Source organism: Rhodamnia argentea, chromosome 2 (assembly GCF_020921035.1).
Source record: "Rhodamnia argentea isolate NSW1041297 chromosome 2, ASM2092103v1, whole genome shotgun sequence".
Lineage (NCBI taxonomy): Eukaryota > Viridiplantae > Streptophyta > Magnoliopsida > Myrtales > Myrtaceae > Rhodamnia > Rhodamnia argentea.
In genome coordinates this window covers 20,249,771-20,366,175 of record NC_063151.1, presented here as the reverse complement: position 1 = coordinate 20,366,175, position 116,405 = coordinate 20,249,771, and the positions used below count along the sequence as shown (strand labels likewise).

At 38.9% G+C, this 116,405-nt stretch overlaps 6 protein-coding genes and 1 long non-coding RNA gene across 14 annotated transcripts; 4 read left to right on the top strand and 3 right to left on the bottom strand.

The window, feature by feature from the left end:
- Positions 1-6,524: 6,524 nt before the first annotated feature.
- LOC115739475 (AT-hook motif nuclear-localized protein 28-like) lies at positions 6,525-7,709 on the bottom strand. Its single transcript, XM_030672582.2, has one exon. It carries the CDS (start codon positions 7,613-7,615, stop codon positions 6,722-6,724), a length of 894 nt encoding a protein of 297 aa, XP_030528442.2. The 5' UTR covers positions 7,616-7,709; the 3' UTR covers positions 6,525-6,721.
- A 7,398-nt stretch (positions 7,710-15,107) lies between these two features.
- Positions 15,108-16,330, bottom strand: LOC115739476 (transcription factor bHLH30-like). Its single transcript, XM_030672584.2, has 2 exons — positions 15,965-16,330; positions 15,108-15,826 (listed from the first exon to the last, which is right to left on the bottom strand). Exons 1-2 carry the CDS (start codon positions 16,079-16,081, stop codon positions 15,359-15,361), a joined length of 585 nt encoding a protein of 194 aa, XP_030528444.1. The 5' UTR covers positions 16,082-16,330; the 3' UTR covers positions 15,108-15,358.
- Positions 16,331-22,070: 5,740 nt separating this feature from the next.
- On the bottom strand, positions 22,071-28,053 carry LOC115739525. Its single transcript, XM_048274834.1, has 10 exons — positions 27,931-28,053; positions 26,293-26,444; positions 26,077-26,168; positions 25,960-26,002; positions 25,783-25,839; positions 25,606-25,660; positions 23,821-23,906; positions 23,629-23,724; positions 22,671-23,535; positions 22,071-22,575 (listed from the first exon to the last, which is right to left on the bottom strand). The coding sequence occupies exons 2-10, from the start codon at positions 26,437-26,439 to the stop codon at positions 22,424-22,426; spliced, it is 1,593 nt and encodes a 530-aa protein (XP_048130791.1). The 5' UTR covers positions 26,440-26,444; positions 27,931-28,053; the 3' UTR covers positions 22,071-22,423.
- Positions 28,054-30,033: 1,980 nt separating this feature from the next.
- Positions 30,034-31,905, top strand: LOC115739526 (uncharacterized protein At5g64816). Of its 2 annotated transcripts, none has more exons than XM_030672655.2 (2): positions 30,034-30,194; positions 31,326-31,905. In XM_030672655.2, exon 2 carries the CDS (start codon positions 31,370-31,372, stop codon positions 31,751-31,753), a length of 384 nt encoding a protein of 127 aa, XP_030528515.1. In that variant the 5' UTR covers positions 30,034-30,194; positions 31,326-31,369; the 3' UTR covers positions 31,754-31,905. The 2 variants fall into 2 exon arrangements, with proteins under 2 accessions (XP_030528515.1, XP_030528514.1); XM_030672654.2 differs by having other exon boundaries at positions 30,034-30,361.
- A 5,476-nt stretch (positions 31,906-37,381) lies between these two features.
- LOC115739580 (MADS-box protein JOINTLESS-like) lies at positions 37,382-41,099 on the top strand. The gene is made up of 8 exons (XM_048275114.1): positions 37,382-37,415; positions 37,667-37,874; positions 39,252-39,339; positions 39,580-39,637; positions 39,746-39,845; positions 39,969-40,010; positions 40,237-40,278; positions 40,880-41,099. Exons 2-8 carry the CDS (start codon positions 37,695-37,697, stop codon positions 41,012-41,014), a joined length of 645 nt encoding a protein of 214 aa, XP_048131071.1. The 5' UTR covers positions 37,382-37,415; positions 37,667-37,694; the 3' UTR covers positions 41,015-41,099.
- An 8,191-nt stretch (positions 41,100-49,290) lies between these two features.
- Positions 49,291-98,318, top strand: LOC115739582. The gene is made up of 3 exons (XR_004015259.2): positions 49,291-49,742; positions 57,600-57,606; positions 98,266-98,318. It is a non-coding gene; the product is annotated as an uncharacterized LOC115739582 (long non-coding RNA).
- On the top strand, positions 94,587-98,521 carry LOC115739579 (MADS-box protein JOINTLESS-like). Of its 7 annotated transcripts, none has more exons than XM_048275111.1 (9): positions 94,587-94,710; positions 95,072-95,289; positions 96,145-96,227; positions 96,471-96,532; positions 96,614-96,713; positions 96,814-96,855; positions 96,935-96,976; positions 97,100-97,324; positions 98,336-98,513. In XM_048275111.1, the coding sequence occupies exons 2-8, from the start codon at positions 95,100-95,102 to the stop codon at positions 97,247-97,249; spliced, it is 669 nt and encodes a 222-aa protein (XP_048131068.1). In that variant the 5' UTR covers positions 94,587-94,710; positions 95,072-95,099; the 3' UTR covers positions 97,250-97,324; positions 98,336-98,513. The 7 variants fall into 7 exon arrangements, with proteins under 7 accessions (XP_048131068.1, XP_048131067.1, XP_048131065.1 ...); XM_048275110.1 differs by having other exon boundaries at positions 94,605-94,710; positions 95,076-95,289; positions 98,336-98,512; XM_048275107.1 differs by having other exon boundaries at positions 94,620-94,710; positions 95,089-95,289; positions 98,336-98,521.
- The last annotated feature ends 17,884 nt before the right edge of the window (positions 98,522-116,405 follow it).

Genomic DNA, 116,405 nt, shown 5'->3' with positions numbered 1-116,405 from the left:
TTGTTCTGCGACTTTTAAACGTGATAAAGGGTCCCGTAGTAATTTCGGACGGGAGAGATCTAGATAGGTAGATAATCAACGCAAGAATTGTGGAAAGATTCCAATATAATCATACAAACGTGATCTCAATTGGAGTTTGACTCAACGAAAATGTTCGGTAGGTACAATTCAAGGGAAATCGATACACACGAACTTGGAAGAAATTACAAAACATAGACCAAGCCGAAGTTTGACTCAACGGAATGACTTTGAGGGTGCAATGCATACCAAAATAATGAACCGACGCACTTAAAACTATGCCAGAGTTTGACTTGACAACAACGTCTAAATATGTTTTGATACTGCACCGGAGTTTGACTCGACGATGCATAATCTAAGATAAAGATAAATGCCAAGGTTTGACTCGACGACGAGAATCTAAAAGTTACAGCTAAAAAAAAGTAAAGTGCAATAAGTAAAGTAAAGATAAGGTAAATTTTTTGATTTGTCCGGGGTGGCTTCTTCTGTGGACGCTTGGTGGTATTTGTAATGGTTGAATAGGTAACTGCCCTTCGATAGTTATAGCTTTTGGCGCGTCGATAACTGCCATGTTCACCATTTCCCACGAACTCATTTGACCAAGTCTTTAGGTAGTTGCTTAGTCTCGCATAAAGCTCATATAACTGCCGACTACCTTCAAACCTTTATATCGGTTCGATCTTCTTCTCTTATTGCTCAAATGAATAATGCTTACGCTTTTAACTTTTTTAGACCTTTTGAGCCAGATCTTCAATAAGCTATTTTGATGCTCAAGTAACCGTCGATGGGCTCCAGGATTGCTTGTATTGGTTCAGCTCCCTTTTCCTTTTGTTCATATGAGATATACTCAACTCACGTCTTCAACTCTTTAAGGACTCTGGAACTGCATCTTCATGAGGCTGTTTCAATACTCAAACAACTATCGATAATTATTTTCCCGCCAAGTATTCAAAAGCGAATATTTATCTTTTTCCGGCGCCCTTTTGGAAATATTCGAATCCTTAGCAGGATCTCTCCTCATCTATACCGATATTCGTGGTTTCCTCAATGATCGACACCTATAGAAAGCCTCACGTGCCTTGCACATGATCTTCTCACATTTGCAATTCGTGTATCCACGGGCAGGTCATTTTGAGTGCTAACAAGTACATAATCAAATAATTGTCTCAAACGAATTTGATAGCAAAAGACATAATCGTATTTCATTTGACGGTTACATCACGAGGCAACGGCACATGACACAACGAGTCAATTAAAAGTGAGTTTCGACTAAAAAAAAAAATTTAAAAGTGAGTCCGACTACATTCCGAGCTTCATTGACCGATTCTAACATAAATAAATAAAATATAAATTTCAAATGTCACAATACAATTGAGAAATTTTCATAGTCCTACCATTGGCACAATACTCTTACTCCCAGCCTATATACCGAAGCTTCCGGCTACACCGAGCACCATGATATACGCAAATCGCCCGCCCATGTGTAATAGAACGAGACTCTATCCACAGAATGAAAGCAATGGCTTTCAAGGTTTAATATATATACGGGTGACGCAATTTATCATAAAAAATGTTAAGGAAAAATTATCCGATCAGTCTTAAATCAATTACACGGATGTTAAAAAGTCTAATTAATCATTCCGGCTAATTTTCATCAAAAACTGCTGATGCGGCGTTCCAGTTATCGCCAGCCACCAACCTTCCTAAGTGAAACACCGACATGATAGTGATTTTCGGCAATAATTGACTGAACGGACTACGTTGAGATTTCGCTCAAAGATTTCTTATTATGTTGACAAAATTATAAAATTTAGGACAGAATTGAGATCTGTACAATAAGTATAGGATTGATTGGGCAATTTTCCAAAAACTATTGAATCAAAATTAAGTGTTTAATTGCTCAGCTAACCTCTTAAGGGGCCTCAAAGTCGTATGGCCTTGTGCTTGTTTTCTTCTTTCTTTTTATTGATGTATTACGGCCATAGGCTACATTTGACGGGCGCGAGACAATGTCCCGAGAGAATGTACGTATTCGTATATCCAACTTGTGAATCAATCCTAGAATGTGAAAAGATTTCAATATCGCATATATAATCCAAACAAAACTATCTGACCAAGAGGTCGGAATAATCTCATTTTAGCATAGACAAGATAAGGCTTTGTCTGATTCGTGGAAAATGAATGAGTTTAAAAATATTTTTCTAAAGATGATAGCTTGTATTGCTTAAAATAATTAATTAAAGAAAAATATTTTTATTAACGACAACAACTTATATCTAGATATTTTCTTGGACAATAAAAATGTTTCTGATTCATTCATTTTCGTAAGCAATACAACCGATTATTTTTAGGAAGATATTTTTGAAATCATTTTTTTTTCGTGAAACAGATGGAGTCTTAGAAATAAAAAGAAACCTTACATAAGGGGGAGAACACATGAGGCTAAGAGAGGAGAGAGCATCGACCATCGTCGCCACTATCGAATGGCGATCACCTTCACAATGGTTGCATGACGCATCACTCTCTCTCTCTCTACAATTGTTCTCCCTCATGTCACGGATCAAAAGTTCCGCGTCCTCCAATCGTACTCGCGTACGCTTGCTAGTGAAGTTTGATGATGTCATCATGGTGGGTGAGCAATCCAGGGGGAAAGATACAATTGCTTTGTGGGTTTGACGTTAAGGTTGTTTGTACTAACAGTTCTAGGTTCAAATGAATATACCCTTAGGAGCTTTGAAGGTGAAGTTGGCCTCCTAAATACAAACTAATCGAGAGCTAATGCCGTTCTCCCGAAGAGGATGTGGCGGATCGAAATCGATTATGTTGCCTAAAGTGTTATGCTCGTGTCGCTTGATGAAGTGGATGCCCGAGTGTCACCGGCTGTGGTACGATCTTATAAGGGAAAGCTATTCGACTTACTATTCTAAGAGACAACATGAGAAGGAAGGCTGGCCTAGCGTTCTTAGCTTGTCGGGCGCCACACGGGCTAATTCCATGGCCAAATTTGCCGATCCGTGACAACATGGTATCAGAGCACGGATCCATCCGGTAGGTGGGCGAGTTGGAGGAAACCCGTGGTCTACTCGGTCCTACAAGGGCGGAGAGTGAATTGTCGGAGCAAATCACGCTCGGATAAAGTGCAGCTCTCACCTCTCGATATGCATCTAGGATGCCAATGGGGGTACAGACGAGAAATCGATTTCTCACCGAATAAGAATAATGTTCCTGGATCAATTCGGCGAATCTCAAGATGGGTATACTATCACGTTTTCAATAAAGAAAGAAACCTCCATTGATCAACTGGGTGTCGGAAGCACTTAGCAAGTGAAAGAGGGAGCTTCCAAAACGCACGGTTGGCTCAAAATGTCTCACTTGAGAGCACAAGTGACTGTAGGAGCCCGAACTATTAGGATGCACATGTGAGTTGTGTTGGAGAAGTCCCACATCGGATAATTGATGTGCTGTGGAGCAGTTGATATGTTTTTGTTGGCCCATAACTCATTGGCTTAAGCTTTTGAGTGAAGGTGGATCCAATTGGATATGTTAACAAATTCCGACTTGAGCTCCCTATTGGCTATTTCCCTGGTAAAGATATCGGACTTCTTTGTGTGTTCCCAAAAAATGGTGTCAGAGCCGATGGTTGATTGGTAGCCTACTCCCAATATGTATCGGTGTTTGGTGAATATCTCAAGGAAAGAACTTGGTGGCCAACGCGGTTTCCGGGCCGATGGGCATTGTGATGTATCAATGCGGGGCTCGATGGGCGTTGATGGAGATTCAAGTTGAAATAAGTTAGTACATAATGATACTTGTATTAAGGGGGAGCAAACCTAACACCAAAGTTCACATGTGAGGAGGAGATTGTAGGATGCACGTGTGAGTTGTGCTAAAGAAATCTCACATTGAATAATTAATGTGTTCGGGAGCGCTTAATATATCTTTATTGGCCCATAACTCATTAGCTTGAACTTTTGAGTGAAGGTGGATCCAATTGAATATATTAATGGGCTTGGACTTAGGCTCTCTCTTGGCAATCTCCCCGGTGAAGATATCGGATTTCCGCTACGTGTTTCCAATACGAATAGCCTTGGACCAAAAGAAGCTACTGATGGAGAGGAGTTATTCTATTGGGCAAGCGTCCGCCATTCATGTAAGTCCCCTTAGCAGCTGTACCAAGTGATGCAAGGAGGCGACAGAATGACAAGCAACAAGGAGTTGCGGAAATGAGTGGGGTAGTTTCGTGTCCTCCAATCATACTCTGTACCCTTTGAGTAAAGCTTAGTGGTGTCATCATCATGAGTGAGATGCATAGGAGAAGATTCAATTAGTTCATAGGAGTGGCGTCGGGGTGGTTTGTAATAGGAGATCTAGGTCATAATGAATATACCTTTAGGAACTTTGAATGCGGGATCGGTCTCCAATGTGCAAATTGGTTGGGAGGCGATGCCACTTTCCCGATAAGGTCATGATATGCTAAAATCGGTTGTGGTGCCTAAAGTATTCTGCTCGTCTCGTTCGATAGACTGGATGCTTGAGTTTCATTGGGCGTGGGTACAACTCGATACGAGAAAGCTATTTGCTTTATTGTTCTAAGGGACAACATGAGAAGGAAGGCTGGTTTGGCGTTATTGGCTTGCCAAGTGCCACACAGGCTATTTCCGCGGCCAAATCTACCGATCAATGACACACATTCTCTCTCTCACACACACATGCGCACATACCAACAAATATAGATCTCTTTGTCTTTGTCACCCTTCCTCCTTCCCTTGCGGTGGTTATCATGCTCAAATTAACATAGCAACTAAAGATAATTAGTTTCGGGATAAGTTGGTCTCATCCTAAAATCGGGAATCGGATCAAACAGAATCGATTTTTAGTTTGTAGAACCGGTAATTAACCTTTATCACCTTGGAACTGGCAGTGTTGTTGTTGTTGTTTTTTTTTTTTAATGATTTCTATTATAAATACTTTGTCTTCAATTTTTCTTTATGATTTACGCTATGAAAGAAAGAACAAAAAATATATGCACATCGCATCAGTTTGTGATGGGAATGATAACTATTCTCTTCTCGGGCTCTATTTTTGACTAGAAATAGAAAAATCTACTTTTATTCTCCACATGAGTTTCTAAGTAGAGGCACGTGTTTGATAACAATATAAAACTTATGTCCAAAGAACAGAAATTCATTTGATAACAATATAAAATTTATATGATTGCCAATAGTTGGACCTTGGCCGGAGACCGGCGCCCAACAATCGGTAGAGGGTGGCTAGCGAATGCAAGAGAGGAAAACGACGATAAAGGATTGAAGACCTGCGGCGGGCAATCGACAGTTGGCAGATGGCAACCGACGGCAAGGACTCGAGAGAAAGGGGGTGAGTATTAAGAAGAATTATTGTTTATGTTCCAAATTTGTTGATGGGCCAAAATAATTTGTCTCGAAAAAAAAAAAATTTGCGTTACCAAGCGATTCTTAAAGGCGAACCATACTGACCAACTTTCTTTTTTAATTTCAATTTGCCCAATCCAATCCACTCCTGTTTTACATTATTCTTCCAACCTCATATAATTTCCATACACATGAAAAAGAACTCTGTGCTCAATCTTCTCATTTTATGATCCACTTCTCCTGGAATCTTCAAAGATCCCTCTCATGCATTGTTAGGTCATAAGATTATCATACGAGAAATTACACATTTCATATTCGTTATTATAATATCAAATGCGAAACGGCATGTCAAAAATCAAAATCCCCAAAGGAGAGAGAGAGAGAGAGAGAGAGAGAGAGGAAACAAAGTCTATTCTTAGCCACTACTTTATCCCAAGGCCAAGCACAGACCTAATAAGTTCAGAAGGGATAAGCATTGGACGAAGAAGAAGAAGAAGAGTAGAAAGAGAAGGTCAGTCAGGGCTTTGCTTTCAATGCGTATTATCACAGTTTCTGCAAATTTCAGGGAAAGAGCGGAAGAGGCAACCCCAAAGTACAGATTTTGATCAGACACGCATGAAAGTAAAAGTCGAAACCCCCCATTCAAAGCGAACAGAGAAGAACCTCTTTCAAGACTCTCTTCTGCAACTGCAACTGCGAAAAGCAAGCAACAGCACAGCTGCCGGGGGGGTCCAACCAAAGATGAGATGAGACGAAACCCTAGCCACGTTCTCTTCCGCTGCACGCATTATCCCCCAGCCCCATCCCCTCCATCACCATCACGCCCCGGTTGGGGGGGACGAGAAAAGCGAAGGCGAATCAATGGGGGGTCCGGAGAGAATCAGAGTTATCACGTCCCCCCACCTCAACAGCACACGACCCGCTTCCCCAACCCGAGTGAGGTCGGCTTTGCTTGCTTTCTTCTTCAACTCCGGAACGCAAAAGTCGCCGAATCGCGAGACTTCGAGATCGCTTATGATTTTTTCTTCCCCGACCAAAACATTGGGAGACTTTGCTTAGCAGGAACGAGAAAGAAAGAGCAAAAGCTTCAAAATTTCCTGTTCTACCTAATATGGATGCCAGAACAGTATACCCTGCACTAACTATTTTGCCTAATCTCTTACCGGGAAACAGCAAAAACTAAGCAACACAGTTTCAAACTAAGGAAGAAGAAAGAATTCCCTCTAACAAAGCATGTCGAGCAACAGGAGATCACAACCTCAGATACTTTTCAAAAAGGCCAAAAATAAAAAATAATAATGAAGAAACTGAACTCAATTATAAGGTGGCGGTGGCGGTGGAGGTTGCCTCGGAGCAGGAGCCCATATCGCATCCGATGACATATGGCGACCATACACCGGCTCCGCCTGCCGCTGATGCCCCGGCCCGCTATCTCCTCCACTCGTCATCTGAGGAGACTGCCCCTCCCCACCGCCGCTCCCCGCTTCAGACGTCGCCCTCCGCGCGTTCTCGGCCTCCTCCTCGGCGTCCGTCAGCCTGTGGAACGTCGGGCTGTTGAACGACGCCGCGACGACGAAGACCGGCCCGGCAGCGACGAGCGGGCCCGCGACGGATCCACCGACGATCTGGCCCTGGGGGCCGGCGAGGGAGATGGAGAAGGCGATGGGGGCAGCGGCGGCGGCACCGGACGAGGCGGGCGGGGAGCGGGGGAAGACGGTAGCGGAGATGGAGAGGATGTCGAAGAGGCCGCGGAAGGTGAGGGTGGCGCCGGGCCCTGGGGAGGAGGGGGGCTGGCGGAGGGTGAAGTCGGAGACGGAGCCAGAGGCGGAGAGGACGGAGAGGGAGAGGGAGCGCCGGCGGCAGAAGCTGTGGAGGGAGGCGACGACGTCGGAGCCGCAGGGGACCTCGAGGATGTAGGGGCTAAGGGAGGGCTCGGGGTCGCGGGTAATGATGAGGGGGGGCTTGGGCTTGTTCTTGGACCCGGGGGGGCGGCCGCGGCGGCGACGGACGACCTCGATGGTGGAGCCGTCGCCGGAGGCGGGATCGCCGGGGGGCTTGGCCTTGGGACTGGGGCTGGGGTTGTCGGGGGAGGGAGGAGAGGGGCGGAAGTGATGGAGAGAGAAGGGGTGGTGGAGCTTGGCGAAGAGGGTCGGCGGGGTGGCTGCTCCAGGGTGGTCGGAGGGGGATTCGAGGTACTCCCCTTTCATGGTGGACGGACGGACGGACGTCGACGGCGGCGAGGGAGAAGCAATGTGAGAGAGAAAGAGGGAAGTGGGTGGGTGAGCTTTGAAAGCAAGAATACAAGAGGCTCTCTCTCTCTCTCTCTTCTGATGGCGCCGCTGGTCTTGGAGGTAAACAGTGGGGTCCACCATCCTTCGTCAGATTCATTTACCTTCGTCTTTGCTTAAATCGGTTGTTAAATCAAATTCTTCCAAAGCAATCCTTCTAATGAAAATTTCAATAATAAGAATGAGCCAAGCTACAAAAAGGCTTGGTTCAACCGCAGACCGCCTTTTGCTGAGAGAAAGATTGCCGACCTAAGACATACTTTGATTGACGTTGTCGGTTTTTTTGGGCAAAGGGGAATGCTCGGGTAATACCCCAAAAAAAAAAAAAAAAAAAAACCAACAAATAGAGGTGACTAAAACGTGGAATCGAGCGGAAAAAGGATCCTAAGATCGGACCTTATCTCGTCATTCAAGCTCTCTCGTCTTAAAGATCATTTACATAATTCCTACATCCAAGTAAGTTTCAGCCCATGGTCACCCGAATGGATATTGCAAATCGCATGGTAGGTTATAAGTTTCAAAATATCGAAACCAGTGAGTACATAGAAGGATCCAAGGTTTGAGGCGATACCCACCGTGCGGTGCCCTTTATCCTGTCCAGTGTACCTCGTAGAAACATACGGAGTACCCCGTATAATACTCAGCTAAATCCATGTGTACTAAACTATTTTCAAATTGTTTTATACTTCTTCCAAGTGATTAGGGATTGGATAAGATATGGAAACCAATGGAGATATTAGGCATGTAATGCTTAGTCGGATGCGCGAGGACACTACGAAAGACAAGCTTTTTTTTTTTTTATAAAAGGAAAGACAAGATTTTTTTTTTTTTTTTGGTCAAAAGGAAAGACAAGATTGGAAACGCATCTATTTGGGGGAAAATTTTTCTTCACATGGTTTGGCCATGTTGAACAAAGACATTAGGATGCCCAAGCACTGACGGGCGGGGGGAAGAAGAAAGACTTAGAAGGACGTGAAAGGAGACAATGCTCCGTGTAATTTACGAAAAATTAATCAATTGAAAAATACTTTTCTTAAAATAATCACTTGAAATAATTAATCGATTAAAAATATTCTCATTATTGAACAACAATTTATGTGTAAAATGCAAAATAAGAAAACCGCTTGAGTATACTCTAATGGTTGCGCGAGATGAGGTAGGCAACCATATCGTACTCGATAGACCCGTCAAATGGATGAGTTGGGTTGAAAATGATTCGATCCAAATAGACATGTCTTTATGCAATGCAAGTCTAGTCACATACTCAACTCATACTTGACCCGACCCGACCCGACCAATATTCTTAAAACGCTTCCATATTTAGCTTACAGAGTGAGTGAGAGGAAGATCAAGTGAGGACGAGAGAGAATGAAGATAGGGCCATAGATATAAGTTGAGTACGAGTAAACCCATTTATGACTCCATTTGATATCCATATTATATTTAAACTCATTCATGACCCATTTATTAAGAACTTAGTCTATCATATATGTATTAAGAAATGAGTTTATGAGTCGTTTTGATAGGTTTAGTACTCAACAAGTTCCTAAGTCTTGGGAAGCCGAGTGTTTGGGCATCATCATATATTACAATATACTAACTTGATCGTCTCTCAAATATGCAAGTACCGCCGATACTTTGGGCTTTTGTGTTCGGACTGTCGCTCCTCGAAAAAACAAGGGAGTGTGCTAAAAACTAAACAGATGATTCTCGAACTAAAGAGTCGGGATTTCTAAATTGATCCAATCCATACGTTTGATGGGTCTAATTTGAACAATCGCGGGTCAAAAGAACATGCTGAGTGCGCCAAAAGATGATTTCTCACGCCACCGATTCTCTCTTTCCCTTCCATCTCCTTCGTTCGGGAGTCAATCCTGGATTTGTTATCCTTGACGAAAATTTCAGAATCTGAGCACACTTGCTTTGACTGGAAGGCTCGCCTTCCGTGGGCTGAGGCGACGGCTTTGGTTCCTTTTTTTCTTCCCACGTTGCCCCCAGTTTCAAACACCGCAATCATGTTTGCTTGGCTGACACTTAAATAAAATTCGTGCACAATTTGTTTGGGGGGCAAGGTCAAAAAGTTCGATTAGTAGCTTGTCAAATAGTTTTTTTTCTTTTTTTTTTTGTTGGTTAGAGCTTGTCAAATAGTTGTCTAAGCAGTAAAGTAACATGGCCAGGACAGAATTTCGATGTGGACCCAGTTGGGGCCAAAGCATGTTCAATTTGATAATCGCGCAGAAAAATGAGCATGCATGCATGCATGCATGTTGTGGGGTCCTCGTGCATAGATAAACTTTATCCACATTCTTCATCCACCTTGAGTATTGTATGTGTGTGTATGTGGGCTTCAATAGGACTAATCAAATTGTAATTTATGTGTACTTTAGCAATATCTCTATAGAGTACTGTTTCGCCAAAAAGTACCTTTGGAACTATGTATCAATAAACCGGTCGACAAAGGATGTTAAGGCTCTTTTTTTCTTTTATTTTTTTGCCAATTTTCGGACAGGGATTGCAAATCGATCAGAAAATTAAAGGTACTGTGACTGGAGACTATCTTGTCCATCCATGTAAAATGGTACTGAAACGTAAAGTTAAATTGGAAGTAAAACAGAACAATTGGTGTTCATCGATGGGAAAATTACTAAAAAAATTATAAACTTATTGTACTTGTCCAAATTCAGTCCTAAATCTTTCAATTTGGTCAATTTAGCCCTAAAACTTTTGAGGATTTGTCGATTCAGTCTTGAACCTTTCAATTATGTCAATTTAGTTCTAAAACTTTTTAATGGTTTATCAATTTACTCATAAACCTTATAATTCGCTACTTTAGTCCTTCCGGAAAAATCTAGTTGGAAATTACTGGCGTAACGGTTTAGTCAACGTAGGTTATCCTACTAAGTGCAGCTAGCATCGAGTGGACAAATTTTTAAAATGTTAAGAATCCATTCTTATGTTTTTCCTAACCCAAGGCTGGCAAGGCCTTAGCACCCTCGCCTGGATCCGGCTGAGGGTAGTGTGGTGACCTCGCTGGCCCAAGGTTAGAAAAAAAAAGGAAATAATAACAATAAATTCAAAATGAATTTAAAATTTTTATTTTAACAATTTTTTTGATCCAATATTTTAACAATTGACATTGCATATTGTGGAAACACCTGAAGTTCTGAACTATCGCTTTCAAAAGAATTTTCTTCCCTACCTTTGACAACAGTTTTTCCTTCCAACCTCCTAATTTCATGTTTACCCTGGCCAGTATCCATGCAAACATCTTTTTTTTGAAGCTCCCCAATCCAATGGTATACCCAAGTACTTCCACCCTTTTTCCTATTTCGAGACCCGTAACTCTTGAGCCATGTTCTTCTAAGGTTTTGGGGGCAGCCCGAGTTAAAGAAGATCCCTGATTTATTCAGATTAATTGCTTGACCAGTAGCAAAAAAATATCGGTTCCGAATATCCGCAATGCTTTGGCATTCACTTGCCTTTCCATCTAAAAAGAAGAAAGACTCGTTCGCAAACAACAAATGGGAAAGATTTGGGTAATGTCTGTTCAGTTTAGTATCTTTCGCTCTACCCTCTTCAGTTGCTTTTTCATCATGAAAGACAAGACGGTAGCAACGAGCGCGAATAAGCAAAGGAGATAAGAGGGCCACCCCGTCGAATTCCTCTTAAGGTTGGAAGTAAGGCGAGTGTTCTCTATTGAACTCCATGCTAAAGGAGACGGCGGTTACACATTCCACAATCCTTGTAATCCATTTACTGTTGAAGCCCGTTTCCAACATGCAAGCCTCCAATAGATCGTATTCAATTCTATCGTTAGCCTTATGCATGTCTAATTTCAGTACCGCCTAGAATAGTTTTTTTTTTTGGATTCGTAACTGATGGAGCACCTCCTACCAATTGGGTTCACTAGAAAACGATTCTGGAATTTTAATCTTCTTTTCGGTCTGAGCACTATCCATTCTTTGTTCTTCGATTTTACCTCATTGGGCCTTTCAAGAGCCATTAAGGCTTTCAACTCCTGGAATGTTAGGGGAGTGCCAAACCCTTACGGTTTCAACTTAGAATTTTCGTTGGTACCCGTATGTAGAGGGGGCCATTTGGGCCCGTGGGCCCGGAACCGGCCCGTTGACCGGCCCGAAACCGGCCCGTTGACCGGCTACGGAACATTCCGTCAGCATTTGACGAAAAAACATCCAACGCAAGCGGGGATCGACAATACGCAACAACAAATTTCTGGGTACGCCACTTCTAATCCTCATCCTTTATTTCGTTTCTTTGAAGCACTTTATAAACAAACATTAGGTGAATATGTTGCCCTTGATCATGCTCCGTTTAATACTGGTGAAAATTTTAATATGAAATATTTGATAAATACTGCGTTGGTTCCGCAAGTGCCAACTATTCCAAAAAATACTCTTAAACGCGAAGTTTTTCATCTTTATAAAAAAGGAAAAAAATCTTTAGCAAAATTTTTTGCGGAATTCAATGGACGTGTGCATATATGTAGCGATATTTGGAGTGATCCTTGGCAAATTCATTCTTATATGGGTGTCACGTGTCATTGGATAGATGACAATTGGATGCTTCAAAAAAGACTTATTGCATTCCGAGTTTTTGATGAAAGACATTCGGCTCATAATATTTATAGAATAATTATGCAAGTTTTAGAAGAATATAATTTAATAAATAAAGTATTTTCAATTGGTTTTGATAATGCCGCTGCAAATACCGCTTCTATTCCCGAATTAGAAAATATTTGCAAACCCACTTTTGGCGGACAATTTTTTCACATTAGATGTGCTTGTCATGTTTTAAATTTATGTGTACAAGATAGTTTACGAACTCTTGACACTTCTCTCGCCCCAATAAAAAGTGCAATTAAATTTTTATGGAGTCGTCCCCAATGTATGAAATTACGGGGAAAATTTTGTAAACAAAATAGGAGAAGGGCAAGAAGATTTCCAAAAGATATTCCGACTCGTTGGAATTCTACGTATGAGTTGCTTCGGCAAACTTTTGAATATAAAGATTTATTATGTATGTTTATTTCACAAAATATTCCCGAAATTACTTTACTTCCTCAACATTGGGATGTTTGCAAGAAAATTTTAGATATTTTGAAAATTTTTAATGATGCTACTAAGACTTTATCTGGTATTTATTATCCTACAACGCATTTATTTTTAATAGAGTGTGTTAATATTGGTAGTGTTTTTAGTGAATATGAAAATGATACCGAATTAGGTCGAACTATTTTAGTAATACGAGAAAAATGATTGCATTATTATTTGCAAATTCCTCTTGTCTATTTAGTTGGTATTGTTTTTTATCCACGTATTAAATTAGACGGTTTACAAGATTATTTGAATGTGTATTATCATGATTGTTTACATTTGGAAGATTCAATAGATATTTCAAATATATTAGGACATGTTAAAGAATCTATAGTGGCATTATATGGAGAATTTTGTAGTAGATATGGTTTAAGTGATTCCGGATCTTTACAATCTACTGCCTCACGTAGCGAAGATGGTAGTTCACTTAGTAGAGGGTATAATATGCTTAAGAGTAGGCAAAAAAAAAAAAAAGGGGCAACAGGTAGTATTTCCGAATTAGAAAAATATTTAACCACTCAATTTGAGTTTCGTGATGCAGAACATAGTACAGATTTCGAAATCCCGAAGTGGTGGAAGAGTCACCAAATCAAGTATCCAGTTCTCGCTCTCATCGCTCGTCAAATATTAGCAACCCCTTCTTCAACGGTTGCGGTTGAACAAGCATTTAGTGCTGGAGGATTAATTTTGGACTCTCGCCGTTCAAGATTAAGCCTGGACTCTGTGGAAGTTTAAGCTTGTGTCGGCGATTAGACAAGGGCGAAATATCGACACCAAAAGTTAGATCGTGAACACGAATTTTTTAGCGATGATGTTGGAGATACCACCGCCACGAGTACCACAACGGGTAGCGACGATTGACGATGAGGTAAGTTGGGGTTCTCAAAGGTAAAAAAACTACATGGGCTTTGATTCTTCTATCCCCAAGAAGATATGTAGGCGCTTAATGATAATTCATTAAGTTCAAGCCCATTCCTTCTTTTTTTTTTTTTTGCCCATATTTTATTACAATGTACAATTTAATTGTATTTTATAATTTATAATTTATTATATTTATTTTATTATTTATTATTTTAAAATTTATTATTAAAAAGGAATCGGAATGAACCGGCGGTTTCGAAGCGGAACTGGAACCGGCCCGGAACCGGAATTATACACGGCCGGTTCCGGTTCTCGAACCGGAACCGGCGGTTCCACCGAACCGGCCGTCGCTACCCGTATGACTTATTAGGGCTAGCCACCATAGCCCTTGAGCCCTCTCCCTTCGCGACATGGACATGGAGGGGTTTCTAACAGCTGAGTCTCATCATGAAGTTCATGAGTTACTGTTTCAGTATCATAGGGACAGTACCTTTTCTGTATCTTTCAAGCATGTTTGACATTTTTCCATCTTTTTCTGTACAACAGCAGGAGAATTCCCCCCATTTAGAGATTGAGAAGCTTTCCCTTTGTCAAACCAATGCACCATCAGAAAAGGGAGGGCTGGAGGTGCCCAGCACCAGATCAGGCTGGCTCCCTTTCCATTGCCTTCCTCTTTTCATTTTTTTTTTCCAGTCGGTTGTTGCTGGACGACTTCCATCTGGTGCGAAGTTTCTGGTGTTTCAGGTATGATTTCATCTACTTCATCTTCCTCTACCTTATTGTCATAGAATTGCTTCCAAATGGGACTGAACTCTCTCGCTTCTGACTTCAACCAATAGCCATAATTATAAGTCGTTCCTCCAGTCTGTTTCCAGCATCAGGAATTTCCGAGCAATGGGTTGTGCAGCGACCCAATTTGCTACAAGCATTGCAGAAATGAGGTAATCTTTCATATTTGTGCTCCAACCATGTGTCCTTCTGTCTCGATTTTTACTTCCAGCACCTCCGTAGTATTCTTTCCTTATGCCATTCCATCAGTCCAAATGTAAGTTCACGAAGGACTATCTCTGTCATAATAGAAGCAAGCTCGAGAAAGAGTTATGGATATGGTTGATCTGCGATTCCTTTAGTAAAATAAACGCAAGGGGAAAACTGCTGAAACCTCCCCCTGAACTTTGGAGCAGCAGTACGCGTTTGTCTTTACATTTTTGATTGTTACGCGTTACTCCTGAACTTTCACTTTGTTTCGTTAACCGTGTGTTTGTCGCATTTTCCGTTAACAATCTTTCGAGGGGTAAAAGTGTACTTTTGTCTCATGTCTCAAAGAAAGATCTCTTTTATCATTGGCCAAAGATTGTCACCGAAAATGGAAAATACTAAACAATAAAATCATCAATTATATGTCCATATATTACATAAGAAAAAGTCCGACATATGATGAATATAGAAAGAGAAACCCTAATTTAACATACACGAATACAATCAAGTCGAAATCGACAGCGTTTTGAAGTGCTTTGGTTTTCTTGTGTGGAAAGCGAATTCACTGCCATATACTAACGAGAATTTGAACTATTTTAATAATAAAATGGTTCAACGGTAAGATTTCGAGCGCGATATATGTGTACTCGATACTTAGATAAGATTTCCATCGAATATAATGCGAACTTATGATCCTACAATCGGTCTTTTAACCCCCAGTGTCAACCGAACTATAAGCCCAAGTCCTTTTATCCCTTACCGCTACTCGGTCCGAACTAGAATTTGAAGCCTGATTCTCCACAACCGCCCTCAAAGCCCATTTCAACCCACCAAATTCACAGTCCCTCCCAGCCCACTTGATCCGCAAATAGAACCGGGTGCGCCCGGCCAACGTCGCCATCTCGGCTCGAACCACCCTGGCTCCGAAAGCCCGAATAGCCCGGCCCAAGTCCCTGTTCAAGCTCGGCCTGTCGTCGCAGCACACCGTCGCTTCCACCAGGCCTTCCTCGCCGCCGCTGCAGCGACTCAGACTCGTCTCGTCCGACTCGCCGGGAAGCGGCCACGGAGGCTCCAGGCCCGAGCACACAGGCCCATCTCGGCGTGCCATGTCGGCGACCTGCCGCCTCAGCTTCTTCACTCGGTGGACCACTTGGGCAAGCAAGGACGCCTTGTCCATCTGCACAATTTCGTGACGGGCACAACATATAAGAATACGTGATCATATATGATTATTACAACACGTCGATTGCTTAAAACTAATCAACACCAAGTATTTTATTAGAGAGAGAGAGAGAGAGGTGTGCAATGGCCATACTTTGGAGGTTGAGGGGAGGAGAGAGCGGAGGGTGGAGAGGTGGGCGTTGATTCGCTGCCTGCGCCTCCTCTCCGCCTCCTTGTGGCTCCGGCCCGCGCCCGTCGATGGTTTCCTCATCTTGTGACTCAGCGACGAGTGGACCGAGGCTATAGCGGGCTCTTGACGAGGCCGAGCCGGTCAGTCATGAGGGATACCGAGTCCGAGAGGTCTCAGAGTCCATTGAAGTAGCTCCCGAGCGGAAGCATATATGGATGCTACATGTCCAGTTACAAAACCAGGGAAAATAAGATAAAATAGACGAAGATCAGATTGATGGAGAAGACAGGCTTTATAATGAGAAGAAGTAGGAGGGAGTGAGAGAGGTGAAGCAGAGCCAGTGACGAGGAAGAACTGAGAAAGAGAAGAGGAGACACCTTTTGCGTCCTCATGAGGTCAGTATATAAATAGACCAAGCTTTCTTTCTTTCTTCTTCTCCTTTTTTTTTTTTTTTTGTTTTTAAGAAAAAATATATAGAATTCTTAATCAATTTGAAAATATTCTCATTAGAAAACTTTATTTATTTATTTATATCAATCTCGAAGGTTAATTTACAAAATCGATGTGCTTAGTGCTACTGTGGACTTTGGTTGGATGATGAATATAACAAAGCTTATTCACATTAGACTCAAACGACCTACGTTATGCAGATGACGAACTTTAGTCTAACTAGTGAAAGTGAATTCCGACATTGACATGTTCCTTTTCCTTCCTTCTTTTATTCGTTTTCCAACCCTTTTGTCCCATTTTGGCGAAGCACTCCATCAAGGAAAGAATATTTTGCCTTGATTGTAATCTTTATAAAAGCCAATGGGATACGTATGACTCACAGTTCGGGCCAAAGTTCCTAGGGTTGGCGCCGTTGGTTGGGGGGTATTGGAGGAGTGGAGGGATTTCCAGCTCAGAAAAATTGTTCGAATCTCATCAACTGTATGTAAACTGTTGGGGTCACTTGTTCAAATTAAAAATCTAGACTCAACCAGCTCTTTGGGAGCTTCTAGGGTATTTCATGTGCCTCCACATGGTCGGGTCTCCATGTCTGCACCCCTGGATTATAAGAGAGAAAGAACAAACCATATAGAATTGGAGCTTAACTTGCGAAATGCAAATTCGAGGTCTTTTGGATATGATTTTCCTTTGGATCTTTGAAAATGAAGAAAGATACTTGATAGAGGTTATGTTAAGTTTGATGAGTAAACATTGGTTGGATAATCTGAAGCTCAATTAAGTTCTTCTTAAACTTTTTTTTTTTTTGTAGAGAAAAGTATCATTTGATGTCGTGCTTTACGAGGAGAGGGAGAGAGAAAATTTAGGGGTCCGATGGGGATATACAAGCAGTAGAGCATCCCAATGGGAAACACAGCACAAGGCCATTGATGGGTGACAGACAGCAACAGTCTGCATGAGATGAGACATTGTGCATGCAAAAAACTGAGCAGGGCACAGGACATGTCGTCTTCATCATGGTATCCTCTCAGACTCTAGGTGGAGTTGAAACATGGCAATTTCTCAGCTACTCCTGATTCTCTCTCTCTCTCCCTCTCTCTACCTCTGTGCTTCTGTCTCACCTCTTATGTTATGCTCTCTCTCTCTCTCTCTCTCTCCATCTTTGGTCCCTGAAACAATAGGGTTTCTGCTCGGTTGGCTCGTGGGGGTCCATCCTAATACATGGTCACATGCAAGTTTCCATGCATGCATGTTCTGTCACTGTTCTTCGAACCTGTTTTTCCTTTCCCTCTGCCAAGATTCTAATGGGAAACAAGCATCACAGATGATCTTGACTGAGCTGTATTGTATTCTTTGGTGGGGCTTTGCATGTTTTCTGCACTAATGCCAAACCTTTTTGCCCCATCATTTTGACTTCTAGCAAATTGGGCTGGCTAATTTTTCTCCCTAATGTATGCTTAATTTTTCCAATAGATTCGCCAAATCGACTGCATTTTATGGAGAGTAAAGTTTTATTTTCACGTGGATATGGAGTTCGTAGCGGTACATTCAGAGAGATGGTTTTATGAAAGAAACATGTGTCCATCTTCATATTGAACAATCACATGACAGCGCATGATCTCAAGAGTGCTTGTGAATCTGCAGAATGATGTTCCAAAACAGTTTGGCATAGCGTATATCTCGTCCTTGTTGTTCTTTTGCTTTGAAGTTGGGTGAATAAAGGGTACAAGAGGAGGAAGCAAAGAGAGGAAAAAACCAAAGAAGGCAAATTGTCCTAGAGCCAACATTGCTGACTGCCCTAAATTGGCTTCCATGCTGGCTGTCTGGTGTCCTTGAAAAAGGGTTTTGCCCCTCTTGTCGTGTATATAAACAAAGTATACACTTCAACTATGTAGCACCGACACTCTTCGAGGGCATACATATCGTGTTCGATACTCTCTGATACTCTCCAACATGCCATTCGACACGCGGTCAACACTCCGGACACGCCAAAGACACGCAGATCTAGCATCCCGACGAGCCATTTCGATCACATAGGGTCAATTTTAAGTATTTTCAATAAATTACGGGTCAAAATATAAATTTGTCAAAATATATATATACATACCCAACTACCCAAAATTAATATACCCACTCAATCAAAAATGAAAAACAAACTAATCATGAATCCCTAGCATAAAAAGAAGAAACTCATCGCTAATATTTTTGTAATATATATATATATATATACACACACACACACACATCTAAAATACGTGTCCAAAAGTGTCGGACTCCTTTATTTTTTTGTAGAAATTCCGTGTCGACGTATCGTATCGTGTCACGTGTCTTGCCGGTGCTACATAGCACTTGAAAGGACAGATACACTTCAATGATCTTTCCTTCGTTTCTCTTGACGATGACTGTCTCTAGTCCATCTATAGTTCCACTTGGTGAGTACCGAGGCATAGGTAATACAAAGATTATCGAAGAAAAAGAACTTTGGGCGCCATTATGATCGCCTGTGAAAAGCTGGCCCCAACACCACTTGACCGCTAAACCGAGAGAAGAAAAGAAATACTCTCAACTTGTGTTGTTTCTTGCAAATACCCTCATTCTTCATTTTTTTCATACAAACTCATCCTTTGGGAGTTTTACAAACATCCTCTCACCGTTATGTTTGATAATCTTATTAGAATAATATCGGGATAAAATATACCCAAAAAATCATAAACCTATTACAATCGCATCAATTCGGTCCTAAACCTTTTTTTTTTTTTGATCAATTGAGTCCTAAACTTTTCACATTTGTGTCAATTCAGTCCTTTTAGCCAACTTTTGTCAGCTGGTGCTAACGTGGCAATTTTTAATGATTCGGTAGTTTTGGCTATTTTCTAGGTTTAGCTAGTTTAACTGTTAGATTACTTATTTCACTATACATATTGTTCTTGTATAAATACCGCTTGATCAACATATTTTTGATTCCACGTAATGTACCAATCCTTCTTTATTATTTATTCTAATTTGGTATCGAAATCAAAATCATAGGTTACAGGGTCCAGGCAAACTCGACAAATGTTCCCCCCTTGTGGTAATTCAAGATTTTCGCAGATTTATGTAAGAATGTTTGTTGAGACTGTAATTAATTTTGTAATTTTTGTTGGTTCCTCAATATATGGTATGAACATAAAGGATATACAGTCGTAATAGTTTCTTTCATTGTAAGAATCAAACACAGCTTGAATTGAAAAGTATAGCCATTAATGAAGACTCAACACAAAATCATTGCCTTTCATTATTAAGAATTCGAAGGAAAAGAAAAGGAAAAAGAAATGGAGGTTGGCCTGCTTGAAAATAGTAACACGACGCTTAATATTTCTACTAATTACTTGTAATTTTTCTTCCAAAATTTGAAAGTGAGAAAATATCTTCTAAGCCTCGAAATATTACGGAAAAAATTTACTTATGATTTTACATATGTAGAACGTCAAAGTCCGTGACCTGAAAAATCTATCCACAGTAATTATGAAGTCGCTGTCGTGGGGTAAAACAATTTGTGTCGGATTTTCGGTATTTTAAGATCAGGCTGGGCCCTTTTGGGTCATTTTTCATCTAGAAGAAAAACCAATGAAGATTATGAATGTGAGGATATTTGTAACGATTTGAGAAGGATTTGCATGCCCCATGCCTTATGCCGAGCCGAGCCGTGCCATATCGACTGGCGTGGCCCCTCGACCGAGCAGCTAGCACGCGCCCCTCCCAAGCATCGATCCTCCACGGCCCTAATGGGCCACGACGGGCCTGCGACCGCACAGTGACTTAAACCAGAAGGGAGCAGATGCTATGGCCCCCTGATTGTGATTCCTTTGGCTCATATTACCAGAGTAATTGGAGCTTCGGCTTCCCTTTTTTGACTATGTCAAGTTTGAACTTTGCATCGACTCTCGTCTAACCATTGTAATCAAAAGTTTAAGATGTCACCTATCGTAGAAAGGGAGCGAGCGAGCAAATGCGCAGGGCCAGCTCGGCTACGACAAGTCGATAACAATATTGAGGCGGTGCGGTTGAATATGAGCTTATAAGAAGGTAAAATTGAAAACGCTGTAATTGTTAGGATTAGACGCAGAAACATAACGAAATAGAGAATAAGGATGAGAAAGAGAAGTCGAGACACGAGGTTTATCTTGATTCACCCTTAAACGGGCTACATCCAATAGTGAATTCCACTATTATTAGTACTTTTCACATCTTTACAAATTTTAATTACAAGGAAAACATATAATAAGTAATAGTAATAATTCATCGGCCCAAACTCGGTTACGCCGAGTCGACAGCAGTATTGAGGCGGTACGGTTAATACAAGTTTGAGATTGGCTCTAATGCTCACTCTTGAAGACACGGGCGATTCCCTACTCTTACATTGCATTCATACCCGAGGGTAAAAATTGAAAATGCTATAGTTGTTAGGCTTACGCTTACAAATATAACGAAATAGTGAATAAAGAGGAGAAAGAGAAATCTAGACATAAGATTTATCTTAATTCACTCTTAAAGAAGTTATATCTAGCAGATGATTCCACTATTACTAGCATCTCCCACATATTTCTTACAACTTTCAACTACAAGAGAAACAAATTATATGGGGATAATGACACAAATGGTCCTTGAACTTTGATCCAATGTACAATGCAGTCCCTAAATTTTAGTCTAATGTGCAATGTGATACATGAACTTTTAATTAGACCAATATGGTCCCCGAACTTTTGGAATACATTCGACTTAGTCCCTAAATTATAGAAAAATGTTCAATGTAGTCCTTCCATCAATTCAAGTTCGGAGACAACTTTGAACATTTTTTTTTAGTTGAGGGGTTAAGTTGAACATGGTCTAAAAATTTGGGGATCACATTAAACAAATCGAAAGTTTAAGGACCACATTGCATATTGGGCTAAAGTTTAGGTATCTTATTTATCAAATTAAAAATTCAAGGATGACATTACACATCGTGCTAAAGTTCAAGGACCAATTGTATCATTTTCCCAATTACATGTAACAATAGCCGTTTATGGGACCAAGCTTATACTACCAATAAAATACAGGTTCAACCTACAAAAGCCCTTTGGCGACCTGAAGGCGCTGCCTCATGTGACATCCATCGGGGCAGGCCCCTAGACCTCGCCCGCTCACCGGAAAGCGGGATGTCCGTACTTTTCTGTTGATGGGAAATATGAACCACACTCCAATAGTAATTGTCTCGCTATATGTTTAAGGATCTCAATTATTAGCATGCGAACAGTGAATACCAGAGTAAGGGGACCAGCGATTCCATTTATGTCGAGAGGCACAAATCAGGTGGTACTGAAAATGTGATGATCGATGCTTCATTGCCCCACGGAAGCGAGAAGCTTTTGAAGTAACGTGAAACATTTTGGCCGTAATATGCATGGCCACAGCGCTGTCGAAACGCTAGTGTCCCGGATTTTCACCCAAGACCATATTACGGCGTCATCCTAGTGTCGGGGGGCATTGTCCACCACGCCAAGATCATCATGATGGCTCAACAGGGAAACCTAAAGAAAAGATGATTCGAGCACATGGTAATCTCACTTAGGCAAAGCTTTGGAAGCAGACAGACCAAAATGAGATCTCAAACTCAGCATTAGCATTTCCGATAAATTCTGGACAACATGAAGCACAATCTATGGCAAAAATTGCGACCTTGAACTAAAGGAATGATTCTTTTGGATAAAATTTCAAGGTAGCACCACTATAAAAGCTTAGCGTTTTTCAAGCTTTGCTGTTACCGCCTTCTATATCATTGTACCCCAACAACATTATCAACATTCTACAACGTTTGTATATCCTAACAGAATATGTTCAGCATGTCGATTGCTTGGACCGAACCTTCTTGGACCAAGCAGGCGAGACAACCAAATTAGGCGTCACGAAGATAGAACTATCATCACTTGAAAAAAGCCTGATTCCTTTACACGCCGATCAACAACTAAGACAATGGTGTTCTCCCTTTTGATATGGTGACCCTGCAGGACTGATCAAACCAAGACTTCTCATTACTCGCAATCGCCGCGTGCAAACTACTTGAGCTCTTTCAGTTGAACTGGGAGAAGGTGCCTGAGATTTCTTTTTTAGTTTTTTTATGGCAATGGGAAAAAAAAACTAATTCACTAACAGAAAAGGCAGAAACTCAATAATCACTAGTCAAGCGAAAGGAGCATACTCACAATTGCACTCGCTGGCTTCTGTTTTTTCACCAACTCAACTTGTTTTGCAGCTTGCATCTTTGTTTCCTCCTTGGCGTATTTTATATTTGGCTTGAGGTCCTTTTGCACATTATCTTGCTCAGTTTTTCTTTTGTTTGCATTCAGCTTCTTCACAGACCTGTCTAGCAAAGGAGATTTATTGGTTGAATCCTCATCGACCCTTACACTACTTGGCTTGCAGTTTTTTTGGTACTCCTCCTGCTTCAAAGTTTTGCATTCTTTATCATGATCCATGATTCGGCCTTTCCTCTTTAACCCTCGGGGCATGCTATCATGTTGATCAACTTCACCACAGCCTTGTTGCTCATGCTGGCAAATGCTCTTCTGCTTCTGTTCATTCTTCACCTCATGATGCTTCAAGGATTTGGTTTCCACTTTCGACTGGATACTTTTGACAACGGCCTTGGGCTTTACCTTTGGATCGAGCTGTCCTGCAATCCTTAGTTTTGCTTGTTTTGCTGCACTTCGTCCATACAGCTTGATTCTGCTTGACACACTATTTTGTTCCAATTTTAAATTCTTCCTCCTTGCTGAAACAGAAGCATTGTCTGTGCTTGATTCGTGATTTTTCTTGACCCCATCTTGATTGGGACCTCTGATCTTCGGATTCTCAATGCTCCCATTCTTTTGCTCTAGACACTTTACAATTCTCTCTCTCCCAGAAATGCCAATATCTCCTGCCTCTACAGTTCTTGGTGTTGTTGGCAGACCATCTTTTTGAAAAGTTTCACTATTTGATGGATCTTGATTGCTGCTTAGCCTTTCTTTTCTGTGTGTCTTACCACAATGAGGGGCTTTCAAGTTTGCTCCTTCAGCTCTTTGAGAACCCTAGAAGCAACAGACTCTTCAAAAAGACACAAGCAGCAAATGTGCACCAAGAAAATCAGCCCAATAACAATGCATATAAGGCCTAGTGTTTACCAACTTCGTCTTAGATCTCTCAGCTATTGTATCAACTCTATGTCCTCCAGGCCTCTTCGCACTTAAGTCTATATAACCTTCTGTATCAGCATCTCCCTGGAACCAAGATTATTTACAACATCTTTAGAGTCATTATGGCTTGTGAGCAAGTAAAAGTACTATAATACAAAGAACCATTCTAAGCCAACCCACTGATTTCCTGTCTTCTAGATTGTGAGTTCTATCCTCCGTAACATGATTTGATTTTTTATCCTTGGAAGCACCATTACTTCTTCTCTCTGCACAAAAATGTCAAAATTATATAAACTAGTATCTTTACATTTAAGGGTAGCAAGCAAAGAAAAAAATGCCTCAAGAAAGCAATAATAAGGATGGGCAGATTCAAACAAACAGGCAACTATAAAACAGGACATCTGGAACTCCTATCACAGACTACCAGCATTATATATGTGAGCCGTGCCCGTGCAGACAAGTTCTAAACCTAATGTAATTGCGAGGTGTCTTTTATTTCTTTCACACTCAATCTTCAGAGTGTAGCATAGATTATATCTCCGGGGCTGCATTAGTCAAAAACCATGTCAAACAAATGCACTTGAGCATATCGAAAAGGTGGACTACTCGCATATCATAAAGGTACAGCCAGCCTAAAGCCTACGACCCAATTGGATGCACAATTCAACTTGCCATTTAAGCAGGCTTTTGAGAGCCAGAACGAGCAGCTCAGATACCTGGAAAAGATAGAGATATGTATATATCCTGACATTCTCTTCAAGGCCCATCAATAGATGTAGTTCCAGTGGCAAGGTAGTTAGGCCACTGGCTTCGTAGTAAATGAAAGAACCACTATGCGTACATTTGTATATCCGCAACTTGGTTAAATTATTTAGATGACACTAGTTCACAAAGATAGACGTTGTAGAACATGCTGTATGATATCACCTGTTTTCCTAAACTCAAATCATTTATCATACAAAAGCAATAGTGGTAAAACTTGTCCGGTCCAAGAAAATGGGATCTGTTGCTATTAAGTCCTCCTGGCACAGGCTGGTGTAAGATTAAACACGAGACTCCAAGGCAGTCACTTGAGATTCAAAGCATCTAAAAACACAACATTAATCTTTTTCTTTTTCTTTTTCAGCGTTGCTGCCGAAAGAAGAAGCATGTTCTTTATAAACAAAGTACACAGCTGTTTCTGCAACTAAAAACTTCCTGCATGCACAAGTGAAGCAGTGTCCTACGGTAAAGTCTGATTGAAGATGAAGAGGGTACACCATCTCGTGATTTAAAAAGAACGCATATGTCAAACTAGGTTCACCCGGCTGGTGTTCCAAGCTACACAAGAATGACAAGGCATTCAACAACTTCATAAGAAGTCTAAAAATTAGGAAAGAATTAGAGAATCTGAAGAATGGCACAGGAAAACATCAAAACATAAGCAGCAATGATTTAGAAAAAATGTTTTCTTCAGCGCTAAAATTAAGCGGAAAAGCCCCATCATTATAGTCAGAAGGGCTATGGATGTATTCTTTCTGGACACTGATCGGCATTCTTAACCCATAATACAGCATTGAATATAGAGCCTAGCCTACCATGTGATAAATGCACGAGGATTTGACATCCAGCCAGGATGCTATCCACCAAGTGATGCCCAAGGATACAAGAAAAGGTGTCACCAGAAGCAGCACTTCCAGGAGAGAGATAAGAAGCTAAATAGATATTGATTGACATGGGTATATTAGTCATGTTATACTGTTGAGTAACAAGCCATCAATTATCTAATTCCAGTTATAGAAAATTCGTGTGCTTGGGAGTCCTTGATGATTATATAAACCAAAAATTTATGATGATTGCAATTGTAGAGAGGCGTGAAAGTGAAAGCCTATGGGGTCGCATTTGTAACAGGATAAACTGTCTTTAAATTGGATGGTTCGGTGTTTCGATGCTCACTACCTTATTGAGTGCAACTTTTGTAGTTACCTGTATGTTTGTGTCCCCGTTTCTTCGATGTGGCAGATGTTGAGCTAGGAAGTTCCTACACCCAGAGACAAATGCAGTAAAGTCCACCACATATTCAGAACAAACTGGAAGCATACATACTATACTCCTTGAGCACTATCTGTAGTAAGTCAAATGAGAAACACAAGATAAGCATACCCTCTCAAGAGCTTTCACAAATACATGATGATAGCTCCCATTATCCTGTTTGAGCACCTGAATTTCCAAATTTACAGAAGAGTTGGCAAAGGTAGGGAGCAACAACAATACCAATTATCCATAGGGCTATAAGGAAAGGAAATGTGTTGTTCTTTCAGAACTTTGTAGCTAACTTACACTTTCAAACTCATATTGGCATTTAAGAGGATCCGCATACAAACTACAAAAAAGAAGAGTGCTGATTAAGATGTTAAATGCAAGAACAGTCATAAGAGAGCTGGCATATTGACTCACTATTTGTAGCTCCCATACAACCGTACAAGAACTTCACCCGCCAACCTATTACTAGGTTTATTGCTCTCACTCACACTGTCACCATCAACAACCTAACAGAGAAAGCAAATGAAGAAAATGAACTCTTCGCCAAAGTAACATGTTGTGGAAGATAGCCACAGAATAAGAAGCAATTCAAAGGTTTGATGTCCAGAATCACATAAGCATGTGACGAACCTGTGCTGGCCACCAGGAATCACCATTCAGCCTGACCCAAATCAAGCTCCCTGGCAAAACTTCCCCTTTTAATTGAGTAGATGTACCTTCCTTACCACTATTCCCGGCAACTGAAGATCTAGTACTTGAAAGATGATTTTTCTTCATAGATCCTACCAACATCACAAATAGTACATCAAGGATTATTTCCAAATTCTTCTATTATGTCATCTTTTACTTCCCCCTTGTCCCTGATTATTTACACTTCCAGTGATATCAAATATAAGAAAATTTCTAGTTTTGCCTGCTTTTAGAAGATGAAGACCATACTTGCAACTTTCCTTTCCCCTGAACAGTCATATATAGAAATACTTTCCCATATTTATAAGCACCACATTCTTTTTTAGGTGTATGAAAATTAAAGGAATTTCTCTAAGAGATCCACAGATGTCCTCTCAAATTTCTCCCATAATCTTTCGCATGTCATTTCAAAGATGTTACTCTAAATTGACCTCAACAATGTTCCCTCGTTTTTGTCGGACTCCTACCCAACTCTACATTTTCCTCGGATGCTTCTATGTCACTAAAACCATCCTTGTTGTCCCTACAAACATTTTTTCACATATATTGATGCCTTCTCGCATCTTATAATCACAGACTCTCCATGACCTTCTTCAAGTTGTCCATTCCTAATGAGTTCATCACCATACATCTTCGTCAAGCTAAGTAAGTTCATCATCAATGATTAATATCATGAATGTCAATCTCGAGTATCTCACCGCGAACATCTCTACAATATTCGTAGTCTCATTTGACCAAACCGGCCATAGACATGTTCAGTCCCAGAAGATGTATAATGTTGTTGTTTTCCCTATTAGAAAAAAAAAAAAGCGCCTCTAAATGGCCACTTTCGATCTGAATCTACAATCTGACAAAAGAGATCCACGTGCAATTACACTAATGTGTTAGGATTTACCTAAATATGGCATGAATTAATTCTTCTTATCATTAGATCCCATCAGACCATTCTGATCACAGCTTGAAAGGTTGTCCACCACTAGAGTTACCTCATGCCAAGCGTAAAATCCTATTGTTTCAATAAAGAAGAGATGCCTCCTTTGGTATTTCGATAAACGAGGCGATCTCGAGACTATATCCACCATCAATACGCAATACATTTTCACCTTCCCTCGTCCCTGTGGACCGCGAGAAAAGAATCCTAAAGCCTAGCAAGTAGCAAGTGCAAAGCTAGTATGCACCTAAAAATACAGGAGAGAAATTGGGAGAAGAAAAAAACAAAGCGAAGAACAAAAGACGAGAGGCTGGAGTCATACACACGTCAATCCACATCTAGGACTCGCAACACGAGTTCGTCATCCACATTGCGGCATAAAGCCAATGTAGCATAACCGAAGGCTCTTCGCACATGGAACGCTACTTCTAACATCGGCTTGTCTACCGAGAAAACAAAAAAGGACAAAAGTGCAAAAACGTAGCAACAGAAACATCGATTTCGGCCCTATTCCGGCGGGCTTTCCGAGCAACGCCCAGGCGCGGAGCCCGGCGTCAGGACAAGGCCGACCGCACAAACGGAGACGAAAACTCGAGGAGCTCGCATCAGCGACGACGGAGGAGAGCGATGAGATTGTGAGTACTTACTTGCGGCGACAGCAACTGGAACAGGGGGAGACAGAGAGAGAGATTTGAGATTGCGATGGCGATGGCGAGTGATGACGCGTACGGCTCGCCTCTTCGTCTTCTCGGCCGATGGGCGAGGAAGGACGGACGTCGTAAAAGACGAGAGGGTAACAAAGGAAATACAGAAAAAAAAGGTCAAAAGAGAGTGACAATTGACGAGGGAGAAGTCTCGACTTGGGTTGGGTGGGCAAAAGTAGAGACGTTTGATTAAAAATATCTTCAACTTCTAAAAATAATAATAATAATAATAATAATAATAATAATACCATTAAAAATCTCAAATAAGTATTTACTATTTCGTCCATTAAAATATCTCAAACCGATATCTCATTACACATTTACAATCTCAAATCAATACTTCGCGATACATATGTACCAAACTAATTTTTGCAAAAAATGACAAATTGATGCGCCTAACTCACATGTGCACTCTGTTAAAAAGGCACACATGTCATCGCGCCAACATTCATCATTCTCCAGGTAGATTTGAGTTAGGGGTACTAATTTGGATTTTATTTATGTGAGGAGGAAATCAATTTAGGATAAAGCTTATCATAAAAGAAAAAAATAAAACAATACATAAACTTTTCGGCTTTTGTTATCCAACTGTGTCCTTAAAAACTACAAATTTTATCACTACCTCATCAAATTATCAATCTGAAATCTCGCTAATAAGATAATGTAGCGTGTCTATTTATTTAATAGCCAACGTCGAATCTTAGATATCCATGATAATAAGTGCTCACGACAATAAAGAAAAGCTGTACGTGTTCATTTGTGCTTTTCAAAAAGTTAAAAGCAATTATTAATGTTTTCAGATTGAAAATAGTCAAAACTCGTTAACGCGAAATTTAAAATAATTAAAAAAAAATGAAAATTAAAAGCCTATACAATAAGAATCTCATAGTTAAGTCAAAACTAGCTAACCATTCTTTAAAACTGTTCATTTAAGGGGCCATAGGTTGCACTTGTAAATTTGTAAATCGAAATGGCTTGTGAGGTAAATTAATAGAATCACGATCGATCCGGACCGCCGTCAGGTCACCCACCTCCACATGGAGACAAAGGACGACAAGGATAACGAGTTTAGAATTTTGTAATGCTCTTTTTCTAATTTTTACTTGGGTAGCATCAATGTGATTAAATATGTTAATGATTATGGCAAAAAAAATTAGATTGCACCAAAATAAAGGGAGATTCCAGTTGCAAAATGCCAAAATGTTACATGAATAACATGAGAAAATGGGCCTAATACTAAAAAAAAAAAAAAAATCTCAACTTTAACATATATCTCAATTATATTTAATTTTTTTGTCTCATAAAAAATTCTCAACTTTTACTTTTGTACCGATTCTACCACTGTCAACTTTCTACCCATAATTACTGTTTGTTAATCTTATGTGGCTCGAATTTATCGTCGAACTTATCAATAAATCTTCGAAATTCAGAAACAACGGGTTTCAAGAAAGGAGAAATTTTAAATCGTTCGTCCAAATAATCAAATCTCAAGATCTAGCCGTTTTTTAGGCTATTGAGTGTTGGAGAGAATTCAAAACGCGACGCCTTGAGTGATTTTGTATCCCCTCATAATTTTTAGGAGAAGTAGACAACAAAAGAGAAGTTGGAGGGTATTTTCATATCAGCTTTGTTGAGGTGTAATTCATTAACGACATGAAAATACAATGTATGTTAACCAACGATGATTATGGACGGAAGGTTAACGATGATGAAATTAGAACAAAACTAAAAGTTGAGAATTTTTTATGAGACAAATTTTTTTTTGGATATAATTGAGATAGATGCTAAAGTCAAGTATTTTTTTTATATATTATGCTGGTAAAATTGGGGCTGACGTAAAAGTTGAGAATTTTCTTATGAGATTATGTTTTTGATATAATTAGGACAAATACCAAAGGTAGAGTTTCTTTGGGTATTGGGCCGGAGAAAATGTGGACTTAATTCCATTTTTTGCGCCCGCTGATAGTTTTGGTTCAACCGGTCGGTTCAAATCTTGTAAAAAAACCGAAATAAACCGGCCCATCTAAGCCTCTGTCTGCCTTCATGCCGCGTCCCCTCATTCACTCTCACTCAGAACCCTAACTCTCCCTGTCTCTCCCGCTAGCTGTTCTCTCACTTGCTGATCGCCTCGCCGGCGAGGAAAGCGTGAATCGCCGGCGACTGCGGCCCTGACTCGGTTCGACTCACCGTAGTCCGTGACTTTCCAGGTTCGAGGAGTCTTTTTTTCTTCCCCTGCGTTTGCGTTTCTTTGTTATCGGAGTCCCGTATTGGAATTGTATCGTTGCGGGACCTTTCCGCCGCCCGAGCTCTTCTCGCCGTCGTTGGAGCCGTCCGCGTGTCGCCTACTCTGGGGTGATCTCTCTAAAATGTGCAGGTTAATCCCTCAGAATGCGCAATTGTAACGTCGTTTACCTGTTTAAACAATGGTAGATGTGCGAATCTGCATAACGTTTCGTTACGAAAGCTAATCCGTGGGACACATTTAACTAACTGTGTTAAACACTTTGCTGAATTCGTTGTTCGGGAAATCCGACACGATTATTGAAGGCGCCCGCGCTTCGCGTTGACGCAATTTTTGAACATGACAGCTTTTCACGTAGGCGAAACCTATGTGGCATTCCTGTTTCAGTGCAATATGATTACAACACGGCAACATGACATGATTAAGTTGTCCACGCACCTGGATGCTGTTCTCTAATCTATTGTTAAAATTCCATTTTCCACGCTTCTCTGTTGTAGCTTAGTCTTCAGAGTTGTTGTGAATTTGATGGGGTGCTGTTTGTTTAGAGCTTTCTCACCGTAGTGGTTGGATATGCATCTGGAGAGCTCAATTTAGTGACTTGGAAAATACACCGCCTCGGCTATAAAACGACTAAAACTACTTGTTGCATCTTTTTGGAGCATGGTTTGTACTTGATGTCACAAGGAGCTTCTTTGTATCCCCTTCTTGTTTTGAGCGCATTCTATTCTTTGTGTTTCTGATGGCTTAGCCTGTGATGCATAATCGCAAATGACTCTTTATCGGATACAAAATTGACTATGAAAGCATGAATAGTAGGCTTTTGTTTGATTTTTCATGCGAACTGATTTGATACGTTGTATTATGGATGTAAAGATGTGTGTTCCAGTAATTGTCTGCATCCTGTCGGTAGGATTTATATGTAGCCTCTATAGTTCTAACTTTTCAATAAGATTTGTCATGGTCGTATACCAGTTAGATAGTTTAAAGAAGAATAGGACAATTTTTTTTTTCTTCCGAAGAGATGGATATGGGGAATATATGGATATAAATTGGGTAAGTTACTTATATTCTGCTTATGATGAATATATTTTGATAGGTGAAGACTTCATTGAGTTAAGGAATCGTACAAGAAAAGCAGTGATGGTGGAAGTGTGGTGGCCTTTGCTTGGAGCGGTGATACCTGCCATTGTCAGTGGGCAAGCTTGGAGGATAAGGAAAAGGCGAGCCGAGGAACAGAGGTTGAAGAGCGTTAGAGGGCGAGAGAAGAGCTCCGAAGAGATATTTGTCTGTGAGAGGGTCTGCACTTCAAAGAGGATGCTGAAGAAGGTCGGCTCATTTTCCAAAGACCCAACTCCCGATACTTGTGTCACTGTTTGTGGTGTATCCCAGCTCGATGCTTGTGCGGATGCATGTGCAAGAACCGTCTGTGTTAATCAACACCAAGTGCCCAATTGGAACGATATTTGTCTTAGGAGGTGCCAGAGCGAGTGCCTGAGGCTCTCTAATTCCTCTGATGCATCGTAGTAGTCATGTACTGTACCCTCTTCATTACTTGTGCAAATGTCTTATCGATCCTTTTCTTATATAGATCAATTGTCACGAATCATGATTTCTTCCATGGCAGCTGAGTTGTCTACAAGTATCCACCACTACTCTCATGGTGTTGGCATTTTCTCGCCTGGATTATGCTAGATGACCAATTTGTTTCATCTTGGATTTACTGGAGTACAATTTGGTTTTTAGCTCCTTATCATTCCATGGATTTTCTTGGTATTCTTCTTTCTGAACTCCTCTTGGTACTTTGTCAAATGCTCAGCTTATGGGGATAACACCTTGGGACTCGCTTAGGGCCCTCTCTATCCATATGAATCAAGAACTCAAGGAAGCTCTGAGAAATCTGAAGATCTCTGGAGAAGTCTTGATGTTCTTTGCAGGGAGAAGTTATCAAATCCTTATCTGCTATCAACCGTTCGATTTGGAACATTTTCAAAGGGTGATTGCCGGAAGATCAAGAATCTGTCCCATCATGTGTTGTCTTCTTGTTTATGAAAAGATTACTCAAAGATTGCTAACCGGAACAAGTATTTTATTCCGAGGAAAGAAGAGCAAAAAATTATTGGCAGGAAATTGAGATACCTATTTGCCTCGGACGATGCCCATGCTTCCACCTTTTAGGCTTTTTGCCTTATACAAGGAGGGAGGGTGACCCAACCCGAACGAATTGATATGGTGATGATTTGTCTCTTGCTTTCTTCTCTAATTTTTTTGCCCTCTCTCCAGTCTCTCACCCCCTCTACATACTCTCCACACCCTGCCTTTCTCTCTCAAATACACCTTGTTTCCATTTTTCACGGACGAATATAAACACAATGCACAATGGAAACAAATAAGTGGTCATCGATGAGCTAACTTTTTTTTCTCGTAAAAATTATACTTCAAACGTAGAGAGTGTTTTTCTCATTACCGTGCTTAACAGATGGCCTAAAATGCTTGTTAGCACGACCTCGTTGTTAACAGTAAGTAGTGACCGAGGAACTCTTGTTGGATTCTTATTTCAGTTCAAGGCTCTGTTTGTTTCGCGGAAAAAATATGTTTTGTGAAAACATTTTCCTCATTTTTCGGCATTTGGACTGCTCGGGAAAATGAGTAAGTGGAAAGCCTATGCTTAAGCTCATGAAAATGATATCCACTTATGAAATCATTTTTCGAAAATAGGATTGGATATCGGCACTTGAACTATAAACTCTCCGCTTGAGCACGAGAACTCTAACGCTTGTTCTCGGGTCCTTGACGCTTGGAATAGAGTCCCTCACACCGGGGCTCGGGTCCATTGAGGCCTGGCCTGGGTCCCTAGCGCCCGGGCCGGAGTCCATCAAGGTGAGGCCCATGGCCCCAATGCCCATGCCGGATGCTCCGAACCCGGGCTTGAGTCACCAATGGCCATGCCCGAGTCCCTAGTGCTCGTAGCCGAGCTTGGGACCCAGGTGTCATTTACTGGATCCCCAATGCCCGGCCCGGCTTCACAAAGGCCGAGCTCGGGGCTGTAGCGCTCGTGCCAGAATCCTTTTATTTTTTTATATTTTATTTTATTTTATTTTCTCTTCTTTTTTTTTTTTCTGGGCCGGCGAGATTGTCGGCCGACCAACACGGGCCAGATTTGAGGGCCATGGCTCCCTAGCCCGGAGAAAAAACAAACAAAGACTACTACTACTACTACTTCTGCCGTTGCTTCTAATAATAATAATAATAATAATAATAATAAATTTAGAAAAGGATTATAGATTGTAAAATATGTATTTTTGGCCAAGATCGATTAAATACTAGCAATCGTTAAAAGGTTTAGAGCTTATTAGTACAATTGAAATGTTTATGATTGAACTGGTATAAGTGCAATAAGTTTAGGACATTTTTTGTACTTTTTGCATTGGCCTTAATGCCAAACAAACAATGGTTACAAAGACTAAAAACTCACCAATAAAGTGGAAAAAGTCGGGACCAATAGCGCGTGAAGATGGGCTTGATCGTGACTAGAACATTCAAATTCGATCCCCATCTAACATGTGAACACTAGCCGTGTGGCAATCAAGAAAGCTCGAATTGAGGATTCTTCTTCAAAAGAACTACATTAGCCGATTATTATTGTGTTATTTCTTTACACCCTTTGTATTGGATACTTAAATATAGTGGAGTTGATTCTTGTTAATCGCACAAAAAGATGCTACTTCTAAAGCGTCACACTTTCGCACGAGTAAAATAGAAGTTAGGGTTTTGGGATAAGACTTTATGGGTTCTTTGTACTCGTTGGATTCTCGAGTCCAGTTGCTAGTTTAGGGCAAGAAGGGCATTCGAAAGCGAAATAAATCGACGGAACAACTTGATGTTCCCATCAGAAATCCACAAATCGACTTCGAAATGGACAAATGCACGGAAAGGAGCGTGGAGCCAAGGAAAGAGGCCAATGGAGTTTAGATAACCAAGAAGGTGGAAGCTCCCTTTTGGACCATCGCAACAAGACTTTTCAAGAATAGAATCCTCCTATCCGTATATCTTGAAATGGAACATCAAAGGTCACCGAAGAAGACGCAGCGTCGTCAATAGATAGATAGATTCTTGAAATATAAAGCTTCGGAGGCGGCTCCAAAGGAGATGCTGAACGAGCCGAGGTACACGGGACATGTTATTCGTTCGGATAGGTACTTTGGATCATGAACAGAACGCGTTGCGGGAATCGAAAGGACACCGGATAAGCCGAGTTGTTCGGACTGCTTGGGCCGGTTCGTGGCGTGGACGTGGATCCTCTGCCTCTCGTACGGTGTTTTCGTAGATCGATGTCTCGGCCTATTGCGATCATCAAATACGGTTTGTTTGGACGAATGCCAATGATCGAGAAGCGGTATTGAGATGGTAATGCGATCAACTTCGCAAAGGATAAAGGATGTTCATGCTCGTGCTGCGACGCGTGCATTTGGAAATGAAATAATGTACCAACATCTTGAAATTTGAAGCTGTGTGTTTTCACAATTGTAGCTTTTGCGGAGAATTTGTTCTTCAAAATTCTCTGATAGTTATTTTGCGTTGAAGACAGTGGCCATACCGGTGGTATAACATATAGTTGGTAACAACTACATTTAAAACTTGTGCCGTGTACGGTTGAAAATGAGTTTTTTTTTTATTTTTTATTGGAGTAAAATGAGTTTCGCTTCTATCTAATTTGGTACTCTTGATGGGTAGGAGAAAATTGTTCAATCAATCTGAAACTTACTGTATAGATGCCAATTCAGTCATGAACTTTCAAATTTTGCCAATTTTATCATGAACCTTTGCGCCCAATTCCACTGTGGTCATTTTGGCCAAATTCGTTGGAAGTCGTTGACTTGGCGGTGTTGCACGTAGGACGACAAGTGATAACTGGGCGGCCATGTCAGCGATTGCCGAGGAGTTTCGCACAAAGTTTTAAGGCAAAATTAAACAAAATTGAAAATTTTGGGGCTAAATTAGCATTCGTACAATAGATTTATGACTGATTGCGATTTTTTCATGGCTGCCTTATCACCTCAGAGAGCTTCAATAAAATGGTTGAATGAATTAATTTCTTTGTCAATAAAGCTTTCTATATTTAAAATTTGTTGACAACCAATGTCATCTTAATGAAGATGCATGCAATTTGTTAGGTGTTCAACAGTTAATATGGTTCATCATATATTGATGCAGTAGTTAACTTTCATTTGCTTAAATTCTTAATTAAGTCATCTTAATTATAATACTTCTACTTTCTATAGATCCAGATATGGCTTACTTAAGTTTGGGTGCTTGTCTACATCCTAATATTAGCGTTATTGCCAGGTTTGGTTGCTTATCAGGTTAATTACGATTTCGAATTGCTAATTAGTTAGCATAGTCTTTTTTGAGAAAACTGATATTCTGAACTTTTTGTCCTTTCTATCTTCACATCACATTTTTCTTGAGAAAATTACTAAAAAAAGTCCTAAATTTATTATAATTGTGCCAATTTAGTCCTATTTTTTTTTTTGTTTTTGCCGATTCAGTTATAAACATTTTGCAATTATGCCAATTCAATCCATTCGGTTAATTTTAACCTATAGGCGTTGACGTGGATACCGCTTGGCGCCAGCCGTCGGAGACATATTATTTTAATTTTTCTTATGATTTTTTTTTAAAATTTTGTTATTTTTTTCCTTTATTTATTTATTTTTTGTCTTCTCAGGTGCAAATGACTAATGGTCTCGATCCTCGGATACGTAGGTTCGCAGTCATCGAGCTATGATCCGATAGTAGAGGCTCGTAGACTCTCGGAGCGAAGGCAAAACTCCAACTCCCATGGCAGCATCTCCCAATGAAGAAATGGCAACACCCAAACCCCTACACCCCACCGACGGTGAAAACCGTCCACTACCGCTCCCCGGCCATGATTCCACCCCTCAACCTGACCTCCGAACACCGTCGGTGGGTTGTGGCCACAGCTACAGCAACCAATGACGATGACGCAGTTACGGGCCAAAAATGCGAGAGAGAGAGAGATCGAAGGTGATGGCTTCGATCACCCGTTGCTTCACCTGCTGTGGAAAACCAGCCTTTGCTCCTACCTGTCGCTCCACCTTTTGGAGAAAGAAGAGGGAAGGGGAAGGACAAAAAGAAAAAAAGAAAAAAATTAAAATATTATATCGCTGAACAGCCGACGCCGGCCGGCGTCCACATTAGCGCTGGTTGGCCAAAATTGGCCGGATGGACTGAAGTGGAACAATTGCATTAGGGTTTCAGACTAAATTGATAAAAAAAAGTTTAGGCCTGAATTAGCACAAATGCAAAAGGTTTAGGATTGAATTGGCATAAATGCACAAGGTTTAGGACTGAATTGGCATAAATGCATAAAGTTTAGGATTGAATTGGCATCAATAGGATATGTTTAGAAACTTTTTATCACTTTTCCTAATAAAAAAGTGACCTTGACATAAAGGTCCGAATGGTGGCCATAGTCTAACTTCTTCATATGGTAATCAATTACTTTGAGGTAGCAGAGTTATGTTAACCTGCAAAAAATACAGGTTTCGTAGAACAGACTTTATGTCTCCTTAATATGATTCGGAATGAAGAAAGTTTCATGTTGGGGTTATCCTACATTGATTGTGGAAGAGAATGGTAGTCGGTGAATAAGTGTGAGAAAAAATCTCATCATTTGAGCTAACTTTTGAGATGAAAGAGGCATAAGATCACCCAACACCGTTATCCGAGCTCGGGTTACCGATAAGTTTGGATCCAACAGTCACAAGAAAGAGATACGGATTATTGCGGCTCCGATGTAATGTGAAATCCAATCGGTAAACTAAAGTCCTAGATTATCCTTTGCCAAGAGAAAAGAAAAACAAATAAATAGTGGATTTATACTTGATAGGTGTTAAAAGAGCATGAAACACACTAGTATGTGGCTAAGGAATACACTGCAAATGTAAAAGAAATAAAATATAATTTGATAAAGATATTCCTTTTTTTTTTTTTGCTATAAAAAGGAAGACCCCATTTTCTTTTCTCAAGCCCTCAACACACGCAGTCAGCCACTCTCTCTCTCTCCTTCTCTAACTGGTGGATTGTTTGTGTTTTGTTTTGTTTTGTTTTTTTTTTGGGGTATGTTCAGACAAGCAAAAGCCATCTGGTTCAGCCTCTGGACAAGGTAAACCACATCTCCACAATTAACTTTGCGTGTTGTGCTCATGGATCTGAACTGGTTTTCTGTTTTCTTAGGGTTTTCAGGTGACTTAAATCTCACAGAACTTTCACCATATGAGTCAATTATCTTTGTGTTGCTCTCTCGATTACCAATCTCTTAGGCGAAATATTACTAGTTTGTCGACCTGGGTCTCCTCTGATTTCTTCTCTTTCTTCTTCCTTTTTTTTTTGCCCTTTCTTTCTTCCAATACACAGAAAGAATTTGAGAGGAGATACGAGGAAAATGGCGAGAGGGAAGATAAAGATAAAGAAGATAGACAAGTTGACGGCGAGACAGGTGACCTTCTCGAAGAGGAGAAGAGGGCTGGTCAAGAAGGCTCGGGAGCTCTCCGTTCTGTGCGACGCTGATGTGTCCCTCGTCATCTTCTCAGCCACTGGCAAGCTCTATGATTTCTCCAGCTCCTCCAGGTACTCGAAATGTTAATTCTTCATAAGTCTCTAGTTTTTCATCATTGTATTGTATTTATCCCTTTGGTGTGTGGCTGTGTAACGAGAGAGAGAGAGAGATGAAGAAATCTTGAATTTCAGAGCTAGGATGGGGAACTTGAGGAGTCGGCATCCCAACGGTTTGATGCTGCGGTCCCTTTCTCTTGTGCTGAACACTCGAGGCAGAATCTATGTGTTACTCCTGGCTTTGTTTAGGGCAAATTTACAGCTACTTAGACTCTGTTTGTTGCACGAAGAGGATTTGAAAAATATTTTTCCTAGAAAAGATGAACGATATTTTTTTCATGGGCCACGAAAATAGTGACAAATAAGTAGTTGTCCACAGTAAAGGCGTTTTTCTTTGACTAATTATTTCAGACGATGCAAGTAATCGTTTTTAGGAAATTTTTTTCAAATAATTTATTTCTCGTGAAACAAATAAATCCTTTCTATACTAAACATTTTCTATACTAAAAGCAAAGTGTACCATACTATATGAATATGTACTATGCTAAAGGCAAAATGCGCTTAGATCAAGATTCTACAATGGTCTTTCAGCACTTTTACAAACATGTACTCTACTAATAGCAAAATATACTATGCCATACCCTTTGGTACTTGGTATAGACTCTATCAAAGATGCACCATACTAAACTTTCATATCTCACCCCGCTAGTTATATTTCGACGTCCGCCGTTCCGGGCTACTGGCTAGTTAGGCTTGCCCTAAGCCTCTTATGTTTATTGAGGCAATATCTGTCACATACACAAAACCTAATAGGATACCATCAACTTATATCCTTTTTCTTTTTGGCCACCCTTCAAAAATTGTAAATTTACAAAAATGTTGAATATGCCGAAGTTTCATCAATTATACTACGATGTACTATGCACACGCATGTTGATGTTGGTCACTGCACTTTGAATCTTTTCTTTTTTCAACTAGGTCGATAAGCTCCAATTTCATTTTTTTTTATTAGGTTTGTCCATTTCGCTCCTAATCAGATTCTTCAACATTAGTCGATTCAGACCTCTACTTAGTTTTACCTAAGATTTCATCACGATCGTGGATAGATCACCCAAGTTATGGTCCATAAGTAACGACAATTGGCCTTTGAAGACCTTTTACCTGACTTTCACCCGAAGTCACTCAACTTAATGTAGACTTCATCGTCATCTATGTTGGATATTCGGTCTGTTGTTAGTCAGCAATTGAGCCGAGTGACTTCATTGAACACGAAATCAAAATTTACCGGCTTAGTGGTTGTCGAATTCTGCATGTAGTTTGAGTATCATTTTCACTTTCTAAATCTTTCTTCCTTGTGTTTTCGTTTTTGGGCGTCCTTTCTCTATGAAGTATGGAGGATACACTAACGAGGTATTATGGTCTTCACTCCAATAAAGTTGAGAAGCCGGTCCAACCATGTCTTACACTGGAGGTGAATCACTTGCTTAGATATGGCTTCTATGTTCTCTTAAACTTGTGCTTTATGTTCGTGAAACGCAACACATATTCTCCTGAGGAAATCATTCTATTACACTAACATATTCCTATTCAAATGCCTCAGCCTTGCATTCGTAAAGTTTAATACTGACATATGAAACATTGACATGAATGAATTAGAACAATTTTCATATGGAGGATTTAACCCTTTCTCATGCTTGTTTTGTTGTCTTAAATACAGAACACCGACAGCGAAATGTTGCGCAAGGAAGTGCATGATGAGGCTTCTAAACTGAGGTGCGTGCATATGTTTTCCGTGCTTGTTTGAGTCGAAAATATGTTTTTTCTTTTCCTGCTCCTCCTTCTGACGGATCAAGTAGATTTACTTCCCATTTCTTTTTACAGGCAGATGAAGGGAGAGGATCTGGAGGGATTGAATGTGGAGGAATTGGAGCAACTAGAGAAGAAACTCGAGGCGGGACTGAGCCGCTTGATCAAGACTGAGGTCTCTTCTTTACTTTTTTTGTTCATTTGGGTTTCATAAGAACCAGAAAAAAGTTCCCTCACGTGTGTTCTTCTTGTTTCACTCTCTTGTCTCTTCCCATCTTGGTCGTTCCTCTCTTTCCAGGAAGAGCGAGCTTTGAATGAGATCAACAAACTGCAGAGAAAGGTTCGTGAACGCTAACTAGACCTATGTGTGCATCTTTCATTATAAACATTACGAGATTAGGTTGATCCGTCCAATGAATAATTCCATATGCTGCGAACATCACATCACGTTAGAGTACATATTCAAGTTGCGCCGCTCGAGAATATTGAAGGTTTTCTCGAAGGTCATCGTGGATGCAAAGACTCTGTTCAGCTGATTTGAAGACCATTTCTTTTTGAAATTGCAGAAAGCACAGTTGATAAAAGAGAACAAGCAACTGAAACAGGAAGTAAGATTACTTCCCTCCTGATAATTGATATGAGGACACTCTTTTAGAAGAATTATCAATGTCGAAAGGTGGTCATTTATATTGGGGTAAACACCACAGAAAATATCAAATTAGTATACTTGTGATAAATTTACCCCAAACTATTTTTAATCATAAAAAATCTCAAACTGGTACACTTGTGACAATTTTACCCAAAACTTGTACATCCGTGACAAATTTATCCTTCGTTAGCTTTCGTTAAATTTAACCGTTAAAGTAATAAGTTATATGACATGTGACAATTGACGGGTGTACTAGTTTGGAATTTTTATCCTCTGTTTATCACATGTGTATCAATTTGGAATTTTTTGTGATATTAACCCAATTTAACGGAGGATAAATTTGTCGTATGTATACCGGTTTAGAGTTTTTCGTGGTCAAAAAAATTAATTTAGGGTAAATTGTCATATGTGTATCAGTTTGAGGTTTTTGATAGTTAAAAAAATAGTTTTGGATTAATTTGTCACAAATGTACAAATTTGGGGTTTTTTGTGGTTGAAAAAAATAGTTTTGAGTAAATTTATTACATATGTACTAGTTTGAGATTTTTCATGGTTCACAGATAAAGATGATTCTACGTCAAGAGAAATCGGTAACTGTGAACTTGCAGCCGACCCGGGGCCGGTTAGCGGCGTTTCCGACTGCAGCAATATCATCTCCACCTCTGGATGATGACAGCCCAAATCCTTCAAGTTAGGGTGAGCAAACAAGTAGAACTGGATTCCCAAAAATGAGTGCGTAATACATCTTGATGCCCTTTATGTTTGCTTTAAGATGCTTCAATAATTGTAAAATTTAACAATTTTTTAGCCCGGGCCTCTTGGAGCCATTCTTTTATTTTTGAAGTTATAATAAGCTTATATTAAGTATGCATAATTTTAGAAAAGAACCGTTATCCTGTGTATAAAAATTGACTTTCTTCTTCTTCTTCTTTTTTGGCCCAACTGTGATAATCATTACAAGGCGGACCTAGTTTCTCACAAAGAATCAAAGCATGGGAACGACAGTAGAGTAGGTTTCTAGACTGCCGTTCAGTGATCTATCCTCTGGCCTATCGTCTGTGATTTAACTCATTATCATCACAAATTCCAAGGCCTTTTTTTTGCTATTTTAGTATTTTGCACCAACCATGTCACTTAGTTTCTATTTTTGGGAAACCAGTTTGCAACATTAATTTCTCTGCCTATAGCATCATCATCACATCATCCTGCAGGCTTCCTCTCTGAAGCTCGAGTCTCGGTCAGACAAGAGACGGCCAACTGATATATTTTCCTGCAAGCAATCAACAAAGTATTGGAGCCTACGACTTCAATAATAGCAATAAAGGATTGAAGCCCATGAGTGGAAATAACTATTCTTGAATACAGTTGGTTTGTCCATATTGCTAGTTGATGATTCAATTTCTCATGTAGATGGGACTCTCGTAACGATTTTCCATTCGAAAGAATTTGTACTGTATTTTCTTGCTCGGTTGCTCTAGACAACAACATTCGAGATCCGGTGATGTACCATTGAATACAAGACATCTATTAATAAGTTAAATGGATGAAATATGTTGATACCAGGAATAGCCATGCACATAAAATATCACCCCTTAATTAATACGAATTTTGGGGAGGCTAAAGTTTTCCTTCATTCTTAATCAGTGGGCTACGAGTTATGGGACACAATGAGTAATGATCGTAACTTCTAACCTTTCGAGTAATTAGGAGCATGGTTGGAGGAAATAAGGGAGTTCGAGAATTGGTTTCAAATAATATATTCCTTTTTTTTTTTTTTTATAAATTCAACCCGAACCTAAACTAGAAAGGATTATAAGAAGCTGTCTTCTACATGGTTGAAGATGCTAGGTTTGTAAAGTTTAAGAGATTCTACACTTTATTTCGAGGGAGTCACTTCGTTAGCCACATCTTAGTAGTAAGGTGTTGTTTGGGAAGGAGGGAAGGGGGAGGAAAACCAGCGGTGAACACGAAAAGTTTGGTGAACTTTTGCGCTATATTGGGCCGGTGGGGAAGTGTGGAGAAAGAAAATTTTATTGAAAAAACAGAAAGAAATGAACATTCAAGTTTATTAGCATTTCCTTTCTCTTTTCCTCCTCCTAGGTCTCCAAGCATAGAATTATTTTGGAAAAATTACCAAAAAAATCTTAAATCTATTGCATTTGTGCCAATTAAGTTATAAGCATTTCAATTCAGCCAATTTAGTCATATACTTTTTGATGATTTGCCAATTCAGTTTCAAGCCTTTCAATCATATGCCATTTAGTCAAAATCCTTTTAACAATTTATCAATTTAGTTATTCCAGTCAATTTTAATTGGAAATCGCAAACGTGGATTTTTTTTAAAATTACTACCATTTTTATTTTTTGTCTTTAATTTTTAATTCTTTTTCTTTGCTCCTAACCCCAAGCCGGCGGCCATCCATCTCTCGGTCTGGGCGGGGGTTGGTCGGCGTCCTTGTGAAAATTTCTCACAAAACCAGAATTTCACGTGTCCAACTTGTGGGTTATCTACCTTCTGGTCTGCTAGAAATGGTTATCCGATTAAAAATGTCCTGCAAGTTTCAACTTCTTGGTACTCAATCTACTTGTGAAGTTCCAAGTCATGCAGAGAATCCACTTACAGAAACCAAATCTTTGGGGATTCCTTGAAGAAGGCGTTCCTTCCCAATATCATGATCCCTTTCTCTAAGTCTAGATATAATCTCGACTACCAATGTGCATTTGCCATTTTAGGATTGTGGGAATGATTACATTGTTGAATTATATTCTTGGACATTAATTGTCTGTCCACCCCATTCTTGAAATCTGAGATTTATCTTTTGATTCCATTTTTTGACGTCCAAAAATATGATTGTTTTACGTATGTTATCATGCAATGATGAATTTGTCAAACATTGGAGCAGTTTTTGTTTGTGTTGAACTGGGCAGTTGCTCCACTTCCTCATTTGTCTTCTCCTAAGTTCAACGCATGTTTATGCAGATCCATGCGTTTCAAGGTTTGACAGATATTCCGACCTAAACAAATAAAAGGGTCGACAGATATTGGTTCGGACTTTTGTGCTGATCCATGAGTATCAAGGTTCAACAGGTATTATCCTAAAATAGTTCTAACAATTTCTTGTCCAATGTAGATTTGCAAGTTAAAAGAATTGGTTCAATCACAAATAAGCCTAGTGGTAAGTGTTAAAAGTTCGTTTGTAAAAACTAACACAAAAATGCCTGCTTTTTGTTCCACATCGAAACGATGGGAGGGTGTGAGCCACTTTATAAGTAAAAGGCTTTTCTAATATTTCAAATGAAGTAAATGGACTAAGTGGGCTCGACCCTCCAATACTCGTGTGTTGGGCACACGATTTTGGCGGTTTTCGAATATAGAGAGTTGTGTTCGAATTAGCAGTTTTTTGGACATTAAGAGTTGTGTCTTAATTTAATATTTTTCAGACATGAAATCTTGTGATCTTTTTGTAATAGCATGTCCCTTGATAAAGGTCTTCGCTATTATAAGTCCAAGGATTCTGTTCAATATTTGAATTTCAACTTCCATATTTTGTTTCTTTCAAAAGAGATACAACCTTCTTTTCCAATTATTTTTCCTTTGAAAGTTCTTGAAGAAATATCAACATTACTATCTAATATCATCATTCCAAGACTTTGTTATATCTTAGAGGATTTTTGCCTATAAACATTAGCAATATTCTGGGGCAAATAAGTCCTCAAAGAAAGTGAATTCATGCCTCAACGTTTGATTCCATTCGTTCCCATTTGTTCACTGACTTTTTCCCAACAATAAGCTTGTCCATTTTGATCAAAAAATTGAGAAGAGTTTCATGAGAAAATATGGATTGACATTAAGTGTAGGAAAAATTATGCAAAAAGTCCCAAAGTTATTGCACTTTAGACAATTTAGTCTTAAATGTTGTCATGCTTTGTTAATTGACAAATTCGACCAATTTTTTACTAAAAATCGCTGATGTGGATGCGGGCAGCCTTAAATAGCAAAACCGGCACTGATATGAATTTTTTTAATATTTATTTTTTTACATTTTATGTTTAATTTTATTTTTCCTTTTTCATTTTCTTCTCTTTTCCTTCTTTTTCTATGCCAAGGCTAGCCTCACCTGTGGTTGGCGAGGCATTGCTGCCCTTACCTAGTAAAAAATAAATAAAATTATCTATTTCAATATCGACAGGTGTCCACGTCGGCTATTTCCAATCAAAATTGGCTGGATAAACTGAATTAGCAAAACATTAAAAGGTTTAGGACTCAATTGGAACAATTAAAAGGTTTATGATTAGATTGGCAAAAAGTACATTAGGTTCATGACTTTTTTGACAGTTTTCTAGTAAGTGTATAGCTCTTTATTTCATTCTTGTATGTAATGTACAAGCACTACAGATGCAATACATTAATGTAGAGAGGCAAATGGATGTGATTACAAGGAGGAGGAGGCGGGCATCTAACATAATAGAGAATGTGACAAGTTCGGTTCGTGTTACAAGTGTGAGAACTAGAGCCGTCAATATGGGTCCATGATCCATTTTATGACTCATAGTTTGTACAAATGAGTTGTATGTGGGTCGTATATGGGTTACAAGGTTTTTAAGGTCCAAATGAAAATGGATCCAAAAAGTTAAAATTAAATCGGATGGTTCACAGTGGGTCACACGGTTGAACCCATTCTCGACCCATGGTTTGCGACTTCCCAAGCACCACTTGCAAATGAGGTTCAGGTATATTATTTTTTTTATATTTTATACTTTATATTTTTATAAGTAAAAGAAACAAAAATAAAATAAAATTAACAAATGTAAAATCTATTCTGGAAAGCCGCCACCGACCACCATCGATTGCCGTCGTCTGCCCACCGCCGACCACCGTTGCTGCTATTGCGGACCGGTGTCTTCAGCCTCCGGAGAAAAAGGAAAAGAAAATTGAAAATAAAAATAAAATAAAAAATACTAAAAAATAAATAATATTTTAAAAATAATTAAATTATTTATTATAAAAAATATAATTTTAAAAAAATTTAAAAATTTTTAAACAAAAACTTTGCCCAAATTTCAATTGCATGAAAGTGTTTTAGCAATATAATTTTTCTTAACAAATTATAAGAAACACATATTTAATGATTTGTTTAAATATAGAAGTACTTAAGAAATACGGATCAGATTGGGTATGGGTTATTAGATTTGTAATGTACGAAAAATGAATCAAAACGGGTTAAAGGGATCAATACGAGTTGGATCATATTCAACCCCGACCCGGCCTGGCCCATGACACCTCTAGTGAGAACCACACTAAGACTAAGAGACACCTAGTTTCCACTTATTTTCAAAACGAAAGTAGACATGTAATGCACCCTTGAAACAAACAAGGGACGCGTTAGTAGTAGAGTATTTTCTCCTTATTATACTTAACCAAACGCCCGTAAGATGCTCGTTAGCGTGATCCCGTTATCTCTAGCAAATTGTGACCAAGAAACTCTGGTTGGATCCTTATTCTGAATAAAACGTTGGATTGAGAGTGAAACGACAATGATAGAAGCCCAATACGATGACATCCCATATCATTTGTCATCCAATGGTAACTAAAGGTGTCAAAATGGGTTGAAATCCATTTTTAACCCATATTCAATGAGATGAATCACACATTTGTTAGTTAAGTTTTACTAAATGTGTTGTTAGTGGGTTGGAGTCGTATGCCTAAGTGTATGTGGGTTGTAAACAAATTTGAACAAACACATTTACAACCCATTTAGCTTATCAAGGTTATTAGTTGGGTCAATGAGATGTCTTGAAACTCATTTATAACTCTTTTAAAAGTTTCTATGATTTTTTTATTTTTCTTTGTTTTACTTTTTTTTTCTTATGAAGTCGGCGAGGGCGCCATCCGACTATTTCTTTCTTTGCCAATGGATTCCTAAACCTTTTGTATTTGTGCCAATTCAGTCCATTTGGCCGGCTGACACTACTGTGAATAATTTTCATGATATCTTTTTTATTTTCTTTCCACTTGTGGCTTGCGAGGGCTACCAAAGCTCGCTAGCCATTGGTCGAAGGCGGCCTCGCCCATAGCAGGTGTGGCCATGGCCACCTTCGTCCGCGACCAGGACTTGTGACCTAGATCTTCTCGAGGCGTAGACTTGCCATGCCTCGCCGGCGGTCGGCAAGCACTTTGCAGCCCTTGCCCGGTGGGCGGCGAGTTTTGGCAATCTTTGCTGGCCACAGTGGGAAAAAAAGAAATAAAAAATTATGATCTTATTATGATCCACGTGATGGTATCATATTAACACCGGCCCGTCAAATGAACTAAGTTGGCACAAAAAAAAAAAAATTATGATTGAATTGACACAATTACAATAGATTTAGGACTTGATAATTTTTCCGTATAGTAGCCTATGGATGTGCTCAAATATAAGAACTTTAAAGTGTGGTCTATTCGTAAATTATTATCTTCATCATTTGCTTTGCGTTTGGAAATCTAGATGAATTAGATACAATAAAATAATCTTGCATATTAAACGACAAGATACTGCTTTCAAAGTGTTGCATTTCACACCATTAAAACAAAAGTTGGGTTTCGACCCAAAAAAACCAAAAGTTGGGTTTTTCAATAAACGGTTTTTTGGGTAGACTCATGGCTTCGTGAATGAAGCAAAAAAGGGGCAGTCCAAAACGAAATAAGTTCGACGCTATCCACGAAACGAATTGATTTTGTAAAGGACACAACCCCAGGAATGGAGCAGGAAGCCAAGGCAGGGAGAAGGGGTCCAATGAAACATGGACAGCCAAACCCAAGAAGGGGTCGAAGCTCCTTTTTGGGACCATCAGAAGAAAGACTTCACGGAATATAATCCTCCTTCTCCTGATCCTCCCGTCCGAAACGGGTGGTCAGTAGATGAATGAGCGGCCAGGGATGCTCCGTCCGCTCTGGTACGGGCGGCTGCCCCAGAGATCAAGTCGTCTCAACGTCCCATCACAGGACGGCGGATGTTCATGCACATTGCTCGTGCCTGCATCTTGAAATTGGAATTCAGAATCGGGCAACTATCTGATAAGATGCTCTGTTCATGTGTAGGAACATGAATTGTTTGTTCTTCACCGTTGTAACTATTTTGGAACCCCCAGAATTTCCTTCCCGCTGGGAATGAGGAAAAAGTATGTTTATCATTCAAATCCGTAAGCAATAACCATTTCATCCGACATGCATAGTAATTTAATGAATTTACGAGTTTCGTTAATGAAAATTTTGAATGTAACGAATGGTAACTCTAATTATTCGCTAAAATTATTTGAATTGCAGATAGTAGCCCCACCCACCACGTGATATCACATAAAGTTACTAATTACTGTAGCATGTATTTTCCGCTTCTGTCCATATTGGTGTTTCTAATAGTCTGCCTATTACCTCAGACAGCTTCAACAAAAGGATTGACGGAATTAATTTCTTTGTCAATAGAAGTTTTCAAATTGAACGTTTTACGCCTTTCTAGTTATTAGGGTTTCGTTTTGGAGTTCTATACAAGGTACTTAGGGCAAAACCTCTATCTCTTAAAAGGCCTATGTACTCTTTACCACTAAACAACGAAGCCAAGAGCAAGAAAGACGCGGCTCTTCCTGCGGCGGAGTCACCTTTGAGTTGCAACTACTTGACTAGTAGCCTGATTTTCATTTTGTCTATTGGGACTGATTAAGTGTTTGTCATGTTAATGTAGATGCATGCAATTTGTTAGGTGTTCTAATGTTAACATGGAAATACATCAAAAGGGTGGATCTTTTAAATTGAGACGACGATAATCCATTTCACTATAATCTTCGAATGGGAATGAAAACAACATTTACTAAAAAAGTATCTACTATAATTACGCCAGTCACTATAATCCAACAATAAACTAAGAAGTAACGGTTCAAGAAATATACATAAATTGTAACTGAACTTGCAATAGCTACTTTTAATTTGCTGCATATGTTACGTAAGTAGAGCTACTTATTTCTTCATCATTTATTGAAGCGGTATCTAACTTTCATTTGCTTAAAATTTCAATGGAGTAACTTTTTTCTATATCTTGCTCACAATGCTTTCACATTTTATAAATCAAGATAAGTTAGTTTAAGTTAGTATGGTTGCTTGTCTAAAACCTAATGTTACCGTTATTGCCTCTTAGGGTATATTTGTATCGTGAAAAATAAATTATTTGAAAATTATTTTTACAAAGTGATCGCTTTTGTCGCTTATAAAAATGAATGGACGCAAAATATATATATATATATATATATATATATATATATTTTGTACACGAAAATGTTTAGATATAGATTGTTGTTGATAATGAAAATAATATTTAGACATAAATTATTATTGATAATGAAAATATTATACCTATGTTAATCATTTCGAGCAGAACAAACCATGGACAAACATTAGGATAATTTGATTGATAATTAGTTAGCATATCGTTTTTTATTTTCAGAGAACTAATACTCTAAACCTAACTTTTTGTATTCACATCATTTCTTCATTTATTTTATCCACATATGGATAGTGGTGATTGGTGGGCACACGGACTGTATCTGTAGTGCCGCGTGGCAGATACTCTTTGTTTTTTTTTTGGTCCAACGCGTGGCAGATACTTAGTTATACTTTGCTTGCGCGGGTTGGTAAAGTGTAAGTGAGTTGCCACGTGGCAAATATTAATAAAATTTCTTAAAGCTTTCACTTCTGGCAACTTTGCGTATATAGAAAGAAAATCCCTTCACGGGTATATAGGAGAAACAGTTTCGTAGAAAATCCCTTCTCTCTCTTTTTTCCTTTTCTTTTTCTTTTTTCTTTATTAACCTCTTCTTTCTAATATCTCATTAAATTATATGCTTAACAATTGATTGCAAGACATATCCGACATGGAGAATGACCGATCCGAAGTGAAATTTATATTCACACATTTACATTTTAATGGAAGGTATTTTGATGGGTCATGGAGAGCCAAATTGGTATTTGTTGTGAGACCAAAATTAGTTTGGGATAAAATGTGTCATGGGGTACCACTTTGAGATATCTTGTGAGATCAAAATTAGTTTGGGATAAATGTGTTATGGGAATGCAACTTTGAGATTGTTAATGATATTGATAATTTTTTAAATGATCATAACCAACAATTGCAGTCCACCAAATATACCTATTTTTTTAAGGAAGTGTCAGTTTATATTATCTAAACTTTAATATTCCTTTTTTCTGTTTTGCCCAAATATGAAATTTATGTCAAGTGGAACCTTTGTTTCTTAACGAAGAATTAAAGCATGTGAATGATAGTGTTATGGATGAGATAGCCTGCCCTTGAAGGATTTGTCACTGGCCTGTTGTTTGTGATTTAACCCATTATCCATCACAATTTCGAAGACTTTTGTCTTATTATGCAATTTTTTTTTGTTTTGCGTTTGTTTTATTATGCATTAACCAAGGCACTTTGGTTTCAATTTTGAGAAAATTTTTTGCACTGTCCATATCATCATATTGCAGGCTTCCTTTCTGAAGCAGAAATCTCGAACAGCCCACTGGTACATCTTCTGATAGCAAACAATAAAGGAATGAAGCCCATGGTTTCAATAACAAAAAATATAAGGATTGAAGCCCATGATTTCAAATAGTTACTATTGAATTAGCGCTACAAGGAAAAAATGCTAGTAAGTGCTTATAGCTGGAACTCTTGTAACGATTTTCTATCTTTCTATTTTCTTCCTTGGTTGCCCTAGATAGCAACACCAACACAATTTCTGTTAAGGTCCGGTCAAAGAGGAGAATAATATTTATTTAAGAATGTATCCTTGATTGCGTAACATCCATCGATAAATTGCACTAAGCGTATCTGTGTGAATCCATAAAATAACACCTTAAAGGGTGATGTAATCCAACATTTCTATTTAGTGGGTTACAAGATATGGACATCATATGTGTGATCATCATAATTATAACTTATCGATTAATTAGGGGAAAGAGGAAAATCAATGGGAAATTCTAAAATTGGTTTTAAGTAATTGATCCTTCTCGAAATCGACCGGAACCTACTTGAGAAAAGATTCTAAGGTCCTAAATGATTGAAGATGCTAGGTCTGTAAAGTTAAAGGGATTCTGCTCTTTATCACGGGATTCACTATTTGGGAAGGACGGAAAGGGGAGGAATATGAGGGGTGACTATGATAAGTTTTGGTGAACTTTACACGCCATTGGGGAAGATTCTGAAGTTTTTGTGAGACAGAAGAGGGGAATTTCAAATTTAATTAGTTAGTATTCTTTTCCTTTTCCTTCCGCCTAGGTCTCCCAAGCATAGAATCATTTTCTACTAGGAGAAAGGGAAATTTTAATCTTTTTCTTCTCTTTTCTCCGGTAGATGCTACTAAATAAAGCTTTAGAAAATTCGAAGGTCAATTAATTCATCCCCTTTTCTACAGTATATGCTACTAAATAAAGCCTCCGAATTCGAATAATCTCTCCTTATGAACGTGGGTCGAGCGTGAGTCCATCTATAAAGTATGTAATACTTGCTATCACATCTCTCTCTCTCTCTCTCTCTCTCTCTCTCTCTCTCTCTCTCTCTCTCTCTCTCTATATATATATATATATGAGATTTCTCCTGTTGCTACCGACATGAATTCTAAACATCGAATTTACTCAAACTTGTTATGGTGTTAGGGATATTGAACCGATTGCATGCATCTAGCATCTTGTTAAAACATTGCGAGAAGTTTTAAGTTGAAGAGTAAGGCCCCGTTGGGTTTAGCATTGGGGATGAGCATTGGGGCTCTAAAGTTTCTTGGCCAAATGCAAATGCTGTTTGATTCATTTTTTGGCTCACTTTGGCGAGATGCACTTGCATCTCAAATGCTCTCCAAAGTCCTTTAGCTCAAAGTACCTCTAGAGGTACTTTGGGCTAAAGGACTTTTACGAAATGCAACTAATTTTTTTATTATTTTAATTTTGTCACCTTCGCTTGCCGCCTCCTCCCACCGCCATCGCCCATCGGCCGCTGCCGGTCTCCGGTCACCGACCGCCGGCGGCGGTTGCCACCACCGCCTATTGCCGGTAGCTGGCCGCCACATTTTTTTTAAAAAGAAAAAATATTTTACAAAGTTCATCTTTCACCAAACAACATTTATGTCAAAGTTTCTTTTCAAATATGTTTTTAAATTACACCTTACCAAACACTATTTGCATTTTGAAAAAGGCCTTTAGCCCAAAAGTATTTGCATTTTCTCAAAATCTTTTGGCCAAATGCTGAACCATCCGGGGCCTAAATGGAAAGATGGGGGAGTACTTGAATTCAAAAATGGGAAGGGCAACAAAACCGAGGAGAATAAGGTCTTGGAAGTTGGTACTCGTTCTTAGTGGTCAAAAGTTGAAAATAGGAAGCGGAGAATCGGGGCACGATATCTTTTTAGGAAATATCGTTATCATACCATGATTTCTCTCTCCGGGTAGTTAATGGGCTTAAATTCGAAATCGGGAAAAAATCCAAAAAAACAAGCTCTAAATGCACTCGTTTTCTCAAATAAGGACATGAAGTGGATATTGTTTTAAATAAGGGCCTGAAGTACCCTCATTGTGTCAAAGAAGGGCTTGAAGTACATATTATTTCAAATAAAGGTCTGGAGTGCCTACATTAGTCTCAAAAAAGGGCATGAGTACTTTAGTTAAGGGCATTTTGGTCATTTACTATTTTAACTTATTTTTTTTCCTTTTCTGTTTTTTAGAGATTTAAAAAAAAGTATAAAAAAAAAGAAACACACAGGTGGGTGGCCGCTGCCTCGGGTCGGCGGCGATCCCGCCAACCAGAGGATAGGGCCGCTGCGATCCGTCGGGATCGGGGGTGGGTAAGAGGGCACCACCTCGGTCCGGTCCCGACCAATGGTCGTGGCCCTCGGCTAGATCTGGGAGAGGGCCGCCGACCCTCGCCCGGATCCGGGAGAGGGCCGCCGACCCTCGCCCGGATCCGGGAGAGGGTCGCGACCCTCTCCTAGGCGAGGTGAGGGCCAGCAAGCTCTCGCTGAAGCGCCGGTGACCCCGATAGCTACAAATGAGAGGTCATTCCTTCCACCTATTTTTTTTTACTTTTTTTTTTTTTTGTTTTAATTTAATTTAACAAAAAATTAGATCAATTTATATTTTTACAAAAATGCCCTTTATCGGCCGAAAAATTTGGTTAGCCGACCAACCGGTGAGGTGAGACCCTTATCCGAAACAACTATAGCCACTTCAAGCCCTTCTTTAAGACAATGATGGCACTACATGCCCTTCTTTGAAACAAAGTCCACTTCAAACTTTTATTTGAAAAAATGAGGGCATTTGGGATCATTTTTCGGAATTTTCCCTTCAAAATCAAGAGGCCACTTCTTGTCTCTTAAGAGAAGCTCAAACGCCTATGGTTTAGAGATGGAAAAAGCACTAAAGTTTTTTTTTTGGTTAATACCATGAAAAATTCCAAACTAATATAATTGTGATAAATTTACTCCCAAGCTAACTCTTTTATCACAAAAAATACCAAACTAGTACACTTCTAACAAATTTACTTTCATTCGACCAAAAATAAATAAATTTGCCCCAAGGTAATTTTTTGACCACCAAAAACCCCAAATTGATATAGTTATGGTAAATTACCCTCCATCGGTTTTCGTTAAATTGGGTTAATATCGCAAAAAAATCCAAACTAGCACACCTTCAACAAATTTACCTCCAAGCTAATTTTTTAATCACGAAAAACCCCAAACTAAAGCTCTTGTAATAAGTTCACCACCAAACTAATTTTTTGACCATAAGAACTCCAAATCGGTACACTTGTGACAAATTATCATCCATTCATTTCCCTTAAATTGGGTTAATACCGCGAAAAATTATGCTGGTGACAAACAGAGGATAAAAACCCCAAATTGGTACATCCATCAACTACCACATATCATCTAACTTAGCAATTTGACGGTAAAATTTAATGAAAACTAACGGAGGGTAAATTTTTCACAGGTATACCAAATTTAGATTTTTCGTGGTATTAACCTAATTTTTTTAGACATATTATATTAGTATCAATTCAATCTTAAATATTTTAATTGAATCAATTTAATCCTAAACCTTTTTTGCATTTATAGCAATTGAGTCCATCCCACTAGTTTTGGCGGGAAATTACTAACACGGATATCCCCCGTCTTATGTGACATGGACGGTCTTGACGTGCACATTTTTCAATAACATCGTAATAATATTTTGAATTTTTATAATTTTTTTGTACTTTTCCTTTTTTTTTTTCTTCTTCTATTCTTTATTTTTTGTTTTCTAGCTGAGTGCTAGCAAGGGCCACCGGTCGACCCTCGATGGCTAGAGGCAAGGGTCGAGAATCCATCGCCAGATTGGGTGCCCAAATTGGGTGAGGCCCGCAACGCCCTTCACTTATCCTAGATTAGGCGAGGGTCAGCCAACGGCCCTTGCTGGCCTACAACAAAAAGGGAAAAAGTATAGTAAAGCACAGAAAAGAGAAATAGAAAAAAGAACCAAAAAATTAGAACAAAAAAATCAAACGTTATTAAAAATATCAATGTTAGTGCCCCGCCGGCTGTGCCACTTAAGCTGGCCAGCATCCGCGTCAGCGATTTCCGGCCAAAATTAGCTGAATGAACGCAATTAGTAACAATGTAAAAAGGTTTACGACTAAATTAGTCTAATTAAATAATTTAGTACTGAATTGATATTAATACAATAAGGGTAAGACCTTTTTAGCAGTTTCCCGAAAGAAACTCACTTTCACGGTCCAAAGGGCACTCCCTGGACATTCACTTCATCATCAAAATTCGCGGTCACATTACAAGCACACGCTATTGTGGCTCAGAAAAAGAATACTCGGAAGTGAGGCGAAACCCTGCTCGTCAGTTTCCTCGCGCCACTGTTACTGCCTTCATGTCGCCACCACGTCCTCGCCACAGACAACACCGAGGCGTCCGTGCCACAACTGAGTTGCGCTCGCTGTCCACTACCATAGGGTCACCGTGCCAGCTCGGACCCGTCACCGCCTATATCTAGTCACCGTAGCAACCTGGCAAAGCACTCAAGCCAGATCAGTTCGAGTTGTCGCACCAGCAAGCTTTTCAATCCAATCCCATTCACTCTTGGAACTTTTTTGCAAGTTCTTCAGTAAGTCTTTGCTGTGCCGGCCGCTCCAGTGAATCACTACAGCCCAAGCGTCCTTGCAGCAGCGATTGCTACCTCACCGCTGCTATCTTCGTCGTTCCGTCCCTCGCTGTGGTGATCGCTGGTTTCGTGTCGTACCTGCCGTTGCTCAAGACTCCCACTGGCGGCTAAATGGCCCACTGTCGGTCTTGTCCTGTGGCCGGGAATCCGCATTGCTTTCTTCGGTCTTGTGCAAGGTTGGCATGATTCTTTTGTGATAGCTCAACATTTATTCTTTTGAAAAATGCTTTTCACTGGTAAAAGAAAAAACCGTAGGTCATTTTATTGTCCAGTTGCATTAATTGAGACATGTTGGGGTGTCGGACTTTTAAGCCCAAAAATAGAATCCTTAATATGTTCTCGTGTCTTAAGTGTGATTTATAACCGAGGAAGTTGTCAAGTAACTCCTTACGCAAAGCATAATATAACGATATACTCATTGAAATATTGATATTCTCACTTTGATTGTTTAATAACCAACTAGAATCTCCCATTATTTTGATAAATTGTGTGTTCAAATTTGCTAAAACTTGTAAATCGATAATCAACGGTTCATATTCAACTTAGTTATTTGAACAAGCGAAATCTAATTTAAGCATAGATTTCGTTTTATAATCTTTTGGAGAAATTATCAATATTCCTATCCTTGAGGAGTTACTTGCACACGACTCATGGAAATTCTGAGTCCATGGTACTACTTGCATATAAATTTCCTTTTCAAATTTTCTCAATTAGAGCACATGGATACTTCGTAGTAAATCGGAAACTGCCTGTCCTTTTATAGTTTACAAAGAATGGCCATCTAGTAGTACAACAATGGGCCTTGATATATGATTTATATAATTAGTTTTACATATCACATCAATAATAATTGGCAACAAATAATGTCGTAACTGACTACATGCAAAATACAAAGATAAACACAACTTCTCGATTGCGATGTATCTCATCTCAATGTCGTTCAACATCCTACTGAGGTAATACCCTGCTTGCTCCTTACCTTTGTCATTCTCTTGTGCTAGCATGCTTCCAATTGTCGTATTGGTCACCAACAAATATAGTTTCGATGGCCTACATGGCATTAATACAGGGTGTAGTCAAATACTCATTGATTCAATCGGGGGCAAGTTGTTGCTTTTCTCCCCCAAACAAACTCTTCATGATTTTTTAATCTAAGTACAGGAGAAAACACTTCGATTTTGCTAGAAAAATTAAAAATAAACCAACATAAAAAATCTAATTTCCTTATCATTAATTTGTAATCGGTTTTTGGCCGTTGGTGCCATTGATTCTAAAATGCCTTTGGTTTTATTTTTATCGACTTCAATGCCCTATTTATTTAATAAAAAAAAAACTTAATGGATTTCACTCCAAAAGCGCATTTAAGAGAATTCATTTTTCTTGAATATTTCTACATCCTAGTATAAGCTTTGCTCATGATAGTCTACATGAGTCACCTCATCAGACTTGACAAAAACATCATCGATGTAGACTTCCATGACTTACCGATTATACAATGAAAGATGAAGTTCATTGCTTTTTGGTATGTAGCTGCAACGTTCTTCAACCGGAATAGCATTACTATCCATTTAAAGATACTAATGGCTCCTGAACATCTGAAGGCCGTTTTAGAGACATCTTTTTTAGTTATGAAAATTTGTTTGTACCCCAAAGGCGATACATTAACTATAGAATTTTCCGACCAAAAAAAAAAAAAATATAGAATTTCATTACCTCATGTCAAATCAACTAGCATATTGGCCATTTGCATTGGATACTTATTTTTTGGAGATGCTGTAGATAGATCTCTGAAGTCGATCCAGGCCCTTAATTTCCACTTTTCTTCTTAACGGGAACAACTTTGGGTGGCCACTCGAAATACCTAGCTATCTTAATGAATTTGCCTTGAGTAGTCGCTCGATCTCTTATTTTACTTTTGAAACTATCTCTGGAGAAAAATGCCTCAAAGGTTGTTTAAGTGGGCGAAACCCTTTTTTGATCGACAACTTATGTTCATCTATGTCTCTTTTTAATCCTTGTCATTTCAGGATAATCAAATGCAAAAAAGTATTTATATTTCTTCAATAAATTGACCAACCTACTCTTGAAATCTCCCTCGAACAATGAGCTGATAGATTTTCATCACCGATGTTAATCCCAATCAGTGGATCTTGGGCTTCCAGCGCCTTGGTACTTCTTTTAGTGGTGACTCCTCGAAGTCCACTACACAATCAACAACATGAAGAGATTGTTCAGTTTCTTCTGCTAAGTGGGACGACTTTCTTTCAACCAAATCTTATAACAGTGTATATTCTTCTGTGCAATGAATCTGCTTCCCAAGTTGCCAATCCACTTCCCTTTAAGATCCATTCGACACTTTTGTCAGTGAAATGGAAAAAAAAAAAAAACATATCTTTAAATTGGGCTCTGGAGGTTCGGTTACAAACGAGTCATCGATATCTTGAGGACCCAACCGAACTACCTATGCCCAAGAAACGCATGCGTTGTGATTGGTATGGACATACTTGATCTTGTTCCGATTCCAAAAGGCAAGCATCCGGTGGAGAGACAATGGCACACATTGATTATCATGAATCCAATCCCTTCCCAACGCTATGACAAAGAAAGTCGTCTTCGATGTCTTTGAATTGACTTTTCCAGCAAGTATTGATAACGTCACATTCGAATGAATAATCTCAACATCCCTTTTGTCTAATTTCTTTAAATACTTATAGGCCATGAGATTTAGAGTCAAGGTCCTTTGTCCACTAGAATCTTGGTTACTGGTCTGCCATCAATCTTGTTGGGAAAAATCCCTTATGGTGTTTGAAGATGACAAGATATACAAAGGCTATTAATGTGTGCATTGATTAAGTACGACAAGATGAGAGATGCACAAGTTAATAGGCAGATGGTGTCCTAATAGGATCGTCTAAAGGTTTGAAGTTCTCTATTAAGGGTGAAGAAGGTATTGGGCATGAAGTGTCTACAAGTTGGATAGACTTGAGGTGAATAAGCCTAGAATGAGGAATTCGGTAAAGGTTGGAGGTACCATGGATAGGTGAACAACGAGGTAGAGCCATGGTTACCAAAATGCTTGGAAGAATCAGAATATGGAAACTCAAATGAAGTTGATATACTTTGCAATATCAAATTTGCATCCAAAGTATGAAGTGAAAGACTAGTGATTACTAGATGGACCTTTATGAAAGTGAATAAGTCGGGAAGGATGGGAAGTTCTTAGAGACTTTGAGGTACCAGACAAGGTGAACAAATTATATAGTTTTGGATCACTAAGATATCGAGGATGACCAACGACAACAATTCGTAAGAAACCAGTAATGTATATATGCTCATGAATCGCTAACATATGTAGCTGACTATATCAATTGCAGATAACATGCTTATAACGTGTTTATTATAAGAAGACTCATATATTCCTTTGACTAATCTTGTGCGTCGAAAGGGATTTTATAGTTATCTTTAGGGATTGGAATTGTGGAACCAAGATGGAGATAAATCCATTGGTTTAATACCAAATTTGGAGGATTGGATTATTACCATGTATGGTCAACTCCATTGAGGAAGCCTCACAATTACTAAAAGATTTGATTGTAGGGGCGATCAAATCTCACAATGGCTTTGTCCGTCAACTCCAATAGCTAATTACTCCTCTTGAAGATCCTCCGATGGGTAGTTTGGAGATTGAAGACTATACAAGAGGATCAATACACACCGAAAAACAAGAGAGGCAAAAATTTGAGAAAGCTATACTACCAAAATTGTCTCTTCTTCTCTCTATGTTTGCGAGCTAACTATTGCTCATTTGCATTTCACTCTATTGCGAGTTGTTTTCGATCGTGATCTCATTTGAGAGGTGTATGAGTGTTGTAGTGAGGCTTGTCATCTTCAAGAAGGAGAGCGCGCTACGCTTGTAACAACTCAAAGGATTATTAGTGGAGTCTAGCCTGTTAGTGGCTGTTTGTGTGGGAAAGTAGACATAGGCTTGGTTTAAGCCGAACCATCATAAAGATTTATATGCATGTTCTTCTATCTCTCTATTTATTTATATATCTGTCTAATGGAAGCATCGCACTTGATATAACCAATTTGTTCTTGCGTTGATTAACTGCTCATACATATATCCCACTTGATTTTCATAATTTCAAATATATATATAAATATTTGAAAATCAACCTATGACCCCTTCCGAATTGCACATATAGCCGTAAAATTAGTATTGGTTTAAGTACATCCCAAGTTCTACAACTTGTGTACGACGCTCACTTTAATGCCAAAACTTTCAAATAGATCACTTCAATGCTAAGTTTTTTGAAAATCGATCACTTAAGTGCTAATTTCGGAGAAAATCGTGCGCTTCAGCCGCAATCCGGCCAAATGAATTACATGAATTTTAGAATTGATTTTTATTATCTTATGTGGCAATTTTTTTCAAGTGACCGCCACGGTAGAAATCCAACGTGGCTTGTACAAAGGTAGAAATGAAAAAACGACGTCGTTTGTGTATTTGTGTTATGATACACAAACGATGGTGCTCGGTCTCTCTTAGTCTTCCTAGTCCTCTCCCTCGTGCGAAGGAGTGGCCGTCTTGTGCAAAATCCGGTCGCTCGGTCACTCTTGGAGTCGCCACCATCGCTCGCTCGCCATCGTTGGTCTCCGGTTGGCCGTCACTGTCGTCTGCTCACCATTCTCGGGTATGCGTCTTCTGTCCCAATTTGAAAGTTTGACCTCGAGGCAAAATTAGGGTGAAATTAGGGCTCCGAGGGGAAAATTAGGGAAAATTAAGGTTCGGAGGGCAAAATTAGGGGTGATATGGTAAAATGAAGGCTCCAAGTTGATGCGTTGTGGACCTATACTTGTTTAATCACAGCCTGTGCCTTCAGTTTCTTAACAAAGGAAGATAGTGCGCCCCCCATAAATAGAGGTTCCTTCGGTCCCTTTCGAAGTTGAATTGTTTACATCCCTTTCGGTCCACCTGTTTAATCACACCTTGGACGCCTTTGCAGAATGAATTTTTTTTTTTATTTGCTAGGAACTAGTGAAGTTAATGTTGTGGGGACCTCAAATTGTTGAATATGAAATACTGTGCATTGGTTGTCTTGTTGCTTTGTTGATACTAGATGACAAATAATGAATATTTAATCAAAAGCATGCCTATGGGGACCTCCATGTGCATTTGCTGATTGTGGTCCCAAAAGCTGATGCATTTATTGATTTTTTTCCTTTGGTGCAGGCATGTACAAGAATCTTGTTGCTGTCATTATTTGTTATGGCGAGAATTTTGTGATTGGCACCGACGAGTGAGACTATGAAGGTGGAAATGAAGGAACAATTTTCCTAGATGTAAGGACGTCGTCGTACGTTTCTTTCGTGAGGGATATAGTGCACTTGTACGGCTGCAAAGTAGGTAAATTGCTTTATTGTTTCCTGGGAAGGGTTTGAGGGATGGACTGAGATAGTAGTGGGATGACAATGGATTTAAGAATCTGATTTATCACTATTTTCATGGCAACGAAGCAAAAGTATATGTCGACAGTGATAGAGATGATGATGATGCTCAGCATGAACACATAACTCAAACAAGAGAAGTAGGCCTTGATTCCACTTCTGATGGAGATGAAACTATTGTTGAAGGACGTGAAGAGTGGGCGGATAGGGAGAATTGGGGCAATAGGCAAGATTGCGAGGAGAGGGAGGAGACAGGGGGTAAGCCATATAGTTGATGAGACAATCACTGGATTAGATTGGGATGTTACAGATCTAGTGATGATGACGATGATGATGAAGCATTGGGAAATGTTAGCTTCCTAAGGGACAAGGATGACGAGGACGAGCTTGTACGGTTAAGGTAAAACCGTAGGAACTTTGAGAGGAAAAAGGGTGCGGCACTTGCAGAATTAGAGGGAGTCGGACCCGCAAATAGGGAAGAACCTACACCTGCTACACCTGCTAGTAACGATGAGGAAATTGGAAGTGACAATTGGATTGGTACTTCAAATGATAAGCTTGAAGAAGAAGAAGAAGAAGCTGCAACTGTGCGTAGAAGGAAAAGTAAGTACCCTTCCTATGATCCAACTGTAGCATGTCCTCATTGCCATGCTTGAGGATATACTACTTATGGTCATGACAAGGCTGCGCAATAAAAGAGATGATGCTGCGAAGTGGACTAGAGAATGTGGTCCTAGGATTGCGAAGACATTAGATGAGAACTTGATTGGTAGTAAGTTCTGCCGTCCAATTTGGAATGACGAGTTTGAGATCAAGAAGAATGACAACACTTATGTGGTTCACCCCTAGAGGAGGAAGTGTTCATGTCGAGCATGGCAACTAACTGGGATTCCCTACGCACATGCCATTTCGCCATCCAAGTAGAATGAAGAGAACCCAAAATATTACCAGTTGATTGTTATAACAAAAGGTCGTATCTTGATGCGTACAAGTTCATAATGCAACCCATTAGAAGTAGCAATTTCTGGGAGCCAACAAATCGTGATACCCGTGCACCTTTGCCATTAAAGAAGCAAGTAGGAAGGCCAAAACAGAGACGAAAACTGCAAGAAGGGGAGATTTCAAGGCAAAGGATGAGTAAGGCTGGTGGAAAGATGACGTGCTCGTATTGCCGTACGTTAGGGCACAACAAGAAAGGCTGTCAAGTGAGGGAGCAAAACCAAGGACAACAGGTTACTATAGATTCGACACAAGAACCAACGGAAGAGCACACTGTGTAGCCAGCTCAAGGGCCAATAGAAGAGCACAATGAGTCAGCTGTTTAACAACCGAGGAGGAAATATCCAATAAGATGTACATTATTTGTTTATCTTTTTTTACACTGTGCAATAGTCTAACATTGTTTCCACATTTCAAGTGAGAAGAAGGGCAAGAGCGACCCAAACCGCCTAGCCGCCACCACCCGAAGAGCCAATAGAACCTGCTGTAGAAGGACATGCTGTGTAGCCACCTCAAGACCCAATAAAACCTGCTATAGGAGGGCATACTGTGCAGCCACTTCAAGGGCCAACGTAAGGACAAGTTAGATAGCCAACTAAAGTGCCAACAAGAGGGGATACTATGCAACCACATGAAGGGCCAACACAAGACCACACCGAGTCTACCATTGAACAAACGAGGAGAAAATATCCAGTAAGATGTGCATTGTTTGTTTGTCTTACTTTATGGCCAGTAGTGTAACCTTGTTTCCACACTTTAGGTGAGACGAAGGCTAAGAACCGAGCGAACAGCCCAACCTTCGCCACCTCCAGAGCCAATACAACCTGCTGCACAGCCACCACTTCCTCGGCCAACAAGAGGGGCTATTGGGAAGAGGTTGAAAGAATATGGTTATGGCCTATTCACGGACGAACACACTAGAATGGCTATCTTGCATGTAAGTTTTGTAGGGCTTGTCCATTTAATGATAGCGATTTCAAATTTTGTGAATCATTTGCTTATATTATTATGTTGTTGTAGCCTAGAAGAAGCTCATATATGCTTATCTCCGAAGGTGGGCCAACCCAAGAGTTAATGATTGTGCTAAAGAAGAGTTTGACAAAGAAGAAGACAACAGCTACAGCTCCCAAACAGCCACCAAGGAAGAAGCCAGCAAGAGTTCCGTCTTAACCGGTGGCCGATACGCCACTTGAAAAATCAGAACCTGCATATAGACATGGCCAAATGTAACCGTGGGCCTGGAACCGGCCCGTTGACCGGCCCATTGACCGGGCCCACGGTTTCATAATTATCGGAATCTGCCCGGAACCGCGGGTTTCGACCCTTTTAATTTAAAAAAAAAAAGGTGGGGGGTAGGGCCCAGTAGAGAAAGAGCCGTTGGGCTCTTCCCCCTCTCCCGTGGGCCCCCCAACAAATGGCTCTTTGGGCCGTTGCAGCACCCAAAAAAATTGTTTTTTTTTTAAAGTTAAATAACTCTCCCCTTCTCTATAAATACCTATCATCTCCCTTTCATTTTTCTCACAAATCCTCTCAACAATTCTCTCAATCCGATTAATTCTCTCAATCGAATTTCCGATCGATTCTCTAAAAAATGGCAAGTGGAAGTAGAAATACTGAAAAGACCAAAAATGGCAATGGGAGATTCCGAGTATCCTATTCCCGGATATGATCTTCGTGAGTATGCATGTTGGGAAGACGACGATGATAATATCAACGTCGTTCCCATTCCGAATGTCGAGCACGTCCCAACACAAGAAAGTCTTCATCCTCGTGCTGGTGTCGAAGAAATGTCGACGGCAAATGATCCGGAACGGAAGGGCCGAGAGAGTACATCCGACTTGTGGCTGCACTTCGACAAAGTATATGATGAAAGCGAATGTAAGTATAATATAAATTGTAAATATTGTTTGCAAACATACAAATTTACGAAAGGAGACGGCTACGGAACATTCCGTTGCCATCGACGAAAAAAATATTCAACGCAAGCGGGGATCGACACTACGCAACAACAAATTTCCGGGTATGCCAATTCTAATATTCATCATTTATTCCGTTACACCGATGCACTTTATAAACAAACATTAGCTGAATATGTTGCCCTTGATCATGCTCCGTTTACTACTGGTGAAAATTTTAATTTGAAATATTTGATAAATACTGCGTTGGTTCCGCAAGCACCAACTATTCCAAAAAGTACTCTTAAACGCGAACTTTTGCATCTTTATAAAAAATAAAAAAATCTTTAGCAAAATTTTTTGCGGAATTCAATGGATATGTGCATTTAAGTAGCGATATTTGGAGTGATCCTTAGCAAATTCATTCTTATATGAGTGTCACGTGTCATTGGATAGGTGACGACCGGACCATTCAAAAAAGATTGATTGCATTTCGAGTTTTTGATGAAAAACATTTGGCTTATAATATTTATAGAATAATTAGGCAAGTTTTAGAAGAACATAATTTGATAAATAAAGTATTTTCAATTGATTTTGATAATGCCACCGCAAATACCGTTTCCATTCCCGAATTAAAAAATATTTGCAAACCCTCTTTTAGCGGACAATTTTTTCAAATTAGATGTGCTTGCCATGTTTTAAATTTATGTGTACGAGATGATTTAGAAACTCTTAAGACTTCTCTCACCCCAATAAAGAGTTCAATTAAATTTTTATAGAGTCGTGCCCATTTTATGAAAGCATTGGGAAAATTTTGTAAACAACATGTGAGAAGGGCAAAAATGTTTCCAAAAGATATTCTAACTCGTTGGAATTCTACCTACGAGTTGCTTTGTTAAACTTTTGATTACAAAGATTTATTATGTATGTTTATTTCGTAAAATATTCCCGAAATTACTTTACTTCCGCAACATTGGGTCGTTTGCAAAAAAAAAAATTAGATTTTTTGAAATTTTTTAATGATGCCACTAATACTTTATCTGGTATTTATTATCCTACCACGCATTTATTTTTATAGAGTGTGTTAATATTTGTGCTTTTTTTTAGTGAATATGAAAAAAATACTGAATTAGCTCAGACTATTTTAATAATGCGAAAAAAATGGTTGCATTATTATTTTAAAATTCCTCTTGTCTATTTAGTTGGTATTATTTTTGATCCACGTATTATATTAGAAGGTTTACTAGATTATCTGAATGTGTATTATTATGATTGTTTACATTTGGAAGATGCAATAGATATTTGAAATATACAAGGAGAGGTTAAAGAATCTATAGTAGTATTATATGAAGAATTTTGTACTAGATATGATTTAAGTGATTATGGATCTTTGCAATCTACTACTTCATGAAGCGAGGCTGGTAGTTCACTTAGTAGAGGGTACAATATGGTCAAGAGTAGACAAAAAAATAAAAGGGGGCAACATGTAGTATTTCCGAATTAGAAAAATATTTAACCACTCAATTTGAGTTTCGTGATACCGAACATAGTACCGATTTCCAAATCCTAGAGTGGTGGAAGAGTCGCTCAATTGATTACCCGGTTCTCGCCCTTATCACTCGTTAGATATTAGCAACCATTTCTTTAACGATTGCGGTTGAATAAGCATTTAGTACTGGAAGATTAGTTTTGGACTCTCGCCGTTCAAGATTAAGTTCGGAGTCCGTGAAAGCTCAAGTTTGTGTCGATGATTGGACAAAGGCTAGATTTCGACACCAAGAGCCGGATCGAGAACACGAATTTTTTAGTGAGAATTGTGGAGATACCACCACCACGGGTACCACAATGGGTAGCGATGATTGACAATAAGGTAGGTTAGGGTTATCAAAGGTAAAAGAACTACATGGGTTTTGATTCTTCTATCCCCAAGAAGATATGTAGGCGCTTAATGATAATTCATTAAGTTCAAGCCCATTCCTCCTCTCTATCTTTTTTTTCCCAAATTTTATTACAATGTATAATTTGATTATAATTTATTATGTTTATTTTATTATTTATTATTTTAAAAATTAAAATTAAAAAATGGAACCGGAACCAGCCCATTCAAGGGCCGGTTTCGATTTCACCCTTTCGTGGAACCGGAACCAGCCATGTCTACCTGCATATGTTAGAAAGAGTACTAGGATTAGGACCCAAGTGAAAAAGCCATCGAAAGGGAAAGGAGTTGGGGGATTGTCAATGTTGAGTGATATGAATATAGGATTGGAGTAGAACCACAATTACCAACCAATATTTATTTTTTGTTGGGAACTCGTATCTTCTGTGTATTGTTATTTTGATGCGAATGACCTAGTCGTTTATGTAAACCGTAAGTTCAATGTCAATGGAGCTTCTTGCTTTTGAATTATGCTTTTACTATTTACATTGCTGTGATGACTGTTCTTATTGTGTTGTTAGCTATTTGTGGATGATTTTGGTGGCTGGTTAACTTGCTGGTTGTAGTGGATGTATGAAGGTGGCTAGTACTGGTTGGTGCAGGTTTTGGTATAGGTTTTGCTAGTGCAACATTTCGTCCTGCAAGTTTTGGTGCACCAACAACTTATTGGTGCATATTATGAATGCACTAAATGCACCAGCAAGTTGTTGGTGCACCTTGGTACACTGTTGGTGCACCAGCAACTTGCTGGTGCATTTAGTGTATTCACAATATGCACCAATAAGTTGCTAGGTACATTGTTGTTGCACTAGCAACTTGCTGGTACATAATCTCAATGCACCAGCAACTACGTGGTGCATATTATCAATGCATCAAGCAAATTGGTTGTGCACAATGGTACTGTAGGGTTTGCTGGTGCATAAGTTGCTTCTTTTTGGTGACATCCGCAGGCCAGGTGCACGAGTGAGCTGCTGCTGCATGAATTGGTATTGCAGGTTTTGGTGATGCATTTAACTGATCACTTTCACAATAACTTGGCACTCAAGCGATCAATTTTAGAACAACTTGGCACTTAAGTGATCACTTTTAGAAGAACTTGGAACTAAAGTGATCACTTTCAGAAGAATTTGAAATTAAAGTGATCACTTTTTGACCCTGATCGGCACTTAAGTGATCAAAATTTATAAATTATGACACTTAAATTATAACCATGTGAACCAGCATTTGCAATAAACCACAAACTCAATTACCTGCAACATCTGCTAATATTTGCATGAAACCAAATCAAGCAACCAAATGTTGAACAATACACTTAACAAATTGTAAGTTACTCAAACAACTCAAACTCAAACTACTAAATTCGAATCACGCAACTAATGCGGCAAACCCACAACTTGAGCAATGGAGCAGCAAGCCAGTAGCCCATTTGCACCAAACCACCAGCTACTTTTGCAGCAAACCAAACAAGTAATCCAAAAACTATGCAAAAAGAGATTGATAATACATAGCTAGTTTAAGAACTGACCAAAAACTAAGCAAACACTGCATTACAACGTTCCATTTCCAACAAAATACTGTAGCAAACTCTTTCATCCATACAAAAATCATCCATTACTTATACATTATCGAATACAAGTACATATCCAACTGAACTTCACCTATAGTAGAATGAGAAACTTCCTCTCATCACACACCTTACACTTGAACATTACATAGGCTACACAACATAACAAAACGATAATTAAGGCTCGATGACTCTTTCTTTATCTTTTCATTGTTGATACTTCCTTCTTTAATTGATCGGCCATGGATGTTACATCCTTCATCTCGGTTTCCCTTGAATCGACATCGTCCAACTCGTCCATGAATATAGGTGGAGATTCATGCCACCTTTCAAGAAGTTCCAATATCACCTCTATGGCTTGGCTTGAGAATTTTTTATCAACCAATTTGAAATATTTGTACTTCGACCCCCCTCTATACCAGCCACATCCATGGAATCTTCTCTCTACATTCAATCGAGTCCAAGATGTTCTTGTTGGACTTGATAACCCACAATAACAGTAAATCTCACCATTTTCTTGAGTTGGTCGAAATGAATTTGAGCTGCTACTAAAGCTCCTTCCCTCCATTTCAACCTACGGGTGTTAATTTTGGGGCGAAATCAAAATGGAGACTCAATTTTACTTCGGCCGTAGTAGGGTTTCTAATTTGGGGTTCAATTAGGGTTTATGTTTGTGCGAAATCGGCTTCAACGACGTCGTGTTGCTCTTCAAATTGCTGAGTCGGCCTCCGGCAAGCCACATCCTCCAGCTTTTTTATGTAAAAAATCCATGTAGACTCTACGTTAAACTTTTTGGCAGCCATGTATGCTTTAGATCAAACTCGGTGCTTAAGTGATCGATTTGAAAGTTTTGTGACTAAAGTGAGCGCCGTACGCAAGTTGTGGCACTTGGGGTGTACTTAAGCCAATTAATATTAGAGCAGATTGCTCATATTTTGAAATGTTATATTTTAAGAGCATAAAAATCTATTCTGGCTAGTCATATTAGTGTATGAGTTTGTGAAGGACAATCTGTTGTAGGCTAGAATATCACATAGAAAAGGGTAAATTGGTGATATAAAAAAATTGATAAATTAATGCAAAAATAAGACAATCAAATTTAGTATTAACAAAATTGAGTGAGAACGGAGTATTATAAGTGGTATGATGATATTCACTAGAGTGCAAGATTCTATCAAAAATAAAGAGTTGAGAGATAGAGAAATTTGCACATAGAGTTTATAATGGTTCAGCTTAGTACAAGCTTATGTTCACTCTCCTATGTTGATAGCCTACTAGCTGGATTTCACTTGTCAATCTATAAGATGTTACAAAATTGAGTGATAGTACTCAAGTTTGCTGGTGCTCATTATCATGCGATCACTCTTTCGGTGCCTCTAAAGGATTACAATTTCTTTTTCTTTTCATTTTTTTTCTTTGTTTTTTCCATTGGCCGGCGAGGTCACCGGAAACCCTCATTGGCCACGAAACCCTTACCCTCGGCCGGTAGCGTCACTACAACCTTGGGCGAGGGTAGTCGCGACCTCAGCAGCAGTAGGTGAGGACACGAAGTCCCTATTTGGCGGCAAGGGAGGGCACGAAGGCCCTCGCCGGATCCGGATGAGGGCCTTTGTGGCCTAGCCGGCCATGGGCGAGGTGACCCATGAGATGTTACAAAATTGGCACATAGAGTTTATAATGGTTCAGCTTAGTACAAGCTTATGTTCACTCTCCTATGCTGATAGCCTACTAGCTGGATTTCACTTGTCAATCCATAAGATGTTACAAAATTGAGTGATAGTACTCAAGTTTGCTAGTGCTCATTATCATGCGATCACTCTTTCAGTGCCTCTAAAGGATTACAATTTCTTTTTCTTTTCATTTTTTTTCTTTGTTTTTTCCATTGGCCGGCGAGGTCACCAGAAACCCTCATCGGCCACGAAACCCTTACCCTTGGCTGGTAGCGTCACTACAACCTTGGGCGAGGGTAGGCGCGACCTCACCAGCGGCAGGTGAGGACACGAAGTCCCTATTTGGCCGTAGGGGAGGGCACGAAGGCCCTCGCTAGATCTGGATGAGGGCCTTTGTGGCCTAGCCGGCCATGGGCGAGGTGACCCTCGCACGCGGTCGGCATGGTCATCATTGCCTCATCGACCTCTAGCAAGGGGGTCGTTACGCAACGGGCGAGCGTTTCGTAGTCGGCGAGGGTCACCAACAAAAAATGAAAAAGAAAAAAAACAAAGAACTAAAAATTTTATAATTAAATAAAATATTTAAAAATTCTAAAAAAATATTAAAAAATTTAAAAAAATTGTTCGACGGTGCCACATCAGATTTTTCGGCATCCATGTTGGATTTCCAACTAGGAAAATCGCCAATGGTGCTTAAGTGACTGATTTTTCAAGTTTGTGGTACTCAAGTGAACAAAAAAAAAGTTATGGCACTGAAGTGAATGTCGTACGAAAGTTATGACACTCTTAGTGAACTTAGGCCTGTAATAATTATTTTTCTTTATCTGTGGTAGAGGAGGTTGTGTCAGAAAATTCTCGTGGAGCAGTTAAAGGTCCAAGTGTAGTTGGTGTTCCGATGAGGTTCACGGTTATAGTGAAGTTCAAGTGCTACTTGGACTTGAAAGATGTCTATGGCGATTGAGCCCATGAAGTATGTAGGAGATGTCTTAAGTACAAGTGTTTCGAGTCGTGAAAATCTTGTCGTAAGATTTGCATGTAATTCTTATACAAAATTGAGAGACTATTTCATGAGAAATTGTTAGGGTTAAACATTTATGTGTTATTGGATGTAATTAGGGCTGAGTGTTGGGGCTAATAATACAACCTAGATGGGGTGCATAGGTTGTTTGAAGAACTATGAAAAATATTTGTGGAATAAAACCAATTCAACCTCAAACATCGGTCTACAGAGACATTATAGAGATCATGTGAGCAGATATTTGAAATATCATGAGCTGATTGTGTGTAAAGTGTATAAAGATTACACAAAACTAAAGCACACAACAATATATAATGGTTCGACTTTGTCCCCAAGCCTACGTCCACTCTCAAGACCAACAGCCATAACAAGGCTGGAATCCACTAGTAATCTGCTTAACAAGTTATAATTGGCAAGCATTGATCATTTCACTTGATAGATCACACTATCAAGACTGCTACTCTTACTCTTATACACTTGATCTTTCCACTATTACAAAATAGATAGATCACAACATAGAAAATCTTTCAAGAGAACAAAGAAACAACAAAAGAAAAGAGACTCGCAGCAAGTATTATCATTCTACATTGTGGTCTCTCTAACAATTTGGTTTAGATGATCTTTCATTATATAGTCAACTCAAATCTATCCGCTAGAGATGCCACACAAGAGAACTAGCCATTAGAGACCCATTAGAACTACTACAACCTGTTATTTCGACACTATTCTGAAACTGTTACTATTCCGAAAAGGCGTCAGACGCCTACTCTTGCTCCCCGATAGGATTCCTAACCTTTCGCTGCTGATCTTTCACCCGCCCACGACTATAATCTTCTCAACAAAACATCTATACATATTCGTTGTTCAAACAACACCAAAACCCAATATCGACATAAACATCAACACACTCGATCTTTGAGTCCATTGGTTCTGTTTATAGAAAAATTGTAGGAATGACTTGTGATATATTATCCAATGATCCTCTTGGCTTCTTCAGCATACAAAGACTTCCAAAGACATCAGCATCCCCGCTAATTCCTCATCTTCACCGATTTGACTAAGTCGGGTTTCAAAGATCTAAAAGGACATCAACATCCCAGTTGGTTCCTCATCTTCATTGAATTCCCAAGGATCGTCATTGTCACGGTCTTGCACACGATCTTTATAAAGTAGCTGCTCTTTACTAAAGATTTGCTGCTTCGATAGTAATCCGGTGACCAATCTTTCTTCCGATCCTTCCAAGTATATTGGTAATTTTGATTCCACCAAGTTATTCATCTTTATGGTCCTTTCAAACTTTACCAAACTTCCTCATTTTAGTCTTGTTCACCATTACCAAGACACATCCATTATTCACCCGATCTTTGTACCTTCAAACCATCACAAACATTCCTATTTTTCTCAGCATATTCACCCTAGATCGATGTCCTTTCAGATGTTCACCTTATGAATATCTTTCGAGCTTGTAGACATCTTCAACACATAATATCTTGTTCACCTTAGAGATCGGCTACCTACTCTAAGACCGACAAAGTACTCCAAGCATTTGGTGCTCTTTATAATATTATCCGCATTTCGGCTTGTGCATCAAAATATGATTGAAGATTTTTCAACAATCGTCACATTGGTGATATTCCCAATACTGAGAGTGTTTGAGTAGCTCGAGTATTGTTTGTAATATCTATTGTGTCACTTGATCTATAGTGGAATTCATTGCTGCTCTCCTCGTGGATGTAGGTCTCTATGAGCGAACCACGTAAATCCGGTGTTCAATTTATTTTCTTGTTCTGTCTGTTTTATTGTTCAATCACTTGCTTAATGCTACAGTACAAATGCTAGTTAAAATGATTAATGCATGTGTTATTTGATATATATTCGCTAATGCTAATAATGTTTGATTCTACAAAACTTGAGCTATATTGTACATCTTTCCCGTTTGCCTAAACATGTCGAATGCATTATGTTTTGACATTATTTGTCATGCCTAATATATTATGAAGGATTTTTTTTATCATGACAAAAAGGGAAAGAAAATGTAAATATGCATATGTGTTAGCGTAATGAAACTTCATTCCTATTTAAAACTCATGTAACTAAATAATTTGTGTGCTATCTCCTATTTATATACAATAAATATCTTATAATTTGGAGATTGCATTATGTGTTTACTGTGTCCCAATATAAATTCCTATTTTTGGCAAGACAAGTAAATTATATTTTACTTTTAATGCACAGAAAATTCAATATCTTTAAAAGCCTTATTACAATACATCTGCATATTCAAAAATCGTGTTGACATAGCCAAAAAGGGAAAAATTGTTGGACTAATTCCTCATGATGTTTTGAAGATAACAAAATAATCAAAGAAAACCAAGAAAGTACGAAAAAAGAAAAAAGAAAAATAAGGAAAAAGAAAAAAATTAGAATTTTTTTATAAAACTTCCCAAAAAATACATGATAGCAATTTTCGGCCAAAATTAGCTAGATGCACTTCATTGATAAATTGTCAAAATGTTTAGGACTAAATTGGCCAAATTGAATGGTTTAGGACTGAATTGGCACAAGTGTAATAGGCTTAGGACTTTCTTGGTGATTTTCCATTCAATGCATATTATGAAAATCCACAAATCCAATGGTTCAAGAGATGTTGACTTATAATAATTATTACCATTTCTTGTTCAATGTGACCTAGCTTTGCAAGTAGAGAACTCTTTCAATCCCAAAGAAGTCTAAGCACTAGGATTATCCCTACTGATCAGTCAAACAAGAAGAGTTTTATCGCAACGGATGGATTGTGCGCAAGTGTTTTGAGATGCCCCGGATCGTTACGTGCTATACGTGCCTTCTCTATTGATGTCTTTTATTATTTATTTGCATGCGAAAGTGTAGTAAATTTTATTTTTATTCACATTATCATGCCCGACAAACATCGCACGAGCTCATAAAACATATATGCATCTTTTGTAGTACCACTAGTTTACCAAAAGTACATTACACTTTTTTTTATATATATTTTACAAACATAGTCAGCAACATTATACCACAAACACAAAAACACAGTCCTGGGAAGAGGGTTCGGATTGCCTATCTCCTTTACTTCGCTCCTCCAATGCCAAAAGTGTACATGTACAAACGTTGGCATATCGCCTAAGGATTGACGACTTCACCCATCGGTAGACCACCGTTGCCGAAACTTGGAGGACCATCAAAACATCTAATTGGTCCTAGTAACTCGCCCACGACGTTGAAGTACCAGGCGACGTAAAGATGAGGAATCCATTCTGCAAGTCCAACATCAAGCCATACATAAGAGGTGCACTTAGCATACACTATAGCTTGTTCGGGAACAAAAACATCTTCATAGATATATTCTACATGCATTGTGGCTTCAAACAGTTGTGGCTGATAATCCATACTACATATCTGAAAAATAATGGAGTGAGCCGAGGCCCGAGAATTGAAATCTCTAAGTCTAAGGTAGGTGATTCTCTTATCGTTCAACCTGGAGTTCACAATCACAAGCATTCAAAGTAATATATGGGTGCATAAATATTCACATGAACTTCTTCCATTATGACATGTTATAATATCGTGCATGCGATGCAAGCCATTGTCATGTTATATCATGTTGCACTAGTCTCATCTAGTGCCTTTTTCACACCAACAAATGTATGTACATCAGCATGCATCATATTCATTAATTCATCTTTCATCCCGACACATGGGGCATCGCGACACACGAGGCACCATCGCCACCATTACGTGGACGGCGTCATAGTTTTATGGTATTACATGCAAGAATGATGCTCATGAAAATGTTCAAGATCAACATCATATCATTTTCAATCCATCATCCAATATAAGTATTCTGATTTGATGCAATATTTACCTCTTTTCTATGTCTCCACAGTACAATATGATGAATGTAAGCATCAACAAAAATATTGAAGTTTTTATTTATTCATTTATTATTATTATATTATTATTATTGTTAATATTATAGGAACTCCATGATCGGTAACATCAAAATTGGAAATCGGTGACATCCATAGAGGAATCAACAACTTTAAGTCAGAATCCTTCTTTTGACAACATTTTTTTTTTAATAACAATAGTATTATTTAACTATATTATAATAATCGGTAACTATAATTGGCAACACATTACTGAATCGATCAATATCGGTCAACATAGTTGACTTCGGTTAACCCATATAAATCAGTAACTTCATCTGTCGGTTGATAAAAAAATTTTCTATTTTTTTTTTTTGAAAAAAAAGTAACTTTTATAGAATGAGTCGGTAGCTTCCACACTTCACCCAACTTGATTACTTGACCCTCCATATCTCTCTTTACGACAAATGAGCTACCAATTCTCATGAAATCATAATAAAACATCCATTTTTCAATGCACCCAAATTAAAACACAATAACTCAGTGTACAAATCTCCATGACTTAGTGCTTTTTTTAATACTTATCATCAATTCCAACTAGAACTAACAAATAGAAAACAATCAAGTCAAGAGCACTAAGTAGATCATTCTAACTTAACACTTAGAGTTTTCACTTACCTTGAAAACATTTGAGCACAGTTCAAAGCTTTACTTCCCTTCAAAATAATGAAATTGAAATCAACGAAGGTTTTATTTTCAAAATGACAAAACTCGTTGATTGCAAGTAGTGGTAATCAATAATATACCTTGTCCGAAATCGAATGATGAAGACAAAAACTTTAATAACGCAAGTGTGGGGTCTTCACTTTCACTTGTGGAATTTGAAAACGAAAGTTGAAGAGGATAATTGAAGGCGAGTCAGTGAGGTAAATAGAGTGGGGTCTCTCTAACTTTATAAAGAGGGTTTCTCTTCAATCGATAAGTGTGAAGAATGAACGAAGGGAATTAGCTCAATCATGGTTAAGGTAATTATTACTCATAGGGTACGATCATTAAGCCTAAAGGTAGAATAGTAAGTTGTCCCAATGAAATTACTTGAAGTGGCCCCTAAGAGAGTAGCTAACAAGGGCCATTTGGCTTGGATGAGGTAGAGCTCGGTCGGCCAAGTAAAAATTGGCTACTCATTAAATGCATGAAATGATTAAATACAAGTGGCTTGATAGCATTGGCTAAGAGAGGAATATTTTGAAAGAGTTTCATCTCCTTCGGCCAAGTAAGGATGCATCATTACATGCATTAAATGATTAAGGCCAAAGTTTATGAGGTAAGCCATAACTTCATCCACAAAACTTCATCGGTAAGCCAAGAAATGAGGGTTTTATTTGGCTAGCAAAAGAACGAATCATTAAGTGTATTAAATGCACTACATGATGCAAGTTATGAAATCATTTGCTACGGTAAACATTTGTCATCAAGAGCATGTGGTAGATTTTTTTTAAAAAAAGGTTCAATTGTAAGTTTCTAAGAATAGATATTGAAAGATTGCCAAAATATCAAGTAAATCTATATGTAAATGAAGAATTCAGTATCCATTTTAAACATTGGTAATATAGAAAAATATTTTAAACTCATCAAAACATTTGGCAAAAATCATTGAACACAAGAAAATATTCAACTTAATAATTTTAAATCTACCACCATTCGATATGTAAGCTTGGAGCATCTCGATCTCCGTTAACAACTAACGTGGCGTTATCCGATTCACCGCCGCTGTACAAAAAACAATACGAGAACACATATCTAGCAATCCAATTCTAACAAACATATTTTCTGAGAATTACGAACACGAAAATATATTCCATGTCTTCGCTAAACCACATAAATTACCCAACTAAATTTGTCACGTGTGACATTTATCGCCTACGAATTCCTACATAATATAATTTAATGTAGGAGTTTTTAGGATGTCGCATGTTTAGCTTTTTAATATCATTCTCATATGTAATTGTCACGGGCCGACAATTAAGGGTCGATCCGTGCGGCTACTTAGGTTTCCTTAGATCGTTGGAGCATCTAAGCTTAGCCTTTTTCCTGAAGATCGTTCGAATGCTTTACCCGAATCGTAGAGATAGGGAATTCTAGAGAGAGAGAGACTCTGGGAGGAATGCTCTTTGTATTTCTTTTAGTGGATGATCAAATGAAGGGGGATGACACCTCTTTATATAGTAAAGGGCCTCGATTACAACCGTTGATCTAGATTTAATCTAACGGCTCAGATAGCATCTTCCCATCTTCCCAACAATGGATATTAAATAAAAAGGTTCTAGAGCACTGGATAGTTACAATATTGGCCACCTCTCAAAAAAGTTCTAGAATACCCTAGAAAATCCTAGGGAAAACCTAGATGCCCGGACACATTAAGTCTGGGGGTTCCTCTCGGCCAAATGATCAACCGATAGCACTATGAAAATCTCGGCACGTGACATTCTCCCCCAACCATTGAGTGCCATCCTCGATGCACTCTATTGACACCTGAATTTCGACTAACCTTTTCTGCATAGAAAATTAGAAGTAATTTTAGTTCTAAACAAAAATAACTAACTCATTTTTCATGTTTATTTTTATCATGCATTTGCATTTATTGGACAGGCAGCAAGAAATTAGAACAAAAAATCGACAAGTGGTGGACCTTAGCTCAAAAGCGAGAATTCGGCCAGCTAGGGGGCAATTCCGAAAAATTCATCAAGGTCTTGGGGTCTAATTTGAGCTTAAATCATCCCATTTAATGTTTAATTTGGGAAAAGCCTTTTAGTTAAAAATGTCCATTAATTAAGAAATAAAGGCTTTATGGACAGAATATTTTGTCTCTAGACCAACTTGCGATTATCCAAAGTTGAGGGACAATTTAACAAATAATGAAAATAACGTGAAACCCTAGCTCACTATTATAAATAGATGCTTTAGGGGTTCGCATCATGGGAGGCCACATAATTTTACACGCACGACAGAATAGAGGCACACAAAGACAAGATTAGAGAAAAAAAAAAGGGTTCCGGTTCTTCTTGCAGGTTCGGAAGAATGGCGTGATGAGGAGAGAAGATTGACTTCTCCGTGGGGGAAAAGTCCAAGAGGGGAGGGGGTTGAATTTTTCTTTCTCTTCAACAAGAAGAATTACTTTTGTCTTTTCTCTCTTTTTTCTTTGTAGGATCTACTTCTTTTGCACCGATTATAGAGATGGCCATGACAATTATGGAACAAGAAGTAGGAAGTGCAGCCTAGCACGTGTCCGGGTTCAACGTTGTGATGGCAAATTCATGGAGGTGGTGTATCGGGTCCAAATTGTGCGTTTAGCAACCTTATTACAGCATCTGGATCGCCTCACCTGCACATCGGCGGTTTCTCAACAAAGTAGCCAGTAATCTTGACGATCAACATCATAATGCTCGATATTAAGTGAAGCTCATCGAGAACAAAAAAAGCTGATCGTTTGCCCTCTTTGGTCGAGCGTCATTTTTGTCCTTGATCTCAACCACCACCGCTATTGCAAGAAGTCCAATCACGAACCTCCAGGTGCTGAGACGAGGCGACTGTTCCGAGATTCACATACCGAAGGCAATCCATTCCCGCACTCTCGAGCCTTGCGTGGATGATGTTATTTTTGGGTTCAGTTTTCACGTGTTTATCTTTATGGATATCCATGATCTTGTTTTATGGTTTACTCTGATTGTTCGAGATTTGTGGATATTTTGATAATATTTATCTTGTTTGAATTCCTAATCCATTTAAAATTTCTAAAATATTTAGTAAGGTACGGCTTCCTAATAGTCTTATCTAATTAATTGTTTTAGAAAGATAAGCTTTTTATAAGCTTTACCTTATCAATTTTATTCGGAATGAAATCAAGACGTCCGTTTATTCATACACATCTCATGTAGTTGTAGCTGAAAATTGCAAAAGGAAGAGCATATCTCGTGATATCTCACATCAGCTCATGCCATCTTGCATTATCCCATGTATGTCTCACATGTTTAATTACATATCACATTGCATATCTTTGCATATCCCATGTCATATTTGGCTTCCATAATTTTCGAAATATCACTCATATTCTTGCCATATAAATTTCGAAAATCAAGTCATGCATATCCGATAATATATTTTTGCATATCCTTTGGTATATCTATGTCATCCACACATGTTTTTTGCACCATCACATATCATATGAATGTTGCATATTTTCTAGAATCATTGCATTTGCTTATCCTTGATCTTCAAACATCACATATATTTGCATTTCATATTTTCGAATATCATTGCATCATCTACCATTTTTTTTTAAATTTGCATAATCATACATCATATTTTCGAAAATCATGCATTGTATATCGTTACATGTCATGTCATCTCATTTGTCACGATATGCTATGTTATTTAGAAATCATGCTTGGTCTTCATGCATCTTAAGTTAATCAATTCGATTTGCAAGTTTAGTTCACTTGTTCCTTTGATTGTTTGCATGCTAGAAATAAATTGTCATTACATGTAGTTAATGTCATTTAGCATGTTTTAATTTATTAGTTAATTTTTGCATATAGGGTAACTTGACTCTTAATTTGCATGTTTGCATGTCATCCAATCATTTAGATAGTTTCATTGCATCCATATCATACATATCATGCATCCGTCTAAAAAGTGAAAATTCATAAAAATCACTCCATCTTATGAACTCGTGAATGGTTCAATCGAGTTGCCAAATTTCAGGATTTTCATGAAACTTAAGGTACCGAAAGGGCATTAGTTTTAATTAACTAGTGTAACCAAGTCCCTGAACTTAACATTTCTGGTTCATAGAAGTAAAATAGTTCTCTCGCTATAAACGATTTTGTCATATCTTTCCTTAATGCTTCAATGGGTAGAAGGCTTTTCTTGACAAATTCATTGTGATAAAAGAAGAAAATCCTCCGCGAAATTTTTAAAATGCCAAAAGGATTTTATCACATTTTTGCCAAGTTATTAATGTGCAAGAAGATTTTTCCAAAAAAAAAAAATCGCATTGTATTTCCTAAGGAAAGTTTGTCGGGTTTCTGCATAAAAATGAAAAAAACAAAGCTGAACCAATTAAGCGAGTCATGGACCGACCTCTCTTGAGTCACATACTCATTATTTCCTCTTCTTTTGCAGGAAATCATGGGTTGTTTGCATTCTCCATCCTCACACAATTCGGAGCGAAAAAGACACACTAATGGAGGATCGGATGAATCGGTTGAAGCAAATGGAATCTTTCCAAACACAAGTTGAAACCGATGCCCCCGGATACAAAATTTGTGCTCATTGATAGCAACGTGTCAAATTTAATTTTACAACTTGACCATTGGCTCCATCAATTGAAAAACCCTTTGAGGAAGTGGGTGCGGACCAAAACCAACAACCTTTTAATTTTATGCAATCCCCTATGTGGGATATTTCCCGCTTTTTAGGTATCTAGATTACATTTTTCAATTCCTAGTTTGATTGTTAGAATCAAATTCCTCGTCATTGAGGAGTTATCTGCATTTTCAATTCAATAAATGTAATTTATTTTGAGGGCATTATGGGCATTCCAAACTAACCCGATGATGATAACCAATGATTGAAAATTTGTCATCTATGGTAAGCATTGAGGGTTGGGCTTCTTAAGAATTCTCGTTCCAAGATTTTTGAAAACAAAAGACTTTTCAAGAAAAATATTCGAAAAATAATTGGCATGCGGTTTAATCCTAGTTGTCCTATTTATCCATCCACTGCATGTTTCAGAATCAACTCGGGAGTAAGGGGCTGATTCTCAACTCCAACTATGCATCGGCCCGATAGATCCTTGGACAGCCCTGCACATGAATGTTGAGCCTTGAAGCGAGCTATGAAATCCCCGGCTAGTCCAGTCCATCAGCCATTTGTGGCAATCCAAGCTTCGTCCTCAACCGGTCCTTCAATCACACCATATTAGCCTACGTAAAATGGGGCAAAACCAAGACGGCCCAACCTCCGACAGAAAATGGGGTAAAACTAGGATGGCTCGACCTCAAGAGGGAGTAACTCTTGCCGGGGTTGATCATTTTTGAAAAAATGATCCTCTATTTTCCTCATTGCAGGTGCCAAATTGGGCAAGTGTGCCTTTAATGGCTACCACAAAAGCAAACCAGCAATTGAGGCATCTCTCACTTTGTTCTTTAAGACCACAATTCATGCACATTTTTCTTGTGTAGGGTTAAGTGGAGAAACAGATCATATGCTAAAAACCAAAACTAAATTCTCAACATTCATATCCGGGGGGGGTGCAATCCCGGATCCTTGCAAGGTTATGGCTATTTGATGTGGTCCGCCCTAAAAATTGGGGCAAACCGTCAACAAACCCCCAATTCAGCAAATGGGAGTGTTTCTTCTTTAACTCATTCGGTTTTCGATGTAACACTCTACTTTTTTCTTGTAAGGTTATACGACCCACTGTGATGGTCATCACCATTGGTTAATCAGAACTTCTTGAGTCTTTACTCGATTTATTATTCATACACATTCTTCCTTGTGTAAGGGCAGAGTCATGGACGAGTCACTCCCGGATTCGGGGACTAAGCTCCATAATTTGTTTGATCCATTCACGTGTTCTGGGGCAATTCACAATCCCCCATTCCCCAAGAATTTTTCTCATGATTGCATATCTTATTCTTCAAGCAAATGTGTTTTCTTAAAACATGATAGGTTGTTCAAAATTGATATATTTGCATGATTGAAAAATGTTCACCCATTGCATGGTTTATGTAAAATTATTCTACATGTTTAATTTACCAACTCTGAATAGGGAGCATAAACTACATATGATGCATCAAATGTACAGAATAGGGCATGACAGGATGACGAAAAGCAAGTCATTCCCATGCACGTCTTATATTTTAATCCCCATCAAGCTGACCGGTAGATAGGTTCCGCATTCATAAGGTGAAGGGTTTTCCCGTGAAAGGTATTATCACCGAAGTGAATGATGCATTCACTCTCCATCCTAAACACTACAGATGATTATTGTTAACCCCTTTGAGCGGCGGTTTCATTTCTTACCTCTGTCAAGAACCACCCCACATAAGGACCCGGATGAGGTTATTCCAACAACATCATGAGGTAAATGGTTAGAAATTTTCTTGCTATAACTAATATTAATCTTCCGGTGTTTCTTTGCATTTAAACTTGAACTTTAATTTAAGTGCCTTAGGATGACGAAGAGCATTCATTTCTTAAATGCTTATTGGTGATCATTTGCTCATTCCAAGGTGAAGATGGCATTTTTTTCCAAGGAACAGAACCGAAGAAGATCGGGTTGACAGAGAATTCTCGAATGAACTCATTTCTTGTATGCTAGATTTTTCTTGTGATGTTTGGCATATTTTTATTTGTAAATATGTTGTTGTAATCACAAGATTGTCAAAATCATGAGATTATGAAAAGAAAATGCAGCCGAAAAGAAAAGGGCCCGCTCTCGAAAAAAAAAATTGGAGAGAGAGAGAGAGAGAGAGAGAGAGAGAGAGAGAGAGAGAGAGAGAGAGAGAGAGTCTTTTCTCGAAAAGAAAATATTTTCTCTAAAAAAAGGGGAAATCTCTTCTTGGAAAAAAAAATGAAACGGGAGTTAGGAGTAAGAAAAGCAAAAGGTGGTCCCACAAGAAAATTTCAGGCATTAAAAAAGCAAAGTGTCTACCAAAAGCAAGGCTAATGCCCATTCATTTGTATAGTACCTTTGAATCTTAAATGTACATTTTTTGTATGTTACTTTGTAAATACATGTTTGGATGTTGTTTTTCTTGTGAATCTCCAATGGGGATTGGTTGTGAAGAAGATTCCCCCGAAAAGTCGGTTTACAAAGTGCAATCCTCAAAAATGTTTATACCATCCCCTACGAAATGATGGTATTCTTTCTGAAGACAAAACTAGATGATCAAGATCGGTGACAAACAGCGGTGGTCACTAACATCAAACCCTTTTCATACACTTTCTGAGCCAAAATGGGCCTTTTCGTTCCTCAATCCATTATAATGACCTGCGTCACAATCCTTGAAAGTCTCTTCTGATTAGGGCACTTGAGTTAATGTAGAGTTAAATGATTTTAAGTATCGCTTGAAGAAGTTCAAGCGGGATTATTTCTCTATCATTTTTGTAGGGTTCTTGACTTGTAAACCCGAAATAAATGACGAAGAAATTCATTTCAATAGGCTTGACTAGACTAGAGTCTCCTTTGTAAACCTTTGACCTAGCCCTAATTACGGTCCTAATCATAACCTCAAGATCGGCTCAGTCATACCAATTTCAAAATTACTCGAACCCTTGTTGAATGCGATGATGGTAAGATTGAGTGATTTCTTTTGAATCCCGCAATCAAGATAAATAGAATTTCTCAAGAGTGAGGGAAAGCCCTTTCGAACCGAAGTCTCCCACTCGAATTACATTCGAGGTATTCACGATGTGATAACCTCCCTGAACAGAATTGGTAATGCAAACTTGACAGAATAGCTATGTATAAACCGCATTATGAGTCATTATAACATAATGAGAAAACGGACATTTTGTTTTCTAATTATGCTTGATAGGAGCTAAAGAAAAATTGGCGGGCTCAGCAGGGCAATTTTGCATGAATCCATTGATGAATTTCAACATATATATTTGCACATGTTATCTCGACACTTGTCTGGTAGGTAATACATTCACGATGTTTGAGTCACCTTATGAGGTCTCGAGATTCATCCAAGAATTATTGAATGAATGAACCCCGCTTGGTAGGAACCTACCAAACAATCGCTAAAATCCTCAAGTAAGTATATCTTCACCCGAACCTTTTGCAATACCTATGATCGCTTAGGTATTGGCAATCTCATGAATTTATCAAAGAAACACATTGCATAAATTCATTTCATTTATGCACAGTTGTTGTTCAAATCTTGCCTAGGTGAAAAAACAAGTACACTATCGTTAGCCCACCACTCTTCTTGAGACAACTTGACACTTGAACTGAGTATGTTTCCTTTCTCATTTAACACTTGAATTTGATGTATTTTCTTGTTATTATTTGATGCTTTGTTTCAGATATAATAGGAATTTTTAGTCATTACCTGACGCTTATTTCAGGTGTGACAATCTTCGAGTTCATCTCGATGCTCGTTTCGGGGACGTTCTCTTCGTTACTACCCGACACTTGTTTCGGGTATAACAAATTTCAAACATTATTTGACACTTGAATCGAGTATGTTTCCCAATCATTTTTTACTTTGAATTGAGCGTGACAAATCTCAAACATTTCCTAACACTTGAATTATGTTTGTTTCTTAGTCATTTCCCGATACTTGAATCATGTGTGACGAATCTCGGAGTAGCTTGACACTTGAATTAGGTTATTCTCTCATGGTGACCCATTAAATCGGGGGTGGCCCCGAGAGACATTTTACCATCTTACGGTGACTCATTGAAACGAAGGAGTTTTGAGATACATTTATCGACTCATGTTGACCCATTAAATCGGAAGTGGTCCCAAGAGACATTAACCAACTCATAGTGACTTATTAAATCGGAGGTGGTTTCGAGAGACATTCACCAACTCACAATGACTCAATGAAACGGAGGAGTCCTAATAGACATTGACCAACTCACGGTAACCCATTAAATCGGGGGTGGTCCCGAGAGACATTTACCAACTCATGGTGACTCATTGAAACGGGGGAGTTCTGAGAGACATTTATCGACTCATGGTGACCCAATAAATCGGAGGTGGTCCCAACAGACATTTACCAACTCCCGGTGACTCATTGAAAAGGAGGAGTCCCGAGAGACATTTACCCTCTCACGGTGACTCATTGAAACGGAGGAGTCTCGAGAGACATTTACCAACTCACCGCGACTCCTTGAAATGGAGGAGTCTCGAGAGACATTTACCGATTCACGGTGACCTATTAAAACGGCAGTGGTCTTGAGAGAAATTCTACCGACTTACAGTGGTCCATTAAAATGGAGGGATCCCGAGAGACAAAAATGGCGCAACTTGAACCATAACTCAAGTACATCTTTTCAAACATCTTGCATTGTTTCAAATCTAAGTGAAATCTCAAATGATAAACAGGCACTCAGAACCTCAAGAACCTTACTTTCGCAAAAAAATTTTGGAGATTGAGGAAATTGCTAGCATCACGAAGCATTTAGAAACCTAGATGCTCCGTGTACGATCCGTACACTAAGTATCTTTTATCGCTCCGCATGAAGCAAGAAGCCTTGGTGCATATTATTTAAAGTTTGCATTCCGCATATCATGTATCATTATTTTTGCATAGAAAATGGGATTAAAACTCCAGCAAAAAATTCATCATTCATCATTTGCATTGGCAAAATTTATGCCTCAATTTTATCTTTGATGAAACCTCTGCGAGCCTCCACTCAAAGGAGGGCAGCTGTTGACACCTAAGTTTTGACTAACCTTTTATGCGTAGAAAATTAGAACTAATTTTAGTTCTAAAAAAATAACTAAATAATTTTTCATGTTTATTTTTATCATGCATTTGCATTTATCGGATTGGCGGCAGGGAATTAGAACAAAAAATCGATGAGCGGTGGACCAAAGCTCAACGAGCGAGATTCGGCTAGCTAGGGCGTAATTTCAAAAAATTCATCACGGTCTTGGGGTCCAATTTTAGCTGAAATCAACCCATTTAATGTTTAATTTGGGAAAAGCCTTCTATTTATGCCACTTAATGGTCATCATGAAACCTATAAGATAGATAGACACATAACCTAAGATAACCCCGCCATATAATCTTATAGACATTTAAAGTGTAATTTCATGATTGGGCTACTTAGCTAGTCATGATTACAAGCCATCATGGCAAGTTGGCCTATAAATAGAGCACCCTCTCCCTCACTTAGTTCTTTTTCCCAAGGCCACAATCTCTCCCTCTCCCCCTCTAGTCACCGCCACCACCTCCCTCTCCCTCTCGGCCGCCCCACCAAGTCCACTACCGTCTTGCTTGCCATGTCTATTAAAGGATGAAAAAGATGATGTGTGATGTCCTATGAAGCATCTTGTATGATCACATAAAGAAAAAGTAAGAACCATCGTTGCTTGAGGTGACGGTGATGCCCGCCCGAGGGTGAGATGCCTTGTTCGATGGAGGGATGGCTCATTTGACCGCGAGGTTCAATATGGGATGGGTTGAGCAGGAATAATAGTGAGACTTCTCGGGTTAACGACGGGATGCCCCAAGGAGCATTTGGGAATGCCGCAGGAGTTCGCTATGCCCCGTAAGAGAGAAACAGGAGGTCCCCACGGAAGGGTTGTTAAGTGGGATGCCGTGGACTGCAATGCCCTTTGATGGGAAGCCCGTAACTTATAACGGGAACAATGATTATGATGAGAAAGGGAAAAGAAAATAACGAAATGGATGCATGATTGTGATGCATGAGCATGAGGCATCTAGGAAGTATCATGCATCAAAAGAAAGATTTCTTTGCTATTGTTTTGTTATTTATGCATGTGGTGGCGTGCACGAGTTATATTTGATGTGTATCTCATAATCCTTTTTAGCTTTGTAGGCGCCGAATGGAGCGGTAGATAAATTCCTTTCCTTAGGACTAGAGATTTTACTTGCTGAGTGTCGACTCACTCTTTAACATTTCAAACTTGTAGGATGGTGGACGCGCACTTTGGCATTCCTATTAATATCTATTTTTCATTCACCGACCTAGTCGATGTGGAGGAGGACCTTATCTACCACCGTTGCAACTCTACCGTATTGATACAAACTAGCATGACGGGGCATGTTCCTCTCAAGTTTTATGCATGGTACATAGTCTTCGGCGATGACCGATCGGTCCTTTCCAGGGGGACCGGTGGGCCGAGTGGCCCCAATAGTGGGGTTTCGGTCACTACATGATGACCATGAGACTCGAGGAGTACCAATTTTGGAGTCCGAGTAGCAGAGTTAGGCTCCCCTCTACCCTATCTTTTCCCGAGCTTGTAAATCGGAACAAATAAACTTGTACTCTGCCCGATGATATTAGTAATAAAATATGGTGTATTAAGTGAAATCTTAATTACTCTAGTTTTTTCTTGTTTGAATGACTTGTTGGGGATGTTTATTTCGCTTCCGCATGAACGAAGGGAAATTAAAATAAGAACGTGATTTGACATGATGCGCTTGGGACGTCATAGCCTCGACCGGCCTCGGTCTCAATAGACGCTAAGCCGAAGCCATCACAGGTTGAGAATGCCTCTTGCGTGGTAGCGGATCGAGCCAGGGCATTACGGCCTCTGTTAGTATCGGAGCGGGGTTTAGACCTAGAGTGATAAGGGGCGCTAAAATGGTAGAGTAATAGGAAAACGTCCAGTGCATATAATTGTGTGCTTGTTTGTTTATGATGTTAACCCCTTTATTTCTCTCGTAACCTTTTATTAGAGTTTTGGAAACTCTCACATGTAGTTTTGTTGAGATAGTATGGGGTCTAGAGGGAGACCAAATAAACTAGTGCCACCAAACCCGGATCCTCAAATGGATGGGATTCTACAAACTCTTGCCAACATTGGAAATCTAATGGAATGACAGGCGCAGCAACAAGTGGCCTTAGTCTCAGAAAATGTTATTGCTTCGGGTGATACCTTCGCCTCGGGAAGCGATAAAGGCAGGTGTCATTTACAAGGCCTAATAGAGCAATTTTTACGCCTAAAGCCTCCAAAGTTTACTGGTATGGATGGTCTCGAAGAAGCCGAGCTGTAGATTAATGAGTTAAAGAAGGTTTTCGCCTTCCTTAGGTGTAGTGATGAAGATCGGGTAGCTTTGGCGGATTACCAACTCTAGGGTAACGCTAGCTACTAGTGACAAGCAATGAGAAACACAGTATCCTAGGCTGAGACCGCCGTTACATGGGTAGGTTTTGTCAAGGCGTTCCTCAGGAAATGTCTTTTGGAGTCCTTTCAAGATAAGAAGGTGATGGAGTTTATGCAGCTCTAATAGAACAACCTGACAGTTGATCAATGCAAGGCGAAGTTTGCGGAATTGTCAAGGTTCGCACCCAAATTGATTGAAGACAAAGTAGAAAGGGAAAAATGGTTCCGAAATGGATTACGACCTGACTTCAGAAGTTAATTGATCCGTTGAACCTTAAGGATTATAACGAGCTATATGAGTAGGCACAGATGATTGAGAGTGATATGGCAGAATAGGCTGCCAAGTTAGCTCAGCAAGGGCAAACTTTCCAATTCGGTTCACGTCCAAGTTTTCACCGTAACAAGAGGCCTATGCAAGGAGAGAGATGGTCTTTTCCCGCTAAGAAGAAAAGAAACAAAGGACATGAACAAATGCGGGGAGACACGTGTCACTCCCCGGGGAGACAACATGGTAACATGCCCTATTTAGCTTATACTGGAGCCTATTTTAGGTGCGGACAACAAGGCCACCTATTGAGAAATTATCCGCAATGACAATTAGGAGGACCGTTTTGGTCACCGCCAACATCACTACAAGCTAGAACTCCGCCTTGAGGAACCCTTCAGCGTCCCCCGGCTCAAGGAAGAATTCACGCTCTCACGCAGGAAGAGGCCGAGGATGCTAAGGCAGTAATATTATGTACGGTCCCTATTTGTGGTAGGAGTGTACATGCATTGTTTGATTCGGGGTGGGACATATTCATTTATATCAGAATAGTTTGTTCGTTTAAGTGGATTGGAATTTACGCCGTTAGAAATTGCACTTGAAATTTCCACATCTTTGAAGGATGAAATGTTATCCACCTTAGTTTGCCAAGGATGCAAAACCATTATGAGTGGACAGGAGATGGGGATAGATTTGGTTCCGTTAGCCATGTATGACTTTGACGTCATCATAGGGATGGATTGGCTCGGTAAGCAACGAACCAATATGGATTGCTATCGAAAAATGATCCAATTTAGTCCACTTGACTGCCCGGCGTATAAATTCCTAGGAAATAGAGGAAAACCCTCAACACCCTTAATTTCTATGGTGGAAGCATGTCGGCTCCTTGAGGACGACTATCAAGGATATCAAGCTACAATAGAGGATAAGTCAATAGAAGAACTAAGGCTAGAAGATATCCCCGTAGTAAAGGAATTCCCAGTGTATTTCCAAAAGAATTACCAGGGTTACCCCTACAAAAAGAAGTGGAATTTGCTATTGAAGTAGCTCTCGGGGTAGAACCTATCTCCAAAGCCCCCTATCGAATGTCCATGGCCGAACTTAAAGAATTGAAGGTGCAACTACGGGAGTTGCTTGATAAGGGTTTTATTCGAGCTAGTGCATTGCTATGGGGTGCACCCGTTCTATTTGTGAAAAAGAAGGATGGGTAGTTGCGCCTTTGTATAGATTATAGATAGCTGAATCGAGTCATCGTTAAGAATAAGTACCTATTGCCTTGGATAGATTATTTATTTGACCAGTTGTAGGGATCGTTGGTATTCTCCAAGATTGATTTGACGTTTGGATACCATCAACTAAGGATTAAGAAAGAAGATATTCCAAAGACAGCCTTTAGGACTCAATATGGCTAATATGAGTTTACGGTGATGCCCTTTAGCTTAACGAATGCACCCGCCTTCATGGATTTAATGACCCGAGTGTTTAAGCTGTTTTTATATCATTATGTTATTATATTTATCGATGATATTTTGGTATACTCAAAGAGTACGGAAGAGCATGGAACACACTTAAGGATGGTGCTACGGACGTCTCGGGACCACCGACCGTATGCCAAATTTAGTAAATGTGAGTTTTGGCTACGCCGTGTGACATTCCTTAGTCACATAATAACCCACGAAGGAATGCCGGTAGATCCGGCATATGTGGAAGTAGTAGTAAATTGGCCACAACCAATGACAGTTACCGAAGTCAGAAGTTTTCTAAGGTTAGCGGGATATTACTGAAGATTCGTTGAACGGTTCTCTAATATAGCTGCTCCTCTAACCCGGTGATGAAGAAGGATGTGAAATTTGAGTGGACAGACAAGTGCGAGAGAAGCTTCCAAGAACTAAAGAGGAAGCTAACGACCGCTTCGATACTAACTATACCATCGGGATCGGAAGGCTTTGTCATTTATAGTGACGCTTCACACAAAGGAGTTGGTTGCGTCTTGATGCAAGACGGAAAAGTAATTGCTTACGCATCGAGGCAGCTTAAGCCATATGAACCGAACTTCCCCGTTTGTGACTTGGAACTTGCCATAATCATATTTTCCTTGAAGGTCCGGAGACATTACTTATATAGAGAGAAGTTCGAAATTTATATGGATCATCAAAACCTGAAGTATCTATTCTCTCGGAAGGAATTGAAAATGCGATAACGATACTGGATGAAATTGCTCAAGGACTATGATTGTGAAATATTGTACCATCCTGGCAAAGCAAACAAAGTTGCTGATGCCCTTAGTCACAAGTCCACGATAGCATGTCTTGTGGTTACGTAATGGATCCTACTTGAGCAGGCACGAGATTCGGAGTTTAAGCTGGACGTGGGATCCCTATCAAGCTTAATGGCCAATCTCCTAATCGAACTAGAAATAATGCAGAAAATTAAGACCCCGCAGGATGTTGATCCAGAGATTGTCAAGGTTCGGAAGGAAGTCACGGAAGGGAAGAAATCCAAGTTCCAAATATCCGATGATGGGATCCTAAGGTTTCGTGGGTGCCTATGCATCCCTAACGTTGAGGAGCTCAAGGAAGAAGTCCTATCAAAAGCCCATGAGAGTCAATACAACATCCACCCGGAAAATACCAAGATGTTTCGAAACCTCTTCTAGCACTATTGGTGGAACGGCATGAAGACCGATATCGCCAAGTATGTTGCTAAGTGCTTAACCCGTCAACAAATTAAGGCACAACATTGCAAGCCAGGTAGATTGTTGAAGCCGTTAGAGATACCAAAGTGGAAATGAGAACATATCACGATGGACTTCATGTTGGGACTACCAAGAACGCAAAGAGGTAATGACTCTATATGGGTAATAATAGACCGATTAACAAGAGGCCTATAGCTCATTTCTTGAGCTATACCTCAAGCACATAGTTCGATTGCATGGAGTCCCGGTCACAATTACCTCCAATCGAGATCCGAAGTTTATTGCAGCCTTCTAGCGAGGTCTTCGGACGGCCATGGGAGTGAAATTACAGCTCAGCATAGCTTACCATCCACAAACCGATGGCCAATCAGAACGAACCATCCAGACACTAGAAGACATGTTGCGGGCATGTTCTATTGATTTCAAAGGCAACTGGGATGACCACCTACATCTCATTGAGTTTTCCTACAACAATAGTTATCGTTAAAGAATAGAAATGGCACCCTTCGAGGCTTTATATGGGCAAGCTTGCAAAACCCCGTCTGTTGGGATGAGGTTGGTGAGAGAAAGATCACCGGCCCTAAGTTAGTTCATCTTACAACCGATGCCATAGCTACAATTAGAAACCGACTTAGGACGGCTCGAGTAGGCGAGAAGAGTTACGCCGACAAACGTAGAAAACCTTTGAAATTCCAGGTAGGAGACCACATATTTCTTAAAGTGTCTCCACTAAGAGGTACGTCTTGCTTAGGAATGAAAGGTAAGTTAAGCCCCGTATTTGTAGGGCCATTTGAGATTTTGGAAAGAGTGGGTGATCTAGCTTATCGGTTGGCCCTACCGTAGAAATTAGCCAATGCCCATGATGTCTTCCATGTCTTCATGCTGAGGAAATATGAGCTCAATCCGACGCACATACTGAATTATGAGACTATTGATATCGACATGAAAGTAGCTTACGTCGAAGAGCCGGCACGCGTCGAGGATCAAAGAGAGCAAGTCATTAGAAATAAAATAATTCCCTTAGTGAAAGTTATATGGCGACATCATGGTATAGAAAGAGCGACATGGGAGAATGAGAATGTGATGAGAAGCCGATACCCACATCTTTCCCAATAGCCAGGTATGTCTAAGTTTAGAAATTTCGGGGATGAAATTTTTTAAGGGAGAGTGCTGTCACATCCGTGAATTTAGACAGTGGACCACTTCAAGGCCCGACCCCGTGTTGGTCATGTGCCAATCACGGCATAGCCACGAAGGCAGCACCGGCCTTGGGTAGCCATGAACGCCGACGAAGGACGACCACGAGTGGCCCTCCTCCCACGTCATAATTTAGATTTTCTTGAGTTATAATTAATTTTGATGATTTCTATGATTAATTAGGTTAACAACAAGACTAGTCAAATACTTAGGGAAGAAGTAATTCTGTGATTTTCTTCATTTAGAGGATAGAAAACTCTGAGTTCTAGAATGTTCTAGAGAAAGTAGAAATTAAGCTAGTTTAGGAAACCTTGTGATTGGTCCACACATTAGCATATTAATTAATCAAATTAGGCTAGCTTGGAGAGGAGGAAACCTTATGATTGGCCCAAATAAATTAATATTTGACCTAACTTTGACTATGTCTTGGAGAAAAAGAAAACCATACGGTTATGACATTTAGCCTAGTTAATGTAGGATTAAAAATAATGTAATATTAATGTAGATTATGCAAGAAGACATCATATGATTGGGCCACATTATCTAGCCTAATTAGGCATGTGATAATTAGGCAAGATGGGCTTGGAGAAGAAGAAATCTCTTCATTGGTCCAATTGCCTTAATCATATTATTTTGGATTTAAATAAATAGGCTTAGGCAACAAGAAATCTTATGATTGGTCCTCTTATCTTAACCATATAAATTAGAATAAATTAGTATCAGCTTAGACTACAAGAAACCTTCCCATTGGTCCACCAAGGCCTGTGCTACTTATGTCATATAAAAACTATAAGTTATAATCATAAATTATTTAATAAGTAGTCTTAAAATATCAAGACCACTTGTCCTCATACGTGGTGCCATCTTCTAGAGTAAGTAAAATGTGGCAAGCTTCTATTTATGCCACTTAATTGTCATCATGAAACCTATAAGATAGATAGACACATAACCTAAGATAGCCTTGCCATCCAATCTTATAGACATTTAAGGTGTAATTTCATGATGAGGCTACTTAGCTAGTCATGATTACAAGCCATCATGACAAGTTGGCCTATAAATAGAGCACCCTCTCCCTCACTTAGTTCTTTTTCCCAAGGCCACAATCTCTCCCTCTCCCCCTATAGTCACCTCCACCACCTCCCTCTTCCTCTCGGCTGCGCCACCGAGACCACCGCCACCTTACTTGCCATGCCTCTTAAAGGATGAAAAAGATGATGTGTGATGTCCTATGATGCATCTTGTATGATCACATAAAGAAAAAGTAAGAATCGACGTTGCTTGAGGTGACAGTGATGCCTTGCTTGAGGGTGAGATATCTTGCTAGATAGTAGGATCGCTCATTTGACCGCGAGGCTTAGTATGGGACGGGTTAAGCAGGAATGATAGTGAGACTTCTCGAGTTGATGACGGGATGCCCCGAGGAGTGTTTCGGGATGTCGCAGGAGTTCACGATGCCCCATAAGAGAGTAACGGGAGGTCCCCATGAAAGGGTTGTTAAGTGGGATGCCACGGAGTGTGATGCCCTTTGATGGGAAGCCCATGACTTACAACGGGAACGATGATTATGATGAGAAAGAGAAAAGAAAATAATGAAATGGATGCATGATTGTGATGCATGAGCATGAGGCATCTAGGAAGTATCATGCATGAAAAGAAAGATTTCTTTGCTATTGTTTTGTTATTTATGCATGTGGTGGCGTGCACGAGTTATATTTGATGTGTATCTCATAATTCGTTTTTGCTTTGTAGGCGCCGAACGGAGCGGTAGGTAAATTCATTTCCTTAGGGCTAGAGATTTTACTTGCTGAGTGTTGACTCACTCTTTAATATTTCAGACTTGTAGGATGGTGGATGCGCACTTTGGCGTTCCTATTAATATCGAGTTTTCATTCACCGACCTAGTCGGTGTGGAGGAGAACCTTATCTATCACCGTTGCAACTCTACCGTGTGGATACAAACGAGCATGATGGGGCGTGTTCCTCTCAAGTTTTATGCATGGTACATAGTCTTGGGCGATAACCTCATTGGTCCTTTCCATGGGACCAATGGGCCGAGTAGCCCCAATGGAGGGGGTTCGGTCACCGCCTAATAACCATGAGACTTGAAGGGAACTAATTTTGGAGCCCGAGTAGCAGAGTTAGGCTCCCCTCTACCCTACCTTTTCTTGGGCTTGTAAATTGGAACAAATAAACTTGTACTATGCTCGATGATATTAGTAGTAAAATATGGTGTGTTAAGTGAAATCTTGATGACTCTACTTTTTCTTATTTGAATGACTTGTTGGGGATGTTTGTTTCACTTTCTCATGAATGAAGAGAAATTAAAATAAGAACGCAATTTGACATGATGCGCCTGGGATGTCATGGCCTCGACCGGCCTCGGTCTCAACCGGCGCTAAGCCGAAGCCATCGCCGGGCGAGAATGCCTCTTGCGTGGTGGCTGACCAAGCCGAGGTGTTACACCTCATCATCATAACAATATTAAAAAGCGCCAGTATGTTCGTTAGTCCAAATTGGCGGAGTTAAAGGAATGACTCGATTGTATCAATTTGACAAATTTTAGGATTTGAATGCGTTTTTTTGTAAATTTTAAGACTCAATGACACTTTTGTAGCAAGTTTAGGACCTCTAGTACACATGTGCTTTTTTTTGGAATTTTCAACTTTTTGATTTTTTAATCTAATTAATTTTATATTTTCGTATTTTTATTTTGTCATTCAACTTTTTTAGCTTTTTTTGTTGTTGACTGAATCTCTAGCGAATCACGTCGTTGTCAAATATTAATAAATAAAAAATGCCTCGTTAGATTTCTGATCAAACAGATTGGAATTGATACTTAAGTGGTCATTTTTTAAAAAATTTGGTACTTAGATGATTCGAAGAAAACTTTTGATAGTAAAGTGAATATCGTCCACAATGTTTGACACTCCTGACATTCTTTTCTCGTTTTTCGGCGGATCTTATGTCTTCTTGTGCTGTTTGGGTTCTGGGGTCCGTCCGTGGGATTAAGCAAAAAAGGGGCACATTCGGAAAACGAATTTAATTTCCGAACAAAAAAAAAGAAAACGGATTCAATCGCAACAGAATCTGTCGACGAATTGACTGTGAAAAGGACACAAACAAGGACTGGAACAAGAAGCCAAGGCAGGAGGCCAATGAAAGATGGACAAACAAGAAGTTCGAAGCTTACTTTTTGGACCATCAAAAGAAGACTTTCACAGAATGCGATCCCCCAACAAAAGATTCGATGTGTACAAATCCGAAGAACAAAAGATTCAATGTACACACCGAATATCTATATATGGACAAAGCATCTTATCAGAAAGTTACCGGATAAATACTCTACAAGTGGCATACTTTTTATACGACACTCATTTAAACATCATAATTTTTTTTTTTACTCTCTCGAATGCCATAACTTTAAAAAATTGATCACTTAAATGATATCGCCGACGTGAATACCGAAAAAGCTAACCTAGCACTCGAAATGATTATATTGAATATTTTAATGTACACATGGATTTTTTTTCTAATCTTTTATTTATTTTTCAATTTTTCTTTTTATTTTGATTTTTTGCTCTCTTGGCCAGCAAGGACAGCTGAAAAAGCAAAAAATTTAAAATAAAAAGAAAAATACCAAAATAAATAAATAAAATTTAATTTTTAAAAAAAAAATCATGTGTCGCTGAAAAATAAATTAAAAATTAATGAAAAGTCAACATCGTAGGATGATTCGCCGGAACCGGCACTCAAATGAACGATTTTCCTCCGATATGGTATTCAAGTGAGCGAAAAAAGAATTATGGCACTTAAGTGAACACCGTACAAAAGTTACGACACTCGTATTATTAAAATGATAAATTTGTCACAGGTATACCAGTTTAGGATTTTTGATGGTCAAAAAAATAGTTTGATATAAATTTGTCACGGATGTACCGGTTTGAGATTTTTCATAGTATTCACCCTTATTAAAACACGCCAACTTGGAGAGGATAGTTAACAGGTTAATACAATATTCATAATAGCAAAAGTGTCACCAATAATTATTGAAATTATTAAATTAGTTTTCAATCAACAATTGAGATATTTTACATAACGTGTCGATGGCTACAAAATTTAAGGGGAAAATTATTAAGAAAGCTATAAACTTATTATATGAATGTCAATTTAGTTCTAAATTTTTCAATTTTGTCAATTTTTTTATCGGAAATTTTGATAAATTTAGTTCTAAATATTTTGACGTTTTAACATTATAGTTCTTATAGTCCATTTTGGCAGGCAATGACTAATGTGGTCATTGGCCGCTGCATGTGACATAATCGGTACTAACATAAATAATTTTTACAATTCTTCATACATTTTTCTAAATTTCTTATAATTTTTTTTCCTTTTTTTTTCACCATTGACCGTGACGGTCGCGGGGGCCTGGGGATTGCCGGCAAGGAAGTGTAGGCCCTCACCCCAAGGATCTTTCCCACCTTTTTGAGGAAATATGTAAATGTCGAGTAGTAAAAGATGATCATAGAAAGATACCCAGTTTGGTTGATAAAAGCGAACACCCCGTTTTCAATTCTCGAGCGCCCCAGCAACACACATTTCTCTCTCTCTCTCTCTCTCTCTCTCTCTCTCCTCTCGCTGGTTGGCTTTCTCTTTGTTGCTATGAATCTATGATCAGACAAACAAACCCATCTGGTTCAGCATCTGAACAAGGTAAACCCTTCCCAGAAAAAAAATAATAAAAAAATCAAGAGAAATCATAAACCCACATATCTGTCTGCCCTCCTTCCCTCAATTACTTTGCATTTTCTGGGCTTTTGTTTTATTTTATTTTATTTTATGTGGGTGTGTTTTGTTTGTCGTGCTCATGGATCTGAACTAGTTTCTTATTTTTCTAGGGTTTTCTGGTGACTTTGTTTCGCAGAACTTTTACCATATGAATCAAGATCTTTGTGCTGCCCTTTTGATGTTATTTCCAGGTTCATCATGTTCGTGTCTCACTCTAGGTGAAATAACACTTGTTTGTTGACCTGTTGATCTGGGTCTTTTTCTTTTGCTCCTTTTCCTGACATAGAAAGAATTTGAGAAGAGATACAAGTAAAATGGCGAGAGAGCCAAAAAAGATGGAGAAGGTAGACCGCTTGGCGGCGAGGCAGGTGACATTCTCGAAGAGGAGAAGAGGGCTGATCAAGAAGGCTGAGGAGCTCTCCATCCTGTGCGATGCTGATGTGTCCCTCATCATCTTCTCAGCCACTGGCAAGCTCTATGATTTCTCCAGCTCCAGGTACTCAAATGTTAATTTCTCAAGTCTATAATTGATATACCCCATAGATACGCAAGATCACTATGTTTTGGTCATAATCCGTCGAGCTTTCGTGTACTTTGTTGCAATTCCTGCTCAAAGTATGCAATATATAGAAATAAAAAAAAACGTTGAGAGTTATTTTCTCATGATGGTGTCGGTGATCAAAACTCGTAAAGAACAGCAAGAGAGAATATAAAAGCACCTAGATTCAGAACTCCCGAAAGGAGAGAGAGAGAGAAGAAGAAGAAGAAGAAGAAGAAGCAACCACGAATTTCAGAACTAGGATAGGGAACTTTAGTAATCTCCAAAAAAGTTTACAACAGCTTTGTTTAGGTATATGCTTGTTTGCATTTGTGCAAAAAGTGAAAGATTTCCTTTTCTTTCCTTCAAAATTTAAAGTGTTATTCAAGTTGCAGAAAATTATGAGTAAATTATATGTGAATTATGTGTCAATATTTGCCTATTATGAAAGTCCGAGGAGTGAGTTATAAGATTTTAGTTTGAGTACAAAATAAAAGTCAAAGTCAATCCATTTAATTAGCAAACAGAACAAAATTCAATCCAAAATAATCCTTGGCGGTACTTGATGAAGATTCTACAATCCTAGTTCGGCACTTTTACAAACATGTACACACGTGCACTATATACTAAAAGACAAAATGTCCACATTATCTTTTCCCCGGACACGATCTTATCCTCAACCTAGTCCAGATCACATGAGCTATGCACAAGCATCTTGATGTAGGTAACTGCACTTCGATTTTTTTTTTGCAATAGGGTCAATAAACTCTTAGGTGCATTTTTTGTTGGGTCACTCTGTTCATATCTTGTCCTTTTTCTATGAAGTATGGAGGATACACTAAAGAGGTATGTTCGCCACTCCAATAGCATTGAGAAACCGGTCCAACCATGTCTTGAACGCCAGGTAAATCACTTGCTTAAATATGCCTTTATGGGCTTCTATGTTGTCTTCAAACTTAAGACATATGTTTGTGAAATGAGACGCGTAATCTCTCTATTATATGAAATGTTCCTCTTCAAATTGGCAAGCCTCACATTCTTTTTCCCTATAGTATGAAGACCGACATATGAACACTGATATAAATGAGAGAATGAATTTCGTATGGAGGATCTAACCTTTTTTTCGCTTTTGTTTTTGTTGTCTTAGATAGAGGAGTACAATCACGAAATGTTGCGCAAGGAAGTGAGAGATGAGTTTCACAAACTGAGGTGCGTGCATATGTTTTGCGTGCTTGTTTGAGTTGAAATTGTTGGCGGATCAGTTACATTCATTCCCGACGTCCGTAACAGACAGATAAAGGGAGAGTATCTGGAGGGGTTGAACATGGAGGAATTGGGACAATTACGGAAGAAACTCGAGGCGGGACTGAGCCTCGTGATCAAGACTGAGGTCTCTTCATTATATCTTTTCATTTTCCCTCATGTGTGTTGTTCTTGTTTCACTCTCTGGTTTTTTTTTTTCACCATGTTGGTTGTTCCCGTCTTTCCAGGAGGAGCGAGCATTGAACGAGATCGACAAACTGCAGAGAAAGGTTGGTATATCTTCAAGTTGCACAGGTCGAGAAGACTTTTATCTGTTGATTTGAAGACTATTTCTTGCTGAAATTGCAGGAAGCACGGTTGATTAAAGAGAACAAGCGACTGAAACAGGAAGTAAGACTACTTCCCGATGAACAATTTTACTTGTTAGTCGCTGACATATTGCCATGCATTCCCCTTTTCGTAGAAAGAATCATCGGTGTCAAAAGGTGGTCATTCTATCTCGGTAAATCGCAGATAAAGATGATGATTTTATGCCGAGGGAAATCGGTGACCGTGAACTCGGACGGCAATAATGGAGTTCTAGAGGAGGCCGAAGGGGTGTTGTTGGAATCAGTTAACAACATTTCCATCAGCAACAATGGCGTCCCTCCTGTGGATGGATGATAGCTCTCATCCCTCAAGTTAGGCTGTGTGAGCAAATAAATTGAAACTTATTTACTGAAAATGAATACGGCATACATCTTTGATGCCCTTTAATTTTGTGTTTTCTGGTAATTAAATTGATTGCGTTTAGATGCTTTGATATTTGCAAAACTTTACATTGTTTATCCATCGGGTTAATAAGTTGGATAACTTCTCATTTAGGCTTTCCCGACATAGTATTTCTTATTTTCGAAAAGAATAATTACTCTCTGTATAAAAATTGAGTTTACAGAATTGATATATTGAATGTTGTTATAGATTCTAATTGATTGTTGATTATAACTTATCTATTAAAGGTTAATACATTAAAATTTCCAAATGGGTACGGCCCTGACAAGTTTACCCAAATTAATTTTCTTTGATAAAAGTTTTCAACTTAATATCATGTCCCAAATCTATATTTAGTTAGCATTTCATCTAATATCTTGTTAAAATATATACATGGCAATAAAAGTGACAAATGACCGATCCGATATGGAAAATTCACGTGTTGACACATTTGCATTTTAATGGAGGGTGAATTTAGATGACGGGTATCAATTTGGAGATAAAAATTTAATTTGGGATAAAAAAGTGTCATAGGGTACTAATTTTAGATTTTTCTTTTGTGAGATAAAAATTAGTTTAGAATAAATGTGTTATGAGAATACCAGTCTGGGATTGTTAATGATATTGGTAGTTTTTTAGATAATCACAATCTACAATTGCAGTCCTCCAAACACACCTACTTTATTAAGAAGTGTCAGTTTACAGTATCCGACATTAATCTTTTATTTTTCTTTTGCCAAACTATGAAATTTATTTCAAGTGGAACCTTTTGTTTCTTTATGTTAAAGCGTGTGGATGATAGAATTGTGGGTCGATAGACTGCCCTTGAACAATTTATCACTGGCCTGTGCAACTCATTATCATCACAAATTCCAAGACTGTCTTTTTATGCATTTTTTTGGTCAAAGTCTTTTTATGCATTAACTAAGTCACTTCGGTTTCAATTTGAGCAACCTTTTTGCAACGTTAATATCTCTGTCCATATCATCATCTTGCAGGCTTCTGAAGCTGAAGTCTCAGACAGCCAACTGGTACATCTTCTGATAGCAAACAATAAAGGATTGGAGCTGATGATTTCAATAACAAAAGTAAAGGATTGAAGCCTATGATTTCAAATAGTTATTATTGAATAAGCATTTCAAGAAATGTTAATGCATGCATATAATGAGTTGATGATTCAACTCTTAATATATGTGGAACTCTTGTAACGATTTTCTATCTTTCTATTTTCTTGCTCCGTTACCTTTGACAATAACATTGATATGATCTATGTTAAGGTCCGCTCAAAGCAGAGAATGATCTTTATTTAAGAATGTATCATTGATTGCACGACGTTTGTCGATAAGTAAATATATTTACTTTACTAATATCCATGCCAATAAAATAAAATCTCAATTTGTCAGACTTTGAAAAGGGTGATGTAAAACAATATTTCTAATTGGTTGGTCACAAATTATGAACATCATATGTGATGATCATAGTGGAGGAAGGTCGATCGCAGAAGATTGATAGCTGGTGAATTCAAGCTAGGCACTGATGAGATAAAGCATTCCCCGGACTCAACCAAAAACGCAAAGGAGGTTCATGGCCAAGGGTAATGATGTCCGAGTAATACAAATCCTTGACTCCTCGAATACAATGGGATTTCACACCTGGCAAATCAGCACTATTCAAGACGACTTGAAGTCAGCAGCTTTATTTGAGAGAGAATAGGGAATCCCCTAAATGTAGTTACTCTTCGAGGCAGAGTGGATAGCTATTCCACCCGTTTCGTCGAGATAAACTAGGGCCTTATTCACCTTTGGACACGAACACTATTCAGTTCTAAGTTGAAATAGTTTCTTACTCGTGCAAAGGAACTATTTCTTGGCAACTTGGAAAAGCAGTGGTAATTCGAAAGATTCCTCGGAGAAAAAATAGAGATGTCTCTTGGTTGTCCTACCCATTTGTTAAATCTTATTCCCACCTTGTTTTTTATCATTGCCTTGAACAGCCTTACCTCCCATCACACATAAGGGAAGCAGGCTTCGCTCTGCCCTCCCTCTCCATCTATCCAAGGGATGGAAGGGCAGAGGCCTTTGCCATGGATCCTGGTAAAAAGCAATGGGGTTTTCGAATATGGCGCAAGACGATTCCACATATCAAGGTTGGAATGGGATCAGGCCTCTTACTGAGCCTTTCAAACTAGGTGGGTCTGGTTTACATGTGCAAAAAGTTAGGACTAGTAGATGATTTTCTTGAAAAGGATCGAAGCCACGGTTTTATTTCGGGGTCTCTCGACCAGGCCCCTTCGGGTGGGGTTTTTGATTTCAATTAGAATCTGCATATGGAATTCAAACCCAAAATAGTAGTACCCGCTCTCCAATCCCAATGGCTAATGTTAATTAATGGGGAATTCTAGAATTGGGTTTAAGTAATTGATCCTTTTGAAAATCAATCCGAACCTAAATTAGAATAGATTTTAAGGTCCTAAATGGTTGAAGGTGATATAGATCATCATAAATTAATTTGCTTGAGTTTGGTTGCTTATCATGTTACGAATGATTATTTTATTGATAATTAGTTAGCATAGTATTTTTTCAGAAAACTGCTACTTTTTTGTACCTTTTGTCTTCACAACATTTATAGATTTATTTCGTCCATCTATGATTCGTGATGAACACGTGGGCTATATCTGGAATGCCACGTGGCAGATATTAGCCAAAAATCTCGAAGCTTTCACTTTACCACACTCTATAAGACAAGATAAATTAAGATTTGTGTAACTGAGTTACCCACATGGCAAACATTAATCAAATTTCTTGAAGCTTTCATCTCAAGTAACTTTTTTGTATATAGAAAGAAAATCCTTCATAAGTCGATGAGTTAGTTTGTGTTTTGTCTTTTTACTGTTAAATTATCCACAAGAGTTCCTCCATAATTATTTTTTTTCCCAAAAGGTCATCTAGTATTTAAAATCTCAACAACTTAATACAATATTTATAATAGCAAAGGTGTCCCCAGTAATTATTTAAGTTGTTAGAATGTTTTCAATCAATAATTGAAATATATTACATTACATGTCAATGGCTACAAAGCTTACGAGGAGAATTAAAAAAAAAAAGTCATAAAACTGTTGCAAGGATGCTAATTCAAGCATAATTTTTTTAATTTGACCAATTTAGTCCTAATTCTTTTGACGATTTACTAATGTAGTTTCTAGCCAATTTTGGCTAGCAATTCCAGACGTGGACACTGGCTATTCCACGTGGCACGATCGGTGCTAACGTGGACAATGCTTTTTTTTAGATATTTCTAACTTTCGTTAAAAAAAAGAAGTTGATTTTTCTTTTTCTTTTTTTCCACGGATGACCATGGGTAGCGATCCACCCTCGTTAACCAACAGTGAGAAAAAAGAACATAAAGAAATCAAAAATATTTTAAAAAAAATGCAAAGTAGTCAACTTCAGTCAGCGGTTTTCAGAAAAAAAAAAATTTGGTCAAACTTACTACATTGGCAAATTATTAGAAGGTTTAGAAATAAATTGGCCATATTAAAAATTTTATAACTAAATTGATATTCGCACAACAGGTTTACGATTCTTTTTTGTAATTATCTCAAGCTTACGAGAACTGGTTTCTTGAGAACTTGCAGAAATGTTGATCTAAAAATGAGCGAGCCAATACATATCTTCTGGGCTACTTGAAGAGAAGTTATGCAAATCAGAAAAAAACAAAAAACAAAAAACAAAAAAACAAAAATTGTAGGGAAATGAAGTAGGGCAAAACGTATCAAAGACATTGTCTTAAACACGGTGAATCCAATCAGCTACTTTAGAGATTCTGTCTCCGAAACCTAGTACTCATACTCTAATATTCTTTTCTTGGTCTGCTTACCATGAAAAGAATAACCGGTTCGAAAGGTCACATCCCTTGGTGGAGCATAACCCTTCACTAGAATAAAAGGAACAATAAATAAATAAATATGTAAATGAATTAACTAAAGTCCTAGGGTTCGTTGATTCTGGTCTCCTCCTTGTCAAAGGATATTTCCCATCTTTTTTTAGGAACCACCAACGCTCTCTCTCTCTCTCTCTCTCTCTCTCTCTCACTGGTTCACCATCTGAACAAGGTATACCCATAGATCTGCACTCCTTCCCTCAATTAATTTGCATTTTCTGGGCTTCTTTTTTTTTATTTTTGTTTCTTGTGAGTGTGTTTTGTTTGTTGTGCTCATGAATCTGAAGTGGGTTCCTATTTTTTCTAGGGTTTTCTGGTGACTTTGTTTCGCAGAACTTTTGCCATTTGACTCAAGATCCTTGTATTGCTTTGTCGATATTAATTCCAGGCTCATCATGTCTCGCTCTAGGTGAAACACCACAAGTTTGTTGACCTGGGTCTCTCTTCTTTTTCCTTTTTGTTACCTGGAAAGAATTTAAGAAGAGATACAAGGAAAATGGCGAGAGAGCAAAAAAACGATGGCGAAGATAGACAGCTTGACGGCGAGGCAGGTGACATTCTCGAAGAGGAGAAGATGGGTGATCAAGAAGGCTGAGGAGCTCTCCGTTCTGTGCGACGCTGATGTGTCCCTTGTCATCTTCTCAGCCACTGGCGAGCTCTACGATTTCCAGGTACTCAAAATGTTAATTCTTCATAACTCTCTAGTTTTTCATCATCATTATGATGCATCCCGTAGAAATATCCAACCATCTTGGAACTTTTAATTTGGATGTGCAATTTGATCATACCTTTGGTGTGTGTAATATGAGCGCGCGGGTAAGAGAGAGAGAGAGAGAGAGAGAGAGAGAGAGAGAGAGGTGCATATTTGGGCACTTCGATTGTCTCTTGAGATATCAGTATGTCTTGGTCGGGATCCGTCATGGGGACGCATCTCTGGTTGCAATTCGTGCGCAAAGTATACTATGCAGGAAGTTAAAAATTTGTAGATTGAAAGTCGAGATCTATTGTCTGATGATGGGGACGGTGATCAAAACTTCAAAAGAACAGCAAGGCAGAATATAAAAGCACCAGCATATTCAGAACTCCCAAAAGGGAGCAAGGAGCAGAGAGAGAGAGATGAAAAAACCCTGAGCTTCAGAACTAGGATGGGGAACTTTAGTAATCTCCGAAATATTTATATTAGTTTGATTCTGCGGTCTCTTTCTGGTGTGCTGAACACTTGAGGCAGAATATACATGTTCTCTCTTGCATTTCTTTCTCTCCTCCTCCTCCTCCTTCTCCTCCTCGAGCTTTGTTTTGGTATGTTCGTTTACACTAAAAGTAGAAAGAGAAAAATATAGTTCTTTTCTCAGTCAAAATCTAAAATACTGTTTAAGTTATGGAACGGTGTCAACATTTGCATATTGTGAAAGTTTCAGGAGTTTCGAATGTAAGAAAGTCGAAATGCGTGAGTTACAAGATTTTAATTAAACGAAAAGAAAAATATAAAGGTTACTCCAGTTAATTATCTAGCAGGAAAGAAAAAATCAACCCCAGACAATCTTTACTGGCCCTGGTCAAGATTCTGCAATCCTAGTTCAGCACTTTAGCAAGCATTTACACACGGATACTATATTTTAGAAGACAAAATATACTGTACTATACAAACATGATACCATCATTCAACATTTACAATCCTAGTTCAGCACTTTTACAGACATGTACCATAAATATACGAAGTTGTACAATTCTGAAAGCAAAATGGGCATAATCCAGATTTTGCAATCATTTTTTTCCTGCATTTACTGTACTGTAAACCTGGGTACTTGGTGTAGTTTTTATCAAACCTATAGGATATTCATATCTTTCTTCCTGAGCTATATTTCGATGTCCGTCCTTGCTAGCCAACTTGGCTTGGCCTAACCCTGTTATTTTTATTGTGAAATCCATCACATATAGAAAACCGAACCTCAGGATGCCGTCACTGTTTATTCTTTTTTCTTTTCAGCTACCCGCCAAGTACACAGAGATATAAATTTGAATGTAACAAAGTTTCATAACTATAATACGATGCAATATGCACACATATCTTGATGTGGATCACTGCACTTTGAATCCCCTTTTTCTTCAATTAGGCCAATGATCTCTAAACTCACTTTTAATTAGGTCACTCTGATCATATCACGGATAACTAGACGTTAGGAACTTTTTATCCTTTCTTCACCTCAACTTAATGTAGACTCCACAAGAGGTCAGCCAACTTTAGGCTACGTCATCTGGTCGACCCTTGAGCTGAGGGACTTCATCGACCAAGAAATGAAAATTTACCGGCTTAATGTTTAAAGCAGGAAAAGTTCAGTGGCTTGATAGAAATTGGCGAAAATCCCACGTCTTATATCCACAAGCATTTTCAGTAGCATTCTTATATTTATCTTCCTTTGTGGTTTTCGTGTCTTGCACTCCAGGTGAATCACTTGCTTAATTATGCCTTCTATGTTCTCTTGAACTTGCGCCATATGTTCGTGAAATGAGACGCATATTCTCCTGAGGAAATCATTCTATTACATTATAGAAGTTCCTCTTCAAATTGGCAAGCCTTACATTCTTTTTCTCTGAAGTATAATAGTGACGTAGGAAACACTGACATGAAATGAATTGGAACGAATTTCGCATGGAGGATTTAATCTTTTTTTTCATGCTTGTTTTCTTTGTCTTAGAAAGAGTACAACAATCACGAAATGTTGCACAAGGAAGTGAATGATGAGGCTCACAAACTGAGGTGTGTGCGTATGTTTTCCGTGCTCGTTTGAGTGGAAACTATGTTTTTCTCTTCTGGTTCCTCCTTTCCACGGTTCAGTTGTATTTATTTCCGGCTTTTGTCACAAGCAGATGAAGGTAGAGGATCTGGAGGGGCTGGACGTGGAGGAATTGGGACAACTAGAGAAGAGACTTGAGGCGGGACTGAGCCTCGTGATCAAGACTTAGTTCTCTTCATTGAATTTTTCTCATTTGGTTTTCATAAGAACCAAGAAAAGGGTCCCTCAGGTGTGTTGTTCTCGTTTCGCCCTTTTGTTTTTCCCCGTTTCGATTGTTCCTCTCTTTCCAAGAAGAGCAAGCATCGACCGAGATTAACAAACTGCAGAAAAGGGTTCGTGTACAGTAACTAGACCCTTGTGTTCATCTTTCATTACAAACATTACGCGATTAGGTCAACCCTCCAAAAGATAATTTCACCTGCTGCGAACATTGCATAATGTTAAAGTGCACGTTCAAGTTGCGTAGGTTGAGGAGATTTAAGATGTGTTGAATGTAACCATCCGATACAAAGATTCTATCTGTTGATTTGAAGACTGTTTCTTTCCGAAATTAGCAGGAAGCACAGTTGATTAGGATGCGCATGGCAACACTTCTGCTTCAAAAATCAATTTCTTGCTAGAAGTTGATTTTTCTACTTCTACTCAGAAGCAGTAGTTGGTATTTCTACTTCTGCTCCGTAAGTTGATTTCTGATTAGAGAAATTCGTTTGGTTGAAAATTTCTATTTTTGAAATCATCTATGAAAAATTACTGTTAGCGGTCGAAAAATTTCTAAAACTTCATTTTAAAACTTTTAAAATTTCTTAGAAATTAATTTTTTTTATTAAAAATATTATTTACTTTTTAAAAATAAAAAATTATTATTTGTTTTGTACTCCGGTGGCACGAGACAGTGACTCGGCGGCGGTGGTTATAGTGGTGGTTGGCGACGGCGGGCGAGGCGGTGGTTGACGATTGGTGGGGGTGGGCGGTGGTCGACAAAGGGCTGCAGCGGCGTTGGTCAACGACAGGCGGCGGTCGTCGGTTGGCGACCGTGGTCACGAGCAATGGTCAGAGATGGTTGGTTGTGGTTAAGCGGCCGGGGCTGCTGGTGGGTGGAGGCAGCGACCGGCGGAGGTTTACGGTGGGCGGCAACGAGCAATAATCGGCGCTTGATGGTGGTCGCGGGTGGCGATGGGCGGTGGCGGGCAGTGGTCAATGGTGGGTGGCGGCGAAGGCGGGCGAGATCGAAAAGCGGATGAGAGACTAATGAAAGGAGGATGAGGCGAGAAGTACTTCTTGAGTTGAGAAGTGACTTTTTTTACTTCTCAAATTGAGGGAAAAATAACTTCAGAATTGAAAATTCACTTCAGAAGTAGAAATTTCTTTCAAAAGTAAATATTTTTACTAAACGGATTTCCGCTCCAAAAGTGCTTTTAGAGTAAAAATTCAATTCCAAAAGTGTTATCATATGCACCCTTAAAGAGAACAAGCAACCGAAACAGAAAGTAAGATTGCTTCTTGATAAGCAATAGGATTAATACCACAAAAAATTCCAAATTGGTACATCCGTAGTAAATTTATTACAAACTATTTTTTTGACTAGGAAAAATCTCAAATTGGTACACCTGTGACAAATTCGGGTGCACAAATTTATCCAAAATTATTCTTTTGACCATCAAAAATCCTAAACCGATACACTTATGATAAATTTCCCCCAAATTGGTATATTTGTAATAAATTTACCCTCCATTGGTTTTTGTTAAATTAATTTAAAGTCCTGAAAAATTTCAAATTGATACATTCGTGACGAAGGGTAAAAATCCGAAATGGGTATAACTATCAATTGCCACGTATTATCTAACTCAGTAATTTGGCAGTAAAATTTAGTGAAAACTAATGGAGGGTAAATTTATCACAAGTGTATCAGCTTTGGGTAAATTTATCGCAGGTATACCAGTTTAGGATTTTTAATGGTCAAAAAAATAGTTTGGGGTAAATTTGTCACCAATGTACTAGTTTGTAGATTTTTGTCGTTAAAAAAATAGTTTGGGGTCAATTTGTCATAAGTGTACCAATTTACAATTTTTCGTGATATTAACCCTAAACAATATTACTTGTTGCTAATATATCCCCCTACATTCTTCTTTTCTTGAAAAGAATTATCAACATCAAAAGGTGGTTATGTTATTTCGATAAATTGCAGATGATGAAGATGACTGATGATTTTACATCAAGGGAAGCCGGTAACCGTGAACTTGGAGGGCGATAATGTGGTTCCAGAGACAGATGGCGTGTTGTCGGAGTCGGTTAACAACGTTTCCGTTGGCAGTAGTAGCGTTGCTTCTTTGGATGATAATATTAGTTCTCGTCCCTTAAGTTAGGGTGAGCAAACGATAGAACTAATTTGATGCGCTTTATTTTTGTGATTTATTGGTAGATTAGGTTTATACTAAAGGGCATAATTGTCATTGTATTGTTTTAGCCCTAAACCCTATGCATATGTTGTAAATTATTTCATCAATGCAAGTAATATTAGCCCAAACTCTACATGGTATCATAGCGATGATCCTTGGAGGCCGTCTCTCACGTCCTCTCCCTCTCCGGCCTTCTCGCTCGCAATCATTTGCTATTACAGCTACGGGAAAGAGGCCACGCATTGATGCCCGCCTACTCGGAAGCGGCTTCGATCGAGCGCTAGGGTTTCTTTCAACCGTTGGCCCCCGAATTCTCCAGATTTGGGAAGCCTGCTCTAGATCCACAAGTCACCATGGCAATCGAGACTCCAAACTCTTCAGCCATCATTCCCGCACATGAGTGGCGGAACAGCCCTTATTTTATGCATCATTTTGATAATCCTGGATCTAATCTTGTTGGCATGCTCCTTACGGGTGACAATTACAACAATTGGTCCTAAGCCATGGAGATTGCCCTTTACGCCAAGAGCAAGATTGTGTTTGTTACTTGGAGAAATAAGAAAACCGCTGCAACCGATCCTCCCTATGCGTCCTAGATTCATGTTAACAATATGATTCTATCTTGGATTCTTAATTCCATCCATCCAAATTTGGTGCCAACGGTTCTCTACACAAAGTCGATTCTTGATGTCCGGGCCGATCTTTGCGAACATTTTTCACCATTATTGAATGGTTCCTAGGATTTTTCATCTCGAGCAAACGATTTGTACCCTTGCTCAACATGATGATGTCGTGACCAAGTACTATAAGAACTTGTGAAGCTGCTAGGATGAATTAAATAATTTGGATCCATTATCGCAATGCTCTTATTCGGCTAATTCTACCATCACCACACAACAAGAAAATCAGCACTTGTTTCAATTTATCATGGGTCTCGATCCGAGGTACGCTAATGTCATCGATCAGATTTTACTAATGAATCCGTTCTCTAGTGTTGCACGTGCATATGCACTAGTTCTTCAAGATGAGTTGCACCGCCGTATCCAATCGGACCACCCACTATCCAATCAGACTAGTACTTTGCTTAGCACTCATGGCAACCATGTTCCGTGGCCATACATGAATTCCTCATCCCATGAACCACCCAGCTCTCTTGGCACTCCCGCTCTATCCGCCAACCTAGCTAAACGGACGAACACGTCCCGTAGTTAGGAAAGATGCGCCCACTATGGCAACCTGGGACATACACAAGATATGTGTTATCGACTTCATGACTTTCCTCCCAACCGAAAGCAGCACCGTGGACAACCATCTACCTCCTCCCGACCCGCGAACAATAAGTCCAACCATACTTCCGATGTGACACCTTTTCCATTCACAAATGATCAATATAAGCAACCGATGCGCTTGCTACAATAGGTAAACATCCCGAAAGCCAACCCCTCAAGTAATGTTCTTGGCTTATCTTCAAATTCATTTAATTTCGATACTTGGGTTATTGACATTGGCGCCACCAACCACATCACGTTTGAACCCCGTCACCTTATAAACCCGACACACTATCCCTCTCCACATCCCATCATTGGAATTCTGAATGGTGTTGGTGTCCTCGTGAAATCACACGGTTCGGCCCCTCTTACCCCAATTATCTCCCTTGATAATTTCCTTTGCGCTCTCTCTTTTAAATGCAACTTATTATCAATTTCTAAACTCACTCAAACTTTAAACTGCTCGGTCACTTTTTTTCCTAACCAGTGTCTTTTTCAAGACCTCTTGACAAAGAAGATCATTGGTCGGGGCCATGAGCGTGGTGGTCTTTATTACCTAGAGATTCCTACCGGATCTGCCATTCTTTTTATTGCAACCTCTTCACCTCATCTTTGGCACGGCCACCTAGGACATCCATTTGAGTCGGTTTTATCTACTTTGCAACAAACTTTATGTTTTAGTCTAGCAAAACAATTAAATCCATGTGATGCTTGTTATTTATGCAAGCAAACGCGTATGTCTTTTGCGTCTAGCACTATTACTTCTTTACGTCCTTTTGAGCTTATTCATGTTGACATTTGGGGACCTTATTCTCATTTTACACATAAGAGATGTCGTTATTTTTTATCTATTATTGATGACTATTCATGCTATACTTGGATATTTTTGCTTACTTTTAAGTATGATGCAATTGATTCTCCGATTCACTTCTTTGCTTTTGTTGAAACTCAATTTCAAACCAAAGTCCAACGTGTTCAATCCGATAACGAGACCGACTTTCTTTCCTCTCGCTTACAAGAGTTTTTTTGCGCCCACGGTGTTCACCACCAGCATAGTTGCCCTTACACTCCTCAACAAAATGTAATTGTTGAGTGTAAGCATCGTCACTTGCTCAATGTTGCTCATGCATTGCGTTTTCATTCTGGCACGCCTCTTCATTTTTGGGGGGATTGTGTCTTAATTGCTACTCATCTCATTAATAGACTACCTAGTCCTCTCCTACACAATAAAATCCCGTATGATCTTGTCTATGGCAAATCACCTTTTTATTCTCATCTTCGTGTCTTTGGCTCATTATACTACGCTTCTACCGATCATCTTCACTCCGATAAATTTGGCACCCCAATCTCGTCGATGCTTTTTAATTGGTTATCCTACAAACCACAAAGGTTACCATCTCTATAACCTCCAAGACTAAACAACTTTTACAAGTCGTGATGTCGTTTTCTATGAACAAGATTTTCGTTTCCGTTAAACCATCGAACATACCACAATCGAATAGACTCCGGTAATTCCATTTTCCATACCCGACCTTGGTGAAACATCCACCTCGGTACTTGCACCGCCCTCACCTTCTTAGCCTCATGCACCTACGGCCGCACCATCACCCATTGAACTTGAAGCCGTGCCTCGGTTATCTCGGTAACGCCATCCACCTAGATATCTTCGAGACTACCACTGTGCTGTTATGGCCTCCAATCAATCCTCTTCAAACTCTAAGGTAATTGAATTAGGTACTCTTCATCCCTTATCCAACAATTTATCATACTCACGATTTTCACCCGTTCACCGCACCTTTTTAGCCTCCATATCCTCCGAGCGGGAACCTAAAACTTATGACGCTGCATGTTAATCTCCCAAGTGGTGGGAGGCGATGTCTTCTAAGATATAGGCCCTTGAACAGAATGACACTTGGAAAATTGTTTCTCTTCCTCCCGACAAACAACCCATTGGCTGTAAATGGGTTTACCGAATTAAATATTATTCTAATGGTACCATAGAGCGCTACAAGGCTCGGCTCGTTGCAAAGGGTTATATTCAAATATAGGACATTAATTACTATGACACCTTTGCGCCCATTGCTAAAATGGTAACTGTTCGCACTTTATTAGCTCTTACTTCGATTTGCCGTTGGCCTATCTATCAATTAGATGTGAATAATGCTTTTCCGCATGGTGATCTTGACAAAGAGGTCTACATGAGGTTTCCACCGGGTTTTCATACTAAGGGGGAGAATTTAGTCCGTCATCTTAAGAAATCACTCTATAACCTTAAACAGGCATCAAGACAATGATTTGCTAAATTCTCTTCCGCATTGCTTGATGTTGGTTTTCAATAGTCCAAGGTGGACTATTCACTTTTTACATTGGTCCGTGGCTCTCTCGTGACCATTGTCCTTATTTATATTGATGATTTGGTGATCACGGGTGATGATGAAGTTATGATTCAACTTCTCAAGCAATTTCTTAACACACAATTTCTCTTTAAGGATTTGGATACTCTCAAATACTTCTTGGGCATTGAAGTTTCTCGTTCAAAGTCCGGGATTTTCTTGTCACAAAAGAAATATCCTCTTGATATTTTATCCGATGTTGGTCTTCTTAGAGGACGACCCGTTGATACTCCGATGGAACCTAATATACAATTTTCGGACTCCTCCCCAGCTCTTAAGGATCCAAGTTCATATTGACTACTTATTAGTAGATTATTATATCTTACAAGAACTCTTCCAAATTTACACTTTGCGGTGCAACATCTTAGTCAATTTATGCACTCTCCTAATGAAGACCATTGGAATGCTGTCCTTCACATTGTGCGGTATCGCAAGCATGATCCCAGCACTAGTTTGTTCCTCCCATCCGATTCTACTATCCAACTTAGTGGTTATACGGATTCCGATTAGGCATCTTGTTCTACATAGCGACGATCTATTTCCGGCTACTACATGTTTCTTGGTTCTTGTCCCATCTCATGGCATTCCAAGAAATAAACCACTATTTCCCATTCCTCAATAAAAGCTAAATACCGTGCTATGGCATCCGCTACATGCGAAATCACATGGCTTCACATGCTTTTCTCCGATTTCCACGTCAATACCGCCACCGCTGATCTTTTTTTGTGATAATAAAGCGGCCATCCAAATCACCACTAATCTTGTCTTCCACGAACGCACCAAATACATCAAGATTGATTGTCACTTGGTTCATGAAAACAATTCAAGATGGCACTTTGCGTACTCTTCATGTTCCCGGTTACTCCCAACTCGCGAACTTGTTCACGAAACCGGTCACATGTGATTTATTTTGTAATTTTAAGAACAAGTTGTTGACATGTTTACATTCACCAACTTGAGGGGGAGTATTGGTAGATTAGGTTTATACCAAAGGGCATAATTTTCATTATATTGTTTTAGCCCTAAACCCTATGTATATATTGTAAATTACTTCATCAATGCAAGTAATGTTCGCCCAAACTCTACGTGATTTCTCTAGTAATTAAATTGATATATTTGGGAAACTTAACAATTTTTACCCCAACCTCTTGGAGTTTTAATTTTGGGTAGTTATCAAACGCATTTTTGTCCCGAGAACAGAAATTTTGTGCAATTACTAAACACATTCTCATTCTCTAAAACTCATCGAGGGAATAGAATAAAAAAAAAATTCAATTCTAAACAAAATTGAGTTTTTGGATTAGAATTGTTGCCAAACGCACCCTTAGTGTATTTTACGCTCTATCGGGAAAGTGGGAAAAAGTGTGGAGTGCGAAAATTGAGTGGAAAACCCTATTATTTAAAAAAAAAATTGTCAAAATTCAAATTAATTAGATTTTTACTTTCCCATTTCTCCCAAGCATAGACTTAGAGTGCATAGAACAACACTTCTACTTCAGAAATTAACTTATGGCCAAATTTTGATTTTTCTACTTTACATAGAAGTAGAAGTTGATTTTTCTTTGCTCTAGAAATTGATTTCTAATTAGAGAAATTCGTTTGATAACGATTGAAAATTTATACTTCTGAAACATTATTAATACAAAATCTTTTACGAAAAATTATTGTCAGCGCCGAAAAATTTCTCTACATCATTTTTAATTTTTTAAATTTCTTTGAAATTTTTATTATTATAAAATATTAATTACTTTTTAAAAATAAAAAATATTATTTATTTTTTATTCTGATGGCCGAAAACGGCAACTCGGCGGCGGCAAGCCTCAACTATGGTTGGCAACTCACGGGGAGGGGTGGCGGCGGAGGTCATGGCTATGGTGCCACGGTGGTCGGCGGGGGGCGGCGGTGGCCGACGAAGGTCGGCGGTGGACGGTGATAGCGGAGGCGTGGTTGGGAAAGAGAGGCGCTTAAAATGAAAAGACGTCGAAGTGTAAAAGATATTGATATTAAAAGATTTCTATTTCTGAAAGAGAAGTAACTTTTTTAGTTTCTGAAATTGACTCAAAAACAACTTCAGAAGTAGAAATGTATTGTTGCGTAACCAAACGGATTTTCGCTTCAGAAGTTGCATTACCAAACGGATTTCTATTTCAGAAGCACTTCTGGGGAGAGAAATTCATTTCCAAAAGTGTTATCATGTACGCCCTTACTTTCCTTGAGAAGAAAAGAAAGGGAAATTTAAAAACTTTTCTCCTCTTTCCTCCAATAGATGCTTCTAAATAGAGCCCCAGAAAATTCGAGTATCTCTCTTGTGAACATAGGTCAGTCTATAAAAGTATGTAGCAATTGCTATCATAAATATCTCTCTCTGTTTACTTATTTCCTCTTCTTGAGATTTCACCTATCGCAACCTTCATAAATTCAAAACACCGAACTAGCACAAACTTGATATAAAGTAAACGGCAAAATTGTAGATGTTTCCAAGTAAAAGGTAAAAGACAAAATAAGATAGTCTTATTTCTTTTGTGGAATGCACGTGTGAATTTAGTCATTTTTTTCATGCTATGGTTGATTGCTTGCGTTTACATCAGTATTGTGGGTCTTCAATGTTCAATTAAGCTAATATGAAACTTTTCTTCACGGGTTAGATATCCAGTCTTGACCATTGTACAAAAAAAAATTGAGATAATTATCCAAAAAGTGCTAAACTTATTGTATGATAGCCAATTCAATCTTGAACTTTTTAATTTTGTCAATTTAATCCTACACTTTCTAACAATTTTTTAATTTTTCCTTTTGGCAATTTTAGCAGAAAACCATTGATGCGATGGTCCAATCAACTCCACTCATCTATGTGGCATGGACAATTTTTATAATTTTTTTAAAATTTCTTAAACTTTTATTTTCCTTTTTGTATTGATTTCCCCAAAAAATTGAGGAAATATGCATGGCTTGACTAGTCACTAGCCACAAGTGAGGGTCACGACGACCCTCGCATGGATCTGGTATGATCGATAAGGGCTTCACGAACCTCACCTACTGCCAGTGAGGGTTGTCAGCAATTATTGAGGCCTTGCTGGCCCCTTTTAAAAAGATGAATAGTAAACAAAAAAGAAAAAGAAAAAGGAGAAGAAAAGAAAAAATTTGGAAAAAAATTATAAAATTGCAAAAATTGTTCATGTCGGCCACAATTGTACCACATAGGACGGTCATCGATTTCTCACAAGAATTAGCCGGAAGGACTACATTGATCAATTATCAAAAGATTTAGGAATTCACTAAATTAAAAAGTTTAAAACTAAATTGGCTATTGTACAATAGGTTTAGGATTTTTCGGATAACTATCCCCACAAAAAAATGTTATTCCAATGATGCACATCTATACGACCATTATGTAAAGTAAAAACCTCCGATTTTTATTGGATTTCAATCTTTTTTTTTCTTACTTAAACATCTTCATTTACATATTATTTAGATATTGTATCCATGAATAAGTAATCGAATTAGTAGTTCCATCTCTCATAAGTTTCAATTTTTTTATTTCACAAGAACCTTCTTAAACAAAATTCAGATCTTAAAATATTTTCTCTTTTTAATATACTTATAGAATTTTTTTTTTTTGGTCGGAGCTTATAGAATTTCTTTGTATTGCATACTTTTATCAATAGTTTATTTTCATTATTTAAATGTTAAATATTTATAATAATGTTGTTTTGTTTAATGTTTCGTATGTCAGTTTTATACATGCGTGCAACGTGTCTGCCATTTGCTAGTAATGCAAAAAATATAACGAAAAAAATTTTGCTCATCCTTTGGAACTTGGATTAGTAATCGATCAACAAAAATCCTCATTTTTTAAGATTCTCTCTCCTTTTTCTTTATTTATGGTAATTTATGCATGATTCAGGAGCACTATTTCCTTTTTGCTAATGCATGGCATATCAATTAATATCATGATATTCGACCAAAAAAAAAATTAATATCATGATATAAAAGCTCATGTTTTTTCTTTGTTTGAGAAAAAGGCTAAAATCGACTTCAAAAATTAACGGGAAAAATTATCAAAAGAGTCCTAAACATATTGCAATTATCTCAATTCAATCATAAACCTTTTGTATTTGTGCTAGTTCAGTCATGCAGAACAAATTTGGCATGCATGTGCCGACACGTTGTTGACATGATAATTTTTAATAATATTTTAATATTTTTTCCGTTTTCTTTTCTTTTTTTTCCTTACAATTTAGGGTCTGCAATGGTCATCGATTTGACCCTCACCCCCTCACCGGCACCGGGCGAGGGCTGCGACGCCCTCGCCAATCTAGCCACGCGACGACCTCGCTAGGCCTAAAGTGTAAGGAAAAAAAAAGAAAAGAAAAGAAAAAAGAGAAAAATCTATTAAAAAATTCAACAAATTGTTAAAATATTATTGAAAATTGACACGTCGTCGGTTAAAGTTGGCCAAAATGACTGAATTGGCACAAATGGAAAAGATTTAGGATTGAATTAGCAAAAAGGTTTAGAACTGAATTGACATAATTACAATACGTTTAAGACTTTTTTGGTAATTTTCTCAAAATTAGCGTCTAATTCTACTATCCCTATTCTATCATCTAATAATACATTAATTCTTTAAGAGGCAGTGAAAAAAATTTAACGTTCAAGTGTTTATTGATTCCAACATTAGCAAGCCGGCCAGTAGGACAATTCCCTTCTCCAAAATTGTATTTCACTTTTGAACCCAAAGAGAGCCTTAAGCAAAGCAAGGTTAGCACTATCAATCATAAGCTCTAGAATAACATGATTAATGATGGTTTTAGAGTCATTCTCAACGATGATCTTTTGGAAATTATGGGTGTGCAAAAGAGCTGGAAACCGCATAGAACCGGACCGGCCTAGAACCACCAGTTCCCATGGGGATTGGTTCAATTCCCGGTTCTAGGTGTGGAACCGACCACCTATTCACCTAGATCGGACTGGTACATATATAAAAGAAAATGCTTATGACACAGCCATTTGGCTCACTGGGAACTGCATAAATAAAAAAAAATGCCAGGAGTTTGAAATGATTTTACTTTCCAACGCTCAAATGAAAGAAAGAATGATTTCCCATATGCGGAGCACCAATCCTTATAAATGCAGTCCCGGAAATACTTACCAAATGCACTAATCATTTGGAGAAATTCAAACCAAACGAGAAAGAATCACGTGGTTCATCAAAACGTAAAATTGCATACCCAGCTTCAGTCTTCGGGAAAGATGAAGAGGCAGAGGTGATACCCTGCCGGTCTTTTACAGCAATGAGCTTCTTCTGCTCAAGCAGGAAAGTCTTGATGATCATAGTTCAGAGAGGTACACAAACTGCACCGAGTCTGTTCGCAGGAATTGGGTACATGATCTTCTTGTGACACTCCCAGGGCATGCTCGAGTCAACCAGCGCCACCACCGAGATCTTCAGCTTCTCGGCCTCCTGGAACACTGACGAAAAGACCGGCTTCATGGACCCATAGCGGGTGGTTCTCGGTTCCCATTTTATGCAATCAGTCCTTAGTGAATGATTCCCGATTTTAGGGTGGAATCCACCTGCCCTAAAACCAGAAACCCTAGTGAAAACCACTTTTGGCAAATTTGAGTCTCAACCACAATAACCAAAGTTCACTTGTGACAATGAACATTTCCAACGAAGGTGGTTAACCCACCAACCTATTCAATTTAATCCACCTTGATGGCGGAGGATCACAACTAACCCAAATGTGGCGGGAAACTTGCACTGGACTCATAGGGAAAATGAAATTACCCTAAAAAAAAAGACTTATTTCTTGATTGCCCAAAAAGCTGGCGCTATTTTTAATTAACCCTCATAGGCTGGAACATGACAGGATTGATGATGGCAAGAAGAAAGAAAATAAAGTAAATCTGATGATTGAGGGGATAATTGCTCAAAAATTCCTAAATCAATTGTACGGCGGTCAATTTAATCATAAATTTTTTAATTATGTCAATGTAGTCTCGTTTTATCTTATTTGAACCGTGGAATGACACCACTTCATCATTAATCTTCTCATAAGTTCAACGCGTACTATGCATATCCATTAATTTCCAGGTTCAACAGATAAAAGTTTGGACTTTTGTGCAGATCTACGAGTCTAGCTTACAACAAGTTAAAGAATTGCTTCAATCCCAAATAAGCAAAGTGGTAAGTGGATGCTTGTTGTGAATGAATGTTGCGAATGCATTTTCTTTAGACGGAATCGTTGCCATTGTTGGAAAATATTAGATGACAT

What these genes read in the sequence shown, in the direction of transcription:
- LOC115739475 (XM_030672582.2), bottom strand. Translation starts at nt 7,615, where the DNA reads ATGAAAGGGGAGTACCTCGAATCCCCCTCCGACCACCCTGGAGCAGCC.
- LOC115739476 (XM_030672584.2), bottom strand. Translation starts at nt 16,081, where the DNA reads ATGAGGAAACCATCGACGGGCGCGGGCCGGAGCCACAAGGAGGCGGAG. An exon ending in TCCTCCCCTCAACCTCCAAA is followed by an intron (nt 15,827 to 15,964) that starts GTATGGCCATTG and finishes GAAATTGTGCAG; the next exon opens with ATGGACAAGGCGTCCTTGCT.
- LOC115739525 (XM_048274834.1), bottom strand. Translation starts at nt 26,439, where the DNA reads ATGAAGAAAAATCATCTTTCAAGTACTAGATCTTCAGTTGCCGGGAAT. An exon ending in ATTCCTGGTGGCCAGCACAG is followed by an intron (nt 26,169 to 26,292) that starts GTTCGTCACATG and finishes TTTCTCTGTTAG; the next exon opens with GTTGTTGATGGTGACAGTGT. An exon ending in ATCTAGAAGACAGGAAATCA is followed by an intron (nt 23,725 to 23,820) that starts GTGGGTTGGCTT and finishes TCTTGGTTCCAG; the next exon opens with GGAGATGCTGATACAGAAGG.
- LOC115739526 (XM_030672655.2), top strand. Translation starts at nt 31,370, where the DNA reads ATGGTGGAAGTGTGGTGGCCTTTGCTTGGAGCGGTGATACCTGCCATT.
- LOC115739580 (XM_048275114.1), top strand. Translation starts at nt 37,695, where the DNA reads ATGGCGAGAGGGAAGATAAAGATAAAGAAGATAGACAAGTTGACGGCG. An exon ending in TCTATGATTTCTCCAGCTCC is followed by an intron (nt 37,875 to 39,251) that starts TCCAGGTACTCG and finishes CTTTCTCTATGA; the next exon opens with AGTATGGAGGATACACTAAC. An exon ending in TCAACAAACTGCAGAGAAAG is followed by an intron (nt 40,011 to 40,236) that starts GTTCGTGAACGC and finishes TTGAAATTGCAG; the next exon opens with AAAGCACAGTTGATAAAAGA.
- LOC115739579 (XM_048275107.1), top strand. Translation starts at nt 94,668, where the DNA reads ATGATCAGACAAACAAACCCATCTGGTTCAGCATCTGAACAAG. An exon ending in GCCTCGTGATCAAGACTGAG is followed by an intron (nt 96,714 to 96,813) that starts GTCTCTTCATTA and finishes CCGTCTTTCCAG; the next exon opens with GAGGAGCGAGCATTGAACGA. An exon ending in ACAAGCGACTGAAACAGGAA is followed by an intron (nt 96,977 to 97,099) that starts GTAAGACTACTT and finishes GGTAAATCGCAG; the next exon opens with ATAAAGATGATGATTTTATG.